Genomic DNA, 122,532 nt, shown 5'->3' on the forward strand with positions numbered 1-122,532 from the left:
GAAGCATGCTTTTACTAAACCTTAAACATCATGGCGATTATTCTTGAAATTGCTTACCCTGTTGTATCTGCACAGTTCTAATGAAAATGTCACACCTAATCATCATACTAACCTTAATATCATAAAAAAAAAAATACATAGTAAAACTTACAAAAAATATAAAGTAAAAATATCGAAGATTTAATCTTGTACAGAATCTGAGAAATCATTAATAGATTGCACCAAAGCATGAAAAATCACTTACCTGTCACTTTTTTGTCCTGATTCTGAAAAGTCAATAGGGCTATGCCCATAACAGTGGAGAAAGTTTGCAATGTAACATGGCTTCCTCCTGTTTTCGTGACTAAAAAGTGTCATTCGTTGGTTCACTTCAAAGGGCTCTTTTGTGCTTTCAATGCCTTTGACAGTGACTGGTAATTCTAACAGTAGATTGTTGTCCTAGAGTACTTGGCAAACCCACTGCTCTTCCATGCAATGGGCACTGGTCTCTCAAGCATGGCAAAAGGACTCTCTCCCTATTTCATCTTACCTGGCCGATATATATACCTATACAATAAATTTCTATCCCCACCTCATTCAGAAACAATAGAAACAGGTCATTGGCCTCAGGTGGGGCATGAACATCATTTGAGCTGTGTCTTCACAGCAAATAACATTCAATGTTTCATTGAATACACAAACCGTTAGATGTGCAGAAAGAATACATGCAATGTTGTACATAATGGTGATATTCTGTGGATGCTCTTCTAGCACTTTCTTCATCTGGGGGATAGCATATCTCGATCTAAAAACAGCAGAACTGTGTCATATTGATATGCATGTTCTGTGCTGTGAAGGCTGGAAAAAACATAAGACATGGGAACTGCTCAAGATGACTGGGTGGTGGGGGTTGTGGGGTGACAACAACAGTCCAGCATAAACAGTGTGGGAACTCATGCCTGCTGCATGCACAGCAAAACACAGCTGTTTTGTCAAGCTCGTCGGTTCGGGGCTTAGACCTGTAACTTCTTGCCTGAAAGTCACTATAGTCTAGTAAAAATAATCATGCGAGCAATTCAGGTTTGGGTTTGAAGCCACGAAACTGAAGAAACCAAAGAGGTCAGCGTGAGATCTCACACTTTACCGTACCATTCAAAATAAACAGATCCTATAATGTTAAAACTGACCTGCTAATGAAAAAGTATTGAAAATAAAATCCACTGCTGCTATTTCCACATACATTGCATTTATTCTTCAGTGTCCCACAGTAGTATACTCATATCCGCCACCACTGGTGATTGTACGCCATCATCAGCACGCAAACTTGGTTCTCCTGCCACACTGCACAAGGACATTTGTATAGATGGAATACATCGTTGTACTATAATCATATCGTGAAACTGAAGAAACCAAAGATTTAAGCGAGAGACCTCACACTGTACTGTGCTTTGCTTCCAGAAGTAACAGACCCATTGGAATACTGTATTGGTCAAACTGATCTGTTTTTGTACACATTACTCAAAAAAAAAACCTGTATGTAGTAACACATATCCTGCACCATGGTGTTTTGTACTTTTGAAGCTATGAAACTGAAGAAACCAAAGAGGTCAGCGTGAGATCTCACACTTTACTGTACCATTCAAAATAAACAGATCCCATATTGTTAACACTGATCCGCTTCTGTAAAAAATATTGAAAATTAAATCCACTGCTGCTATTTCCACATACATTGCATTTATTCTCCAGTGTCCCACAGAAGTATATCATATATCATATACTCAAATATCTGCCACCACTGGTGCTTGTTGGTCATCTGCAGCATGCAGACTCGGTTCTCCTGCCACACTGCACAAGGACATTTGTATAGATGGATTTCATTGTCGTACCATAATCATATCTTGAAACTGAACAAACCAAAGATTTAAGCGAGAGACCTCGCACTGTACTGTGTTTTGCCTCCAGAATTAACAGACCATTTATGTACAAGGAAAACTAAAAAAAATTTACCTTTGGGCTATAAGTTCCATTTTGATCATCTCCTTGTTGGAGATGATCTTCCTTAATGTCAAGACACCATAATAAGAAGGGTGTTTCAAGTTTACACCCTCTGGCATCCCTGTAACTACAACTACAGGTGCCACAGGTTACACTCCTCCTTCCCCAATGCTCTTCCTGAAATCAAACATTCACACATCAGATAAAGTGGTATAAAATTATCAGAACAATACAGTAAATACATACTTATAATTCTTATAGGATGTTTAAAAGTAACTCATTTCCTCAAACAATTGAGTGCTCTAATACTGTACATCTCATGCCCCAAGACAGTAAAAAGATTAACTGCTGTGCTGATACTTGCTATAGCAGTTTCTTAGCTCATCCTGCATCTACTTGTAATGGAGAAAGCATTTTTTTCCCAGCATATTCTGTAATGACTTCATGGGTTATAGAAATAAGAATACCTATCAGGCTGACTGCATTTCCCCTGTAGCATGACACCCTTAACATGTGATTCTGAAACCACCATTTTAGCAGGATTTGAGGCGTAGCCTTATACCATCAAATTGCAAATGTCACCAAAAAATAGCAACCACTTAATGAACAGCCTGTGATTTAGATTTACATCTTAACAAACACTGAATAACTTAGTTTTTGCATGACGACACGATACCCCCTCCCTCCCGACGTCACCGGATGCACGCTCGCACCTTCTCACGTGGCCCTCCCGACCACAATGAAAACACATCGGCTTTCCTCGGGCTTGGTTCCGAGCAGGTTCTGTGCTCGCCTTCTCCTCTCGCTCCTCTTCTTGGGTGCGTGAAGAGTGAGGTTCGCAATAAATGCCCTTCCGCCTCCCTGGCCTCCTAGAACTGCTGGGCCAAAGTCACTGCCTCCACGCTTTTGGGCATGCGTTCGAACTGGCAGAGGTAGGTCTCCAGGCCATCGTCCTCTTCGAATGGCGGCATCTTAAGGCGCATCGGTTTATATTCCATGCCTGATGCATTCCGCCTTTTGACTTCGTTACTTATTTTATGCTACCTCCATCTCCTTGCAGAGTTCCTGCTGCCGAATTCTCTCCGCTCTCTCACCCTCTTCCCGTCGGATCCTTTCCTCTCTTTCTTCTCGCGGGTCCTTTCTCCTTTCAGCCTCTCCTCTCCCCGTGGCGAGCTCCACCAGTTCCATACCCGTCAGGCCTGTCTCCCTACCAATGCGCAAGTACATTTCAAAACCGTCTCCCCGGTCTGACCTCCGGGCATCGCTGACAGAGAGGGTGAAACACGACGTTCAGACTAGAGGCACAGGCCAACCTCCGCGCAGTCCGACTCGTCTTAGCAGCAATTCTGAAACCACGACAAGCTCCTTTCTTGGTGTGACAAACACAATTATCTACAAAGGTGTCGACTTTTGTTTGGTCTAAGAAGTAATGCCCCTGCGAAAAGGCTCACAGGGGCTTTGTCCAGTACGTAATTATGCTCATTTGTATGGAAACAATTTGTTTTTATTTTATGAAATGTATTTTATCATCTCATGATGCAAATGTCAAGCAAGCAGAAAGTATATAAGAACAGAAGTGTGAATGTTTCAGTCATTGACAGTTAACTTATTTTGTTCTTGTGCACGATAGCTATGACTTTTTGTCATGAACAGTTTAAACTGTCTGGCTTCTTCTTCCACCTAGTCAACTGGATTTTCAATATCTACTATGATTTGCCCTATTTTGTGAGAAAACTTCATGGTGAACATGTACCATTAGACTTCAGTTTTAAAAAATAGATTTGATGAAAGTGGCCTGCACTGTGTGTAATGGGGTTTTCTCGAATTTCCTGGTCGAATACCGATTTGGTCGAAAGTCAAGGCGTTCGAGAACCGAGGCATCACTGTATTTTTCTCACTGGAAGCCATAGTTATGAAGCAAAAGTAAGTCACTTCCTCATTTCAAAATGGGAAACTCCGTGAAAAGCCTAATTTTCAAGGTTTATAAAGCAACGCCCAGACCCTGTGGACTATGTTGCTTCATGTTTCTTTACCTAGAACACATTTCCAACCACTTTATAACTACAGCTACAGGGGTAAAACAATATCTGTGAGGTCTGGGCCCTGTTTTATAAGTTTGAAAATAAGATGTCTGTTCTAGAGTTCCCATAATACCCCAGGGCAAGAGTTTACCCTCACTTCATAAACAGCCCCAGAAAAAATGGAGGGGTAAAACTCATACTCACTTAAGGCAAGTGACAAAAATCTCGTCTGCATCTCTGTATGCGAACTGAATGGAATAGGCATTTAAAAAGTGTCCCTCTGGTATAGCCTGCCGTACAGCATCCAGGAATTCATCTTTACCAGCAGCGACACCTGCAAAGTTGTAATTGTAATGGACTGCCACGTGTGGGGTCCTGCGCGCAAGGATTGATTTGCACTCGCATGCACCCGTCCAGCATGCGTCCACACGCTCGCTCCAAAACACTCCTCAAAATACAGATTTCAACATGAATAACGAATATAATGAAAGAAAAGATGTACATATATATATATACCTAACTACATAAAAGATTGGCTACAAGTATATCTTAAAACTTATCTCTGGTGTTTCTTGATAGTTTCTCACGACAATAATCCCACTGCTCACTATTCACAAGTTACAGTTCAGTCCTATGTAGACTTCAACGAGAGTTCACAAATTCCTGCTTATCCAAATTCACACTTCACAGTTCAGTCCCCACGTGGACTTTAACGTCTTCTATGATCTCTAAGACGGACTCTCAGCGGCCGCTCACCAGCTCGTTACTTGGAGAAGTGACGTTCTCTGCCCCTCGCCAGACTTGGTTCCTTCTTCCGGTGGGCGTACTTCCTCCTGTTGGCCTTGGAGGTGTAGCAAGGGTCTGGACGAAGGTGTAAGGGGCGTTGCTCGCCTCAGGCGGTCCCCGACCTTCAGCTGGACAAAGAGAGGTCGGGCTGTTACCCGGTTGTCTCCCTCTGGCCATGGTCTACTCGCGGCCGCTTACGTCAGGTGTTGTCGTTAGCTTCGACTGGCCACTGGTAATGAATGGGCGGCCAGACATTTGGCGGCGCCAGTCGGGCGATATGCCGCCAGCTTGACCAGTTCACTGCTTTAATGACTGTAACAACTTACCCCACCCGACTAGCACACTAAATCCACTAACTACACAAAATGCCACAAATGTAGAAACATATTTTCTACAGTAATCTCATAAGGGATATTGAAACAACAGTTCCTAGATGCAGAAGAGACATGCTACTGCTGTTGACATGCAGTGTAAAAGTCCTGCACAGATAGCTCTCCTCACTCCCAAGTGTTTTTTGATGGCGATGTTGTAGTACTTCTGTAGAGCTTTGCAGGCATTTTCAGTCAAGGCTCCCTATTTACTTCTAGATTTGCCTTCTTTCCCTTTCTCCTAAGAGCTGCCCCCATTCTTTTATGTGGTGTCACCATACACCTTTGCATTTGTTTTAGCTGAGTAGGCAGTGGAGCCTCCATCTGAGAGCATACGTGTATACCACGTTATGTTTTTCCTGTGACCTTTTCCACAGTATTAGAGCAGACTCCTCCTCCATTGCTTTTGAAGAACCATCATGATTTAACACACATTTAGACTTGTACTGTTCTTTCCATTTTTTTTTTTTTTCATCATCAGTCATGTTCTTTGCTTTGGCGGTGGCACATGCACTGCAAGACTTGGACATAACTTCATAATCTAGTACTAGACCTGTCAAAACTGCTTTAACTATTCCTACTCCGTGACTGGAAATGAAACCCCTCTTTTATGGCAGATGCACACTACATATGTAAATAAAGTGAACTGAAATTTCTAACCCAGACACAAGGGTTACTAATAAAGAAAAAGTTAAGAAATAATACAATAACCATTAAAGATATTACTTAATAATGATAACATATCATTACAACTGTAACCAATACGTCAAATGGCTACGTAGGGTTGGGCTAGGTTGTACAGGAAAAACAAGATGGATTTCTGACGTTGAAGTTTCTTTATTCAATTCTCGGTTGCTGGCCTGCCTCCTCTCTCTCTCTCTCAAATCTCAACAGCCTGCCAAGCCACTGTCCACCATGATACTTATTCCCCTACCCTCGGAATCTTCTCCAATCTCAATCCCCCCATCCCCTGCCCCACTCGCCCTGTCGGGTCATTGTTTCCACCCAAGTTCTCAGGCGGGTGTAACAATAGACCAGTGGCTGGGCGGTAGTTCAGCCAGCGTGGGAAATAGGGCCGGTGGTCGCGGGTGGACAGTTCAAGGTTGCCTACCTACAGACGCAGCCAGCGTGGGAAATAGGACGCGAACCTTACACTAAACAATTTCATCGTACACTTCTAGAGTGCTACACAACCAAACAAGCAATACGCCTCCACAAAGTTAAAGTGCATGTAGAACAGATACAATTCAAAAAACATTGTCAACAGAACTTCTCTCATTAGAAGAAAAGAGGAACAGTGAGCTACAGATGAGTTATTTAATCTAGTTTAACCTATAGACCATGCCCAAGTTGTTGAGTACCTGGTGACAGTGACTGTGCAGTCAAGGACTTGCAGTAGTTCTTTTGCGGTCAGCCCCAGAAAAAATGGAGGGGTAAAACTCATACTCACTTAAGGCAATTGGCAAAAATCTCGCATGTATTTATGTGGTTGAAGTGAATGGAACAGCCATCAATAAAGTGTCCCTCTTTCAAAGCCTTCCGTACAGGATCCAGGAATTCTTTATTAGCAGCGACACCTGTAATCTCATAAGGGATATTGAAACAAGGACTTGCAGTAGTTCTTTTGCGGTCAGCCTTCCAGGGGACTTCAAGGGCAATAAGGATGGGGGAATTCCTTGTATAACGAATTCCCCCTTTTTGACCCTCTCGTAAGGAAACTGGTTGAGACCAAGTTCTGATTTATTACCCCAAGGCAAGAGTTTACCCTCACTTCATAAACACAGCCCCAGAAAAAAATGGAGGGGTAAAACTCATACTCACTTAAGGCAATTGGCAAAAATCTCGCATGTATTTATGTGGTTGAAGTGAATGGAACAGCCATCAATAAAGTGTCCCTCTTTCAAAGCCTTCCGTACAGGATCCAGGCATTCTTTATTAGCAGCGACACCTGTAATCTCATAAGGGATATTGAAACAAGGACTTGCAGTAGTTCTTTTGCGGTCAGCCTTCCAGGGGGCTTCAAGGGCAATAAGGATGGGGGAATTCTTGTATAACGAATTCCCTTTTTGACCCTCTCGTAAGAAGACTGGTTGAAACCAAGTTCTGATTCTGTTAATAACCCAACACAAAACGAATATGTTACAGCTACTAAGATAGAATCATAAATAGCTTGTGCTAAAAAACATTACTAGATCCAATTACTTTTACTTTTGTATTAGCTTCCACCTTACATAATCTGCAAACTTATGCTTATTTTGTGATTGTTTTCATCACCACAGAGGTAAAATATGTACTAGAAACCACACCTTCGGCAGCTCATGAAACAAAAGTATTTCACATACTTGCAATTTTGGACATTTTTGCGATGACTTTGTCTCGCAAGTCCTGAATGCAAGCCTGCTTCACTGCAAGACAAGTAAGTTGCAAAAATGAATGTGATGACTAGGTACTTCAACGCACACATTTTTGTCACCTCTTACACATGCCTGGCTGGATGGCAGGGACCCTATTCTTACAATGCTTACTAGGTAAGCATACCCTGGGTCCTACAGGGGGCTATTCAACAACATGAAGTTTAGCAGCTCGGACGCTGCATGTTCCTGCTGGTGGTGATATTTTCACACGGCACGTGCATTTGTCGTAGCAGAACTGCGCAAGTTGCAGGCCAATTTTTTTCTTGGCTGCGAAACCCTGGTTGCTCGTGTTCTTCAGCTTTGCTTACATTAAAAGATTACATTAACAAACAGCTGGTCTGTTCCTAAAGTTTTATACACGCCCAGTTTCTTTCGCACTTTTGATGCATAATGCAACCTAGCATAGCTAATAGGTCGCTTGGTCCTGAGCATTCATTTGCTTGGTGAAGACCTTTTGTAAAGAAGACGACAGCCTCTTCATGGTCTCCCCATCATTTAAACCAACACTGTGACAATTAAACCCCCAGTTACACATTTGAGCTAGTTGTCTTCCAACCTTTCTAAGTCCTTCTGTTTTTTGCTTGAGGTATGTCTTGACAGTTTAAAATTTTCCATAAACTTCTTGCACTTTTGGTGTGCCCAAACCGTAAAATACGATTTAACAATCATAAATAAAATATTCTCTTTTATTTTCTGTGATGCTAAGATGCTATACATTTGCTCATATAAGCAATTGCTAACTGACTCTGCTTGGCAACAATTAGCATAATATAAATCAGAGGACAAAGTCTGCATCTATCTATCAAAGCATTGTCTAAAAATAGACTCTAGCTGTAGAAAAATCTGAAGCACAGGAGGTTTTAATTTTATAAGGCCCCCTCTGTCCAGAATTTGAGTTAATGATCTCTCAGCAGGTTCAGAAGCTGTGTCATGTTCAGGTATTAGTTCTTTTATACATAATAAAATGTCTTCTCTCTCAGTATGAGACAATTTTAGTGCTCATCTCTTAACACTATGTAGCACATAGCCTGCTATATACTCAACAATGTCTACTTCATCGTCAGTGACCTCACTTACACTGGTTGCCTGGTTGCTTAGAGGCAGGTGATGGGATGTGCCTTTCTACATCTTGAGAATGATTGACAAATTCCCTGTTGAAATTGGAGTATGCCTTTTCCTTGGCCGCAGTTTTGAACCTGCCCTTCGTCACTAAACATTGATTCAGGAATTGTAAATCCTGAAGAAGAGCAGGTCCTGAAAAAGTAGAAATATACAATGTGATCTCAATTTGAAATAAATTCAGAAACAGTTTACTGAAACCGCATTAGTAATATATGAAGAGTGCATTTAAAAGACAAAATAAAGTTAAACTAAGCAAAACTGAATGTTCGATCAATACCATTCACATCATATGTCATTTTGTAGATAAAAATGAACTCATGACTATGCATAAGAAAAATATTGCTTCTGCATACATTCAGTATTTGCTTCAAACTGCTGATATTTCTAAATATATGTATATGTTAATACTGTACTCAAAAGAGTGTAAAACTTAACAGCCTGTACTTACCATTGTCACGACACGCCGGTGCCTCTTGTTTTTTTGCTCACTCCAACTCACCAGCGGGTCGGACAATTGCGCGTTCTTTCGTTCCAATTGAAGAATGATTCGCCTGTACGAGTCTGTCTGTTTACTGATCAAAATTACCAACCAACAAAATAGATCCTAACTATAAAAGCAAAACGGTCTCTAAACACCACAGTTTATCCTTCAATCTCCACTTCTACAAAGTACAACGAACAGCTCACACACTATAAACTCACTGTCTTGGCAGTCGTTTCTCCTTTCACATTAGTACATTCGATCTCTGATTAGCAAATCGCATTGTCTTGGCAAATGCGTTCACCTCTCCCTTTCCGCTCTCTAACTTTCTTCTTCTTCCACTCGCTAACGTTCTTCCTCTTCTATCTACTCTCTAACGTCCTCTTTTTCTCTCTATTCTCCAGCGTCCTTCTTCTTTTAAAAATGCCCTCTAACGTCCTGCTGCCATATATCTTCTCAACGTCCCTCTCCCCGCTTACCTCACTATTTCTTTTTGACGTCACTATACGTCATTTGTCACGTTCTATTTAGAGAACGTCCATCATTCGCACGCTTTCATCTACACACGCGCCCAGTCCTAGCACTCTGACTAGATCCATGACAACCATCTATATTAGGATTATCTCCTTTACGCTTAGCAGTCATCTGACAGCAAAGCATTGCATGACTCTTGCAAGGTTTCCAAACAGACTTACGAACAAATTATAATTACTCAAAATTTGTCTCCAAGTGTAAGTAAAAAAAAAACCATCGCCTAATAGATAATGGTAGACAATAGCCACTTTTCTAACTCTAAGCTCTGTTTTTATCCAGGGCTGAAAGGTGCCAAACAATTTACAACTTGTGAATATTTAGTTAACTATTTAAATAAATGCAGTGGCAGATAACAATTAAAAAGCACATAAATTTCACTCACCCCACTGAAACTATCAGCGGTAGATGAGGGAACGTCAATTTTTTCTTGGTCACCCATTTCAAGTACACCATTGTCCTGATAACACAACGCACCATAAGAATGTGTTCAAAATACTCTTAAAAACAATCAATAATAGAATAAATGGAGTTTAAGGCACTTTCATTAGACTCTTAGTCTGAATTAATTTTGAATTATCTTCATTTAAAAAAGATAAATTCACCACAAACCACCCTCTGTAACCATCAGAAAAACAATGTGCTCGAGAGCGAGACTTGCTGACAACTTCTTGACTCTAAAATAAATACAAATACTACAATACAACGCTCTTTTTAAGTGCAGATATTTAACATTATGATTCATATACTAAAAAATATATATATATAAAGTATATATATTTAACAAAGACTATACTTACTAAGAGGATTTCTTCGATATCAAAGGATTCCATGATGCTCGCAGATACTAACCACAGCGACCGGAAATTGTCTACTCCCCTTCTCTTCCACCCCGCGGTCACGCGGTGAGTCAACGCTTTCCCACTGCGAGCGCCTCGAGTGGACTGTCCATAGCTTATAACGTCTATGTCTCAACGACAGATCTTTCCCTCGGCCAGTCAGCCTGGCCGGTGGCGCTGTCTCTCCTGCGGTCGTGGCTGGTTCTGCTGTAGCCTTCTCCCTAGTCGATGGACAGCATCCAAGTCTCTTTCTGTTATTTGTTTTACTCCCAGTTTTTCATGGAGAAATTTTTGAACAGTTTCCTGACACTCTGATCATTTCACCTTCCGGTTCCGTGACATAATAAAATTCTAATGTTGTATTCCTGGAGTATTGCTCATTAGCGTTGCTTTTTTTTTTTCAGCCTTAAGAACACTGCGATCTTTTCTTGGGACATATATCGGCTACGGAAATAAGTGTACATCATTAATGTTCAATTTATGCTGCCAAGTTTTTTTCAGCTGATCCATACTGGCACTCATTTCATTTTCTTGAAGTAATTTTCAGTGAAAAGAATCAGAATCAATTTATTGAATAGGCCAACGGCCCTTTTCAAGGGGAAGCATAACTATCAAAGATATATATAAATCAAAATCATAGAATTAGAAGTAACACAACATTCCCAGGTGCAAGTAAAGATTTGCATTGTAATTTAAACAAACACCACACAGCCATATAAATAGGCAAGTAAAAGTTAATACTTATCAAATTAATGTTAGTCAGATAACATATAACAACTTAATAGTAACATAACCATATGGCATTTTTGGACATTATGGGCTTTGGTCTAAGACACAGTCTTTTCGTATGTCAATGCATTGTAAACAAAAGAGGCAGATGTAGTGTAGTTCTCATTCTATTATCTACCATTTAAAGTGAAATGGAAAAGGAAGGGTGCTTAGAACAATTGTCAGGGATAAAAGTTAGCGAAGGTATATATATTGAGAGCATGTAAGGAGAAACTGCGGTTCAGTTTCAACTATGGCAGGGCAAAAGGGCAGTTCAAACATTCTGACTGAATTGAATTAAGTTGAATTATATGATTGATGGGTCGACGGATTTATCAAATAAAGGCATGATATACAATTCGACAATGACCATAAGAATATACGCAAGAATTATATGTGAATGCATAGAAAGTATAATAAGATCGTATCGTTTCAATCCCTCACCCTAACACGTACACTCTCACTTACCATTCCTCATATTCCCTCTCTCTCCTCATTCACACTAACACTTTCGCCCATTCGCGTGCTCTCTCTCTCACTCTCACACGCATTATTGGGCCTTCGGCCCAGCCTTCTGGACAAGTTACTAGTCCGTGAGTCCAACTGCGATGGTTCATGATGTTTGTCTAGTACTTTCAACCTTCTCGTTGCGCCTCTTTAGAGCAGTGAAAAAGATGGTCACTGACTAGGTTGGATAGCTACTGCCAAAGGCACAAATTGTTTAAGTTCTACTGCTGTTTTTCTGCAAAACAATAAAAAACTGTGACCCATGAATGAAAACAAGAAATACAATAACATATTCATTCAACTTAAAGTACACAGCAGGTACCAGGTGCATATAAAATCTTGATACATAGAAAATGCACAAGCTTTAAAATGGCTTGAAATACACAAAGCAGTGTAGTACATCATAGTTGCTCATTATTGCCCTCCATCAGTTTTTTTAATAATTAGGCTGCACACCCATGCTGTGTGCAAGTAAACGAAAGCTTTGGAAACCAGACAACAGACGATCACTCTTAGAAATCTTAGAATAGTATTTAGATTTACTCAAATACTTTATTATTAGGTGCCTTAAAGGTTAGCAAATAAATATTATCACCATGTTTCAGACTGAAAAAAAAAGACGAGGGATGCTGGGTTGCCATGCACAGCAAAAATTGCTTCATAATCTGTGATTTTCAGATCTTGTATTATCTCCAGCTTGAAAGTTGCTGCAGTCCTGCAGAGTAAACACACACCACAAGCAATCTGGATATAGTTAATAAAATTAATTTTGCTAGTAATCCACCTGATTGTAAAGTCCTCCATCATAAACTACACAACACGTCTGACATCTAGCAACCCACAATTTTGAGTGATCTTACCACCCCTTCTCCTTTCTTTAATGCATACCCTATGTAGGGCTAAGAAGCGGGTCTGCCCACTGACACGCATGGTTTTACCCTTTTTAAAACAATAACTAAAAGAGGTAGAAGAATAATTTAAATTGATGATGATAGATCAAATTGTGTAAAACAGGTTTAGTCTTACCTGAATCATGCTTGAAAACTCATTTTATATGGTAATCCAAAGAGAATCGGGTACATGGTGTTCGCAAGACGTTTACACGGATAATGTCTTTCCGGCTTCTGTGGAAATCAATGAAGGTTTCTGCACCATTTGTTTGAAAAATCAGAAATTTCTGTGGGCTCGTTGGTTTCCTCATTTGTAGTTGTAAACTGACGCTGTCCAGGGTGGCTGTCGACTTCGTTATTTTTTTCCTCGGCTTCGTCTGTGTGCTCGTCCTGTAAATTTTTCTTGTCAGGTAAATTGTCATCACTCATCACTAGCATACTCCTTGCAATTTTCGCGAGCATCAGCAGCAGGCACTCTGCATTATCTTTTTATTCAGCAGTGTCAGAGTAATTGTGTGTACATCAACATACCAGCACTTACATTATAGAAATTATTACATAAGCTCCTTATTAAAAGCACAAACTGCATGAGCCAGTGAACCTTCTACCCTTCTCAAGCCCATGAAAGAGTCTTGGGGCATCTGACCATATTTGAATTTAAACATGCATTATTATTTTGTGTTCCCCCATAAAGTATCCTTTTAAGCAGTTCCTCATCTGCCATTCTTCTAAATACACAGGGATCACTTTATGATCTACTGTGTGGTCAGATAGGTTGAAGAAGGATGTTGCTTTATGGCTAGCACTTTCTCATTTTTGCCAAAGCTCTTTGGTAAAACACCAGCTGTTTTTCCCTTTGGGCTTGGCGATGTGGGGTTTATTGTCTGTAGACATTGAATGGCCAAAAACTTGCCCAGATTGCATTTCTCATGTTATCAGTCCTAGAAAGTATTCTCTAAAATAGCTTTCTGTAAAAGGTCTGTAACTTATCAACATTTCGCTCAGTGAGGTGACCCAAGCCACACCCACCCAACCTTCCTTCCTTATCCAGTTTCCGCAAAGCTGTCACAGTCTCTTATAAGCATGATTAAGACAATCTAGCTTCTGTACTTCTGTTCATAATCAGGTATGGGTTTTTCTGCCACACTGCACAAGGACATTTGTATAGATGGAATACATTGTTGTTCCATAATCATATCATGAAACTGAAGAAACCAAAGAATTTAAGCGAGAGACTCGCACTGTACTGTGCTTTGCTTCCAGAAGTAACAGACCCATTGGAATACTGTATTGGTCAAACTGATCTGTTTTTGTACACATTATTGAAAAAAAAAAAAAATCCTGTATGTAGTAAAGTATACTCGCATATCCTGCACAACGTGTTTTGTGCCACTTGAGATGCAGGTGGGTCTGAAGCCATGAAACTGAAGAAACCAAAGAGGTCAGCGTGAGATCTCACACTTTACTGTACCATTCAAAATTAACAGATCCTATATTGTTAAAACTGATCTGCTTCTGTAAAAAGTATTGAAAATAAAATCCACTGCTGCTATTTTCACATACATTGCATTTATCTCCAGTGTCTAGTATATCACATATCGCCACCACTGGTTGTATGACATCTGTAGCACACAGACTCAGTCCTACCGCCACACTGCACAATGACATTTGTATTGATGGAATACATCGTTGTACCATAATCATATCGTGAAACCGAAGAAACCAAAGATTTAAGCGAGAGACCTCGCGCTGTACTTTGCTTTGCTTCCAGAATTAACAGACCCATTGAAATACTGTATTGGTCAAACTGATCTGTTTTTGTACACATTATTGAACAAAAGACAAACAAAAACCCCCCAAAAAAATTATGTGTGTAGTAAAGTATACTCACATATCCTGCACCAAGGTGTTCTGTCCCTTCTGAAACTGTGTCTGAAGCCATGACACTGAAGAAACCAAAGAGGTAAGCATGAGATCTCACACTGTACTGTACTAGCTTCCAGATAAACAGTCCCATATGAATGCTGTATTGGTTACATTGATCTGTTTTTGTACACATTATTGAAGAAAAAGAAAAGAAAAAAACATTCCTGTATGTAGAAAAGTATACTCACATATCGTGCACCAAGGTGTTCCCGACCACATTCGATGCAGCGTCTGAAGCCATCACACTAAAGAAACAAAAGAGGTAAGCATGAGACCTCACACTGTACTGTGCTTAGCTTTCAGAATTAACAGACCCATTGGAATACTATATTGGTCAAACTAATCTGTTTTTGTAAACATTATTGAACCAAAAAAAAAATTCCTGTATGTAGTAAACTACTTCCGACACTGGGTCTGAAGCCACGAAACTTGAAAAACAGAAGAGGTAAGCATAGAATCTCACACTTTACTGTACCATTCAAAATAAACAGATCCCAAATTGTTAACACTGATCTGCTTCTGTAAAAAAAACTGAAAATAAAATCCACTGCTGCTATTTCCACATACATTGCATTTATTCTCCAGTGTCCCACAGTAGTATACTAACATATCCGCCACCACTGGTGATTGTATGCCATCGTCAAACTGATCTGTTTTTGTACACATTGAAAAAAAAATCCTGTATGTAGTAAAGTATACTCACATATCCTGCACAACATGTTTTGTGCCACTTCTGATGCAGTTGGGTCTGAAGGCATGAAACTGAAGAAACCAAAGAAAAATTAACAGACCCTTGATGTACAAGCAAAACTATAAATATTAAAATTTACCTTGGGGCTATGAGCTCTATCTTGATGATCGCCTTGCTGGCGATGATTTTTTGCAAAGTGCCAAGCCATAATTGCCGAGGTGTTTAAAGCTAACACCCTCTGGCATCTATGACTACAGGTGCCAGAGAGTGTTTCTTATAAGGGAAGCGGATGTTGCATTCTTCCTTCCCCAATGCTCTTCCTGAAATCAAACATTCACACATGAGATAAAGTGGTATAAAATTATCGGAACAATACAGTAAATACTTATAATTCTTATAGGATGTTTGAAAGTAACTCATTTCCTCAAACAACTGAGTGCTCTAATACTGTACATCTCATGCCCCAAGACAGTAAAAAGATTAACTAATGTGCTCATACTTGCTATAGCAGTTTCTTAGCTCATCCTGCATCTACTTGTAAAGGAGAAAGCATTTTTTTCCCAGCATATTCTGTACTGACTTGTGGGTTATTAAAACAAGAACAATGCCTATCAGGCTGACTGCATTTCTCCTGTAGCATGACACATTGCAACATGTGATTCTGAAGGCACCATTTTAGCAGGATTTGAGGCGTGGCCTCTTATACCATCAAATTGCAAATGTACCAAAAATAGCAAATAACCACTTAATAAACAGCCTGTGATTTAGATTTAACAAACACTGAATAACTTAGCTCTGTTGTGTGACGACAGCCACCCACACCACCCACCCTCCGACGTCACCAGACGCAGGCTTGCAACCACTTAAAACACCTCTTGTGGCCCTCCCGACCACAATGAAAACACATCGGCTTTTCTCGGGCTAGGTTCCGAGCCGGTGCTGTGCTCGCCTTCTCCCCTCGCTCATCTTCTTGGGTGTGTGATGAGTGAGGTTCGCGATAATGCCCCACCGCCTCCCTGGCCTCCGAGAACTGCTGGGCCAAAGTCACTGCCTCCACGCTTTTGGGCATGCGCTCGTCCATCAGGACCAAATCTCGGAGGTCTTCGACCGTAGTGGTCTTTCCAGCCAGCTCAACCCAGCATGTCAAGTATAGGCGGACCCTGGCTACATATTGCTGGAAGGTCTCTCCTCCTTCGCGCCGCGAGGCACGAAGCTTCCGTCTATATGTTTCGGCTATCAAGCGGAACCTTGTCAGAAGGGCAATTTTCATATTTGCGTAGTCCACGGCGTTCTTCGTCACTTAGCCCCACGCATAACATCCTGGCACTTCCCTTTGAGCAGCATACCCAGCCTCCACCGCCATGTGCTGATGTCCCACCTCTGCATTGTTGTCAAGTTCGAACTGGCAGAGGTTAGGTCTCCAGCGTCATCGTCCTCTTCGAATGGCGGCATCCGCTTAAATTCCATGCCTGATGCATCTTGCCTTTCGCCATCGTTACTTATTTTAGTTACTTTCAACTCGTTGCAGAGTTCCTGCCGCCAAATTCTCTCTGCTCACTCACCCTCTTCCTGTCGGATCCTTTCCTCTCTTTCTTATCGCCGGGTCCTTTCCTCCCTTTAAGCCTCTTCTCGCCCCGTGGCGAACTCCACCGTTTCCATACCTGTCAGGCCTGCTCCCTCCAATGCCAATACGCTACCCTTTAAAAAAACCGTTCTCCCCGCCTGACCTCGGGCATCCACTGATGGAGAGGTGAAACAACGACGTTCAGACTAGAGGCACAGGCAACCTCCGCGCAGTCCGACTCGTCTTAGCAGCAATTCTGAAACCACGACATCTCCTTTTTGGTGTGCAAACACAATTATCTACATAAGATGTCGACTTTGTTTGTCTAAGAAGTAATCCTTGTGACAGGCTCACGGGCTTTGTCCAGTCTATTATGCTCATTTATATGAACAAACTCTTTAGAATTGTTTTTATATTAAAATGTATTTATCACTCTGATGCAAATGTCAAGCAATTAAGAAAGTATATGTATGAAGAACAGAAGTGTGAATGTTAATCATTGACAGTTAATTATTTTGTCATGGTGCACGATAGCTATCGACTTTTTGTCATGAACAGTTTGAACTGTCTGGCTTTTCCTTCACTAGTCACTGGATTTTCAATATCTACTATGATTTGCCTATTTTGTGAGAAATATTCATTGTGAAATTCCTTTAAATTTCGGTTTAATAATGATTGATGAAATGGCTGCCTTGTGCTTGAGTAGTCGTTTTCCCCACCATGTGTAGTTATATTATAACTTTAAAAATTAACAATAATTTCACTTAAATTTCATATCAGTATTTTGAACGATCATTTTTTTGAATCATTAAGAAAAATTTGTAGTTTTCACCCATAATAGTGGAGGAAAGATTGATGTTGGCATCTGCCGTAGAAAAAATCTGATGCATTGCACATTCCTGAGCTTATAATGTACTATTGGGATATTTGAAGTCCTTCAGACTGGAACGATCGATGTAACTAAGTTGTTTCAGACCATCTGTGTTTATTGGCTGTGGTTACAAAGCTTTCCAAATGAACTGAAACATAAAGTGTTAGCAGTAAATTTCACATTGATGTACTGGCTTACTGTATATTTTCATTATTGTCTCCCTATTACCTTATATAGTAAATCTTTATGAAACTTTATCTTTACTTAGGTTCTATGTGTAACACATTGATTAATTAAAGTATTTTTGCTTATTGGATTTAATAAAATTCTTCAAATTGGCTAAATCTTATGTTGATCAGGATGAGTTTTCTGAAGGTTTTAACGTTTACATTTTTACTTACAATATAAAACTATAGAATTGTCAATTGGTCAGAAGTTCTCTCCCTTAAATTTTCATATGTACGAATAATTATGGTCGCATCTATTTAGCATACTTATATTTTAAATGCATAGTGCAGCTCTGCCTCCAAAGACATTCGTTTGTTTTGCAATAATATGAAGCAGCCTTTCTAAATTATCCACATGAGACTAAGTACTTAAAAGTTTGGGATTGTGTACAACTATTCTTTTGCAGTGCTTCCATTTAATGTCTCACATTGACCGCATTCTTTACCATAAAAAGTTCCAGATAGCCTAAACATTACCTGAGATGCTGACTAATACCAATTTCTTACCTTTTAATGTAACATTTGAACAAAAATATTTAACTACCCTTCCTGCTTTGACTATCACTATACCTTTTATTCATACGAAAATGGCATACAATTCTCTTCTGAGAGGTTGAGGATTATTATTGATGCAATGACATGCAACATATGGCGCACCATGTTTACAAAGAAGAGAAAGTTGTGGTCTCTATGCTCTTTCGCTGTAGCAGAAGTTCTTCATTGAACTCGGTGAATCTTCCGTCTCTAATTATTACAAGTCGTGCATTCAAACACAAATCACAAAGAATTGGTTCATCAGAAAATGTTTCCATGCTGCACTATGGGACCCGTGTGGTAGGAGAAAACCCTCGACACAGCCGTCCTCTGAACTCACAGTCAAAAGTGTCCCGAGACGAGAACTGAACCCGACGACCTTTTTTACTCATGATGTCGAGTTATTTTCTAAAACGAAAAAGTTATATATCTGCATTTTAAAAAAATTATCAGAGGAGGAAGTGGTGTCGTCAATATTATCGATATTGTAATCACCTCAAGAGATGCAACCACTTCCACTTAACTGTGTACTCTTGGAATATATAACAATTGGTAATTACACCGAGGAGGGTGAAAAATCAAACGTTACAAAATATGGTAGCAGATTAAAACTCTTCTTAACCGAGAAGATGGCAACAAAGATACTCCAAAGTCATCCTTTTTTCAAAAAGAATTTGAATGCTGACTTTAAAACAGAAATAATCAGAATTTTTTAAAATGTTAAATTTCAATTTAGGAAGTTTAACAAGCTGAGTTTTTCTTACATGACAGTAGCTAAAACAAGTCAACCTCAAGAGTATGTCTCAAGAATTTCTGAGTCTACATTTCGTGTTCAAGGAAACTAGACTAGCATCTGTCATCCACACGCACGTCACACAAACACACACACACACCACTTCAGCAGTGATTATGTCAAAAACGGATCTTTTGGTTCAGTCCCCAAATAAAAAATAAATAACAAAGTCAGCTGCGAGTTCATCCTCTAGTTCAGATTAAAGAGGAAGAAAGCGCAATGATTAAAGGCAAAATAAAACTGCTAGAATCGCGTAAAGAGTAGGATAAATTTGAATCTCGTCTATTATATGTGCTGTTATAAAATCATTCAAAGCGGAAAACGCAGTTGAAGGTACTTGGATATGTAGAATATTGTGTTTAAGCTAAGAGAAATTACAGGCGGATAGTACCCGGTACCAGGCCATGTTAAACAACTCAGAAATTTAAACCGCTTCGCATCCACTTCTCCCACAATCTTTACTCGATAGCGACAAGCTACACAAGAGGCCTGGTACGACCTGGAGGTATATGCCGCTAAATTACAATAATACTATTTACTATATATATTTGCATTTTTGCACACATTATGACGAAAATTACTTTTATTTAAAAAAAAAGGCTAAAAGGAAGTAACAATTTTTTAAAAGTCTTTCCTTACACTGGAGAAACCCACAGTGGAGGAGCAATTCTGGTGTGTAAACATAAGCGTCGTGGCTCATGCTTTACAGATACTAGCAGCTGATAAACGAACCCGAATAAATAACAGGCTATTACGGGTCTAGCCACGCGTTCAACCATGCGAGGACACAATGTATGTTTTCCGTTCTACTTGTTTTTATTTTACTATATTTGTAACTACCGACAGGGAACCTGCTCTCGCCCTCCAGTCGATGTTGCTACTCCATGTCCGTGCTAGGAAAATAACTCTCACTTTCCAATCTTTCTCGCTATGCCCCCCTCCCTCTAAAACTTCCCTCACCCCTCTGTGTCATCTGGAGTTAATCGTCTAGAATGACGACGTCTGTTATTCCTAAACTAAAAACTTGAGCTTTAACCCGACTGTAACGCGAGAAACAAAAACAAAATCAAAATCGCCCGAAAAGCATCATAAGTTAAATCAAAGTCTCTGCGTGAAATGACACCCCAGGACATTTCGATCTCAAAACTAACATCCCTGCATATCTTCACCACAAATTGCTAATTATTATCCTTCTCTTATCTGGTATCAGAAAATTTCAGTGGGATTTTACTGTTCAACTCTTTTTCTACCATCATGATGGATACCACGTCTATGCCTTGTAAGTGTCACACGAGACTCTGGATCAAGTTTACAAACTTATTCAATAATAAAATAGAATGAGTGCAGAGAATAGGCAAAAATAAGCAAACGACGTATCTTCCACTTTTTTTGCGTGCATTCAGCCGTTGTTCTACATCACTTTTATGTTTTTTTCAAATTTGCTGCGACCCACGACTGAACTACATTTTCGGACATTTTTTGTGATCCATGTTTAAAACATTGGAACATATGTGAGTTTTAAGTTGATCGGATGTATTTTATAACCATAAAGCCAGAACAAGAGGACAAAAGACCACCATAAACACACTCCATAGATTAGAATTAGATTAAACTACAGCGAAATACACTCAAAGAGATGAGATAATGACTAATTTGGCATTACTCAAGTACCAAACAAAGTCAGCTTAAATGATGTGTACCCACCACAGTCATGCCAGACAACATCGATGGAATAACCCATTGAAGTCTGGCGATTTATTGTAAATGTTAAATGTTCGCTGAAAATAACAACTAGAATGCACGCGACACTGCATCTACAGAAGCTACAAGATCGCATGGCTGACATCGGATGACAAATATTGATAAAAAATATTATGATGGAACAAGGCGATTCCAGCCAATGTGCGCTTCTAAACTAAAAGATGCAAAGAGAACATAACAACTACTAAAAAAGTACCAACGGCTTCTAATATTACGAAGAAGAATTCTCTCCTTCGTTTAGTGAAAACAATGTTAACCAGGCTAAGTAGTACATTGCTGCATGACAGCTTTAAATGACACTCGTTTGAGTACAGCTGTAACTCTTTTGGTCCATGTCTTATAAATTGCAGGTCAAAGACCACCTGAATGGATGCAAGATGCGAATCACAGCGTACTTGCTGGCGGAATCATATAAAATGGTAATGAAGATAGTTTTTGAGAAAAAGAGCTGAAATTTTTCGTATCTACCATTTATATCGCATATACCACTACTAGATATTTTAAAAACGCAAGCACTCACATCCGACGGATTGATCTTAATGTCAAAGTTGGATGAATGAAATGCTGAATATCTATGAATATCTCTTTATACATTGTAATTGCCTGTATAGTCGCAACTTAATTTGAGCTTTATTCTATCAAGCCTTCAATACATAACACAATATTTGGGCAGGAAAAAGGACTGCAAACGCAGATGAAACAGCTGCGGGATTCAAAATTAGAAGTCATTTTAGTTTGGGACAGCAAACTCAATTTTCTGATACAGCTGGTATTTTTCACTATTGCTTTAGTTACGATATGTAATACACTCACATGAGGAGGGTAATTAACCTACTATTTGCCCTTCCAAATAAGAGTAACCACGCTATATAAATCACAAGCCGAGGCAGCCGGGCCTGTTAAAACAGATGTCACATCCAGAGAGAGAGAAAAAAAAAACCAAGCAAACAATGTGTTCGAGATGAGATCTGAACACAGGACAGCTCAGAACTGTTACCAAGCTTTTAATATACAGACACAAGGTGTTTCCAGTCTACTTTGTTTTTATTCTACAATCATTAATAACTAGCCCTGGCCGCGCCCCGAGGTTGATTTTTGCTACGCTAACTTTCAGCTTGATTAAGCGAAATAACACACTCCGTTATTTTATCGTTCTTACATTTATTAAGCCGCGCGATGAATCTTATTTCTAAGTTCTTTCCTTAATACTTACCAGCAGCATAGTGATCATTTTCGAACAATATTATATTATTAGTAGTAGTAGTAGAAACGCCTGGTGGTAATCTTGCTTTGAGAAAGTACTTCTGGGTCATTTATTTAACTAAATACTAATCCGAACGAATTTCTGAAAGAATCAAACTAAACCAAATCTAATGAATGTTAAAACTACTATGGTCAAGTACCGCTGCGCCTGGACATTTTGTAGAATAAAGATGTCCGTGAAACGTAAAAAGTGACTGTTGTGGATTGTAACCACATCAAACGAGCGCTTACTCTGTAACAACAATATTTCTTCCCACAAAGAAAACAAATATATGCGCAAATAGATGCTCATATGGGAAAAACTGTAAAATTTGTTCACACTAATCATTTACGACCAGCTACATGGTTGCGCCACAAGACTGTCATGAAGTTCCGTGGTTCTGTCTATGCAGACACAGTTTAATAAATTAGAAAATAACAGTCCAGTATATCTACTATCCTACATCAGAGACATGTTATTCATTCTACACTGAACCGACTCTCATTGATGAACAGAGTTTTAATCAGGCATGGATTGCTATCCAAAAATATTTTCAAAGAAGACTATCGCAACAGCCGTTTATTCAATAGGTCGATTAATAAGCACACACTATGGTCGTAATTAAATCTAAAACATAGAAGATCAAAAGTTAGCACGATATCTGTATATTTTGCGCCATGTTATCCTTGTTAAACGGGCTGTTATTGATTTGCATGATTTCTCTCGCAGATAGGAGACTAATTTGAAAAAAAAACATGTTATAAAAGACTAACCAGGTTGGGTCTTGGTGGGAGCCTTCACTCTGAATCCTGTCAAGTCATCTGAACTAAGGTGAGACAAAATTAGGTGAAAATAACCGAAAACATGAGGGTTTGTTAGTTCATTTTCTGGTAATATCGTCGTCGGCATAGCCAGTGGCGAGTGCGGATGATACGTACAAGAATTTACTTTACGACGCAGTCACTTAGTTGAATTTTCTGGTGGTCAGGAAGATTTGATACCTAGAGCACCTAACAGCGTTCTCACAACGACCTTTGCTAAAGGCCAGCATGGAGTCCTCCTTAATGATAAGCTCTGTTCATTGTTCTACGTTCGCCAACACCCACAGTCTTTCTAACAAATCCTATTTGAGAACTGTTTTTTACGACTGCACTTTTTCCCGTCTTCATGCTAAAAGACTTTTTTGATTATCGTTCTTTCTTTTGGCAGAGTTGTTATATCTGCATTATACTTCTGCACTAGAAGTTTGTTGTTGTATCTTGATGTTTTGGTGGCTAGTGACTACCGTAAGTCATTGTCGACATGTTAAGAGTGAATGTTTTAAGCGTTCTACCGTATGGTGAGAGAGAGAGTCTGTAATTGCAGAGAGTTTCTTTTGGTGTGTTCTAAAGATCGCAGGGAGGCCTCTCCAGGTTTCGACTGGACAAAGGAAGAACGCAGAGAAGCCTCTCCAGGTTTCGACTGGACGAAGGAAGAACGCAGAGAAGCCTCTCCAGGTTTCGACTGACAAAAGGAAGAACGACACGGAAGAAGCCCTCTCCAGGTTTAAAAAGAACTGCGACTGGACACAGGAAGAACGACAGAGAAGCCTCTCCAGGTTGGTACCCCGGTCGCCAAAGAACGCAGAGAAAGCCTCACAGTTGGGATCCGGGTCGCCGAAGAGAACGCAGAGAAGCTTCTCCAGGTTGGTACCCGGCCGCAAAAGAACGCAGAGAAGCGTCTCCAGGTTGGGGACCATAGGCCTCCGAAAGGCACAGGCTCGTTGCGTGTTGTCACAATGCTACAGTAGCCTGCATGCAATATGTTCACTACCGAGAGAAGCAGGGTCTTTGCTAGATTTAAAATAAATAATAATAACTCGTAAATTGCTAAAATGTTAGACAATCCCCTTTCCTCTCAACTTGAAAAGTAACAATGCGTGATTGAAAAATCCAGTAACAAATCAATAAAAGTCCTGAAGACATGATATGATTAATTTGTGAATTTTACACTTTTGTTGGTAGATGCTTGTGTGAGCAGTGCGTAAAGAACAGGGGAACACCCCTCAAAAAAATACTAAAGAGGCAAGAATGTGAATGTCGTTGACTGTCAGCATGCTTTGCCTACTCCTCTCCCACAAAGCGAGCATATTTTACGCACACCTGTGATGTGGAGGAGTGTAGCAGGCTGGTGAAGGGAAAGAAAGATATGACACTAATAAAGCCTTCTAATGTAACCGGGACATGCTGATTAAATACGATATCAACTGCATATCCAGCGGCGGAAAAAAAATCACACCCGACCGCCATTCACTCTCACCCGATAAATGTTAAATGTGTTACCAAAGAAATTAGTCGTCTGAGTCTAACATTTAAAATTAAAACTTTGTCACCGGGTCCGCCTCTTTGGGAGTCAAAGCCCTATCTCCATTTATAATTACATATAGTTCTGTAAAGCCCACTTCTTTATGGACCAATGTTTTATCTGGCATGTAATCATATCTAATAATATAAACATTCACATTATTTCCTAAATAAGAAAAATATGACTAATTACAATAAGTAGGTATATAATAATTAATATACATTCACAGGTAATTCTTAGAAAAACAACTTAAAACCACAATTAATTCAATTAATTTATTAAATATAGTGTAATAATCAATTCCAATTATAAACAATAACATTCATGTAGTTGACTCTGCCGAGGGTTATTACAGACCGGTGGTCCGGTCCTTAATCCCCAACACTTATTCCGACACTTCAATCGATCCCGACACTTAATCCCACATTCATTCCCCGACCCTTCCCCCAGGCACTTAAATCCGCCAGGGCACTTAATCCTTTATAAAGCATTATGTAATGCTTCGGTCAAAGCATTGAATTACAATACGTCATCCCCACATATTTACTTCTGTACAGAGCAATGTGTGATTTCTAATCACTGATTCTTCTATAAAGCATTGTTTAATGCCTGTATAACACGAACAAACAACTCTGTGGAGGGTTGGCATCACGCCCTTCAATCTCTCTTCTCCTGTCATCACCCAACAATGTGAACATTCCTTGATGGTCTACGTAAGGATTGTCAGCTCCACAAGGCGTCTGTGTTCTACCATCATAAGCGCCGGCACAGAGAAAGTCCACAGAGGAAATACGCTGAGTTAGCAACAATTGTAGAGAGATATGAGTCAATGGATCATCTTCTGTACTCCGATCATTAGCTTACCTTTCACATTGATTAACAGCAATTACCTCGCGAACACTCAAGAACAATTTTCATATCAATATTGTGAAGAACATTACATTTAACTAGCTTATCTGAACTTTAACTAATGTTGTAGATGTTCGAATGACGTTGAAGTTAATAGCATGATTTGAATTTGAATTCTTTGAATTTCAATTAAATTTTTCGCTGACTTCATAATTTTAATAGTTAAGGATTTAGTTTAGGGATTAAGTGTCTGGGGATGAAGTGCTTAGGGATTAAAAGTCTAGGGGATTAAGTGTCAGGGATTAAGTGTCGGGATGAAGTGTCTGGGGATTAAGTGACTGGGAACCATTAAGACCATTTGATGTAAACTGTTCAGCTTTGTAACGATGTTATGTAAACATTAAATTTTTTCTCTATTTTTCATAAAAATAAGTCTACACAATTATATTCTCTTTTTATTTTCGTCTATAACTGAGACAGATTTCCAGTTGAGCTATGTATGCAAAACACTCACTGCGAAAGTTGATGTATGTTGTGTGATGAGATCCACTGCTAAGAATTTCTGATCCAACTCATTCTATACATATACTGTAATCATTTTTAAAAGGTAACCTAAAAATATTCATTAGAACATTCTGATAATATTTTAAATCACCTGTGTGATCTTTTTCTTTGTTACTATCCTTTTTTCTCTTTCTGACAACTTTTCGGAGCTGTATTTTTCTAAATCTCTTTAATGAAACACTCCATCTTCAGTAAGACATAATTATGTCAACCGTTTTTAGCCAGCGTTTAAACAACAATCAAGAAAAAAGCTCTATATATATATAAGTGTTATCTCAAACGAAGCTTTCTGTGATTGTCGTCGAGATCCGAAACCAACGGTCGATCTATAGGGATGTGCTTAACAAAACTATAATGCCCAATCCTAGCCTCAGATCGAATAACCGAAAACCCAGTGTAGTCGTTTGAGTTTCGCCCTGGAATAACAAACCACAAAGTTTGTCTAAGGTTCGTATGGTTTCAAAATGCACGCACTTGTTGATGCTGTTCAATGCAGCAGGTCACTGGCATGCACTGATGCACAGCATTCCACTGCAAACGACCTTTTCCTCCCTCTCAACCCAGTCTCTCTAAAACCACGAACTTGTATAACTTGACTGCTGGCAGACGATTTTTTCCAGCAAAATTAAATACATATGCCACCCTTCCGAGTCTTTCCGACAGCCCTTCTTCGTGCCATTCTGTGAGCGGGAGGAGGTGGTCCTTGCTAGATTAAAGTTAGGTTACACCTATGTCACGCAAGGACTCCTCTTACATGGTACGTGTCATGATATGATTGTTTGCCTTATATACACGTCCATGCTAAAACGTTGTCGAAAAATCTAGTAAATCTGTTTGGTTCGTGACTGTTTGCTACCGATTTGACATTTTATCGTTATTGGTCTGCGCAGAAAGTGTAATTTATGTTGGTCGTGATGCTGCGCGCTTTAAGTTTACATTATAATTATTTTGTTACTGGCGTCTTCAGACCCGTGGACGAGAGGTAACTCTTCCAAGAGCAGTATCAACTACTAGTAGTGACCTCCCTTTGATTGCGAGGTATGCAGCCGACAAGAGCTGTGGAGTGTTATCACGAACTCGTATACACGTCCGGGCTGTTATAAAGTATAATATAAAAGATATCCGAATCTTTGTGTTTCAAATCTATATCGTTGCATTAGAAGCAAGAAGGGAAACATGAAGGTCTGCTGTCTGCATCATTACTGTGAATGCCCTGTACGTGGCAGTGGCTGTCGCCAGTACGTGGTCTAATTCAGTCATATTTTGACTTTTGAATGTGATTTTCGTATCGAGACGGTTTTCAAATGAGAAGAAGTTCCTTGTTATTTATGCTTCAAAAAGCTCGAGGGAACTAAAAAAAATCCCCCTTTGAGATAAAGTGTTATAAAAATTTGGATTTACAGTTCGTTTGGAGATCTACAATGAACTTGAATTTTATGCGTCTATTTTCCTAGGTTTCATAAAATGCACTGCTATTTGGTTTTCTTCTCAATAGGGATTTCGCTTTTTATCGCGCGTCATACATTTGATGGGATTTACACTAGGCCTAGAAGTGGGGACAATGATTTTCAAATGCGAATACAGCGCGTGGAAGTACGGGCGCTGGCCATTGGTTGGGCAAAAGCATGTTCCCGCCCCTGCAAGGCCTTCTGGGAACCTTCTGGCGTCACGGTGTATCAAGCAAGGCGCCATATGCATTTGGAAAGATCGGGCTATGTGGTGTGGACAAAGCATTGCTTTATAGATTCTAGTCCTTTCTTAGTGGAGCACTGCCATGCCTGAAAGTGATTAGCAAACAAAACAGAAAGTCGGAGAGCTGCGGCCGAAATCTCGAGATTACCTTCAAGCTGTTGAGTACGATTCCTGCATTTAACACGCGGGACGCTTGTTTAACATGGCTGCTGTGGTCTTCGTAATCCTTAATGCAAAAGAACGATTTTTGTGGAATATTTCGGTACTAGACAAAGCCACTCGATGCTTTGGGCGACTAACAGCTGTATCAAAGATTTGGTCGGCAGGATTTTCTGGAAATAATGGGTGATAAAATAGGTGGTCGGTTTAAAACTGCATATCTGGGATTGAGCGTCATTCTGAAGACATGCATAAGAATTAAATTTCCGAGGAGCCTAGAGTCGTCTGCAGCAAGAACTGTTATTCGATTGATGCTCAGGTAAACTTTAAATAACAGTTTAAACACTTCGTTGCTGTATATATCATTGTCCCATTTAATGCCTGTTAAGGAAACGTCATATAAAGGCAATTAGTCTTAGTTGCACGTGTTTGCTTTAACAGCACGCAGTGCCTTAGACAATTTGTAATTTTCCAGTCTACACCTTAATTTGCGTCTTACTATCATGCCCCTCTCCCCACATTCTCTTTGTGTGGTTAAAAGAAGAAAAAGTAATACTTTTGAATTTTATCGTCACTTCAGATACGCTTGACCATATTGAAACGTTTTGTTTTATAATTTTGATTTTTGTATTGAAGTCACTTTCAGAAGCCAAGCAATGCCTTTAAAAAGAAAAATACTCGAATGCCTAGATAGATAGGGGAAAATATTTTGTTATCAATTGCTGTATATTTCAACAGGTCTTCTGCTTTGCTGTTCGTTATGCACAGATGAAGCACACAGAATCGCTGCTTTGAGGTACATAAGAAGAGGATGGTTTATGACGCCCACCTTTGATCACTATGAGTTACAAGAAGCTTTATAATGCAGCACACCAATACAGAGAGCACAGTATGTATGCAAAATACATTTTATTACCATTACATTTTATTTTGTTAATAAAAGGACAAGTGTCAAAATAAAATACATTTCGTACAGGAATTTCATCAGCAGATAAATATCGCATTGTACACAGTGGAATTGAAGGACTGTAGCCACTACCGCTTGTGCGAGTTTGCCAATGTGAGATTAATAATAAGAGTGTGGGAAGGCTTTATAAACCTGAAATATTTATAAATATAGCACCTCTACTTCGTGGGGGAGTGTCTGGAACGTAACCCCTGCAACAGGTGAGGGATCACTGTATTATCTAACATTGATTTGGTATATGGTGGTTATAGTTTGTTTGTCTTACAGATATTGCCAAATGATGTCACTGCCTGCAAGGTCATGGTATCAAACCAGAAAAGGGATGCCATATTATAACAGTCTGCTTCATGCCAAGCATCAAGGTGAAGATAATCGCTCACAATGAAGATAATGGTGTTTACAGGTACTTACTGACAATGTATTTACTTAAGATGTTTCAACTCAAAGGACTTCTGTTACAGAAGGCCATGCTTAAAGAAACATTTTTGTTGATTGGTTGTTCTAAGGTCTGTAGCATAATTTTATATACATTTTCACCAGTATTGCCAATAAAAACAGTTCACGGTCGGGCGAGGTAGCATGTCCTTTAACCATTGATTCTCAAGACTGCAGGACTTTGTCAACGACCGAGGGGTACTATCCCCTAGGCTTCAAGAAAAGATTGAAAACCTGAGACTGTGCATTTTTATTTCATAATTTTCATGTAAAATAGTTTTGAAATGAGAGTGTGACACCCAGTATAGCAATTTATGTATTTGGAATTTATAACTATTAGGTCTTGTCATTTTTTTCTTTACATAAATGTATTCTTAAAACAGTGCCAAAAAATGAACAATGCTCCATGCTCTTAGTCTCAAAGGTTTGTGCTCCACACAGCTGTTTGCCACTCACAACAGTTAAAATAAGCTTGATATTTTTTTATTTATTTTTGTTTTTAGTATCTTCACATCGCACAAATGCAAAGTTGATTTGTCTTTTCCTTTTTTTTCTCTTTTTTTTTTTTTGTTTAATTTCCATATGCATCTTGAGTTCAGCATCAGACCGGCTCAGATTTAAAGCACTCCCCAGGGGAACTTCCAAAAGTAGAGTTAGTGAAAGCAGGCTTCTCATGTTTTTGAAACATTAAGTCGTTGCAGTTGACTGCACAGCAGTGTCTTACTTTGGTGTTTCTCTCATTTAATTGTTAACTTGTGATGGAATTGTAGCACGAGGGATGATCAGTCTCCTGCTCCTCTTGACAACATAAATTAAGGATTAGAATGTGTTTGATAATCGATATGTGGAGTGCATTTTTGTCATGTGAGTTTGAGCTCAGTCTTCCTCAACAAGACAAATCATATGACAACAATTTTCTGTTAATGACGTCGAAACTTGTTTTTATGCTTTATTTTAGCCATGTCTTATCTGAGTACTGCAGGCTCAATCTAATGATAAAGTTAAAGGTAGCAGACAACATTTGCAAAAAACATCTATATTCTTTTGAGTCTTCCAAATTTTTTTTTAAGAACACACCAATAGTCACCTAAGCTATTCTTTTGCACTCGCCCACACAGCTTGTGCTTAAGGCCAGGCATGTCCCAAAAAATTATGTTTCATAGAATGACGCTTGTTGTTTTATACCATATGCTTTGAGCGGAAGTTCAAAAAATTGTTTTATTGCCCTTTATTAAAACCACCATCTGCTTTTCCTTTTTGGACACTGTTGAAGTTGTGTAAAATTGCCCATCTGTCAAAAGTGTTCAATCAATCGCATTTTGCCTGAGCTAGGCGACCCACACCATGCTCACCCAGCCTCTCTTCCTTAGTTTGCGCAAAGCTGTCCCCAGTCTTTTATGAGCATGATTAAGGCAATCTATCTTCTGTACTTTTTGTTCATAATCAGGGTGTGGGTTTAGATCACAAACTGCCTTATATGCTGAGGAGTCACCATCAGAAAGCATATCCATATAACAAAAACCAAATTTATTTAACAGACCTCCCCACACACAATTTTGGCTGCCTCTGACTCCATAGCCTTGCTTGAAAGAGAATGATTCTTACAGCAATCTGGGGCATGCTTTTCTTTCCAAGCAGCTAGTTCAGCTGCTGATATCCCTCTTAACTCTGCAAATTTACATGCATGACAATATTTTGACAAAGCACAAAAATTTTTAAGGCCTGTAAAAGAACAATACCCGGAGGTCATAGATTTTTTCCCTCGAGGCACTTTCTTCAGGATCTAATGAAAATATCATACCCAATCATCCTACTTTCACGACGCCAGTTCCTCTTGTCTTTCACTCTCTCCAACACACCAGTGGTTCGGACAATTGCGCGTTCTTTCACTCAGAAAACAAAGATTCGCCTGTACGAGTCTGCTCGTGTTTACTAAACGAAAACTCAAAAGAACAAATCCTGACTAAAAAAATACAGTCACTAGCACAACGGCTTCTTCATTGACTATCACACTCAATCTTCTGCTCACTCGCGAGGCACATTGTCTTGGCAAAGGCTCTCTTCTAAATCACTCCGTCTTCTATCCGCTCTCTAACCTCTTTCTCCTTCCACTCACTAACGTTCTTCCTCTATCTACTCTCTAACGTCCTTTCCTTCTTCTATCTGCCTTCTAACGTCCTTTTTCTAGCTGCTTCCCAACGTTACCTCATTTTGACGTCACTTTACGTCATTTATCACGTTCCATTTATAAACGTCCATCATTCGCACCCATTCATCCACACACACGCCCAGTCCTAGCACTCTGACTAGATCCATGACATCTACTAACCTTCATGTCTTACAAAAAAATATATATAGTAAAAATATTAAGGATGTTATTTAATCTAGTACAGAATCCGCAAAATCATTAACAGATAGCACCAAAGCATGAAAAATCCCTTACGTATCACTTTTTTGTCATGATTCTGAAAAGTCGATAGGGCCATGCCTGGTATGCCCATAACAGTGGAGAAGGTTTGCAACGTAGCATGGCTTTCTCCGGTTTCGTGACTAAAAAGTGTCATTGGTTGGTTCACTTCGAAGGTCTCTTTTGTGCTGCCGCTGCCTTGGACACGTGGTGACGAGTTGCCAAAATGTTAATAAGGACAATTATCACACTTCAAACTATGAGGAGAAGCCCGTATTCTCACGTACACAAATAGTGTAGGAAAGGCACTTCTCCCTGCATTCGGGACAAGATACATCTGCTAGAGATTTTGCTCTGCCTGCACACATTTACGATCATCTACATCTGCAGTAAAACATCACCAATATTGCCAGGAAAATTCAAAGCTTTGATTTTTTCCCGCGAGGCACTTATCTCCGGATCACTAGTAACAGATGTGTCAGGGTTTTTGGATGTTGCATGGCATCGAATTGTGCAGATGCATTCGTCGTTTTCCTCCATTTTGAGAAAAATAACCTTCTGACGCGTGCAGTGAATGTCTCAGAAAGAAAGAATACTATAGTTGCCATTATTTCATTTGTTTACAACCGGAAAGCATGCTTAGTGGTTTTTGTGACAGCCGAAAATTTTTGAAGTGTGTTCGGGTGACCTGTATATCGGCCAAGGCCAGTAGTGAACACTTGTGATTGGCTGCATGTAAATTGTAAGTACGCATCGTCCATATTTTCCAATCTTTTGTCTTATCTCGAAAAGAGCGAGAATATACTGGTTGACCTAGTTTTTCAAACAAACGAGTTGCAAATTCATAACATTCTAATGTCTCAAAATGGTAACAAATAAAGATTTTTGTCAGATTCTATGACCAGTGAGTAAAATTTATTGTTTTTGAATTTCAATGGTTGCCAGGTCAATGGGCTCTAAAGAAACAATACAACAAAACATTTTACTTTTTCAGGTATGTCCAATTTTCTACAAAGTGACAATAACTTATAGACGAATAAAGCATGGTACATATGCAAACAACTATAAAACAATGCACTATGGCATGCACGGTCTTTGGTTTGACATACCTTTTGTTGCTGAACGTGCCTACCTATGAAAACAAAGACAAGCTATCCAACAGTTAATATGAATAATAATACATGAATAATAACACTTATACTACACACACAGTTTCTTCAGCAGCTTTGAAACATAATGTAGCAGAAGGTCCACTCGGCGTTGAGCAGTTATTTGCTTGGTGATCGTAGAGAACTTTTGCAAGTAAGACCATGGTCTCTTTATCAGTCAGACCAATGTCTTTGGCTTTTCTTAGACCATATATCAACTATAACAACAATATGTATGTTGTGAATGTGTAATTCAGTTAGAGGAAAAAATAATCCTGCTTCCAAGTATTTGTCTCCTACTTCAAACTAGCATCCCTTTTACTTTTTTTTTGATTATGTTTGCAGTAAGTGATAGACATTGATTTTTTTTTATTATAAATTTATAGTATAAACAACAAAGGGCCAAACAATTACTATTTTATTTCATATATTATTAGAATATATATATAATTTATATTTGTTTCAATTATGCTGTCAGTTTCAACTCTTATAGCTCATATTCATGACTCGCTGACCCAAACTACACCGATTTTGGGCGCTGACATTCTCTCACCTGAGATGACATTTTGTTTCCACAGCTATGAAAAATTGGCAGTGCAAACTGAATTCTTGCAGAATCAATATTGCTGTTTTTGTGCATAACAAAAAAAGCAAGAATCATTACAATGTGAACTTGAACAAAGATTATAAGCCAATATACAAAAAAAAAAAAGCCAAAAATTAAAATGCTGCACATTATGCATGACAACTGCAAGTAACATCTTCATTTCTGCCTCCACAGTTCGTGGCCATGTGTCCTTGGGCCGGCCTCGCTTGCGTTTTCCCTCTTCTTTGAGTGCCTTTATTTCTATCACCAAGTCTTTCACTTTATCTTCAAGAGATGTGATGCCAGCACTCACAGAGTTTACGTTTACATTCATATTGTCAATCTTGGTATTCATTTCAGATTTAAGTTCTTTTAGGAAACTTATCACATCCGTTAGGGTAGGTTCCTGCTTAGAAGCTGCGGTAGGTTCAGAACTGTTAGTATTTGAATTCATCTTCTCAGGTGGGGGTCTGGCAACATTTTCTTCTACAACACTTGTATTACTTCTTAGCCATGGCGAAACGTGGTGAAGCAAACAATTTAGAGGCTGCTTTTGTTTGTTTGGGGGGCCCAGGATATCGTTTCAATGTCACCGCACTGCAGAAGTAATGTAGCGATCGCGAAAGTCAAAACAAGAGACAGCGAGAGGCTGTTCAGTCGCACAGTACTCACGGTTTCGTTGCTTGGCCATGGCAGGTCTCCACATGAAGTGCACAAACACCACTGTAAAACATCCACAACAAGCACGAAATAGCAAAGGACTGGCTGGCATGTTTCCTCCAAACACTTAGTGTTGAGAAAACAATAATCTAAAACTGCTTTTGTAATTATATGTACCATAGAGTGTTAAAATAGCATATTTATAGCACATGGCAAATGTTTTTGGGTACATACAATAAAAATTTTGATTTTAATCAATGTTTATCATTATAAACATACTAGTATACCAGGATGATAGATGGAGCAACTTCAAGATATTTCATCACTTGGGAAAGGTGAGCTGAACCTTGATTAAACTGTGATACAGCTGATGCAACAGTTGATTCTTTCATACATAGGCCAAATGCTCCGAGCAACATACGCACAAGGAGTGCTGATTTTTTTTTTCATTGTTTTCCTGGTGTCTTGCATTTGGCTGTTGCTCTTTTATAAAAACACCAAGACTCTGATGATGTGGATTTTCATCTGTTGACATGCAGTGTAAAAGTCCTGCACAGATAGCTCTCCTCACCTCCCAAGTGTTTTTTGATGGCGATGTTGTAGTACTTCTGTAGAGCTTTGCAGGCATTTTCAGTCAAGGCTCCCTATTTACTTCCTTCTAGATTTGCCTTCTTTGCCTTTCTCCTAAGAGCTGCCCCCATTCTTTTATGACAATGGTTGTGGTGTCACCATAAACCTTTGCATTTGTTTTAGCTGAGTAGGCAGTGGAGCCTCCATCTGAGAGCATACGTGTATACCACGTTATGTTTTTCCTGTGACCTTTTCCACAGTATTAGAGCAGACTCCTTCTCCATTGCTTTTGAAGAACCATCATGATTTAGCACACATTTAGACTTGTACTGTTCTTTCCATTCTTTATATGTACTAGAAACCACACCTTCAGCAGCTCATGAGACAAAGTATTTCACATACTTGCAATTTTGGACATTTTTGCGATGACTTTGTCTCGCAAGTCCTGAATGCAAGCCTGCTTCACTGCAAGACAAGTAAGTTGTAAAAATAAATGTGATGACTAGGTACTTCAACGCACACATTTTTGTCACCTCTTACACATGCCTGGCTGGAGATGTCAGTGCTAGAAGTAAGAGAGAAAAAGAAGATAGAGTTATTGGGGTTAAGAATAGAAACACGTAGCCCACACACACGTATATCGGTACACACACATCACCCTCGCTGACAATACGCACTTGCACTTACAAATCATTTAGAATGGTTTCGCCGCACTCCTGCACAAATCCCTCTGGCTCTTGAATAAGACGGTTTATTATGAATAACCTGTTCATGAGTATTTGGAAAGCACTTCCGTCCCGTCTAGTCACTTTGTTGCTTGTGAAGGAGTGTCATATCAAAATGTTGAGTATATCCATTCGGGGAAAAGATTGTCTTATAAAGGGTAAAGAAGTTTACATTTTAAAAACATACATAAATTGTACACATTTAGATTATTGCAATCCGAATGCCTCGTCTTCTTCATTGTCACCTTGAGAGATCTATTCGCTGTCACTCTGACTGCCCGCTCTGCTCTGAGACAAGCCACCCGACTTTTGACACTGCCCCCTGCGCAGCCCTCGGCCTTGACCTTCAGTTGTCTTTGCCGTACCCTGATGGTTGATTTCAACCAGAGACGTTAAAGTACATTATGTAAAACTCAAACTTTTATAATGCTCAAGATTGAAATGCTTCTCGGCTGCTCCAATTAAGATTGCCAAAATAGTCCGGTTAGCTTTTATACAAAAATCATTGCATGGTGATCCATTATCCATAACATTATGATCAATATTATTCTTGCACATATGTAAATAAAGATGATACAAATTTAACAAGGGATATACATATATTATGTCAGCTGAGTGTGTATTAATTTTGTGATGGCAATTTAAATTCACATGGGTTTAGAGGGAGGGGGGATGATAAAATTATCATCTTCATACCTTTAATTCCCATTATACCAAACATTCTTGCAAATTTCATTCTTGCAGAGCGGTCCGGTGGCACAACGGTTAGCGCTGTTAGCGCCTGTCACCAATACAGTGAAGGTTGGCTGCCCTGAGTTCATTTCTCGTCTCGGGCACGCTGATCTTTCTCTGCACGTGGCATCTGTTTACAGGGCTGGCTGCTTGCCGTAATATAGCCTTAGCTGCTGACACGGCGTAAAAACACCAATTCCCCCCCTTCATTCTTGCAATTTTTCCAATCAAAGCAAAGTAGTGTGAAAGGCATTAGCACATAAAAAAACATGGGCAGTCAATAACATAAATCAGGAATCAGTTGATGTGTTTTGCAAAAAACTATTTAAGTGACATCATTTAAAAACTGTGTAGGTCATTGATCCATATTCTGAAAATTAAACCCCCAGTTACAAATTTCAGCTAGTTGTCTTCAAACCTTTTCTAAGTCCCTTCTGTTTTTTGCTTGAGGTATGTCTTGACAGTTTAAAAATTTCCATAAACTTCTTGCACTTGTGGTGTGCCCAAACCATAAACTACAATTTAACAATCATAAATAAAATATTCTCTTTTATTTTCTGTGGTGCTAATATGCTATACATTTGCTCATATAAGCAAGTGCTAACTGACTCTGCTTGGCAACAATTAGTATAATATAAATCGGAGGACAAAGTCTGCATCTGTCCATCAAAGCATTGTCTAAAAATAGACTTAGCTATAGAAAAATCTGAAGCACAGGAGGTTTTAATTTTGTAAAGCCCCCTTTGTCGAGAATTTGAGTTAATGATCTCTCAGCAGGTTCAGAAGTTGTGTCATGTTCAGGTATTAGTTCTTTTATACATAATAAAATGTCACCCCATCACTAGCATACTCCTTGCAATTTTCGCGAGCATCAGCAGCAGACACTCTGCATTTATCTTTCTTATTCAGCAGTGTCAGAGTAATTGTGTGTACATCAACATACAACACTTACATTATAGAAATTATTACATAAGCTCCTTCATTAAAAGCACAAACTGCATGAGCCACTGAACCTTCTACCCTTCTCAAGCCCATGAAAACAGTCTTGGGGCATCTGGACCATATTGAATTTAAACATGCATTATTATTTTGTGTTCCCCCATAAAGTATCCTTTTAAGCAGTTCCTCATCTGCCATTCTTCTATACACAGGGATCACTTTATGATCTACCTGTGTGGTCAGATAGGTTGAAGAAGGATGTTCTTTATGGCTAGGCACTTTCTCATTGTTTGCCAAAGCTCTTTGGTAAAAACACCAGCTGTTTTTCCCTTTTGGGCATTGGCGATGTTGGGGTTTATTGTCTGTAGACATTGAATGCCACAAACTTGCCCAGATTGCATTTCTCATATTATCAGTCCTAGAAGTATTCTCTAAAATAGCTTTTATGTAAAAGGTCTGTAACTTATCACATTTCGCCTCAGTGAGGTGACCCAAGCCACGCCCACCCAACCTTCCTTCCTTATCCAGTTTCCGCAAAGCTGTCCACAGTCTCTTATAAGCATGATTAAGACAATCTAGCTTCTGTACTTTCTGTTCATAATCAGGGTATGGGTTTGTTCTGCCACACTGCACAAGGACATTTGTATAGATGGAATACATTGTTGTTCCATAATCATATCATGAAACTGAAGAAACCAAAGATTTAAGCGAGAGACCTCGCACTGTACTGTGCTTTGCTTCCAGAAGTAACAGACCCATTGGAATACTGTATTGGTCAAACTGATCTGTTTTTGTACACATTATTGAAAAAAAAAATCCTGTATGTAGTAAAGTATACTCGCATATCCTGCACAACGTGTTTTGTGCCACTTGAGATGCAGTTGGGTCTGAAGCCATGAAACTGAAGAAACCAAAGAGGTCAGCGTGAGATCTCACACTTTACTGTACCATTCAAAATAAACAGATCCTATATTGTTAAAACTGATCTGCTTCTGTAAAAAGTATTGAAAATAAAATCCACTGCTGCTATTTCCACATACATTGCATTTATTCTCCAGTGTCTGGAAGTTTCATGTTACAGAAACTTCCAGAATTAACAGACCATTTATGTACGAGGAAAACTAAAAAAAATTACCTTTGGGCTATAAGCTCCATTTTGATCATCTCCTTGTTGGAGATGATCTTCCTTAATGTCAAGACACCATAATAAGAAGGGTGTTTCAAGTTAACACCCTCTGGCATCCCTGTAACTATGACTACAGGTACCAGAGAATGTTTCTTATAAGGGAAGCGGATGTTGCATTCTTCCTTCCCAATGCTCTTCCTGAAATCAAACATTCACACATCAGATACAGTGGTATAAAATTATCGGAACAATACAATAAATACATATTACCTACTTAAAATTCTTCTAGGATGTTTGACATTAACTCATTTCCTCAAACAATTGAGTACTCTAATACTGTACATCTCATACCATCAAATTGCAAATGTCACCAAAAAGTAGCAAATAACCACTTAATAAGCAGCCTCTGATTTAGATTTACTTAAAACACCTTATCACGTGGCCCTCCCGACTACAATGAAAACATATCGGCTTCCTCGGGCTTGGTTCCGAGCGAATGCTGTGCTCGCCTTCTCCCCTCAATTCTCTTCTTGGGTGTGCGAAGAGGGAGGTTCGCGATAATGCCACGCCGCCTCCCTGGCCTCCGAGAACTGCTGGGCCAAAGTCGCTGCCTCCATGCTTTTAGGCATGCGCTCACGGATGGAGGCTCACATCAGGACCAAATCTCGGTCTTCGACCATAGTGGTCTTTCCAGCCAGCTCAACCCAGCGTGTCAAGTATAGCCGGGCCCTGGCTACATATTGCTGGAAGGTCTCTCCTCCTTTACACGAGGCACGAAGCTTCCGCCTATATGTTTCGGCTGTCAAGCGGAACATAGTCAGAAGGGCAATTTTCAGATTTGCATAGTCCTCGTTGTCTTCGTCACTTAGCCCCACGCATACGTCCCTGGCCTTCCCTTTGAGCAGCATACCCAGCCTCACCGCCCATGTGCTGATGTCCCAGCTCTACAGTTTGGCACAACGTTCGAACTGGCAGAGGTAGGTCTCCAGGTCATCGTCCTCTTCGAATGGCGGCATCTTAAGGCGCATCGGTTTAAATTCCATGCCTGATGCATTCCGCCTTTCGACATCGTTACTTATTTTAGCTACCTCCATCTCCTTGCAGAGTTCCTGCTGCCGAATTCTCTCCGCTCTCTCACCCTCTTCCCGTCGGATTCTTCTCGCGGGTCCTTTCCTCCCTTTCAGCCTCTTCTCTCCCCGTGGCGAGCTCCACCAGTTCCATACCCGTCAGGCCTGTCTCCCTACCAATGCGCAAGTACATTTCAAAAACCGTCTCCCCGGTCTGACCTCCGGGCATCGCTGACGGAGAGGGTGACACACGACGTTCAGACTAGAGGCACAGGCCAACCTCCGCGCAGTCCGACCCGTCTTAGCAGCAATTCTGAAACCACGACAAGCTCTTTTCTTGGTGTGACAAACACAATTATCTACAAAGGTGTCGACTTTTGTTTGGTCTAAGAAGTAATGCCCCTGTGAAAAGGCTCACAGGGGCTTTGTCCAGTACGTAATTATGCTCATTTGTATGGAAACAAATTCTTATAAGAATTTGTTTTTATTTTATGAAATGTATTTTATCATCTCGTGATGCAAATGTCAATCAAGCAGAAAGTATATAGTATAAGAACAGAAGTGTGAATGTTTCAGTCATTGACAGTTAACTTATTTTGTTCTTGTGCACGATAGCTATGACTTTTTGTCATGAACAGTTTAAACTGTCTGGCTTCTCCTTCCACCTAGTCAACTGGATTTTCAATATCTACTATGATTTGCCCTATTTTGTGAGAAAACTTCATGGTGAACATGTACCTTTAAACTTCAGTTTTAAAAAATAGATTTGATGAAAGTGGCCTGCACCTGTGTGTAATGGATGTTATGTGGGTCCTGCGCGCAACGGTTAACTTTACTAGCATGCACTCATCCAGCTTGCGCCCACACACTTATTACAACACATTCCTTAAATATAGAAACTTTAGTATGAATCAAAAGAGTATAATTACACAAAAAAGTGCATACATATATATACATAAACGAATAGTTACAAGTATCATTCAGATCTTATCTTAATGCTTAAGTTTCTGGCTCTTCTCCTCACTGGTAATCCAGGTGATAGTTCCAAGGTTTACAAGTTCATAAGCCAAAGTTCACACTTTCACTAATAAATTCCACTGGGCATACGTCCATCAGTTACAGTTCACGATTCGCCAATAAATTTCTTACATCCAGATAAAATAATATTTTAAGTACGTCGGACCTTTTTTACGTCTTACACCAGACGGACCTCCGTCGGCCGTTCGCTACCACGCTACCTGAAAAGTGAAGTTTCTTTCTCTGTGTATCGCTTGGTTCGTTTCCGGTGGGTTTTTCCTTTCTGTAGAACATGGGGTAAAGCCATTACTAAAGGGGTGTTGGTTGCCTCGTGCATTGTTATTGCTGGAATATTTATCTCCCCTGGCCGTACACAAGCGCGGCCGTCCACGTTAGATCAGAGATCTGTAGGGATATATATCTATATCATTAAGTGATTGATTTCCTTTTTCTGTGTATTTGATTTCTGTCTTGAAAAATTTGTCAAAAACAGTACTAATCATAATCAAAGCTTCAAAAGAGAGCCATGGTGAGACGGCTGAAGTGACCATCTCATCAAGTGACCGAAGGTTGTCTTGATCTTTCATTGCCATGTGGAATTTTGTCCACACTTTTTCCTTGCTGCTGTTCTTGAAACAGGTCTTAGACAGTTCAAAACATCTTTCCAGGAACTGCATTCCAGACACAAGTTCTTGTCCTAAGAAAATATACAGAGGATTTCTGTTTATACATGAGAATAGCGTGTGTCACAGTTATACTTCAACACAAGCAACGGCTATTTTTAAATTACCTGAAATTGAACTGGTAAAGACAAAAGTATTCACCCCACACTTTGCCAGGACACATTCTGCCACTAAAAAGTATATTTTTTATGCAATGATATAATAAAAATAATAAAAAGTAGCACAGAAACTTACTGTCAACACTCCTGCAATCTTTATGTACCTCTGTAGGCATGCAGTTATCAGCAATCAGTTTCTCACAGACTTGGTCTACCAAATCAATGTTCACCTGAACGTTTTTAAAACAAAAATTAACAAACTAAACAGGCCTGAGTCCCTTTACCAGGTGCAACATTCTATATACAACTTCCACAAAAATGCAAATTAAACGATAAATAAGTAATGATTCTACTTCAGACATTTGGAAAAAAAACTGCATGCAATCACACAGAAAATAATACAAATATTCGAACATGCGTCGGAATATTTAACAGACTTAGCTTTTTTTGTGCACTTACTTTGATATTTTTGTCATGTGGTATCTTTCCACAAACATCATTCTCAGAATCAACGAATAGATCTTCTTCCACATCCTGCGATAGAATCATTCTTCAAGAAAATTGGTAGTCTTTCACCCATAAATGATGAGAAAAGACTAGATGTATGGCATTTGGCAAGAGAAAAAAAAAACTGATGGCCTTGCACATTCCTAAACATCTCAGACTGCAAACGATCAGAACAAAATACTTTGCACTTCGATGTAACGAAGGATATTGTTCAGGACCAGTCCTGTGTTTATCTGGCTGTGGGTTACAAAGCTTTCCTAAATGGATCTGATGATAACATGAAAGTGGTGCATGTAAAATTTCACATTGATTGTTTAGGGCCATAATTTTTAAATGTATTTGTCAACATTGTAATCACATCACTAAGCTTATGCTTTGTAAATCCTTTAATGAAAACTTTATCATTTATCTTAAGGGCTACCCTTATATGTAACACATTGTAATTTAATTAAAGATGTATTTTTTGCTTGATTGGATATTTAAATAAATATTTCTTCAAATGTGGCTAAAGTTCTTCATGTTGATCGATGGATGAGTATGTTCTGAGAGGTATTTACAATTTTACTATTTTTACTTACAAATATAAAACTTTGAATTGTCAGTTGGTACAGAGGTTTCTCTCCCATAAGATTTGTTCATATTGTATGAATATATTTATGGTCGGCAATTTTATTTAGCATGCTTATATTTTAAATGCATAGCTCGCAACTGTGGACTGCAGCTCTTCCTCTTAAAGGGTGTTGCCCAAAGACCATTTGTTTTGGCAATAAAATATGAAGCAGACCTTTCTGAAATTATGCACATGAGACTAAAGTACACTAAAAAGTTTGGGGGATATGGGTACAACTACTTTCTTTTGCATGTGCTGTCTATTTAATGTCTCACATGATGAACGACATTCTTTACCATAAGAAGTTCCAGAATAATCATGAAAACATATCTGAGATGCTGACCAATACCAAAGTTTTGTACTTTAGTAACATTTTGAATTAAAACTGCAACAACTTCCTGTTGATACATCACCTATAACACTTTTGGATACATACTAAAATTGTATACAGATTCCTTCTGGAAATGGTGAGATTATCTATTGATGCAATCGAATGCACTACTGGAGCTAACCATGTTTAGAAATGAAAAAGTTGTGGGATCCGCGCTCTTTTCGCCTGTAGCAGTTCTTTGTTGAATTCGGTGAAATCTTCAGTCTCTAAATTATACAAGTTCATGCACTCAAACACAATCATAGATGAATTGGTTCGTCAGAAAATGTCTTCCATCCTTCTTATGGGAGGGGAGAAAAACCTCGAGAGCCGGTCCTGTGAACAGCCATCACATACAAAAGAGTGTCCCGACGCGAGATCTGAACCCAGGACCTTTTCACTGCTGTGGTGACAAGGGTTTTTACTACTCTCTACCGGGCGGCCCAGGAGTAAGAAATCACGAGGTGGCGAAAGATTTTTGAGTTTTTCCTATCAGAAGACATTCAACCCAATCAACAGTCTGCTTTCTTTTGCGTGTGTCTCTTAGTACTTTCATGATGTCGAGTTTACTTCTGATAAGCTCCTGCAAAGAAAAAAAATATCTTCATTAAGAATTTTTTATATATAAACATAGAGAGAGGAGGAAGTGGTTAACGTGTAAGACGAGGACAACCATGTCGATGTTTCATAATCACCTGTTTTGACGATGACAGGAAGCAGGTGCTGCTCAGTATCTCCAAGTATTCTCATCTGTTCAGCATACGAGAGGTCACATTCGTACTTTCGGTTCTTCTCTTCCGGTGGCAGCGGAAGTAAACAAGCGAACCACGCGCGCGAGAAACTGCGATGAAGTGTCAACATTTTTTTTGTCTCCACTCCTATCCTCCGCACTAGAAATTAATGGGGTAGGGGTGTAATGTCGGGAAGAGTAACTTAAGATAAAAAAAAAATTCCTAAAATCTCACCAAGTGTGATCTCAAAAGTGAAGTTTACTTGTCCAACATCGTTAGTGATTTGAATCCCGTACAAACCAGACAGGTACAAACGGTCTGTGACGGACAGCGTGCACTGCGACATGTGACGCCTCACTGGATACGGTGTGCACGTGACAGTCGTCGAGGTGTCCAGCTCGTGCTGCGTGGAATTTCCTTTTGCATCCTCTGCTGATGCCATGAAGAAAAGAATGCAACTAGTAGGCGGAGGATAGGAAATTACTTCAAACTGGAGAACTTGTGGTTTGTCACCAACTTTGACAGTTCCAAGATGCAAAGACGAAACATTTCTTGGTTTACCTGTTGTAAACAAACTTGCGACCAGTTTCACAAAACCCTTAAAATTATGTCTGAAATAATTACATATCAGTTGAAATATTTGTAGGACATGAATAAAGCAGTCCTGAAAAGTTTTTAAAAAAATTCCTGAGCCGATTTTTTTAAGTGCAGTGCAGCTAATCATAAAATAAATAATCAGAAAAAAAATTGTATCGAGAACTTTGGTGTACTGACAGGTGACATCCAGTCTGGAGGTTTTCTGGACTTTTCCTTGAAGCTGATTGTTTGCGGAGCACGTGTACAGGTCTGTGACGTCACAGCGCGCGGTTGTTGAGTGGCTGAGGGGAGAGAGGCCTTTCTTCACGATCCGGTTGTCAAGGATACGCTCCAGCTTCATCTCGGGTGTGGGTTGTCCGTCGGCTTCGCACCTGATGGTCAAGGGATCCCCTTCTGACACCGTCATGTCTTCGCTTTCATCGTTGATCGTCATTTTTAGCGATCGATGAGAATCTGGTGACAACAACTCGGTATTCATGAAGCTGATGACAATAAAAGTGAGCTGCAGTCAGGGTTAGTGTATATATAGAATATAGTGCGAACTATAACCAAAGATACTATATACTATCTGCTATAACTTACAGGCCACGCTTGCTGTGTAGACCTCCCCTTGAATAACATCTCCTTGCCACACGACATCACACCTGATCCAGGTGTTGTTATGATCTGCAGCTGCTAACGTCTTCTGATAACGAAGCTCCAGTGGACTGCTTCCCTTTTCTCCAACCAATTCGATCCCAGTAGTGATCCGATTTCCAACAATCCACTTCAGAGATCCCGAGGGAAAGCTGAGGTCAGAAATGATGCACGTGCAGCTGATGTTTGTGTTTTCTTGTACGAAGGGCTGCGGGCTACAGGTCACGTGTGGGTGGGTGGGACGTTTTCTTTCTGCTGCAATAATAATAATAGTTTTCATAAGGCATTGTTTGCTTGGTATGCATTCCATAAAGATTGGCAAACACTGAGATGCAGGTGAATTCGACTAAAAATGAAAAGTTTACACGGAGGAAAATGAGAGACTATAGAGAAAATCAACCGGGTCTGAAGTGCCTGACTGTTGAATCGCAATACTCACGTAGGACACTGATGTTGATCAGTTTGTTTAGCGATGGTATATCAAACAACTGAAAGAGCAACTGTCCCGTGTCCTCAACTCTAAAAGTCTTGGTCAGCCTGAAGTGGTCAGGATTCAAGCACTGGCACAACTGGTCGTTACTGCTGGTGCAGGTATCCTGTGATCTCCGTAATCTACACATTGTGACAAGATGTTTCAAGTCCGTGGGTTTGTGAAGAACAAAAACCCTATAAGGTGCGGTGAGGTTTCGCCATGAAAACTCAATCTCTGACATCAAGCCCTCCTTCACGATGATGGACCCATTGTAGTTGTCCAGAGAAAACCCATAAGATCCTATTACAAAAACATTTGTTGTCGCTGATCAAAGGATCGATAACAATGAAATTATGACAGAAAAAATAATTACATCTCTTCATTTAAATTGACTCTCAATACGACACAGATGCAGACACATAACAAGTAATATCTAAAGTGATATCTAGTCAATATTATCAGACTTTGATTCCCATTACTTAGGAAAGTTCACGATGTATAGCAGCGAATTCTTCATGTGCCAATAATTAAAACTCAAAATAGTAAAGTTTGTCCCGCATAAATCTTCGTTTTTTCCTCAATAGTAAACAAACACACCCGTTCACTCCTCATGTCAAGCATAGTTATCTATATTACTGTTTATCAACTTACCATCTGTGAAATGTAAACAGAACGTGGCGAAAAAACACAGTTTGGAAAAGAGGACGAGGATACTGAGAGGACATCTGACCCGACCTTCCATTACACTAGACACTCGAGCCTTGAAAACAAACAGAACCCAGTTATCTACTGATGACTTCTCGTCTGATTTAGAACGACGGCAGTTAGATGGCAAACGATTCTTTAAATGAGAAATGGTTCTTCACGAGCCAAGTAATCATCCTCAGTCAAGGACGATTACCTACCAAGTTAGTCTTCTTTTAATTTTTCCATCGATTTCGGGGAAGTAATGTTTAAACACTACTACAATGGCTTACAAACAGGGAAATGGTTGAAAATGAGGATGTTTATTTTTAATTTTATATTTTAAATGGTTGGCGTTAATTAACTTGACAGCCCCTCGTTCAGTTTTTACGAATTACTTTTAATAATTGTTTGAAGGCCTTGCTGGGCGCAATTTTGTTTCCTCGCTACTAGGTAAAGGTCAGTGCAGGATAGTGTTTTTACAGATTCCATTGCTCAGATACATATCTCCTTGCTGGAGAAGAGATCAACAACACGGACATCCGGGGTCAGTTATGAAGTGAGGGTAGACGTCTGTCCTGGGGCAACTTGGAAAAGTCAAGAACAATGGTCTTGTTTCCGATGTTACGAAGCGATGTTCAGATCCCGTAGATGATGTTTTACTCCTGAAGCTGTAGTCATAAAGTGGTGGTAAAGGTGTCATAGAAAAAAAAAAACCAAACAAACCATGTAGTGTCCGTGAGGCCTGAAAGTAGTGTCTTGTACCCATCTGTACCCACCCATAAAAAATTGCTCGCCAAACAGGCCTTTAAAGAAAGTTGTTGGATAGAAAGAAAGGTAGATGTCCGCAACATTGAGAGAGCTTGTTTTAAACAAAAGCTTTTCTTCCTTAATTGTAACAATGGGCGCTGCTTGTATTCTTTCCTTTCATTGCTCCCATCTGCACCTCCATGAACACTTTTATTGATTAAAACACTTTCATCGTTTTATTCGTTTCAAGAACAAATCACATTTAATACTGTCACTCTTTCATCACCATTGTTTTCTTCGTCACCTTAAACATGCTTGTATTTAAACACGCATAATAATAAAATACAAATAAATAAATATTTATTATAATATTTGAATAAACCACTCGTCCTCATTAGAAGTTTGTTGTTCTAAAAAACAGCAGTCCTGTGAACATCTTCACATCTGAAGTTACTTGAAAACATTCTCATAAGACTTGTGTTGACTGTGGAAGTGGATAGTTACAACACTGAATTCTGAGACCCGCCAGTTCGATACCCGTGTGGGCCAACGACCTAACAAGATGAGTGGACGATTAAATCTTTTTCTGTGTTTCTCAGTCCGGATATTTTCTTCATTGTATCAGAACAGCCATGTAAATATCTTCGCATAAAAACCCGTGATGTTTCTAGTAAAAAGGTTTTCTAAAGTGTATCAGACCTACAACCATCTTGGCTCTAACGAAAAGTTAGTAGTAGGACATTGGAGAGGGACTGTAAACATCTCGGCACACAGGGGAAAAGTTGTTGTTTATTGTAAAAGTGTGATGTACATCTTCACACAAATTGTTTCTTCAGTAGCAGGAAATCATTCCTTTGTTGCAACACAAGTATCTTCGCACACGTGGTCTGCATCAGGAAACAGTTATTTAAATTAAGTAGCTACTATGTAAACATTGTCACAGCATTTTCTCGATCTCACAACTTCAACTTTAACCCTTTTTGTCTTTCTCGTCGGTTTGTTTGCCTGCTTGGTTGTTTGTTTGTTTGTCCTACAAATGTTGAAGCCTGAAATAAGGTCTGGGTTGGTCATCGGTGCTTGTTACGAGTAACCAGGGACATCGAAAGTCTCAGCTTCCTGCTTCATGTCTCTCGCCTGCTGACGGAGGGACCTCAGGCGGTAACCCATGACGACGGACGACACGATGGCGACCGCACTGACGCACAGCATGGCGACAGTAATCGCGATGATGGCACCGGCGTGTTGCGCAGTCGCGCTGACGTCACTTCCGCTAGAGGAACTCATCGGTTTTCTGGTAGTGGATGATGAGCTCGACTTCCACTTCGCCACTGGTGTGGAGTGTGTGGATGATGAGAGACTGGTCGTCCTGCTCGGATGTGGGGTGATCGTAGTAGTAGTCGTGGTCTTCGCTATTTGACAAAAATAACACTGCGTTATAAACTGCCTTTTCTCTTCTTTCTTTTTTCTTTCTTTCTTACTTTCTTTTCTTCTTTCTTTCTTTTTGCTTTTCTTTCTTTCTTTCTTTCTTTGTTTCCTAAAGGAAGATTTTTTAAAACTTCTGGTCAAACCTTTTTCTTGGTGGCCCTCACATACCTCAGTTTCTCTCTCGATACGTCTAAAGTGGATAGATGAAAGGCGATGACAAAAAACATTTAACAAGTGACAAGACAGAAAGATAAAGGAGAAAGATACGAGATGTATTTTCAATGCTTAAATATAGGTAAAGCAAAAGAATTTCTACAATGATTCGACAAACTAAGTAGTCACAAAGATGATACTCACGTATGACAGAAATATTAACGAGTGTGTTTGGCGGTGTCTTATCAAACAACTGAAAGAGCAACTGCCCCGTGTCCTCAACTCTAAACGTCTTGGTCAGCCTGAAGTGGTCAGGATGCAAGCACTGGCACACGTGGTCGTTACTGCTGGTGCAGTTATCCTGCGATCTGCATAATCTACATATTGTGACAAAATGTTTGAAGTCCGTGGGTTTGTGAAGAACAAAAGCCCTATAAGGTGCGGTGAGGTTTCGCCATGAAAACTCAATCTTTGACATCACACTCTCCTCCACGATAATGGACCCATTGTATTTGTCCAGAGATAGTCCATACGATCCTGTAATAGAAAGAGATAAATTTGGGGTCAGAGGTCACTGAGATAAATAATGCACAAACATTTGGTTCTGATCAAAAGCGTCTCTCTTTCTTTCTCTCTCTCACACACACCTCAACCCATATCTATGGAAACGTAATACAGTTTGATAAGTAACATCCCCGCTACACCAACACTTCTACCACCAACACCATCATATTATCATCGACTTTATTCTTCTTCTTCATCGATGTCCTGTTTCTTTCTGACCAACACACGCGCTGTATGACAACCGCTAGTTAACCCATTGATGCCTTTCTTGCATGACATTTCTACACCATGAACACTATGATGAACTGATGTTAACAAAGTTAACAGGTTCTAAGTCACGATGAGAGACAGACACTAAATCATTCTAACAAAACTCTTTCTTACACACTTACCCCATTCTGAAGCACAAGGCAGAAGGATGAACAATGACAAACCGAACAAAGTGTTGACCCGATGCTCCATTGCGCTCAGAGGTTCATTTTGTCATAAATATTAAAAGCTTTTATCATCTCTTACCAGTCTGCAATGACTGCTTTTTGTCAGTATCTTTTTTTTACAAAGTAAGTTGGACACATCACTAATGGAACTTGACATAACATGAAGTTGTTGGGAAAACCCTTGTGACGCCTTGTTTACATCCGGGTCACGTTATACTAACGGTGACGAAGGAAGATGGTCGGATTTTTCTGGGGTGGAGGTGGAGGGCTGCAAACTCTATGATGACAGTGAAGTTCACATTCTCTCCTCCTCAGCATCTTTTTTAAGGAGGAGGCTGACCCTTCCCTCCTCGGTTCCTCCGCCACTGTAACATGAAGAATGAACGACAAGTTGCTGAATACGAGGTTACGGAAAACTTGGCTACTTGTTTAGATGCTTCCTGAAAAAATCCAGTAGCTTCCTGAAAAAATATGGATGCATCACATAATGAAGGGGTGAAGGTCAATAAGAAAGTATGAGAAATGAGGAAGTTTTCTCACTCGAAAGAATTGATACAATTCGTAACTTACTTTCATATGCAGTTGCCGGAAGAAAAAACAAACTTTGAAGCCTCAAACATTGACAACAACATAATGTGAGAGAGTATCTTATGAGAACGAGACGCAGGAGAGAGCTAAGGAGGGGAAGACAGCCCCTGTTTAGTTTCTGTTGCTTTTAACCTGTGGGCAGGCATTGCGGGAAAAAATGATTGAATCCTGGGGATGCCACCTACCTAGTGGTAATGACTGGCGCTACCATCATCCCCTCTTCTCATGAATCGAACCATTCTTTTCTTCTTTCCAGAATTTTTCACCTTTAAGTAAATAAATGGGTATCTGGAGATGGGTTAACGGGTACAACGGAGATAAGAACGTGCGAGGTAATGGCTGTCAAGTACCCCGGGCATTAATTCCCAAACTGTCAGTGAACATCCTGTTTGCCGGAACTGAGGGTCCATCCAAGAGGTCAGTGAGTTGAGACAGACGAAGTTCTAGCCCTAAATGCTTGAAACAGGGTTCATTGAACCTCCGATCTATTGTCATGGCATGAGCAAATTGAGAGTAAATATTAAGTGAAATTTAGGTTAAGTTAGCACGCAAAATACCTGTATTTCAGTTTTAAACCAACATTGACATTATCTTTTTAGTAAGATTTGTTGACAAGTTTTGTTTTCCCTATCAAGTTAGTTTCTTTGTAAGGTCTCGGTCCTGCAAAGTAATTAAGAAAATGAAAGAAATATGTCTTCACCGGAAACTAACTATCAGCGCCACTGTATGCAGGAACCAACATCTCATTTATTTCCATCTCTCTATCTCTCCATTTTTCCTCAGTCTCTTTCTTTCTCTCTCTCTCTCTTCCTCTCTGTTTCTTTCTTATATCTCTCTGTTTTTTTAACCTCCCCACCCTGTGTGTGTGTGTGTGTATTTGGTACATGGAACATATGAATGAGTTAATGAATGCATACATCTGTGTATTCAGACAAAACTGACGACTTACTGTAATTGTTACAAAACCTGGTGTTTTTGTGTGCAAGATATTCTTTTCTAATTATTTCTACTCATTATTTCTCAGTATTTCAGTTTCGTCAACCCAAGTTTCTTAACCGGTGATCAGTTAAACGCTCGTCTCATTTAAAGAAGTTTGATTATTAAGATGATGGAAGTTACATGATTATAGGTTTATAAATGCTTATGTAACACTTGGCCCATGCAACACTACAAACACGCAAACACACACAAACGTGCATAATATCACTCACACACACACACACACACACGTGCATAATCACAGCACAGCCAAGCCAAAACATTTCAGTGGAACTTTATTTTTTTCAGTAGGCTATCAAGTTCCAAAGATATGAGTTTCCGCCGTTGCCTCGTCGCTGCTCGTGCGCAGGCGCGGGACTGCCGGAAGTCCTCATGGTCAGCACCATCCAGGTGTCCAGGCCCCACCCCAGTTCTGTGGATTTCCCTTGTTGAGCAAGGAAGGGTGCAGCGATGGAGGCATGGTGAGTCTGAGGCTGTCCAGCTTGCCCTTCATGTACTTGTAGACCTTCTTCACGTGTCGCCGCGAGCTGATGTCCGTCGTCTCCATGGGATCAGTGTCAAGGTCGAACAGCATGTACTCTGTGGTGTAGTTCCACTCCGGAGGCTGGGCCACCCCAGGTGGAGGGTTGTACCAGCCATCTTAAGCAACCATCATGTATACAAACATGTCAGGCCAACGACACAAACAGCTACAATTAGAAGGAAAGAAGAGGGACAAGAAAAGGGCAGATCGCAATGAAACCTCTCTATCTTCGTTACCTGAATGCTCTCTCTCTTTTTCTCTCTCTTTCTCTCTCTCTTTCTCTCTCTCTCTCTCTCTCACACACACACACCCACACAAACACACACAGAAACGCAGAGGGAGTAATCAATACCTGGGTGGCCTGGTTTGTTCCACGTCATCTTATAATTTTTGTAACGGAGAGCAGAACAGTTTTTGTCATCGTTGATGTCGTAGACAAACTCCTGTCGTGGGCTGACTCCATTGGTGGAGATGCTGTCCCAAATGTCAAGGCCATCTATATTCGGAATGGTCCCGTCTGCACCGGCCAGGCCTACAAGAGTCGGGTACCTGTGTTTGTGCCCAGGTTATTGACCATCAGGATGAGGTGGTAATTAAATCCCTTCCCCCCTCTCTATTTCTTCTGCTGCTCATATTTTATGATCATTTCAACTTATTTCTGTAAGCAAATCTTGTAATGTCATCTGGCACCTTTTAACGTATTGTTCACAACCGACAAACAACTCAGCACAAAAAAACATGACTATAGGGGAAAAAAGTAGAAAGATAATAGGGAGTGGGGACGATAACGATCAAACATAGTGGTTTAAACGTAAATTATTTTTGCTGCTGCACTAGTACTCCAAAAATAAAATAGCTTATATGAAAAGATATTAAAAAGACTTCTATAAAACTGAAAAATTGTTGAATCATTTTCTAACAAAACGCAGAATGTACCAGTCGACAGCATGGACAAGACCATCGTAGGATGTGTTGCCCCTCAGCAGTGTCTTGCTGTAGAGGAAACTCAAGACTTTGGTTCCTCCTTCCCACAGAGTCTTTTTGCTCCCCCTCAGCGGCCAGTTGCTGGAGCCAGTGTGTACTGGCCCGCCGTTGTCCGAGGTGAAGAAGATGAGCAGGTTGTCCATGTAGCCCAGCTCTTCCAGCACGCGCGTGATGTTACCGATGCCCTCGTCCATGGCCGCTCCCATCCCACAACGCGTCTTCCGGTCTTCAGACGCAGTGACGTCAGCGCAGAAATTGTTGACGTAGAGCTCAGGCACTTCAAGTGGGCCATGCACGGCCTGATAAGCCAGGTAGATGAATAGAGGCTGTGAGCGGTTATGGGTCCTAAGGATGTCGATGGTTCTCTGTGTGTACAGGTGTGTGGAGTAGGTGCCATTGGCGGACCACACCGGTCTGTCGTTGAAGACCAGGTCGTAGCCGTTCCAGTGCCCAATGTGGGTGAAGTAGTCGGCGATACCTGTGTACATGCCGTAGTAGGAGTCAAACCCTCGTCGTGTGGGTGTCATGTCCCATCGACAGAAGCCCAGATGCCACTTGCCCACCATGTGAGTGTTGTAACCGAGCTCCTTCAGACTCTGCGGCAACATTTTCTTGTCTAGCGGCACAGAGATGTTTTCGACTTCTTCAAACACAGAATTTTGGATACCCATGCGAAACGGGTAGATACCAGTGAGGAAAGCAGCTCTGGAAGGTGTGCAGGACGATTGTGCATATGAGTTTGTCAGCTCCACCCCCTCATCCTTCAGTTGCTGCAGGTTCGGGGTGTACATGGAGGAGTCTCTCCACTGAACGTCAGCCCACCCCATGTCGTCAGCGACGATGAACAAGATGTTGGGAGGTGAGGCTGTCAACGACGATGTAAATGCCAAGATGAAAAGCGCAGACAGTAGCATTCTAGTCCCACTAGTTGTTCCCTGGAGCGAGAATATTTGTGTACCCTATAGTCATCAGTGGAAAAAACACATACCATGCACGAGGAGAATGTTATTTAATAACATCTTTTCTGATTGTCTATAATAATAAGAATTTATCACCCAGCTATACTCAGGACGCATTCTTGCTTTCAGAAACTTATCGCTCGTCATGAAAGGAGAAATAAATACCGTTTGAACTTCACCCTCCTGCGTATCGGCAAAACCTGTGTCTCTATGAATTTTAGTTATCATTTTATCAAATTATTATGTTTTGTCATATTTTCTGTATTCAAAAGGGAAAAAGTAACCTATAGCTAAGGTATGACTATAGTAGAACTTTTTCTCTGCAACAATCACTGTAACAATGGGCGTAACAAACAGACTTACCTTCATACAGTAGGACTTACCTGTGTTACCTGTGTAAGAGATGAGGGAGTGTTATATAAGTTGTTAAACGCGACAGCTGAATAAATAGGAGCCCCTCCCCTCCACAGTACTCCTGCCTCCCTGACACTTGACTCATCAGCTTGAGTTCCTTGAGCAACATCCCATCTTTTGAGATTAATTATATATCTCTCTCTTTATCTTTCTCTCTCCCTCAATCTTTTCCCTATCTTTCATATGTTTAAGAAGGATATTCCTCCAAAGCTGGGTTTGTAGGTGAAATGCCACTAGCTGTCGCATGGTCAATCCCTAGAGTTGAATTGTTTGCACACCAGATATCTTTGCTCGGTTCAGCAGTTTCATTGACAACATTTCGACATTTTTAAATAGAAAAATCAAATTAAAATCATCTGTTGCTCGTATTAGGACTACACATTCCCACCTCTAAGCCTCACACCTGTTCATGTTACTCCAACTACTCATACTTTCAGTTCTCGTCCTGTTTGTATGCAATCAAGGTACTCAAGTTTGTCAATTGAGCTCTCAACAGCATTGTTTGGCATGTAGATGTGGTTCTATTCATGTCATATCCTGTAACATCATGGACGATTGCGCAACACGTGTGTATCGATCAAAGACCGATGACTGTACTTCTCGTGTACATTTCGATATGTACTGACAATACACATACTATGATAAGCAAATTAGAGTTATACAGTTTCTTATAATTATCTCCTCCTTTCGTCCTCCAGCAGTACTTCTAGTGAACTAAATTAAGGATAAGAAAATATAGCCTGAAAAAATTATATCCTTAAAACCATTAAGTTAAATTCGGTCTCGACCTTGTTGTGTAGGTACAGGACATTTCAGTTTGGGAGAATGACTGTCGGAAGGTAGAAAACAGTTATCATTTGCCAGTTTGAATTTTTTTTTAATTTATGAAATAAATAAATTTTTAAAAACTATTTCGTTCAAGTACGTTTTTCAATTCTATATCTTTTTCTAATAAAATATTGAAATAATGTATTGACATTGTTTATATTCGGAAATATAAATTGTATAATATTTATGATGTATCTGTGAAATGTAAACACAATATGATAAAAAAAGGGAATATTTTCAAAAATAGGACAGAGATACGAGTGCCCATCCCTTCATGGTAGGAGACACTCGAACCTTCAGAATACACAGATCACGATTATTTGTTGATAGATATATAATGTCTCTTTCTGTATACCAACTGACAGTAAAGAACCTATGTGAGCGAGAAAGACAGAAAAACAGGAAGAGAGCTAGGGAGGAGAAGAGAGTTGAACTGCCGAACATTAGCTGTCAACTTGTCGAGTTAGGAAAGAAACTTAAAGAGCATACTAATTAGATTATTTTAGCTACTCTATAATTGCTGCTTTAAAATAAATTTTCTACTGTCCTCAGCAAATTTAGGCGATTTTTTTCAGTGGGATGGGGAGAGGGATTAAAAAAATGTTTTTGATTGAAATGGTAGTGGCTCGTTCACATCTCGTGAACAAAGAATTCATAAGAAGAAGTTTTTAAAATGGCTAAGAAAGATTCTCATTAGTAACAACTAAATTTCTGTGCATTTTCAAGTAAAAATCAGTCTTCCTGTCCGTTCGTCTGTTTCAACTATTCACTCTGAGCATCTTAACCAGCCACATGTTATGTAAAGCGCAGTTTTCTTTACATCCTATGAAATCGCTTATAAAAATGTGTAACACTTGGCCCATGAAAAAAAAAACAAAACACTCACACACGCACGCACACACGTGTGCATAATCACAGCACTGAGAAGCCAAATCATTTCAGAGGAACTTTAATTTTTTCGGTAATCTATCAAGTTCAATTCACGTGCCTTTCCGCTGTTGCCTCGTCGCTGCTCGTGCGCAGGCGTGGGACTACCGGAAGTCCTCATGGTCAGCACCATCCGGGTGTCCAGGCCCCGCCCCAGTTCGTTGGATTTCCCTCTTTGAGCTCAGGCGGGTGCAGCTGTGGAGGCATGGTGAGTCTGAGCTTGTCTAGCTTGCTCTTCATGTGCTTGTAGACCTTCTTCACGTCTGACCGCGAGCTGATGTCCGTCGTCTCCATGGGGTCAGTGTCCAGGTCGAACAGCATGTACTCTGTGGTGTAGTTCCACTCCGGAGGCTGGGCCACCCCAGGTGGAGGGTTGTACCAGCCATCTTAAGCAACCATAATGTATACAAACATGTCAGGCTAAAGACACAAATAGCTACAATTAGGAGGAAAGAAGAGGGAAAAGAAAAGGGAAGAACACATAGATTCAGACATCTTCTTTACCTGAATTCTTTCTCTCTCTCTCTCTCACACACAAACACAAACACACAGAAACGCAGAGGGAGTAATCAATACCTGGGTGGCCTGGTTTGTTCCACGTCATCTTGTAATTTTTGTAACGGAGAGCAGAACGGTGTTTGTCATCGTTGATGTCGTAGACAAACTCCTGCCGTGGGCTGACTCCATTGGTGGAGATGCTTTCCCACAGGTCAAGGCCATCTATATTCGGAATGTTCCCCTTTGCACCGGCCAGCCGCAAAAGAGTCGGGTACCTGTGTTTGCACCCAGGTTATTGACCATCAGGATGAGGTGGTAATTAAATCTCTTCCCCATCTCTATTTCTTCTTGTAAAAATTAGCAACTACCGTCAGGAACGGAAGTCCGAATTTGTTCCTCTAAACCAGTGATGCCCAACCTTTTTTCGGCCTGCGGGCCATATCCATTTCGGACATGCGTGTCGCGGGCCACTTCGCCGCAAAAATACAAAAAGGAAAAAAAAATAGAGCAGATACCATTTTTTATTAGAAACAAGTTGTACTTACCATTAATTATGTAGTAATTAGTGGGATATTTGAAGTTGTTTTCCCGAAACCAACTTCTGAATGTCCGGCCTCATCGTAGAGACATCAAGTCGGACACTGAATCGAAATGTTCGTCCATCGAAAAAAAGATTGAGAGACGTCCCTATGTAGGGATAAATATTTCTTCCTTTTTTTCGTTTTTTTTAAGGTCTTTTTTTTATTACTAACATGCCGATTTCCTGCACTGTGGGCAGAAGTTTCGCGGGCCGGATGGCACCGCGTCGCGGGCCGGATATGGCCCGCGGGCCGTAGGTTGTGCATCCCTGCTCTAAACGGATTCTGCAGCCTGCTGCTCATATTTTATGATCATTTCAACTTATTTCTGTAAGCAAATCTTGTAATGTCATCTGGCACCTTTTAACTTATTGTTCACAGCTGACAAACAACTCAACACAAAGGACATCACTGTAGGGAAAAAGTAGGAAGATAATTGGGAAAAGCTATCAGACATAGGGTCTTAAACGTATAGAAAAAAAAAATACAAATGTGTTTTTGCTGCTCCACTTACCAGTCGACAGCATGGACAAGACCACTGTAGGATGTGTTGCCCTTCAGAAGAGTCTTGCTGTGTAGGAAACTTGTGACTTTGGTTCCTCCTTCCCACAGAGTCAACTTGGCCCCCCTGAGCGGCCAGTTGCTGGAGCCAGTGTTCACAGGCCCGCCGTTGTCCGAGGTGAAGACGAGGAGCAGGTTGTCCATGTAGCCCAACTCTTCCAGCACGCGCGTGATGTTACCGATGCCCTCGTCCATGGCCGCCCCCATCCCACATCGCAACTTCCGGTCTTCAGATGTGGCGACGCCACCGCAGAAATTGTTGACGTAGTGATCAGGCACTTCAAGTGGGCCATGAACGGCCTGATAGGACAGGTAGATGAAGAGAGGCTGTGATCGCTTGTGGGTCCTGAGAATGTCGATGGTTCTCTGTGTGAACAGGTGTGTGGAGTAGGTGCCATTGGCGGACCACACCGGTCTGTCGTTGAAGACCAGGTCGTAGCCGTTCCAGTGTCCAGTGTGGGTGAAGTATTCGGCTTTGCCGTTGTACATGCCATAGAAGGAGTCGAACCCTCGTCGTGTGGGTGTCATGTCCCAGCGACAGAAGCCCAGGTGCCACTTGCCCACCATGTGAGTGGTGTAACCGAGCTCCTTCAGACTCTGCGGCAACATCCTCTTGTCTAACGGCACGGAAATGTTTTCGAGTTCTTCAAACACAGAATTTTGGATACCCATGCGAAACGGGTAGATACCAGTGAGGAAAGCAGCTCTGGAAGGTGTGCAGGACGGTTGTGCATATGCGTTTGTCAGCTCCACACCCTCCGCCTTCAGTTGCTGCAGGTTCGGGGTGTACATGGAGGAGTCTCTCCACTGAACGTCAGCCCACCCCATGTCGTCAGCAACGATGAACAAGATGTTGGGAGGTGAGGCTGTCAACGACGATGTAAATGCCAAGATGACAAGTGCAGGCAGTAGCATTCTAGTCCCACTAGATGTTCCTTGGAGCGAGAATATGTTTGTACCCTATACAGTAGGACTTACCTGTGTTATCTGTGGGTGCTCTTTAAGAGAGTAGGGAGTGTTACAGAAGTTGTTAAACGCTAAAACTAAATAAATAGTAACCCCTGCCCTCCACTTAAGTACTCCTTTCCATGACCTCATCCAGGAAACTGTGGCAGGGGTCGTCTCATTTGTCTGAGGTCTTACCAAAGCCGGGTCACTGTTTGTAGGTGAAGTGCCACTTGCTGTCGCATGGTCAATCTCTAGTGTTGAGTTGTTTGTACACCCGAGATCTTTGCTCGGGTTCAGCAGTTTCATTAACAACATTCCGACATTTTTTTAATAGAAAAAATCAAATTAAAATCATCTGTTGCTCGTATTAAGACTAACAATTCCCACGTTCAAGTCTCTGCCAGCTCACACCTGTTCATGTTACTCCAACTTCCCATACTTCCTTTTCTCGTCCTGGTTGTATCCAATCAAGGTACTCAGGTTTGTCAACTGAGTTCTCAACAGAATTGTTTGGCATGTAGATGTGGTTCTATTCATGTCATCTCCTGTAAGATGAGGACGATGGAGCCACATGGGTGTATCCATCGAAGACCGATGACTGAACTTCTCGTGTACATTTCGATATGTACTGACAATACACATACTATGATAGACAAATTAGATGAGTCATACAGTTCCTTAGAACAATTTCCTCCTTTCGTCCTCCAGCAGTACTTCTAGTGGACTAAATTAAGGATAAGAAGATATGGCCTGGAAAATTATAGCCTTAAGACCATTAAGTTAAATTCAGTCTCAACCTTGTCGTGTAGGTAGAGGACATTTCAGTTTGAGAGAATGACTGTCGGAAGGTAGGAAACAGTTATCATTTGCCACTTTGAATTTTTTTAATTTATGAAATAAATAAAGTTTTAAAACTATTAATGTAAACATAGCATCAGGGCTTCTGCTTACGCATAAAATTACTTACAATACGCATTAAAAATTCGGAGGACCCCTTCAATTTTCGTCAATGGGGTCCCAGGGGACCCTTCAAATTTGGGCGAAGAACAGATACAAAATTGGGTAAGTGTAGTGTCCGACATCGTAGCCCAATCTATTGTTGTCGTCTGCTACAAGGTGAGAGTTACTTCCCTTGCACTGAGTTTTTTTCCCTTTACCGGGAAGAGTTCCAAGATGTTGACAGCGTGGTTAGAATCATCGTCTCAGAATCGGAAAGAAATTGAGCACCCCAAGTACAGTGAGCATAAACTCATCACAGATGCTTGCACACTCTTCATTTCTGACTAAACATTACAGTGCTTTGTGTGTCTGAAAGGCAGTTGAACAAAGTGGTTGATTTGTTGTTTTTTTTTTTGTCCGTTCGTCTGTTTCAACTATTCATTTTGAACATCTTAACTGGCCACATGTTATGTAAAGCGCAGTTCTTTGATATCCGATGAAATCACTTATAAAAATATATAACACTTGGCCCGTGAAAACACACACACACAAATCCCAGCACAGATAGGCAAACAAACTTTATTGGAACTTCGCTTTGTCTTTGTCTATCAAGTGGCAAGTATATTTTCATAATTCAGTAAAAAAAATGAATCGTTAATAACCAAGTTTAAAGGGTTGTCACCCTATAATAAACGACTGGCATTATGTTAAGTCACCATTGATGTGGTCACCACAGGATGACGGACTGCCTGTCCACTCAGTAGGGTAAGAAGTAGTCCGAGTCGTAGTCTCCCCTCCAACGTCCCCCAATGCCTCGGGTGTTTCTCACAGACACCCCGTCGTGGCGTCTCTCCCCACCCGACATCTCACCTGATTCTTCCTGTGACAGAAGCTGTTGGTCGAAAGGCTTCTGCTTCTCTGAGATTAACATGTTTGGAGCCTCATTGGTCGCTGCAAGAAATCATCGTCGTTGTCATCGTTGCCATCACCTCCAACCACCTACCCACTCGTATGAACGTGATCTGCTAACAATTTATCTACAAACATTGAAATCTATCGTCATGCTTAGCTATCTTTTCTTAACTGATATTAATTTAAAATTAATATTTATGAGTCGAAATAAAGTATTATCTAGGCTTACACAATGACAGTGATTACTGTCGTGGTTTGACTCGTGAGCAGTGGAACGAAAATGTCCTAAAAAATAAAAAAAAGAGACATAGTGTACTTAAAAACTGAAGGATTAGATATATATTTTTTTAAATGCAACGCTTACCATGATTAAACTTTACCATGATGACACCAAGGAGCGCAATAACGATGCAGACTCTAGTTTCCATCTTGTGTTTCTTCCACTGACGATTTTAGAAGGATTCAGGTCGCTTGTCACCTCCACCGTCATTTACTGCGACACGTGTTCCTCTCGTTTTAATTACACTCTTTTGCTTTGTACAATAACGGCATAAAGTAAACAGTAATATACATAGTTTTGTTGTCCATTTTTTTTCAAATATCTACATTTCTCATTAGTGCGTACATTATTGACGTGCGGACTGTCTTCGCAAAACTCGATTTGAGCTTGCCATCAGATTCATTGGCGACAGTTCCGAATGTTGTTATTGGCAAAGGGACCGTATTTGTGAAAGCAGCTGTATGGTACTTCTGTAATACAATGGAGCATTGTTTCTCATAATGAAAGGAAAACTCACTGCTGACATGCTCTGTGGATCGAATAGTTTATAATGCTAGGCGCAGAAACGGTATGTCACACATGAAGCAATGTTCTTTTTATTGCATCCGCTCATCAAACATCAGAATTTATTTACTGATATTAAAGACTGAAGGAACTGTTCCTATCAAACCAACGTCCTGAAGTATTAAAATGTAGTAAAAACATTTTATTATTAAGTTTATATTTTTATTTTAAAAAATGACTAAGGGTGTCTCCTAACCTATTCTATTCCTGGTATCCGTTTCTGTTCCTGATGGGTAGACCTTAGGAAGCTTGCTGCGCCAATATAATCAATAACTTTGACCAACCAAAGCAGGAAGTGGTTGAGTTTATTTTAAAAAATGAGTACAAAGATTTGATTGGAAACGTTAAATTTATATTAAATGAATCATTATTAATGAGGTAAAATTTGAGGGACACACAAGTACCGTCTATTACGGGTTAGACAGGACACAGACAAGTACCTGATAGCACAGACTTGTATTTTTCTCGCTGGTTGCCTGTGCCGTGTGCTTCGACATCTGGGACGAAATGACAGTCTTGGCATGGTCTACCCATGCTCATAAAGACAAATTTGTTCTGTACATCATCTGCACAATAAAACAAGCTGTCGACAACAGTTTAAATGCGTATAGCGATCAGGTTTCGCTAGAGGCGAAGAAAATTAGCAAGGACTAAATGGCGAGAAGCATTCAAGAAAAAAAGAGAAAGAAAGAGGTAATGAACTATGTCTGCAGCCTTTTCACCTGTGTTGCAGTGAGTCGGAGTACAGTCAATGCCAAACATCCTTGGAGTTTACACACTGTGGCTTTATTAAATACACTGGGATAATTTATAATTTTATAAGTTTTTATAATTTTATAAGTTTATAATTTTGTACAATACGCGAAAGATGTCATAAATATTAAAATGGCCATTGGCAGAAGAAAAGTTCCCCACCCCTGGTTTATCCCATCAGTGATGTAAAAAATTGTTCTGCGTTTCCTTACAAAAATTACAAACTGACATGGAACAATTCAGATATTAATGGGTGCTTGCGTGCGTGGGAGAACAAGACAGACCTGTCTGTCTAGTGCCTTCACCATACAGTGCAGATGAAATGACCACCAAAGGCTAAGAAGTACTGGTACTTAAGTTTACATCTCGATGACAGCAAGGATACGTGTTTAAGGTGCATATGACCATATCACTCTGTGTCAAGCGCCCTTATGACCACCTCCGACACAAGCTGCGAATTCTACTGTGCAATGCTTTGTCAGTATTCCTAATCAAGCTGGCATTAACTATGGATTGTGGAATACAAACCTTAATTCGTTGTGTTCAGTGCCGTAGGAACCAAGAAAAAGGGGAAAGGGAGGCAGCTGGTCCTCAAAAAAGATGCCGAGGCGAGAATGTAAACGTTGTTTACTGTCAGGAGTTTGCCCCCACCCCCAGTGTCGAGCATCTTCATACACCACTAGTATTTACGTGCTTAGTATATTGCACACCTCAAGAAAAAAGGTTTACATGATCTGTTTTAGTATTATTTAAACATTATTCACAATAATAAAAGTACTATTTAGGTCTGGCTTTTGCAGAAATTTAACCTCTTCACAAGCACAGGAACTTGTTTGCACTTAATGAAAACTAGGTAGTGTTACTAAACACAGCGATGTGCGCTAAATAAGGGAAGAAACTGTTGGCTTCTTCAGGGATTTTATTACCATGAATTACTTCCCTTGAGCTGACTATTTTAGAAAATAGGTGAGGCTCACAAGATAGCTGTCGGGCACTCAATTTGACGTGGAATAGCGCTTTCTCGGGTTACTAAAAATAGATTGTGACGTCACGCAGCAGAGCACCATGGGACTGCTTCCCGGACAAACGCTGCACGTTGTTCTGTGTATTCTACGCTACCGCGACTGACGAAAAGCGACATTTTTGCTATTAATCTCTGAAACAATGCTGAAAACTGGAGGAACCAAACACTGCTGTTGGGGTTTATGTAAATCGGACTCCAGATATCCAGAGCGGTTACCGGAGGGGACGTTTTTTATTCCATTTCCAAAGCCTGGTAAGACCAGTGACAACATGACCCATGCAGTGGGAAAGAGAACAGGCCAAGTTCAAGACTGAGAAAGCAAAGCGCTGGCAGTTTTTATGTGGGCAATCTGATTTCCAAAATGTGGAGAAAATAACCAGGAACACATATATCTGCTCTCTGCATTTTCTTGGTGGAAAATGCCTAACATCTGAGAACGACGAACCAATATTAGCGACGCTTACAAACGAGGAAACACAAAAGCGACAGAAAGGTAACAGGAAGCTAGGCTCCAGCGCAACGTGGCGACCAACCTGCACATTATCAACGTGAACGTGGGAGAAAAAAGCTTCGCAAAGAAAACTCATCATTTCCAGAATCCACAGAACAAAGTGACAACACAATTTTTGAAGACGCAGGCGAAGCCGTGGCTGAGAGTGCATCTGCTGAATGTAAGTCGGCTAGCCCAAACCACAAAGCTACACAAACATCTTATGATCAGTACATGCTTGGAGCTAAAATCGAAACTATGGTCATGAGAAACGCTGCTGCAGTGAAAAATGATCGAAGTGAACCTGAAGTTACCAACAGGATGGACCCAAGTTTTGTTTTTAAAGACAGGAAGAATACAAAGTTTTTATTTGGACTATTTCCCGAGCAGTTTTACGTTTTGTACACATTTCTTGGTCCAGCAAAATACAACCTTCAATACTGGGACTCCAAGGGAAATACCAGAGAAACCAATGGGACAAATGAGAAGAAAACGGGTTCATTTAGGTGTCGTTTGGTTACTGATCCCCCTCCTTTTCAGCTCATACCATTTACCGTTGTCTACCCCTGGATTAACTTTTATACCCAATGCAATACAACCACGAACTTTTTCAATTGCCTCTCGTCAAGTCACATTCTTACTCTGTCCGTGGCATTCGAGCCATCGTTTCAGTTCTGTTAGCCGGTATTCAGAGGGATCGCCGACAAGGAAGGCTCGAGGTACATCTTTCTCCGTTAAAACCACCGCCTCCATTTGCATTTTTCCAATTTAAAACTGTATTTTTTACACGCTCACGTTTTTTTTTTTTTTGGAACAATAAACTGCACAGCAACGCACTCGCTGCAAACGCTAGTGTAGTACATGCGGGGAATATATTTGTCCGCTTTGCATTCCCAGAAGCCCTTGCGCGGCTAGATCGTGACGTCATCTGTGGAAAGCGCCATTGTACTCTCAAAATTTAAAAGACCTCTAATAGGTTATATTAGAAATCTAGTAAACCTTCTAGTGAATCTAGAGTAATTAAAGTAGGCTAAAGGTTGTTCGATCTTTCAAACAGAGGCTCGTGGATGATCTATTGTTAACAGAAGTGTAACATCCAATTAGGGTAAGCAGTAAGAAATCACCGGAAGGTTTAAGCACTCTCCCTTCCAAAATCAATAACTGGGATATGGAGTCTTTCACACCACTGTACTGGCAAAGCTTCTTGCAATGGATGTTGACCGTTATTCTTTAAGAATATTCATTTTTTCTCATAGACTATTTTCTTCTTTATATTGTGCAAATAATTCTGCGTTACAGCTTTTCTTAACAGTTGGGTTCCATAGTAACCATCTTAACCTAGCAACACAATATTACTTGCAAAGTGTTTTTTTGATATCAATGTGTCTTCATTGTATTTTATTAGGTGTAAATATTTTAGCATGTATTACTGTATGCAACTACTACTTTTTTTGGAGCTAATCAATGTTTTCTGCCTACACTGTAGGCGTTCACGTTTCACTCTCTCCTCATTGTCTATACTGATGAAGATTTCACAGGTCCTAGTTGGTATCTGAGACAGATATAGTCAAGCACTAAGCATGCAGGAAAAGATCGGGACACAATTTCCAAGATTCTGAAGATAGCAACATAGCTTTACATTTATGTCATATGGAACTCATTGCTAGGCACACACTGTACCTTTTCAAACCGCACAAAGGCAATACAATCATGGCCTTTAAAGTTGAAACCCATGAAGTTTACCCTATTTGTAGTGATCATTTAGATGACACAACACTAATTGATCCCCAATTCAACATTCTAAGGTGCTGCCACAAGTGGTCAATGCTTTGGTACAACACATTTCAGACAAACCCTTAAGCAACTTAAAAAAGAGATGAAAAAAAACCAACAACATTCATTTAGCAGGCTTTATTTGTAGTCACTTAATGTCCAGTTTCAAACAGCGACAGGTTTTTTGCTTGTGGCGGCACGAGACCCGATCTGAGATGCAATACGATCCAGATCACGACGTCCTTGTGGTGTCAGACGTCGTCCTCTGAAACAACAAAAGAATGACATTTGGATGACTTCAAGAAAGCTGCAATCAAACAAGAATATATATAAAAGTATCATAAGTTAAAAACTTTAAACCAAATGATAAACTTTTCCAATACTTAAACATAAAACTTAAGGAAAACTCACAGTTAGCTCTGTTCAGAAATCGGTAGCTAAACCCTACTTGACTGACAGAATTTTGGTTTTCAAAGATCAAAATGTGTTCCAATAAGTCATCTTTGTGTTAGACTTCGTGTACGGTGACAACTTGTGTAACCACGTGTAGAAAAAAATTTCTGCTTCATCTACCCGATTCTGTATGGATTACAATAATAAAAGTGAGCTCTCAAGCAAGTTTCAGGTAGGATTGTTAAAATTTTACACATTTTGATCTATCATTATCTATTTGAATTATTCTTCTAGCTCTTTTAGTTATTTTTTTATAATTTTTTGAAAAACGTTAAAAATCATGCGTACCAGTGTGTAAAACTGCCTCTAGCTCTACCGTCCGCAAAGAGTTAATTCAAATGGCTGACTTTAAAACCTGCATGTTTACTGATGCTTTAAATGACTATAAGCTTTGCTATCATAAGCCCGCTAAATAGAAATTAGTCGGTTTCATGGCATAAGAATTTTTAGTATCAAAACCCTCATTTTCAACAAAAGATCTTATGTCAAATTAGAGCAGGCCACACTAAAACTATTTTTCAAGCCAGCCCTCACGTTTAAAAACTGTTTAAAAAAAGCACTAATGTGTAATGCGACATCTTAAAAGCAATGTAATGTGACACACAGTGTTTTTATCTAAAAGTGTCGAAAATGTGCTATTTGTTATGGTGGTGTAACAATAGCACAGGTGTAATACTGATAATATACTGGAAGACCTGCACAGCCCAAAGAGAAGTGAATATATTAAAATAAGTTGTCTAATTCCTCACCCTGTGTTGGGGTCCTTTTCTACCATCTTCAGACCTTCTAAGGACTGAAGGATTTTGCGAGCAACTGACCGTGAACCCCGGCAATTGTGGCTTGGAGTTGTGCCATTCCTCTGCTTTGCTGAAAAAGTGTAGCACTTTGTAAGCATAAAGTATTTCTTGAACACAACAAACTTGGTATATATGCAATGATAGTAAAAACCCAGGTATGTAACCAGCCAACACATTCAACATCTACAAACCTTGAGAATCAAAATTCAAAGATACCTGCCACACTATGACAAAAATGTAAGAAATCTAAATTGTATAAAGGAGAGAAAACTCTGTAACAAGAGTATTGAAAAGTGCCTGCTTACACTCTGGCGGGAGCAACAATACAATAAAATTCACAGTGAACTGTTAAAAACTAAAAAAGAAAACAAGCAAACAAACAAAAAAAAAAAAAAACCAACTCAACACACCTACATAGGTAACCTACTTTCATCAAAAACATTGCCAAAAACCTACCTCCATTACAGGAGCAAACAGACTGGCTTAAACATTAAAAATTGTTAGCAACAGATTCCTAGCCTGTTACCAACAAAGTTTTCCGCTGGGAAATCACTAGATAAGCCACTTATTTTATCAAGAAAAATATAGCTCAAATAAATCCAAAACCGAAGACCTGAGAACAGAAACAAACTTTCTGACTGGATGGCTTTAAACATGAGAGCTTTTCTTGGGTCACACAAAAGTACGTGACCAATCAAGCCAAGCTGTCTTGAAGAGAACTTCACCACTCTTGAGCAAAAGCCACACCAGGCTAAAAATGCATCAGTTTTTAAAAGCCACCAAAATGACTTTACAAGAAACCAGTTTTAACAAATCAATGATTTCGTAATTAGTGGACTTTTTCCCCAGCTAAATTTCAGGGCAAAAATAACCTCAATAATGTGGAAATACTGTCAAATGAACAGTTTTGAAAAGATGCAGACCTAAAATATGGCTAAGGACCAGGAAAACAAAGTGATGCAAAAGAGATCTTGGCCAAGCTTCACTTTAACCAACAATTTATACAATTGTAAGCATTGGCAAGCTGAACTGAGCACTATTCTGGTTTTTAATAGGTCATAAATTTTTGTACTATTTTATGCAGGATTATTGGGGGAAACAGAAAACAGCATTTACTTTGACCCTTAAGATAAAAAAAATATAAGGCATAGGCTTGTGTTATCCACCGTTTGACACCAAACAGCAAAGAAAAAGTTCCTGCTACAAAGAAGTGGACCACAAGAGAGTGGTTACACTGACACACAAAAAGGGGGATGGTTTTAAGGGCAGAAGTCAGAAATTTGAAAATTTACAAGCAACCAGTCCATACATTATTATAGTATAAAATTAACTAAGCATGCTATTTATAAAAAAAAAAAAATAGAAAAGAAAGTATACATACAGCCGTAGATTTTTGTGAATGCTCCAACACCAGCTGGACAGCGTATGTACAAGTGTCGAGCAACTGAGGCTGCAAAAAAAAAAATTTAACTTAAAAAAATATCAGATGTCACAAAGTTTCTAAGCATAAAAATAGGAAAATGTATAATATTTTTAACAAATTCTGGCATACTTTCATGAGTCCAAATAAATGTCACATTAGACCAGCGAAGAACACACCAAAAACATTTTATTGATCCTAGCCTTTCTTAATCTCACACTATGTACATGATTTGTACTTTCATCCAGGCTGCACTATTCAGATATATTTCGCTTTTCCAGATTCCCAATGCTTCACATCAGCTTGGCATAATGCAATAACGACAGTGAATAATAAACAGAAATCTTTGTGCAAAGGGCTGTTGACAGGTGAGGACACTTATTAATATAAATCCCTAACCCAAAAAATATAAAACAAATTACCAGCTCTGGTATAGTACCAGTCCTCATCATATGGCGCAAGCTCGTTAAATCTACCCAGTTTGACTATATCAGCCCATTCAGGCACCTTCAGTTTTCCTGACCTGAAAAACAAAGTGGAACTTGCAAATGCTGATGGTGAATTGACATTCTTATACAAATTTGGTTAAGCCATAAATGTTCATGACTATAAGTCAGGATTTTACCTTTATCATGCAGAACTGAATTGATGGTCCTGTTTACAGACCGGCTGGGTATTAAGAAGCTTTTTTTTAAAAATAATTTAAACATTATTTCGTTAAGAGAGTCAATTTAAGAATTTGAAGCACTAGAACAATAGTCAACATAAAAGATCACAATCAAACATAATACGAAACAATGCTAATCAATTTTACTGCTGTTGCCCCGTAGTATAGAAATAAATATATCGAATAGAACTCACTTCTTCAAGAAGGCAGCAAGAGCCTTGGTAAAGTCATGCTGGTTAACGTCCTTTACAGAGATACCCATCTGCAAAATTACATTAAAATTAAGAAAATTTTTCTCTGAAATCTGAATAGTAAGGAAATGGTATAATGCACTTTAATATTCGGTACATGCTGAATCAGATCGGAAAACGGAAAATCCTAAATTAACACTACCGCATCTTTCTGACACTTGTACTGAAAAGATCAGCTGCTCTTCCTTAATTAATATCGGATCAGTGCGCACAAAAATTACTAACAATTACAAATTATTGTTAATTATGTGACGAAATGTCATAAGTGTGAAATATCAGATTCGAAAACTAGGAAAAGCCAACTGAAAATGGCTGCCAGCAACACATGCTACTGGGTATTTTATTAGTAGAAAATGTGTAATGCCTGTGAATAAATAACTTTTTTCTAAAAATCTACACTTTAATCTTTAAATCGTTACTACTGTGTGTTGTACAAAATTGCGAATGTACAGAGATATCAATAAAATGTTCAACCTTAAACCCACGTGCATACCTTCTTGTATGATGATGGCCGACGAGAAAGAAAGCGCCACCTCGCCTGTTAGGGGAGGACACTGCAAGTAACAAAATGATCTCCCTTGTTTTGAACGAAAAATGTAAGGGAGGGATAATAAATGGTAATTATTTAACACGACAAATCATTAACTGCATTATTAATTTACCAACAATCCTTTATTTCTGTTGAATTAATAAAATTACACGATTTTAAATCTAAAATTACACGATTTTAAATCATAAACAACTCTTGAATATAAATCTAAAATTACACGATTTTAAATCATAAACAACTCTTGAATATATTAGTTTTAAAGTAAATGTAACCATTTGAGTTTTAAAAAAATACACCGGCCCCTTTTTTTAAAACCACGTTATGACTTGCTTCTATTGTGTATGAAGGAAATCTTTATGGTGGTCTAAAGCCCAAAGAGAAAAAAAAGGAGAATTTCATTAGGCAATGTATGAAGCATGTCTACTTGCAAACAAACTGGAGACACAAGAGCATAATAATTTAAAGTTAATAATGAAATGACCGACCTCGTTATCGACTGTGGACATTGCAAAAATAAGTTTATAAAATAAAATTTAATGCATCGAAATAATAGCATCTTGCAAGGTGTTCCTTTTACAAAATTAGCATATTTAATACTATACTATTTTGAGCGGATCATATAGCATCCTGAACAAGCCATTCTTCTCTCGTCATCTTTCTATAATGGGGCAGTACCCTGTATTCTTCCTTTCTGTAGTACGAATGTTTAACTCCCTTGCTAAAGCGACATCGAGCTTCACACGCACGAATAATGTAATAATGCTTACTATTGTTTTGAAAGGAATCATTAATTTGAGCTGGACAGAATAACATCATTTTATAACTTACAAACATAAAAAGAAGTCTTTCATGTCCACACTTGAAGCAATCAAGACCACGTCCCATTTATGTGACACGTTGTTGTTTACCGATTTAGAAAAAAAGAGAGAAAAAAAAAATCAAAATTGCAAAGGTGCTGCAGTAAAAAAAGTAAAGGTTACATAATATAAACAGTCGACTAATCTGTGTCTAGGTGGAAAAAAAAGTGCTTTGTCCCACAAGTATCAAATCAGATACTGCGAGAACCGCTAGTCTGTAACCACTCTGCTTCCCCGAGATCAGAATACCTCGATTTTATTTTGGGGTATTCCTAGATTTTTACAATGTAACACATATATGCAAGGAGCTACTCAGTGGATGTGAGGATTAGTTATCTAATGATGGAGAAGAGGACTGAGAAATTAACATAATGCTTCTTGAGTAAAATGACAAGATCCAATTAAGATTCTTTATTATTCTTTCACCCTCTAAGGGAGATATATATTCGTGAGAGTCAGTATTAGACCAGTCAGTGTTTGTCTTTTAAACGTTGCTGAAACGGACACTTTTTTAATGGTGTTGAATATTATCGATGTGGGTATACATATATTTACAGGTAATGAGTGTCAACAGATGTTTTTGTGTGTGTGCATGGTGGGTGGGATATGTGAACATCCGTGAAGACGACGGTCCTGTACATGGATAGGCAATATAATAATTATAATTATCTCCTCACCATCCGTTTAGTACATATACGTTGGGCGTAAGGAAGGGGTGCTTTATAAACTGGGGTAACTTTGGAGAAAGATGTTTGTGGTGCGAGAAGCGGAGTTGACGAGAGAAAGGCGAGTTGAGATTATATTCAACATATGTTGCATACATGTACCTTGAGCAAAAGAAGAATTGAAAGATCCTGTCCTTGTACCTAAAAAAAATTAAGCCAGTGGATGCAAATATGTTGATAAAAGACATGAATTCTGTTGTAGCAGCATGCATCTTTTAATTCTATGAACACGTAAGCCCCAACTATCTCCAATCGCCAAGATGGCGACGAAGAAAGATATTTACACATCATTTTCTTCTTGTTCTTCGCTGGGCGAGATGGCGGGGTCAAGGTCGTGGGTCTGTCAGCGTGTCAGCAAAGGTCAGCGCCAGTCGCGGTACACCGTGGCTTTGCACTGGAGTAGTCAGCAGGCCAGTGCACACGTAAATGCAAGTGGAGTACGGTGGTGAAAGTACCACCCTGGTTACAGACTAAGACCACACAAATTGTGCGCGTGCTGTCGTGCTATCCATCGATCAGTCTTAGACCGGAGTGGGAGTCAGCCAGCGACACTGCATCACTCCAGCTCCAGACGAATCGATGAACCACAACGCCACCACGTAATTATCCTCCAAGCTTACAAACAAGAAAAACATCCAGATTCTATGCTGCCACCCGTCCTTACACGAACTATTTTAGACAGCATTGCGACTCGAACAGACGCCTGCAAGATTTCGTCTGCTAGCCACGGCCGGCCGCCATTTTGCGGTGGTCAAAGGGAAGCGACTCTTGCTAGCCTGCTTCATTATCCAATCTGCCGGCCGGCGCGCGGGCGAGGCAGGACCCGCCGAGCGGCGGAGAACGCAATCGAAAGAAAAATAATTATCGTCATGGTAAGGCGAGACCGGTGGAATCCGTTGCCGGTGCCCTGGTGGTGTCCATGCTGTTGACGAGCTGCACGGCGAGGACAGAGGAGAAGTGTCCATCTGGTGGGGCGACAGGGAGACGAACATCGACATTTCCAGGAGAGTGAGTGACACGGTGCGGGTCTTGTGGTGCGGTCACAGTACCTACAGGCTGCTGCTGCTGCAAGAGCAAGAGAGATCACTCCCCTCCCTGCCCAGCCACCCTCCTCCGGCACTGCCGCGCACACACACGTGCATGCACACCGCTCTACGCGCACTGACCGATCGACCGCACGCACGCACGCACAGACACACGCACGCACGTGTACACACGCCTGCGCGTGGAGGAGGACGGGTGACGGAGGAAAAGGGTGGTGGGGGGAAGGAGGACAGTCTCTGCAAGTGGTAGTGGTGTTGCCGGTGGTGTCGAGTGTGGTCACCGTCGTCGGTCCGCGAAACAGGATGGATGGCCGAGTGAAATGTGCAGCGTTGTCGAGGCGGCGGCACCAACAGCAGCAGCAACAGCGGCAGGTGGTGGTGGTGTTGGTCGTGGTAGTCGTTGCAGCAGCAGCGGCGAACAGCTGCAAGCAACAAAAGCAAAAGCAGCAAGCGGCGGTGTTGGTGGTGGTGGTGGAGTGTACGCGCCTGTTGTGGTGGTCGTGGTGGTGGTGTTAGTGACGGAGCAGATTCCTGGCGTCGTGGTCAGTATGAAGGCCCTGCCGGGTGCTGGCGGTGGTCGCGGGACATATGTGCTGCTGTGTCGTCTGGCCTGTGGAGTACTGTCCATCGCCTGGAGCCTGGGACAAGGGGACGACGGCTACTACAACACCAACATCAACAGCAACAGCGGTAAGCAAACAGTTCACACCTCCCCTCTCCATTTCTTTCTTCTCTACTTCCGGGTGCATCCTGCTCCATTTGTCATTTACCCTAGTACCACAGACTAGCCGATTCTCCTTCCACGTCCTTCATTGATCGGAATTCCATCTGTAATCAACAGCCCACCTCTTCTTGTGTCCCTCCCCCCACTCCACCCACCCCTGTCTCCTTCCAACTCTCCTTCCTCTTCCAACTCCTCAACCACGTACCCTTATCTCCGGAATTCCCTTTCCCGACGACTTTCATCAATCTTTCAAAGTCTGCACAAGTGTGCGTGTTTGTGTGTGTGTGTGGAGAATTCTGTTCTACACTGGCCGTCGATGGTTCTTAGAAAAACACCCTCGATGGTGGCTCCTAATGAAGCGACAGGTCTGCCACGAGTCGGGGGTGGAAGCCAGAGACAGGTCGACTGGGCTGTCGTGTAACCCTCCCGACCCTCACTGGGTCACGATCTAGAGGCGTCACCTAGGATCGATCCGGCTTTCGCGTGAGGCTCGGTCAGATATGGAGGAGTGGGGGACAGACGGGGAGTGAGAGTGCTTGACAGTTTGGCTTGCCCTTACTCCTTATTTTTTTTTCTTTTTTTTTTTCTTTTTTTTTTTCTTTGGAGCAAAGGATGCGCCAAGGGGAGTCTGTTCCTGAAACCTCTTGAAAGGGAAGTTCGACACTAATCATTCTGTGGGCAGACGACGTCAATCACGTGACATTTATTGCTTTCCTTGTTCCCTCTCTTCATCTTCTCTCCCTCTCTCTCTCTTTCTCGCCGAGATAATCATATCGTTCAGTTCAGAGTCTTCTCCCTTCGCGCAAGCATAAACAAGTTTTAGTGTTTTTCTGCGCGCTGGCACGCACACATACAGAGTGGAGTAAGAGAAGGTTCCAGATTTCGGATTCAAAGAAAACTGTTGACAACCTTTTTTCAGGAAAAAAGCAAAACACGAAGACCATACTCTTAAAGAAAAAATAAACAACAACTCATCATCTCTAGTTTGTGCAAGCCGACAGTTTCAGAGACATGCATCCAGGCGTGATGATTTAATTTTTTTTTATTAAAAAAACCTAGTTATCATGTAAGTACTGTATGTTCTCAGTGTGTAAAGTGGTTTTCGAGAACATTCGAGCCGCATGTACAGATGTTGAACCTTGCCCGCCTCGCCATATTGTTGTGTTGGAAGCAGCGGTCAGTGCTTGTTGGCTGGCCTTCCAGCAAGAGCAGAACTAACGGTCTAGAGCGCTTCAGTTTGCTTGCTGAGGTCAATCAATAATTTCATTATCTACTTTTTTTTCAAAATTTAATAAGGCGCAGAAATCAGCCACACCCAGCTTTCGCTCTCTGCTCGGGCTGGATGGCAGTCCCCGGAGAGTTTCTATTTTTAATTTTTCTTTATGAAGTCAGAAGGACCCCGTGGTCTGGTTAGTAGGTTAGATGACTGGGTAGCTGGGTAGGTAAGTGGGTAGACTGCTAGCAAATCACCAAATGTGTCTCCGTTGTTCCATGTGATCTGAGGTTTTTATTGTGTTTATTTGGTGTACAGCTTCTACTGTTCATATTGTTCATATTGCTGAGAGGATAATACTAAAATTGTAGGATAGTTCGATATAAATATGCATCATCATCATCATGATCATCATCATCATTGAGTATACTTCATAAAATATATCTGAAAATTAAATAACTATAGAATATTCGATGTGTATGTGCGCGTGTGTGTTTTTTTTTTCTTTCTTCTCCTTGTCTGTGGAATCGGGTTAAAACCAAAAATAAAGTAAGTGAGGGAAATAGATATCGGTGATCATCTTGATATGCGAGTTGGTGGACGTATTAGTGAACAAACAGGTGGATGAATAAATCAAAGGCTAAATGAGTAAGGTACAAAAAGGAAAAAAGCGCAAATGAAAGGAAAAAGCAGAAACAGTAAAACTGAGAGAGTGACAACGGCAGCAGAGAGAAACAGAAAGACAAAGAAATGTAATGAGAACATTCGCAGCATCGATGTTCACCTTCCGGTGAAAGTTTTAATTTCCTGATTTGAAATGAAAGTACCATGATGCTTAATGACAGCATTAACAGCTGCAGATAAGTGCGTTTCACACAACCCACTCCTGGCGAGCATCAGGGCATCTGCCATCAGACTTGAGACGACATTATTGATTGTAAGATTATAACCATTGGGCAGACATTTTTTTTTCAGCTTTTATGTGAGCTGCACTTGATCAAATCGTCCTCCGTGACTACAAACTGTTGTTTTTACAGCAGAATGGAGGAATAAAAAGTGTGGATGCTGTACGAGCGCGCGTCTGCGTGCGTGCCTGCGTGCGTGCGTGCATGCGTTCGCTCGTGTGTGCGTTCGTGTGTGTATGTGTGTGTGTCTGTTCGATTTACTTCAACCTCCTGCCTACATCTTTCAGTTTAGTTTCCATGCAGGGCAGCTGGTTAAATGCGGGCATAATGTATCAACTCCTAATGGATCTTCCGTTCTTTCTCCTTTGAGCATTCATTCATTCACTCACTCACTCCAACAAAAGCCGTATTCAGCGAAGTATTGATCTTTGTAACAAAACTGAAGACGAGTTTCCGTTTTCTTTTTCCTTCCCACCGTAGATACCATCGGTTTGAGAGCTAAATATATCTTCAAACCATCAATCCGTGTCCAGGATTCAGTTCTTACCATTCTTTGACAAATCCAAACAAACTCGATGTCAATTTTAATAATTGGTTATTTTTTTCTGTATTCATGTCTCATTGGAATAAGACGCTTTATTCAGTGTATTTTTCTGAAATATTTTTAAATTGTATGTAAATTTTGCTGTCAACCAGTTCAACCTATGAAATATGATCAGTGGCCGTTAGTTTAAAATTTCAAAAGTGTTTACTCACAAACTCATTCATCGCTATTTCATTCATTTCTTTCTTTCGTCACCCGTATCATCACAATAATTTCAAAGTGTTCCTTCCAGTTTCAACCTGTGAACACCTGTCCCTTGTTGTTGATCGTGACTCAGCGTTTTACTGCAACTGTCATGCGCACTGTGCACTTCCGCTCGGCCAGGGTGGGGAGAGCAAAGATCAAGCCGCACATTCCCTGTCAATAGTCGGGAGCTGTTGCTGCTGTAGACAAGGAAGCCGCAGAATTGAGGCCATCTGCGGTCCTTGATTCCGAAACACGTCGACGACCTGGTTTCAAGACTCCATTTTTTTGTTTCTGTTAAAAACGAGAGGAGGGCGAGGGTTGTCCATGTTTCCAAAGCGACCTTTTGTGCAATGTTCGTTCTTTCTTTGATGATGCTGAAAAAAATTAAATGCACATTCGACTAAGTTGCAAACAGTTTCAGGAGACGGTCTATTGCCCATAAATGTTAAAATAATCTCTATGATATTCAGCTCTATGTGATTTTCACCAGTCTTGAAATGCTTCATGTGATTTTAATCTTAGTTGCTGTTGTCCTCTGGCAATTATTTGACTGCAAAGAAAGTTTGTTTATATTCGGTCTAACCACTTGGAAATTGCAGTCTCGCGACATCGATGCGCTGTATAGTTTAAGTGTATTCTCATTCAAAGAGAACATTACCTTAGGAATAAATATTTATTTTCTCTTTCTTTGTCCGTTTCTTTAACATCTCTCTCACTCTATGAATCTTTTTGTCTCTTTTTCTGTCATTTTATTTTTCTCCATCTCTCCCCATCTCCACAAAGGAATACTTTATACACGAATGTTTTTGTCTACTGTAAGAAACACTGATGAAAAGTCAGAAAGCGACATTGTAATGTTTGTATTGTTGGATAGTTTACTGCAATGTAAAAACTGTGGTAGATCAGTATCTGTCTCTGGCTGTGCCTCTTTGTATCTCTGTCTCTGTCATAACCCAGTTTCACAACCTATTCAACACCCAGACCCCAGACCAAGTTTCTTCTCCACAAAGTAGGACTATCGTAGACTTAAAAGTGCATTTTATTGGTTACAGAAAGTATGTCATCGATCTCTGTAAAAGTACTCCACAAACAAGTTCACTCAGTTTTTTTTTTTTTTTTATAGTTCGACCCAAATCGTTGATCTCAGAGAGTTAATTATTCATGACTTATTACTCGAAACCCGACTCCTGAAACATCCAGGCACTCATCTAGCTATCTGGCAAAACAAAACAAATAATTTAGCTCTATGGCCCCCTAAACACATGCACGCACGCACAGACACACATTGCTTACGACTCTCCCGTACTCGTTGACCTGTTCATCAAGGTGTGGAATGTCCGAGGACTGGCGAGAACTGCTCACTCTGTGGCAACATATAGGTTCCGGTGGGGGGGAATTGGTGTTTTACGCCGTGTCAGCAGCTAAGGCTTTATTACGGCAAGCAGCCAGCCCTGTAAACAGATGCCACGTGCAGAGAAAGAACAGCGTGCCCGAGACGAGAAATGAACTCAGGGCAGCCAACCTTCACTGTATTGGTGACAGGCGCTAACAGCGCTAACCGTTGCGCCACCGGACCGCTCTATAGGTTCCGGTACCACGAGATGATGATGATGGTGGTGATGATGATGATGATGGTGGTGGTGGTGGTGGCGGTGATGGTGGGTCTATCAGTGTGATATAATGTAGATAAAATGTTAAGCACTCAAAAACACTCGTGAGGGCGGAGGAACGAGTGAAGCGCATCGACCTTTGACAGAACATTGTCATCATCAAACCGGATCTCCTTTAGTGAGACACCAGGATGTGCAAGGCGGTGCCTGGTCTGACAATTGTTCTCGTCTCTTGTCTGGTTTGGAGATTCGTGTGCGTCACTATGGTTACCCACAGAATGTAACTATGGTAACCCAGCGAACGTCTGTCCTTGACACGTTAGAGGGAGGAAGGAGACGTGCTGAGCCCTAGCACCAGTCAAATTCCATTAAGAAGTGGGGAGTTCCGTCCCTTAAAGGGAACACTGGTTGACCTTAGTGACACCAAAATGCAGGGGGGTAGGGGGGGGGAGAGGGAGAGAGGGAGAGGAGGAGGAGGAGGAGGAAGGGAGATTAGAGAGAAAGAAAGGAGGTGCTGTCTGGTCCGCTTCTAGGCTGGAGATCAATACATCACCGGTCTGTGGGTCGTCCAAGACTCTGCGGAGACACCAAACGGCGTCAGCAGAAAGATGTCAGACAAAGATGACGATGACGACGATGATGAGGAGGATGAGGAGCATTTGCTTTGCGCTCTTCCACAACACTAACTTCTGAGCGCTCATCAAATACATGAACAATATGAACAGTGATAGGATGTGGAACAAGACCAATACTGAAAACTGTGGCCTAACCCTCCAGATGCCTTAACAATGGAGAGGTGGGAGGATGATATTGATGACATTAACAAAGGAAAGGTGGGAAGATGATGTTAATGATGGCGATGCACACGACCCAGTTTGTGTAGTTTGTCTTCCCTACCAGGTACCTTAGACGTGTCACTAGAGGGTTAGATGAAGGTCCTAGTCAGTGATTTTTCCTGACCTTACAAAGGGTCTTTAGAGGATTCCCAGGTTCTCAGGTAGGATCCATTCAGCGATCCTTTATTTGACTCCATACACCGTAAACTAACAAACGTTCTGGAGCTTTTGGCAATATCCACACACCTTCTGAAACTAAATTTGACCTCACTTATGGTCTATGCCCCCTAAATAACATTTCCTCAATATCCATTCACGATAAACCTTATTTGCTGTTCCTAGTAGTCTATACATCATTAAAGGAAAAGGCAAGTTAAATGACGATTTGGGATCAAATGGTAAACACTGAATTGTTTCTGTTTAAAATCTCAGGCTGCAAAAAAGTTGTTTACTTACAGTCTTGTCCAAAAAAAGATCACGTGGCATTCCCCAAACCATTCAGCGCCCACGTTTATTCTCTCCACAGTTCGGGTGTTGACATACCCGGGGTCGCGCCGCTTTCATCCCGACTACTTTGCCGATCGAAGTGCAGATGACTGGTTTGGCATAGATCGTCTTTCTAGTTAAATGGCATTTCTACTCGAGAATTAGAGTCAGTTTGTTCTCCTTCGCAAAGATGGCGACCGACGAGAGCCGGCAAGCAGTTGTGTTTCAGACACTATTGTAAATAAATGAAAATCGAGTGGAAACGACTCAGTAAGTTTGTTTTAAGCCTGACATGCCGTGCCACACACCTTTATATTTACATTCGCTTGCATTTACATTCATAAGTAGCAGCCATTCATAGAATTTTCAGATGAGGCCATTAATGTGATGCCCCCCTGGGGTCAGTCTCATGTAGCAGAGGTAGAGTTACCCTAGGGTTAATTTTGAACTGAAAGGATTGTAGCTGGAAACAGGTGAAACCTAAAAGTTTGGCTAGTAATCTAGAGGTCTTTGTCTTGCTCATCTTCAACAGGTATGATACTATAAGGTAAGAAGACTACCCAGAGTTATAGGCATCGAGCGTATTTAAAGTAAACCCTCGAGTACGGATGGCATTCATTCATAAGTGCGGTCCCAGGAGGATCTTCATTATGCAGCGTTGAGACATGGCTTTGCTGTTGACGTCTGCTTTCACCACCAGCGGTCTGTACCCTCATCCCTACCCCACCTCCACCCAGCTTTTGCCGTGTACCCTGCACATGAATCTCGCTGCACGTGGGACATAACTTTTGTTCATCATCATCATCGTCAGCTCGCTGTCAATGCTCGATACAATGAGGACCTAGCAGAACTGATTACTATTGCCGTAGGACCGCCATTGCTTCTGTAAAGTGCATTAGTCAGATCGCAGGGAAATGGCGGGTGTCAATCATCATAATTATCGCCATCCCAATGTTATGATGCTCTCTTTCTTTTATTATTATTATACCTCCTCTTTTTTTCTCTCCCTTTCCATTGACATCAACTAACATCGGCATTTCGTCGAGGAAGCAGTTCAGCTCGTGAGGCTAAAAAGGAAATTTGGGGATGAGGATGAAAAACATCGACCTTCACCTGAAACATTATTCGCGAGGGGACACTTTTCCTGAGGGCATCGGGTGCATGACGTCAATCCGCCACACCCCCAGGGCCCATTACGGGTGGCTAAACCCAGAAACTAGTGCTTCTGATGCCAGGGTTACGATATCCACTTTCCCCCATTGTCCTGAGGGAGACTTACCTGGACAAATAAAAGATAGAGATGGTAATGTGCTATCACATTAACGAGAAATGAGACTGGAGATAAACAGGAGATAAACATCTCGCATTTCCGTCCAGTCCGATTTCTGATTGAAAATACAACGATAGTGATGATCGCAGGAAGCTAGTAAGAAGCTGAATAATAATAATTAATAAATAAATAATAGGCAGAAGAAGACATCCAAATCCACTGACTGCGATCCTATCACGTGACCACAGGTTTACCGCTAAAGCCACCAGGCCGCCAAAGAAAAAGAAAGAAGAAAAAAATGACACTAAAACGACAGAAGGTGTCTAGACAAAAGATTAAATAGCAAAAATCCCTGAAAGCTGAAAGGTCAAAGGGCTGCACTTTGCGGCCAAACACCTGGCAGCCGGCGGTCGAGGCTCTGACATTCCAGGAATCAAAAAAACTGACTTTTGTTAGAAAAATGTTTGTCCGGCCACGACCGTGACATCAACGGGCTGCTGGGCGAGTGAGTTTGATGATACGAGTGAGTGAGTGTAGCTCATCACCTCCATTGTCTGTCTGTCTGTCTGTCTGTCTGCGTGTACCCTAACCCTCAACCTCTCAAACTTGATACGCAGTTCTTTCAGAAAACAATCTTACAAGCCGACCTCTATTTTCTAACACTCCTCTTTTCATCTTTCACTTCCTTCCTATCTTTTTCTACTCCCATCAAACCCCGCTCATTCATTCATTTATTCATTCATATTTCAGTTCATTATCAGGGTGGATGCAGATGACGCACAGCCATTCCAACCTCGCAACGAACAACTATTTACAATGTCATTGATTCATTAATGTCCCTTCATTTGTTAATTTACATTGTTAGAATTATATTTATACCTTCCTCTCCACTCCCCAACCTTCCACTTTTTTTTTTTTCTATCACCCTGTAGTCAACATCATCGGGGTGTAAAGATACCCTTTCCGGCACCGACACAAACGCAGAAAAATATAGTTTTATGTGCTCAAACATGTCCCTGGGGAACAGAGGGAAAAAATTAGAATAATAATAATAAAATGAATGAATAAAAAAAAAAAAAAGAACCACCCTGGCCTATTCATCATTGGAGGATCAGTCTGTGAAAGCGCCTGCCATGCAGCCGGGTGTTGGTTTTCGCGGTTGGCAGGCGGAGGGAGGAATGCAAGTCACGGACGAGAATAGCGGCTGCCGGACGAAGGTTAAGAGCGTCGCATCGATCCTCCCGTGCAGCTGTCCTGCCAGCAGGAAGTGACAGGGAAATTCGGCAGCGCCTGGTGCGTGCCTCGTGTGACGGGCAACTCTGGCACCGAGCCGCCAGAACGGGGTGACCTCCCCTGGCCGTTGTCTCCCTTCCCAACTCCCCTCCCTCCTCTTTTGTTTTCCCCCCTTTCTCACCCTTCTCCCTGCATTCATTTTCTGCTTAATCTTCGTCCCCTGGTTCTTCATTTCTCCTCTTGCCATAAATATCTTTCCTTCCGTTATTTTTGTGGATTTGTTTATTTATTTTCAGCTTCTCTCCCCCTTCCGTGTTCTTATTTCTCCCTTCTCTTTCTCTAAATTTATCTTTCATTTTTTATTCATTTTCTAATTCACTTTCTCCCACCTCTTCTTCTGCTATATATTCATGCGCTAGTTAGCTTGCCTGCGTTACATCGAGAAGAAATCTTCTTACAGTTCCTCCTCCCTGTCTCGCCATCATCACAGATGCTGAGGGCGACACAATGAGGGAAGATAATGCTTGCTTTGAAATAAGTTCTGTCACAAGGCAGAGTTGAGAGGATGCGCCCAAACTGCTGAGTCTTTGACAGAATGAAATAAATGTTTTAATGTATTAACATCATTTATCTTTGCTTCGTTTTTTTCGTTCTTTTCCTTATTCCTTTCTTCAATTACTTCGTTCTGCTGCGGTCTATATATCTAACTTTTCTATTTCATTGTGTATTTTTTCAAAAGTTAGGTAATCTGGTTTAAATATCTACCTTTACTTTTGCATTTAAACTGTTGTGATTTTTCTGTTTGTACATACCATTATGTCACCAGCGCTATATATAAAAATAATATTTTGTGTGTGTGGTGCACGTCTTCAGTAAAACGCTTATCACAACTCAGTCACCACGGTGGGTTTCGAACCTATACCCTCGCCATAACAAATTGACGCAATCACTCCTCCACAGACAAAGCGTTGATGTCATAGGTCATGGTCTGATGGTCTTCTTCTCGCGTTTGTTCAAGTTTCGATTACAGTGTCTTGCTAGTCGTCCATTTTCTCATTCATATAAACATGTATGCACGTCCGTTTGTATACCTGTTGTCCTGTGCGTGTACTTGTGTTTTTCGATTGGTGTGTGTGTGAATATTTGTGTCCGTGGGAGAGTGTGAGTGTTTGTGTGTGTGTGTGAATGCTTGTATCTGTGTGAGAATATGTGTGTTCATATGTGTTTGCTAGTTTGTGTTTCATATTCACACCTCCCCCCTTTGGCGGATTCAGCTCTACTTTCTCAGAAACAATGAACAGTTTCTCGGTCCACTGAGTGAGAATGTGTGTGGGTTGCACGTGCACTCCTCTCTCCTTCATTCACGTATTCAACTCCACATTCTGAGAAACAATGGACATTTTCACGGCACTCGCCGCCACTCACCCTCCCCACACATTCCCTCAAATCATCCGAAATTCAATACAACCCAAGCGGATGTTTGCGGGTAGAGGACGGTGACAGGCTGATTGTTGTTACACAATGCCCTCCCCATGTCAACACACGAGGCCAGAAACACTCCAGCCACACAACAAAGAAAAAAACAAAACAACAATAATAATTTTACTGCGCAGAAGTCAGCTCTCGCAGCCATGGCAAATATTCCGCGATAATCTTAGAGTGGTGCACCGTTACCAAACGTTTGTTTACGACACAGAGTGATCTTGCCTCCCCCTCCCTTCCCTACTTCCCTCGCCCACGCGATGTCCTTCTCTGGAGCACGCAACGAGGACGGTGTGGACGGGCGGACATCTGGCTGGATGCCTGTCTCGTCGGCTGCCAGAACAACCCCTCCCTTCCTAACCCCCGCACCCATTTCCCTTGCTCCCTTACCATCCAGCGCCGTCTGGAACATTCAGGACGCAAAAGAGAGACAACAACAATCAGGAGAGAAAGAAAGCCGCAGTACAGTTGGTAGAAGGAAAGACTAATGAAGGAGAAGAGGAAACCAGAAAACATGGCTGAGAGGAAATAAACACGGATAATTGTCAGGAATAATAATTTTAAAAATCCAGCAAATGAAAGAAAGAGGACAAGAACAAGAAAAAAGTAGAGGAGAGAACGAATAAAGGTAGTTGGGTAGTAGAAGACAGGAGGAACACACTAGCCCAGGAGATGAACACGACAGGGGGTCAGCACCGTGACAGATCGTCTGCAAATTAATAAACGGATGCCGGGAAGATCAAAGCAGTAATCAGGACATCTCTGTGTCCTGAGGATGTCGGGAAGGATGTCAAGATGACAGGCAGGCCGGTGGTGGGTAGGCAGGTGCAGTCGTGTCTCGGATGAAAGATCAAAGTCAACCTGCGAAGGTAACATTAAGGTGGACTGGACAGAAGATCGTCTCTTATCAATAAAGACAAACTTTTGATGTTAGTCTTGAGTAAAGGCAATGAAAGAGAGATCATTCATACAATATCAAACAAGGTATTGGAGACAAATATTATGAGGCTTTCAAGAAGATAAAAATTAAACAAAGGAGAAATGAAGATTTGAATATTATTTTGTCGATTCTGATTAAGCACTGTTTGACATACTGACATCATCTGGCCTGGTAATCATTACGAAATGTTACAGAGTAATTGAAATCTTTTTATTTTTCTATCCTGATGATTCTTTCCTTTTTTCCCCCTTTTCTTTGTGTATGTGGTCGTGAATGACTTTTAACCTCTGACATTCGACATTCATTTTTACCTCGTAGGTGAAATAGCACAGAAAAAGGTAAATGAAAAGAAGATAATATTTTTTGTCTCCCTGTGACACACACCTGTGTGTGGCTGATGTAATGGCGGTGGTGTCGTTGGTGTGGTCGTCAGATCAATAGCAACACTTCACCGCAGCAACTCGCTCGCATTCGAACTAATCCGATGTACCACTCTATTATTTACTGGTTACACCGTCAGGTGAGGATAGTGTCAGTAAATACATGAACTTTTGAGCTTTTTTCGTGGTTTATAATAAATAAATATTATTCGAATCATTATAATAAGGTAAATTTTGAGGGTCAATCAGGGAAGGTCCATTACGGGATAGACAGGACACTACGAGTGCATGACGGGACGGATACTTTTCGTCAATTGCCTGAGGTCTGTTTGGATGATTTTTGGATAAATATACATGTGAAGTTCATCCTTAGTCGATAGTAGACTAACTTCTGGTAAAATGTTGACAAGACTGCGCTAAAGTTGACACATTTGTTACCAGTCTGCAATAAGGTTTTTACACGTATGATGACTTGCGTGTCTGGCAGGGTTTCGAACCCTCGATGTTTGGATACCTGATGACATTTAACTGTCTTGTGCACAGAAAGACAAACCGTGAAAAAACAAACTTGCATACAGACACCCACAAGATCAAACGGACAGACACAGGATGTAAAGTTATCTTTCCTGACATCACGTGCACCTGCCAGGCAACCATCCATCCAGCCAGACAGACAGGCAGAGCGATTGTTCAGTATTGCCGTTTGCTGTGACCCGCATCCCAATCGTCTGACAAACGATTTCTGGTTGTACAAGAGAGAGGAAGACAGACTGTGTACCCGCCCGCCGACTGTACTGAAAGTATAGATCATCCGCTCAGTAGGTCAAACAAATCTTAAAACAAGTGCTTGTCAGGAATCGCTCAATAGCCTCGTAATAATATCTTTCACAACGCCGGCTACAAATACTGGAGATGGGGAGGGACAGGGTGGCTGTGAAGGGAGGATACGTAAGACAGAATGAAAGATGAAAGGAGGGAGGGATCGAACATATGGACTTAGTGACTAAGTGGATGAGTGAATGACATGTTTGTCCATTCCAAAAAAGGTGATAAAGCTTTGTAAACTGGTCGAATCCTGTTGTCGACAAAGTCGAATGAACGAATAAATCACAGTCACGGCGGTTTGATACATTCAGGGGGAAATACAAAATAATTGAAAACAAAACACTAGTCCGGATGTTTAGTCGTCATGTTATCTCGCTGACCCGAGGGTCACATGAGGACCTGCTGCGGTCACGTGACATGCTTTGGGTAGGGTACTGACGGGTGGATGACCTACATCCGGGGATGCTCATCGTGGCTGCTGTTGCCACTGTCACGTGCACCGTGATCTTGGAGATCGATCTACTTTTTTTCCACTTTCAATAATCGATCTTTCTTTCTCTCGTACTCTTCCTCTGTCATTCTATCGCTCTCATCGCTGTGTTGTTTAGTTGTTGTATGTTTACTGGTGGCCATCTGTGTCGACTGCTTCAGTTGTCGTTGTCGCTGATCGTGGACGCTCGGGGACAGGAAGGCTTGAACAGTCAGGCATGCTGCTGCTGCTGCTGCTAAAAAAGAAAGAAAGAAAGAAAGAAAAGTAGAGTGCATGCAGAGGTGGCTCTGTTTGCGGGGATGGTCCATAGCAACATCCAATCATCGTTTAGCAGTTTTCTTAGTGCCGTGCGCAAACCGGAAAAGGAAGTCGAGCGTATGTATGTGAGTGGCTTAGCTTATTTTATTCTTTCACTGTAAGCTTTTTTTCTACGAAATATACCATTTTAAGTTCATTGACATGAATAAAGAGCGACTGAAATCACAGGGAAGTGCCGGGTTCACAGCTACCTGCTCCTGTCGAAGTAGAGTTTGTGGTAGTGGACACCAGGACAAAGCAAAGCAATGAAGACGAAGCTTGTCGAAAACTATTTAATTTGTGAAAAAGTCTTCCATGGTCTGTGTCCGGCTCATCCATCTTTGGTTGCTGACGGATGAACATTTTTACCGAGTGAGGACAGAAGGTCGGGTACGGGTAGGGAGCAGTTAATACAGTCGTTCTGCCTTATTATACAGTATATGCGCTTTAATTTACACATGAACGGCTTGTTATTAATCAGCACAAACTTAATAATTGTAAGGATTATTAATACATAACTAGTTTAAAGCAACAATAAATAACCGACTTATTTCTGTGTTTGCATAATATATTTAATGTACTTATATTTACTTATATGACATATGGACAGACTCCTCAATGCTAGGAAAAGAATCTTCCACCCTCTTCCGTGTGTGTTTGTGGCTGTTCGTAAAAAAATCTTATTAAAAAGTTCTTATTTATTGCTTTATATATATTTTTTGTGATTTGGAAAGCATATCTCCGTGAAATGCAAAGGGAGTAGGCAAAAACATACCTCCGCACATTCGTATGTCTCGGTAAAAGACAACTGAGTGTCTGACAGACTGAACCCCAACTTCCGCTTTAAACACCGACCATCACGTTCTGCGCATGCGCGGAATAGTTGCCGAAATGCCCCCTTGTATTGAGTTAATACTTTTGCTTATAGTTCATTAAAGTACACCGAAGAACACATTTCTATAATTTCAGTTGAGTCAACAAGTTATAGATCTTTCTTATCCGATACGATGGGTTAGCTATGTTGCCTTATCATGTCCTCTTCTGTGAAGTACCGTACATCTAAATACATTTATATACTTACACATGCACACTGGAATATCTGTGTAAGCTATACAGTAATAGTAATGAAATGAACTTAATATACTTATCTTTCTTGTATTGAGTAATAGCTATAATAGGAATGTAAATATTTTTCTTACACGTACCTGTTAACATTTTAGTCTTTCTATCTCATTTAATATTCTTTATTTGCTTGGAAACTTCTATGTACTGTATCTTTATTTGAAAAAGTCTTTGACCTCTCAAATAAATAGTTCTGTTCTTTCTCTTCCTCTCTCTCTCGTTCTCACACTCTCTTTCACTAACACACACACACGCTCATACTTTGTCAGTCGTAAAAGACCATCCGTCATTGCACGAGCATCCGAGACAATCGATGACCTATGACCTATGACCTAGTGTACTGTATGTGCCTTCGTTTGCGAAATGTGTACAGCTCAGTCCATCCCTGACTTTTACCCACCCACTCCCTGCCAATTCTGTCACGTGCTGCAGTTCCGGGTTGAGACAGTCTTTTTTTTTTTTGAGGGAAAGGGTTGAGATTGTATAGAGACTGCTGAAGGAGAGCTCACCCTTCGGACTCGAACACTCATGAGTTGGTGTCAATGGAGGACTTGACGCGAACTAAAGACGAAGAAGAACCGGAGAATGTGTGTGTGTTGCCATGGTGACTGCGTACATCATGACTAAGTCAAGCTTGCTTCGAAACTTGTTCATCGTCTTCTTTGTTGCACTGATTGACTGGTTAGTTGCTTGCTTGATTGATTAGTTGATTGGTTTTCAAACGGATGATTAATTGATGTTCAAACACTCGATTAACTGATTATTTTTAAACAATTGATGCTTAAGGAGGAGAAATCTCCATGAAGCAAGTAGATGTATATATACTAGAGGGATTGACACCATCACTTGCTATGCGGATGCTACCAGCAGACCGCACGTGCTGTCGACCCGTGACCCCTGTCGTGAAGATGATTGGTGGGTGACGCGAGACTGACGGGAGTTGCTAGGTCACGAGGTCAAGCCACGCCTGTGACGTCACGGTCTCGGTGAACTCTTGCATATAAAAACCCATCCTGGGGCAGTTTTACACTTCCATACCCATCCAACCACTCATCACACACTCAGAAACGTTAAATATTTCAAAATGGGATCCAGGGGTCACTAGAGAGTTTGGTGAAAAATATTCCCTCGCAAAGTCTGATATTGATGTGACGATGTCACACATCTACAGCTGGATATAATATGTATAATTCTTTAAAGTTCTCGGACTTAAATTAAAAGTTTCTTTTGTCACATAGTCTAGTCATCTCTCACAGTGAACTCAGAAGTCGCAACTTTGGGAAGAGGATTTGGGCAGTGGGTCTCTTTCTTGTTATCATTATCCAATCCTTCGTCGTCTGTTATTACAACACACGTCCCAACTCTTGCACAAATTATTGTTTATATCTCCAATATGTCAGGTATACATAGAAGAAGTTACTATAGTTACTATAGAGGGAGTTACTATAGCCTGGTAATGCAAATCAGACGGTTGTTACCTCGAGGGTTAATTTAAAATGTTCTTTACCTGCACGGCCACTGAACTTTCAGAAGAGAAAGAACTGGGAACAGTAGCATACAGTAGAATGAACGCTCAGGTAAATGATTTCAAGGACAAACACCTGTGTATCGTGCAGGATATTTATTCTTTACATGTTGTGGTCCACCTCAAACCCATATCCTAACCCAAACCATAGTCCTAACTGACCCAACCCAAACCCTAACTCAAACTAACCCTCATATATATAAAGCACGCATTTATAGACCTCTGTCCTAAGCACAAACACACACCATTTCAGGAAGGAATCAAATGTACCCTTCATACACGAAAATGCACACCCATAAACCACAAGCAGGACATATAAAACGGAATACCCGTTAAAAAACCCATCTATGGTCAGCCCTGTAAAAAGAGCCGAGAGGTAGGTCGGAGAATCGAACCCACGACACTCGATTCTCTGGTGTTCTCTGGATGTTTTAGCCACTGCGACGCCAACCACCTCAATGTAGTACTATAAAAAAAATAATAAACATAATAAAGCTATTTAGAACAGAAAAATAAAGAAAGAAGCAAAATTTAGACATGTCTTTAAAAAAATTAGCTGTAATAAGAATCGAACCGACGATTACATCACAGGAAAAATATTTCAAGTCTCTGGGTTATAGAGTGACTTTATAGTTTGGTCGGAAAAAATCACATCCGAGGCACCTCATAACCACCTAGGTACACAGGTGAGGGCAGGGTCCTCCATTATCTACCTCAGACATTTGCATGGACGACAAAAGCACGTACGTTACGTTACCACGTACGCCAGTCACGTGGTACCCGGACGGTGACGTAACTGGAACAGTCCAACGGCAGTTACTTTCTCTGATCAATAGGTAAATGCGTTTACTTGATTAAACAACATTTCCTCCTACCCGTACCCGCCATCATCCACCCGCTGCCGGCGGCAACAGATCCGGGTGGACGTGGAAGAACGGGGTGGGGCTGCGGCGAACCTTCCCTCTCCTATCCTCCACCCTTCACCATCTCCACCCACTACCCTCCCACCAGAGACGGAAACTGCGCAGCGAACATCATTTGGCTTGCCTCCCGTCCCCCTCCCCTTCTGCTCCTCAAAGAAGCCGGCAGTCCCTCAACCTCTACCCCCCACCCCAATGTTGTATTGATTAAAACATTTTCTGAATTTGGTAGATTGAATCTTGCGACATGCTCGTCTGCACCCCCAGTCAGGCGGTGGGCGGGTGGTCAGGATGCGGATGGGAGGAGGAAAGGAAAGACGGGTCCCAAGGAGACCCCCGTCTCCCTCCCCTCCCTCTCCCCCCACCAACACACACACAGTCCTACTCCGCACATGCAGAATGCGCGTGCGCGCGCGATGCACTGTTGGTCACGTGTGTGCACGCATGCAGCGTACCCGTCGGCGCCCATCAAAGCGATCCGGGAGTCCTGACAACAAACGCGTTCATGGGAGCGTGCGCCCGCCGCCGCCGTGCCGGACATGCGATGGGACGAGTGTGTGGGTGGATGGGGTAGGGGGCGGGGTGGGAGGAAGGGAGGGAATACAGGATAACTTGCAAGTTCTACAAATTGCTCCGTCGTTTGATTGCTTTCTCTTTTACAGGCACTGTCTTCGTGCATGACTGGCTCTCGAGGTCAGCAACATTAATAGGTTGCCGTATCTTTCCGGCAGTTACCGATGTTGTTAAAGAAAATTAATTTATATATAAAAAAAAAGAAAGAAAAAAAACTCTAGACATTACTGGATTGTTTGAAGTTAACTGCCTGCGATCTGATAGAAGGTTTGTAAGGTGGTCAGTTCACCGACCTCTGTGGAGTGATTGATGTTTCCACACTTTACATGACTGAAGGAAGTGGAATAGTTCTCCCACCAAGGATTTCAAAACAACTTCTAAGATGCATCAGAGAAGAAATACCAGACCAAGGAGCAGATCACGTGGACAGAAACTGAAAGTTGTAAGAGGAAACAACATCCCGGACTAATGTATCCATCTTTTGATTCTACTTTTCTGTTTTTCTTACTTTGATTTTGCTTAAAGAACTGTTGAGACGCAAAATTGTTTTTAAAGCTGGGTGCAGGATATTATTTGTCAAAATTCTCCATTTTTGAAATACATCCTTACAAACTTCATCATGTTTACGAACAGGAGGAGTATTCACCCAGATTTTGAGAAACTGAATCTTGCACCCAGCTCTACCCAGTCAATTAAAACACATTTTGCGACCCAACTTCTTTGAGAATCAAAATGATGGGTACAAAACCCACCCCGGCCTCAACATAGCCCTGAAGTGCGTGCAGAACATTGATAAAGACTAAGAAGGCATTATAAAAATGTTTACATCAATCAAAGACAAATAAATGCATTAGAAGACAGAGGATGGAAATGGAGGATCGGGGAGAGAGACTGGATAATGGGTGGCGAGGCCGGAAATCCTCCAGCACCAGTTCTGACAGAAGAAATGTGTTTGTAAAGGTGGATGCTAGAAGCAGGGATACCCGAGGATAGCTCGTTTCATCAAGCAGCTACATAATGCATTGGACAACCGTTCAGACAGCAGCTACTCGAATGTTCATTTGACTTGTAGAAAATATCTGGCGCTCAGTCTATGTTTCCTTCCCTTGACAGACTCCTTATACTCCGACAATGAACTCTTTGTGATTTACCTGGCTACCCGGGGCTGGCGTGTCACCCCCTGATATCCTGGAGATGTATTTATGAACCTGGATACTTCCCTCCTACCCACTCACCCCTTGAATTTGATTTACATCCTCTCAGCATTTCCAGGGATTGTACGACCATCACAACCATAGAACGGGTACCTCTGTTACCCGACTTTCCTCGATTTCAATTCTATAGCTAACCCTAAGGTAGTCTTACCTTTATCTCATGACTCCAGCCCCACACAGTTTTTCCAGGACAATGAGTTTACTATTACATCATGGGATAGGTAGGAAAATATGTAAATCAGGTGTATCCATGGAGCTGTGTCACATTTGATTTGTGACCTCTCTCTGTGCATAATTATCAGTCAGATGGCAAGGGTTCAGATCTCGTCTCGGGACACACTGTAACATCTGTTTGCAGGGCCGGTCGGGGTTTTTTCTGGGTATTCCTATTTCATCGTCCCACAACAATGAGATTTATTCTATGTTGATCATAATTATGACCATAATCAGAATTCACCTACTTTGATGATTTTAAAGGGGACACGTGTCAATCGTCCATCCTGATTCCCTTACCTTCATTGGTAATGACTTTATTCAGCAGAAGGACAGCCCTAAATACACCCAAGCAGCATGTTCATCAGAAATCTTAGTGAGCTGGCTACCCGGATGTTTATTAATAACTTCACCTTATCAAAAATACATCACACTGCAATCCCTCCATAAGATGCTTTTCTTCGGGATGTGTGAGACCCAGTGTCAACCATTTCTAGAAAAATGGAAGCAGGCTGCTCTCGAGACTCCTCCTCCTTCATATTTACAGACATGTCCGTTCAAGCCCTTTTCGTTGCTCTGGTTATCAAAATTATCGCCCAGCTCGGAGATATTAATAAAAAAAATGGATAAAATGTTGAATCTTCTTGGGTCTATTATTTTGGTGGCTATAGGTGGCTATTATTTTAACTCAACCTCTACCGTGCTTTGATACAATCAGGGGGAGGAGTTGATGTTTTACACCGAGCCAGCAACTGACTATATCACGGAAAGGCAGCCAGCCCTGTAAACAAACGCCAAATGTAGAGAAAGAACAGTGTGCCCGAGACGAGAACTGAACCCAGGACATCCAACCCTCACTGTATTGGTGACAGGCGCTAATCGTTGAACCACCGTCCGTCCTCGTTGATACCCCGAAGACCAGGACTACGCAGCGGGATTTTTTTACCCAAAGTCTGGGTTAAATTAATTTCTGGATTAGTAGTGAGAATTATTAAGAAAGCAATATTTTGGAGAAGAAAAAAAAAATTCCACAGGTGCAAAAATTAAAAAAAAAGTGGTGAATGGATACCCTGAAGAACAATTTTGACGTCAGCACCACCCGCTGACGCCACCGGTCTTCACGTGGTCTTCCTCCATCCACCCCGGCAGGCCGCTCCAAGGTTAAAAAAATAAGTTGTTTTCTGCAGCCCAGCTCGCCGGCCACTTCCAGGACGCGCGTGCACTTTCTGCATGGCAACAAGTGTGTTCAGCGGAAACGGCGCCCGCGGGTATCGATTTTTATCCTCATCCTTTCTCTCTCTCCTCCTCCTCTTCCTCCTTCCACTCTTGTGTTCACTCGGCGATATGCATGGCGTGTGCCAGGGAGGAAAGAAGACTGGACACACAGCCGATCAAAACTGACACGCAAAGGACTGTGGGACACACACTTGGGGGGATGCAAGGGAGGGTGATGGAGGACTCTTCGACCTTTCAGTGGGGGTCAGAGTGGTGGGAGGAGGAGGGTTGGTGGAGAGAGGGAAGGGGAGGAAAAGCCATCCCGTGGAAATGTACCGCGCGTGTCTTGAGTCCGACTTGCACGCGCCTGTCGTCGCCGTACGAACCCCCGCGACGACCAGTACGCGTCCTTGGGAGGAAGGGGGATGTCACGTGATTTCTAGGCTGGCATCACGCCAGGGGTCAAGGACGTCTTACGTGCAGACTCTCAGAGCTCTCTCTGTCTCTCTCTCTCTGTGCGCGCTCGCTCGCTCGCTCTGGAACATCGACGAGTCGCGCGCGTGCAGACGGAGACCCGAGACCGTGCACGCGTACGTGTGGTAAGCACGTGTTTGTGGACTTGTTTGTTGTTGTTTTTTTTTTTACCCAGTCATTGTAATTTGTTTACATGGCTGACTAATGAGTGCAATCATGTTTACATGGCTGACTTCATGATTGTTGTCTGTTTGCTCGGCGGACACGTGGTCATAGTGGATCAGTCACGTGTCCGACTAATGATGTAGCATAAATATATATTCTTTTCACCTTCATTGATGTTTACTACAAATTATTTTATAATACTTAATTACTTCATTTACTTAGTTAATTTTTTCCCTGTAAAGGGCGAGGGCTAAATGGAAAAAACATTTTCTCTCGTTAATAAAGAATTATCATCGTCATTGTCATTCTGCCATTTCTGACATTAGTGATGTTACATCTGTGATGAATGATGTCTACTGATTATTGTCTTTTTGCATGCCTGACTGGTAAGTTTAGTCACGTGACTAGTCTGGAGCTTGTATGCTGTTAAAATGTCGGACTGATGGTTGTAGTGGATTTATTAACCTTTCCGAGTGATTAACGAGGTCTGTTTACTTGCCTGAGTTTATCACGTGCTTGAGCTTCAAGTATCCCATGTAAACCATGGTGTTGTCTTTCGTCTATCATGAATCCGCTGATATTAGAACTGTTATGTAACTAATTTATGATTGTTGAACGAACCAGAACAGTTGAGTATTTACAGAAATAATAATGATGATGATTACATAGCCATAAACAATAAATAAGAAAACAATGCCAGAAAGCAGTCTGGTACCAGAAGGACCACATGGACAGACGCGGCAGTTGGCACGACTAACCACTCACACCTGTCTTGGGTTGCAGGCATTTTTTAGTCCATTCTTTGAGTTTCTAGACTCTTGGAAACAGAGCAGTGAGTGTCTTTGTTGTTTAATTCACATCCTGTTTGAGCAGTCCAGCTGGATGGCTGTCAATACCAGGGGAATGTATTCCCTTCAGACCCCGCACCACTCCTCCGACCTTTCCCCCCGAGGACCTATAGATTTGCTGGTTCACTGGTTCTAGTGTGGTTGTATTGAGCCAGCGTCTGACGGTTGTTCTTCTCCTCGCAATATTCATCGGTTGAGTGTAGCAGTGTTTTTGGTCAGAAGGCGGCCATTGTTGTCCTCGATGACTGAGGTCTTGTGTTGACTTGTCTTGGTGAAGGTTTGTAGTTGTCCTACAGTGGCTTACGAACCGACCTTCTATAGTTCATCAGCTTCAAAGAACTCGTAAGAAAAAAAGGAGAGATCACTTTCACCTGTCCGAAGGAAGGAAGAGCAAAGAGCCGCATAGGTACCCGCGTTTCCCTTCTTGAAGCCGACAGAAAGCCACAGGAGAAAAGCGCACAGCATGATGCAAATGTCACAACAATGTCAGGATTCAAGAGGGAGAGAGATAAAAAAAAAAAAAACGGAAAGAGAATGAGAGAGGAAAATAGAAAGAAATAAATTGCTCCTTTATTTAGAAGACCTGAGCCTATTTTGATAAAAGAAGTAAACAATGATATTACATCACTAGCATAGTCATCTACAGAGATGTTTTGTGAGAGAGAGAGGGGGAGAGGAGGGTGGTACAGAAAAAAGAAGAGACAGAAAGAAAAAGACAGAAGTATTCACAAACATATTTTTATTACCCACAGTTTTGGTTGGCAATCTGTATTTTAATCGGGCAAATATTTCCTTCAAGGAAAGAAAAAAAACCCATTGTTGTCCATCACATCGGTCCAAGTATCTCCTTTCAAAAAAGTCAACAACTTGTCACCTGTAATCAAAACTTCCTCTCAAGAGACGATCGTCCGAGATACCCAATCACGAGACCTTTCCTCCCTGAAAATTCGGTGAGAAGATCTGATTATGTTAAAGTACAGCTTTTTTTCCCGGGTATTTGTTGACATGTCTCTTCTGTACTTTAAATGGGTTTTTTTTTCTTCTCTCTTTCTCTCTCTCTTGTAAGTCAGACATCAGGAAGTTCTGGAATTGACCTTTCTATAGAATTCAGTAAGTCGGTCACTTTGACAGTCTCCATGATATCTTTGTTTTTGTTTTTCTTTGACCAAATGGTTGTGTATTGATATCTTTATCCTTCTGTAACTTGAATTGGATAATTAATGTTTAATTGTTGTGTTGTGCGGCCGTGGAACATCTTGCCGTAAATTCGGTCAGTCTGCGACATTTGACTGAATTTTTTTTCCTAGGCAGTCGTCGTTGTTTGTTTCTAGTCACCAAGTCCGGATACATTCCTTGATTTTTTTTTTTTTTTTTTTTTGTAGAGTGATGACACGTAGAGTCAATAAAAGAAATCATTAACATGTGATTGTAACCAGTCATTCAGATGTAATTAAGTCCTTTTATACTTCTTTTACTTTAAAACTCACAAGGAAATGAAGGAAGGCGCGTGCGAACACACAGAGAAAGAAAGAGAGCGATAAAGAAATAGATGTTCAGATGACTGATGAGGGGACATTTACCATCTGCTCTGACATTAATTGTGTCAGGGGGAAGGAAGAAAGGGTGGTGACACATCAGTAAGGCATTAGTCTGTCACAACAACCCTACAACCCACAGCAAGGAGATGGACGCCCGCATCTTCAATAAATCTTTTATCTTTCTTGATTTTTGGATGTGTATGTCTTCATTGTCTTTCTCCTCCTATTCCCGCTGTAACTCTGTGCGTGCGTGCGTGTGCTTGTGTGTGTGTCCCTCTGTGTGTGTGTGTCCCTCTGTGTGTGTGTGTGTGTGTCCCTCTATGTGTGTCTCTCTCTCTTTCTCTCTCTCTCGCCCTTTCTTACTTACCTGCAACATATAATCAACAGATATGCTAACACAATTACAACAGCAAGAATCAGTTTAAACGGAGAAACTATGTCAGCGTTGAAGCTCAGTTCCGGAAGTTTTTGCTAGTGGTTTGTAAAAAACAAAAATAGAAACAAAAATTCTTGCTTTGCTGTGAAATCGAGGCTGGACGAGGAGCATTAATTAAGTCTGGTTACCTCAGGTGCGAGGATGCTGCCGCTGATGTCGACTTGTTTGACCGCCTTCTGCCTCACCGATTTTTTTTCTGTGATAATATGTATGCCTGAACATGTGGGCTTTCACGTGCTTGACTACACTCTCACGTGAGAAAGAGAGAGGGAGGGAGAGAGAAAGAAAAAAAATACAGATATAAGTGAGAGGAGGGAACATGGTAACAGATTTGAAAGAAGCACGAACCTTATTTTCACCTTCTACTACACCTCCGTTTTTATTCTTCTTCTTTTTCTTCTCTTTCTCATCTTTGTTCGTTATCTTCTCTTCATTCTCGCTTTCTTTTCTAGGCATGAGCGCTCAGCCGTTCCAAGGAATCGACAGCATCATCGAGGTGGAGTGTTCCGGTCGCGGGTTGGATTCTAACACAGACTTGCTCATCATGACTCTCTTCGCGACCAACCGCGACCAGATCGTCGCCTCCGCCAACCTCAAGAAGCTGGAGTGCACGACCTCGCAGAGCTTCTCCATGTGCATCATGGACAGCAAAGGCCACGACACGAAAGTCAAGACCTTGGTGCTGGACCTCGCCGAGAACGAGAAGCGAGTCTACGGCTGCAACGTGTCCGTGGAGGTGGACCGGCGCGGCTCCATCAAGTCCTGGTCACTGGAGGTGGGAAGACAGAGTGAGTCGTTGTCATAGCAACTAAACTGCTACGCCTTCTTTTTATGTGCGCATGGTTGGGGGATGGTAGCAATGTTGGTGATGCTCCTAACCATAGTTGTCAAAGGACCTGAGGTACATTTTGTATCCATAGCAACCAGCGAGATGCATGTCAGGATAGTAGGAAATGTCTCAACGTTCTTGTCGTATCAAACTTGATGGTCATGGGAACTGGTGGTCATAGCAACCAATGGTGATGCCTGTCGTAAAGACAGCACCTGTCGAAGTCATCTGGACTAAGCGGTACCACGTCCAACCCAACGTTCCAGTTGTCTTAATAGTCGGCCATCACCTGCCATGTCCCTCCTGCCCCGATGCAGTCTAATGTCAGCAGTTGCTGTTGTAGTTGTTGCAACAGTGTCGACCTCAGGTGAGGTTTGGTCACAATGGTTCCCGTTGTAGACATATGGACAGTGGACAGAGGCCAGACATCCCTGGTGGAAGCTGTGTAACAATGGTCATCGAGGAGAAGACTGCGGTATTTTTAAAGAAGTTGAAAAAGAGATTGAAAGACGACCATTCTAAACTGGGGTGTAGGGGAACATTAAGGGGTGGACGTGCAAAATTCACAAATACTACACTAAACAGACACACCTTTATTACCATTATTTTAACATGAGTGTAATGGTCATGGTGGAGTCGAAGTAGAGGTTTTTTTTCTGCTGTTATTGTGGTAGTGATATCGACTGCTGTTCATCGATACACTGAAACTTATCATGTTGATTAAAACCTTGCAAGCTGACCAAGCAAAAAAGCTAAAACGGACAAACAAATAAAGAAAATTTTCAAGAATGTTCCTTCTGTTGTAGAAGGGCCCACAACCCCCGTCATTATTCCAGTGCCAGACACCATTGCTGAAGGTGAGTAAACACCAGCATCAACACCAGAATTACTTTTCTAGGTACTCCAGTCTCATTGCTCTGACACTTGGTCAAACTGAAAACTTTTTAAAATTAAAAAAAAATTATATTTTGGTCGGCTGGGGTACAGTGTTATTTATATATAGTTTGATGAATTTATTTTGTACTAGAACATCTATAGACCACCAACACGACGATCCACTCTCTATTCATCTGTCTCTCGCTTTCTATTTTTTCTTTGTGTGCTTTTAATTCTTTTTCTTTTGCTCTAATTTTTTTTAATCTTTTTCTCTTTCTTTCCTTACTTTTTTATTTCCTTGGTCATCTTGTTTTCCTTTAGCTACATTTCGTAAAGTTCTTTCCATCGCTGTGAAGAAATGATTTTTAGTATATCTTCCTTCTCTTTTTTCTACCCACCCACATATTCCAATTACCTCGCTAAAATGTGTGTGTAGGCTGTGTAGACCTTTTGCACTGAGACTTTGTCCTGGAATAAATGAAAAAAAAAGTTGTGGGACGGGAATCGTGCAGGCTTTTCAAAAACAAAAGTCAAATACTTTGAATAATCCCTAAGCTTCAATGATTACACGTTTCTCCTGAATAATTCCTTCTTCTTGCCTGTTTTCTAGGCTAATTACTTGAGGCTGCTTGGTTTGATAGGAATTCTCAACTAATGTTGGGTTTGCGGTATTAGGGGTGGGTAGGTACCCGGCGATGCTCCTATCCCCATCCAGACGCTAGCTCTGTGAACATGTGTCATATTCTGGGAGTATGCCCTTACATGAGATCTGAACCTAGAACTGTAGAGACCCCCACTGCTTCTGTGTCTGTGAAAGACAGAGAAATAAAATTTATGAAAGAACTCGTACATGAACCCACTTTCTACAGTTTCAATGGCGGTAAATGTCCCTAAATGTCCTTGGCCTCTTCATGAAAGCCATCTGTAAGAAGCTCACACCTCTATGATTTTCTATGTACCTCTGTGGCAAGAATTGCACAAGGAAGACAGAAAGTCGGTGAGACGAGTTAGTGCGAGCTCACAAATGTTAGAATGGTGAAACCCGATCCGACAGCATCATTGATACCATGGTGGTCTTTTTTCCTCTGTCCTGATTTATGCTGAGCTGTTCTCTAACATCGTAACTTCTCCTGCAGTCATAAGCTTTCCTGGGACATAAAGAAGTTTCTTTCCCCTTCTCTGACATGTAGAGGACATAGCCCACGTGACTGTGGCAACATTTGGATTTTTAAATCATGTGAGTGCTGTGGGTTCCGAAAATACTGATGATGAAGTAGAAAAGTCGATTAAAATGAATGAAAAAAGAGAAAGTCACGTGAAAGAGAGAAAGAAATGAAGTTAAAAACGCAGAAATAAACATACAAGAAAAGAAAGACAGCCCTCGCTAAGAAAGAGCCTGGAACATCAGTTCTCTTTCCCGAAAGACATAATCTCCCTTGAAGAAAAGGTAGATAAAATACATGAAGGGAACGAACGAGGCGTGTACATATTATAAAAGATGATCGACAGTACTGGCGCCTTCGCCCCTCTGTGCCAAAGAGTCTGGAAACTCAGAGAAGGACAAAAGAAAAGACGTAGTTATCGATAACAGCCCTTCAAAAACAAAAAACAAAAATAAAACAAACAAAAAAACAACAACAAAACAACAAAAAACAAAAACAAACAAACAAAACAAAAACAACAACAGCAACAAAAGGAAAACCCAAGGAAACAGCAAACATTGCCAGATTTTAGTCCAATCAGGTACCCAAGTAAAATCACCCTGAAATTAATACAGAATCGCATCACCACCGCGGCTGAGGAATTGCTAGCAGACCAGGTAGGAGCAAAGGTGAGAAAAACTTCATAGACTTTGAGAAAAAAGGCTTTTGGACAAAGTATGTCACAAGGGGCTATGGCGAATGATGCGAAAATTCAAAAAATCGAAGACGGTCTAGTCCACGTTATGGAAGGGATGCATAACGGCTCATCATATTTCTGGATAACCAATCAGGAGCTTCCTTACACACGACAGTAGGCGTCCGTCAAGGATGACCCCATCACCTATTCCGTTTAACATCTTTTGAGATAACTTCATGCATGAAACCCTCCAGACAACATCGATCTGACAGTCGCCATCAACAAATAACTGCAAGAGCGGCGATGTCGAGACTGGACAGTGCATTAAGCAGCCATAACATCAGGTTTACGATGAAGTAGGATCTGCACAAGTCCCTCGTAATGCCAACCCTGCTTTATGGATGTGAAACCTGGACTCTGCTTGCCCTTACAGGGAGGAGAATTCAGGAATTCGAGAACGAGTGTCTGAGGAGGCTGCTCCGCATCTCATACAGGTAACATAAGACCAACGACTTTATACGAAGCACGGTTGCCATACTCATTGGCCGCCAGGAACCGCTCCTCATCACACCCTCAACAATCAAGTGGAATAAGCTGGATCCAAGTCTGTCTTTCAATGTATCATGGAATAAGGTCTTCACCGAGGTGGTGAGAGAAAGACTGGATTACGAACTTGAAGGAGTGGACTGGTCGTCCCGTGCAGAATCTGTTCACTATCCTGGGTGGTGGACCTTTGACATCTGACGACTTGCCTTCCCCGACGACGGATGCCAGTGGAGGGACGAACGAACGAATGAATGACCAGAGACATGTTTGTGCTAGACACACATAAAATTTGTATACTCTATACACACTTTCTCTAGACATCTGTAGAAGATTATGGATGCGACTGTACGCAGGACCTTTGTACCAGACATTTGTAAAGATGGTATTCTAGAGTTGATGACGATGGACCTCACAAGAAACTGTTAGAACTCATCCAAGTGCTTTTCTGTAACAGTGTCCACTAGTCTTTACTTTGAATACAATCTTTATCATGGAATAAATGAGAACAGGACGAGTGTCTGTCCATGTCTAGGTGATGTTTAGAAGATTGAAAGAGAAAACAGAAAGATTTGAAAGGATGTTTATGGATGAATCGTTATACCTTTCAGTGCGTCTTCCTTTGTATCCATAATACAAAACAAAAACAAGTATTCTTTGTTTACATCAGTGAAAGGCTGAACATAAAGTTATTTTTCTACTTCTAAGCCGGTGTATAACTTTCATACTGTTGGCCACATGTTTGCATCAGAAAACGTATCATCCTCCTCCTCTCTCTCTCCTTCTTTTTTATTACTCTTTCACTATCTCTCTCTTCCTTTGTTTATACTCCATTTCTCCGCTAATTAATCATTATTCCTGTTTATGAACTCTGCTGTCTGGGGCATTTCAGTTGTACCTGCTCAAACACCAACCACATCAAGCATGGACGAAGAAAACACAGGTATGTTTCGTTTGAGTAAGTATATTTATTATAAAGACATTTGTGGTTCGGCTGTATATACATGTGTATATGTACTTGCCGTTTGAGCATAATATAAATATACAGTGTCATGAAATATGTAGTTGTGAGTGTGAGGATATATGCAATTTGAGTATATATATATAGTGAGGTCATGTCTTGTGAGTATATATATATAGTGAGGTCATGTCTTGTGAGTATATATATATAGTGAGGTCATGTCTTGTGAGTATATATATATAGTGAGGTCATGTCTTGTGAGTATATATATATATAGTGAGGTCATGTCTTGTGAGTATGTATATATAGTGAGGTCATGTCTTGTGAGTATGTATGTATAGTGTGAAGACATACAATGTAGTTTCTGGAGAACATCATTGATGTACTGAGTGACCATTGTGATGGGTTCGTCTCATCCCTGTGCTTTTCTTTCATTCAGTTATTTATGAATTTTTGTTTGTTTGTTTTTTCGGTCAGATTTCCAGTCTTCGGTATATTGTTGACAATACTTGATTATTTAGTCTTTACCTATGGATTTGTTGGACCATTAGGCTCTTATCATTTCGCACTTGTTGACCTGTTGACGTCCGTCGCAAAGCAAGGTTATAGCAACAGGCAGAAAAAAAAATCGAAGAAATACGAGCAAAAAAAAAATGGGTTTCTCCCTCCTTCCTCTACTGGGATTTTCCCCTTCCACTGGGATTTTCCTCTTGTGTGATATATTAAAACGTTTTTCGGGTCAAAGATCGGCATCACAGCCAATCCCTGCTAAGTCTGTCCCGGTAATTACAGCAAACACAGGACAAAAGAAAAGTCATCTCGCTCTCAACTCCCCGCACCCGTCTCTATTAATCTGTTTGTCTGCGCGTGCGATGTGTGTGCATGTGTGTGAAAAAGAAAAAAAAAGTTCTTTCTTGTGTATGCGTGGAAGTATTTTTTTTTTGGGGGGGGGGGAAGGAGGAGGGGGTGAAGGCATGCGTGTAAAGTCTCTCGTAAAATATTAGCAAAGTTCTTTTTAGGAAAAATGATTTTCATGTATTAAAGACCTACCCAAGCTCATTTATTTTCTATTGCCTATAGTAGCTGTCATGGTCAGTGCAAAACATAGGTATACAAGATTGCAGCCAATGGGAGAGTAGTGGTGTATATTAAATAAATATTTTCTTGTTCAAACATGAAGTAACCACCTGACATTTTTTGTTGACATTCTGTGTGTGTGTGTGAGAGAGAGAGAGTGTCACTTGATAGCTTTTTATCTGAGGAAAAGATAAGAATTTTTACGCTCACACGGTGTATAGGATCCTGTCATCAAAAAACAAACAAACAAACAAATAAACCAAACAAAATCAAACAAAAACAAAACGAAAACAAAAAAACAAACCAAAAAAAAAAAACAAAAAAAACATCCGGCATTTCCTGAATAAAGCTGCCCGCCAGTAGGCCTTTAACAGCTGTACATAAAGATCTCAATGTTTCGGGAAGTAGGCAGCCACCATTGTCAACCGATCGAACTGACCGATCCCAGTTGCAGGAGATTCTAAAGAGACTTATTTCTGGCTGGCCTGGAATTTCCAGCAACTATCCCCCAGTTTCCTAACCCCTCCCCTTCCTTCTAGCATCAAACTTGAATACTTATTGCTCGAAAATGGCGTCCTTCTCTAAAGAACTTGCGAACGCGTATGCACCTGGGGATGAAATAAATGCTGTTTCCCTTTTTTTTTCTCCTTCTTTTTGTTTGTTTTAATTGTTTAAAATGGCTAAATTCCACTTAACTTTTGTCCTATTGTGCTGTTTCAATTTAGGTATATTGTGTTAGTGTTTATTCTGGAGAGATTCAGGAATAAAAAAAATTAACGTTTCATTCAGACTGTTTCATTTTTAAATGTTTACATTATAAACTACGCTGTTTTCAACTTGTTTTATTTTAAAACATTTGTTCTTTGAATTGTGTTTATAGATTTTGAAGTTCCACCTGGAGCTCTCATCACTGGTGTCGTCTTTCTTATCTTCTTCATGATCCTGTGCATTGTCCTGATTGTCCTCCACTTCAGGGGTGAGTTCTCTAGTACCTTTGTCGTCAATAAAGCTGATGACAATCATGATGATGTTGGCCCTCTGATAGAAGCAACTCTCATTTAAAAAAAACTATTTAGCATTTCTACAATTGTTACCTCGGTCTGTACATCTGAAGATTACAGTTTGACACTTGAATTACAGACTGCATGCTTCATATCATACCTCCCACTCGGCATCCCCATAGCTCACCCTCTGAGGTACCAAATATCGACACATCGTTATTATTGTTATTATTATTATTATTATTATTATTATTACAGATCGTCGCAGACGACACTACCTCTCAGACGAGTACGACACCCCTCTGCCCATCACTGGTGTCATGGAGGACTCCCCCACGGCGGGCACCAGCGGTGGCAGTCGAAGGGTGGGGGAGAAGGAGAGAATTTTGGGGGTGTCGGCCCGGTCACCCCGACCTTCAACCTCTTCCCCTCTGCCCAGTCACCTGGTGTCCCGAGGGGGCGGGCCGTCCACATCCGGGGGCAGCGCGAGTTCGCTGCGGTATCAGCAGACGGGCCTCCTGGGGCACGGTGTTCACGGTGCGTGGTTTACCTCCATAGTAAGGGAAGGGGGTGATCCCTAGTTACTGTCACATGACCCTTGTCTCTAACCTTAACCCTCCTTGACTCTGACCTTAACCCTCCTTGACTCTGACCTTTACCCTCCTCCACTCTGACCTTAACCCTTCTTCACTCTGACCTTAACCCTCCTTGACTCTGACCTTTACCCTCCTCCACTCTGACCTTAACCCTCCTTGACTCTGACTTTTACCCTCCTCCACTCTGACCTTAACCCTCCTTCACTCTGACCTTAACCCTCCTTGACTCTGACCTTAACCCTCCTTGACTCTTTGCAGACGACACGGGCTACGTCACGGGGTCCAGCGTGTACTACGCCGAGCCGTGGAGCGGCGTCGACAACGAACTGAAGGAGCGACTACGTCCATCGGCGCGCGTGGTGCACGAGAAGGTCGTGCACGAGAAGGTGACCCACGAGCGCTCGCCGTACGAACGCACGCCGCACGAGAAGGTGACGCACGACAAGATCCCCCACGACAGCAAGGGCGGCCCCCTCAGCAGCTCTGCGCCCCCTGCCGACGACAATGCCTGACCTCGGTTTCTCCTCAAAAGGTCTCCGTTCGTGACGTGCAATATTTATACGGACACACCAAAACGCAAACTCGACCCGCTTACCGGAAAAAAGAAAATACCAAAAAAAGATAAAGACTGTGAAACTAATGTGTGACTGAGGTCACGTGGTCCTTATCGTCGACAAGACAAAATGTCCAAGGTTCTTGTCTTTGCAGGCAAAGGAGTGTTGGTGACGTTTTGTGCTCTTTCTGCAAAGAGAACCGAAAACGGTTCCATCCGACGCTGGACGTCCGATTGAAAAAGGAAACAAGAAAAAAACAAACTTTTAAAAAATCCCTTTCTTCGTCATGTGTGGTCCACCGTGGACACTCGGAACGAAAGTTTCATTTCACTGGAGGTGTCTGCAAGGCTTTTTTCATCAGTTTCTGTGCAGACGAACCATTGAGAGAAGCCTCGGTGGACCCGTTCTTGGGCCCCACCCTTCCAAAATGTTTGGTGACGTAGACTTGTCGCTTTTGTCATCAGTAGATGATCGTTATTAATCTGGACACCCATCACCCTCCCCCCTACACACACACACTTACCCCTTAGTGCAGTTAAAGAAGAAAGCACGAAGGAAAAAAAATAGGTGAACTGCTTGTTTGTGAAACTATTCAAGGGGCAGATGACCGACTGCTTTCTTCTCATCAGTTACTTTAGCCATTTAGTCTTTAATCTTATCTGTTCTCTTAGCTAGTTTTAGTTACAGCTAATTTATGCGTGTGTGGTCTTTTGTTTAGCAAATCTGTTAGGCATGACTTTTTTAAGTAAGACAGAACGAGCAAAAAAAAAAAATAATAATAATAGCAAATAACTAAAAATATTTGTTATCAACGTCCATGACGAATAATCCTACTTAGACCCTTTTAAATAATTTAAGTTAGTAATAATTAATTTAGGTAATGATTAGGAAATAATTTCCTTGCCGGGTAATATTAGATTTTTATGGCACTCGACTTTTCCTCAAATATTTCACATTCCTCCGTAAGGGCGCACTTGTCCACTTGGAAGCAGGATTCAGAAATTTCTAGAAAGAATCCCTGTCATCCTTGTGAATCATAGTCATTAGTGTTGCCTGCGGTCCTCTAACTTTCAAAATCAGATGCAGTTCCCTTATTACAAAAGGTTCGCTTCTAGTCTGATGTCTAAGAAATGGTCAGAGTTGTCCCCATTCACCTCCCGTTATTTTCTCAATAGCGGGATGTCAATATTATGCCAAGTATGCCAAAATAATGCCAAGAAATTGTAAAAATGCGCACTAACACAGGCGTACACATACGTATTTAATTATTCTAGCTAGCGGATGGTTTTCTCCATAAACAAAATTTACCTGTGTGTGTGTTTATGCTTCTCTACTGTATGAGAATTTTGTTTAGAATAGGAGGACTCCGTTCTCTTCTCTGTGAGATAAAGTTCTCCACCCCTAAAAAAATAATATATAATTAACTTATTAACTATTTTGTTAATTATTCAAACCTTGTCCGTCTTAATTACACGGATTGCTGTTTCCTGGACGCATACATTTTTTAAGGATGAAAGAAAAGTCTTTTTCTTTTTTAATTTGTAGTTGAAAGGGATTTTTTTTACCGGTAAGAGGAAGACCTGGAGAGTAAGTTATGTATCTGACATTCTTAAGACAGAAGAAAGTCCACACTACGCATACTAACCCGAAAAAATCATCTGTGGCTCCATGTTAGGTAAACAACAACAAGGGCAGAGCCTTTGTTTCTACACCGACTTGCGCTATATCTATGTCAAAAGCTGATGACTGTACCTGTTGCCTCCACTTTTGGACACAGATGTAGCTCTGGAAAACCCGATGACCTTTATCTGTGCCTGAACAAAATGTGAGAAGCTGGTGCTCTAACGACTGCCTTCGTGACAAGGACAAGGGAGACAATTTTCCTCACAGCCAGACGTTGTGTTTGCGCAAGAGTTACGGTTCTTTGCCAAATTGTTTTTTCATCGCAGCTCTAAACAAGCATTGTCAACAGAGCTGAAGCAAACATTTTTTGGTATATTTTGCCACTTTTCCACTCAAAAAAAGAAATCTTAATGACTTATTCGTGAATATTGAATTTTCCTTGCCTAACATCTATCGACAAGAGTTATCTAACCTTTCTGTGTCAAAGCTGTTGAAAGTTCTGTTTGTCTAATCAGACATGTATAATATTGCATGAATCATATATTGCCCGTTTGTATAATACAGCGGTTGCATACTGTCAAAGCTCATCCAGACCAACTACATTTTTTTTTTTTTTGCATTTATCTGCAAAGGAAAAAGTCCACCGCCTTATGCCCAGGTGTATTTGTTTACACTGCGGTGTATCTGTAGGTATTGCGGTGTATCTGTAGATCCTGCGGGGTTCTGTAGATATTGAGGTGAATCTGTAGATATTGAGGTGTAAATGTAGGAAATTGTGGTGTATCTGCAGATGTCAGAAGCAAGTATTACCATTTACAGCGGATGTTGCAAGGTCACCATTAGGTGAGAAGGGTAAAGTTCATATTTTACTGCATGCGACACCTGAGCATCATTGCAAATCACACGCAGGTGAAATTTTTGTTAAACTTCAAACTGGAAAGAGATTGTTTAGTGGGAGATAACCTTTTACTGTAGAACTGACAATTGATGTCAGTGATGTCTTACATATTACTGACCCTACAATTATTTACAATAAGAATATTAATAATAATTACGCTTAGATGTATGAAAATGCATATTTTGAAGGTACTACTAATATATAAGGTTTGTATAAAGGTTTCTCGTCAGCAGCCTTAATATGTTTCTGACAGTCTAGCATGATCCTGTTAGCACCCTCGAGGTCTCAATAATGAATCCTGGGGCAACACTGGGAATGTAAGGACAAGTACCCTGTTATCCTAGTTGTCAAGTGGTGTCCAGGGGCTACCCCTCAGGCTGTAATAACAAAGATGTCCAAAATAACATCAAACAATGTTTCCGGGATCTGTTCACTGTTTTACAACCTTGGAGACAAGGCGCTTGTCCTTACTTTCCCCACTTTACCCCGAGGGGAAAGTTTTACCTCGCTTCATAAGTACAACACCTTGTAGATTAATTATTAGACAAGAGCATATATATCTCTGTAATCAAAGCTTGGTACTTTAAACTATAATTAGTATAATTTTCGGCATCTCAAGCAGGAAATAATCTCTTTTGTCACAATTAACTTCATGTATTACTAGACACAAGAAAATTTTAAATAATTGCAGTGTACAAACATTTTCAGACCTATAAATTTTATTAAGCCAAAGTTCAAGCACTTTATGAATTATTATTATTGTGACACATCTGCTGACTTGGAGAGTCAGAGGAGGAAAATCCGACACCAAATCATGTAAATAACAATATTTTCCTACTGAATTTCATTTTCGACTTCTAGATGTCATCTTTATCTCCTGAGCATAATAATAACAACTGTGCTACTCTTGAATTGCAGTTCAATAGGTCACTGCTGCAAACTTAACAACTGCTGTCAGGTACACTACAAGATGAAGATCACAAACACTTTACTGTCTCTTAGAAACACATTAGTGATTCTGTCAAAAATCTTCTAGGACTATTTTCAAATCCATGTTACCACCAGGTGTGGAAACAATGTTTGTACAAAAACTTTTAAAAAGTCCATAATCATTTTGATAAACAGGATAGAAGTAGCCATTGGAGACAATGACAAAGAGATCAGACATTTCATTTGTAGAACTCTTGTACTTTCATAATAAACACTTACTAAAGCCATGTTTGTGGACAAGTTTTGTTCATAAACTTTAGGGCTGTCTTATGAACATTAAGACCATCTCAAAAGCACTAGGAACAGTGTTATAAGCTTATTACAAGATGCTTATTGATGAAGAATTATATGGGTTCTTAAACTGTTTTAGAAACAAATAGGTTTATGCCACAGTTTTTAAAACAGTTAGGTTCCAGCACACTGTCAATGGTGTGTTAGTTTCTAGGACACAAAATACTAGGCTAATATTTACATATTAACATGTTGCAAATGTTTGTCAACAAAATTTGATTCCAGATATTCTGCAGCCTTAAACATTAAACCAAAGACAGTAAATTGTTCAAACATTTCTGATGTTTCGTTTGATAAGTTAAGCTGCAAATGTATATATATATATGCGACAACAGTTTGAAGAATGTTTAGACACAGGTACAATGGACAAACATCCCACACCCTTGTTATCTAGTATCTACATCCTTGTCTGACTGGACCTGAGCCTGGTGGAAGTAGAAGTAGCAGGGCTTGTAAGTTAAATGATGAAAGTCCGGGACTAGCACACAAGCAGGGTGGTGTGGACAGAAAGTCTGATGATACAGAGCTGTCAGATGATGAAGTCCATAATAGAGAAAACCACATGAAGCTGATTTTCTTTCAGTCAGTGACTTACTTCATTTTGCAAAGTCCAGAACTTTGTCCATTATCCCACTTTGCCATGGAACGAATATAAAACAGCATCACATTAGTCTTTAAGATTTCTTAAAACTTTTAGCATTAGGAATCTTCCATTGTAAGTAAATTCATTTTTAAACAATAACAGAACGGGGAATAATTTCTTTGATTTTTTACATAACATTTGGTATCAAGAATTTCACATTGTAACTTCATTCATTTTAAACAAATGAGGAATAATCGAAACTGTAATAACTGGAGGGAAAGTGAGGCTATTGTCACCTCTGACCTGAGGCCATAAATGTAAGCATTTTTTATTTGTAAGGGTAATTCATCTATTAGCTTGATAATGAGTGAAGGTAACTGAGGTAAAAATTAGACCAAAATTGTCTCAGAATTTTTGGTGTGTAAATTTCTATTTAAAAAATTATATATGTACATACAAAGAGATTTTTTTTAACAATCCATTAATTGTTAAATAAATAAAAGTTAGAGCGATGGCTGACCTCAGGCTCTCCTGACCTCGCGTCGTTGTGAGGTCGACGGACCAGGTGGAGCACGTGACTTCCGTGACATACCTGCTTGCTGCACGACAGCTCTAGGATGAGGTTGGGGAGGGGGAAGATGCTGCACGACAGCTCTAGTGTGAGGGAGGGGTCGGAGGGCAAGACTCTTGCTGCGGCGGCCAATCAGGCCCTGCGAGACGTACCAGGGTCATGTTGCTATGGCAACGACTGGCTGGGACCGTGCCAGGACAAATCCAAGTTCTTACACCTGAAAACCCATCCTCTTACAAGGCAACACAACACACAAAGCTGCATGGGTAACGCAGGAAGGGATTTGAACTCTTGCGAACAGATTGTGAATTGTATCCATTATAGACCCTTGAACACGTCAACACTTTTTTTCAAATTATATACAATTTGCATGTGTTGTGGTCATGCTAGACATATATATACATACATGTATATATGTATTGACTTGAAACATTCCCTTGGGTGTACATATTACAATGCATGTTCTGTACATAGCAGTATGTTTAATTTATTCTATTCCCTCCATATATTTATCTATTAACTGTTGTCATTGGTGCCGTTATCATTTGTGTCATCACCAGAACTTTCAGTTGATGTTTGTCTCAAATCTTAGAAGAAGAATTGGTTGTACTTTTATTGTTTCACAAGGCGAAACATTATCTTCTCTCTTATCCCTAAATAATAATAATAATAATAATAATAATTTGTGACATTGGACAAAAGTTAGAAACAAGGTAAGGCAAGTATTTCTTGAATTATTCTTTCAAACGTTTATTTATAAAAAAAAATTAATTTTTAAATAACAACCACTAAAAAATCTAACTAATCTAGAAGAAAGAACTGTTCAGTTGTACACGCTAATACTACAGTGTGCATTCGGTTTTTTTTTTGGTTTTTTTTTCCATTCTAGAATTTTTAGGAGTTTAAAGACCTGCAAGAGACCTGAACATTTCCCCCCTTGTATACGCAAACTATTTTTTTTCCAAACGCACATATATTCAACATATATATATATCCAAATGCAAACATGCACCCGTTCTACATATGTCTCCCAACATAATTTGTCATCGTTTGATCTCCTGCTACTACCACCCATGATGCACTAAATATTTAAATATTTATACAGCGCTATATCATGGAGACCAGGCTCAGAATGCTTTTACATATCCAAATATACAGTACAGCATAAAAAACACACACAAACACACAAAGTACTAAGGTACCAAAGTACTAGAAGGTTCGCCACCCTTTTCATACAGTCTGCTTCACCCAGTTGGCCCAGAAATGGAATGGGTTCGTGACTCTATAGAGGTCAGAGGTTACAGTAAGGCTTCAAGGTAGAGGAGACGGGTACCACCCTCACAAAAGCTCACTCCCCTACACTCGTAAACTACAGTACTTATAACATTTTTACCATGATACCCATAGCTGGAAACTTGTGTTTTATTGAGGACTAAACTTCATATTTTTTGTAACAGTAGGTTTGTAAACGAGTATTGCACTCCCCACCCCTACCCCACTTCTCTTCTGAAACAATCTTGGTGGTCGTTTGAACTTTAGTCCTGCCCTTGCTGTACTTTGTCCGTTGCCCTCTTTGGGATGAAAGTCCAGTCGTGTAAGGATATTAAAGGGCTAGCATACCAAAGTCGGGTCAAAGTTCATCTCAAAGTCTACAATCTGAATCACGAAACTGGTCTCCTGTGCCATGTCAAAGTTCATGTCAAAGTCTAGAATTAGGAAAGTGGTCTCCTGTGCCAAATAGTTTGTCGCTGTTGCTGCCTCCTTGTTTTCTCTACCCCATCCACCGACACCACACATCGCACCCGCCCACAACCCAAATAAAGACCTTCTGCTCAAGTCTTTTTTCTCTATAGTTCGACATTATCACAAAATATGAGTATGCAACTTCCCTTGTCTAGGAGGAAAGGCAACAATTACAGGTCCAAAGTATGCACGGTTGTATAGATGTACAAAAGGGTCTCCGTTTTAAATTTAAGGATTTTTTTTTAAATACTTTTTTCCTAACAAAGAACCCAATTCTTCACCCAGAACACACCACAGATGCTTAAAACTTCTTTTTGAATTTGTGTTCTTTGTCCCTCACCTTTCTTGGATATTTCAGTTCTGGTAGGTTTGGAAATCTTTCTCTCTCTCTCTCGTCGGATTTTTCCCTTCAATTGGCTTCTGTTTATTTCTCTAAATTCATTGCACCTTTAACCATCCTTCCCTTCGTCATGCACCATCTTTAAATTATGAAGGTTACATGTTTCATTGGTGAACACTGCAAGCCCTGTGCAAGGTGTACATAGGGGATTCTACCGTGTTCCTTCGAAATCAACTGTCGCTCAATGTATGGGATTTTCCTATATTACATGTATTTCTTGTCGTTGTTTAGATTGTTGGACATTCCAACGTATACATCCGTTGCTCCCTGGATCTCAGACTGTGCTGGATGAGTATTTTTGCTAAACGCCCTACACGATGAATTTTTCCAAAACCCAAAGAGAAAACGCGTTTAATATCGCTCCGTTATTGTCGATAACATTCATGAAATCATTAACATCTGGTGGCAAGAGAGTTGTTCACTCTCTTTCTTTATTTATCTAATTCCATCTCTCTCACACACATTCTCGCTCGCTCTTTCTGAGCCGCCGTGGTGCGATGTCATGACTGTGTCCAGCTCACCTGTCCTTACCTGTCACATCAAAGTTCTTTTTACTTTGATCCCTAGTCCATCACCTGACCGAAGGGTGCTGTCATCAAATGTCTATTATACCATGTAAATGCTCTTTCCAACCTTTGACCGTTCTTGTTAGAAAAAGGGAACAAATGAGATCTTGGGATGGAGATAGAAGACTCCTAAATGTCATTGGTTGCAGCTCCGTCTGGTCCTTCTGGGTAAACTGTAAACAGTAAACTTTCTTGTCACAGTGGGCTTGATACTATAGCATCACGACTAACTCTTCCCTTTGAAATCAGATGTGTTAAACAGAAATCAGAATAAGGTTTATGTTTACCTGGCTTGTCTCGATCCGGAAATGCTAAGGTGAAAAGAAAGGAAGAGATGAAATGATGGCTTGCTGGTTTGTTGACCTAATCGAGAATGACCTGTTGATAGTCGTGTTTCCTAGCAACTGTTAGAGCTGAGATATATCCATGGAGGTTGTTTCTCGTGGTTTTTGAATTTTCAGGAATTTGAAGCTTCTGTCAGCTCATTAGAAGTTGAAGGTCGACTCTAAAAGAAGTTTACGCGCCAAGGTTCAAAGGTCGGGTCTCGTTCGAGCTCCTTGTAGTTTGGCGGTCTTTGTTATCTGAGTGGCCAATGTGCTAACGCTCTGTCAGTCTCTGTGCTAACATGCTAACATGCTAAGTTGTTTCTATGCTAAGGTTCTGCGTTAGCTTTCTTGGCAATTCTACGATGCACTGTACAGAATCCTCTGGCGCTCTTCTAGTCTACAGTCTGTATATGTGTTGGCATGGAATGCTGCTGGCCTGTGTCTGTGGTCCTGAATTGAAATTGGTCTTTCAAGGTTTTCACACTCAAACTTAAGTAAATAGATGAGGACAATGATGACAAGAGTGATGATTATGATGATGATGAAGACGAGGGTTGGGATCTCGATACGGGCATTTCAGAAGAAAAGAATAAATAAAATAAAATAAAATAAAAAAATAAATAAAAGGAACTAGGAAGGGACATATAAGTCAGATCTTGTGAGAGACTTAAAAGCACGTACTCACAAACAAGCTCTCTCGAATTCTCTCTCTTACCCACACTTTCACACACACACAAGCAAACAAACAGTAACAGTTATTAATGAACCACTTAAACATCTTTAGTCATCTCTCTCTCTCTCTCAATAAAAGGACTTAATGTTCAGTATGACTTCAAAGCCAAAATGTTGTATTTGTACGGTCGTGACAATTTTCTCGCTTCCAAACTATCCTTAACTGAAGCTTGACCCTTAAGCTTTTCTATCAAGACAACTTTTTAATGCTTTAATAAATATTTTAAAAAATAAATAGGATTGGTTAAACGTGAAATTCTTTACAATCCTAGAAATTTCTCCTTTCTTTAAATCCGCGAAATATGCGAGCTTTTTAATGGTCTACCTTTATTTCGGGTTTGCTTTTTAATGGGGTGGAATTTTCATGCATATTCTCTAGAAATTCATACTGCTGTTTATTATTCATTGATGTTTATTATTATTATCATTATCACCATCGCCATTTTCATCATCACCTTTATCTTCTTCTTTCTCCACTTCTTTCATTCCTTCTTCGTGTCTCGTTGTAAGAACTCTCTCTCTCTCCTAATTATGAATACAATTCTTGTTGTCTGTGACTTTACGTGGTATGTGGTATGTATGCTTGATGGTAACTAATTGGTGGTGCATACATTTATATATATATACATATATATAGCATAAACAATGCGTATTTGCAATTCCATGCCTTAGTCCAAGAACTTACGCCACCTTCATTGAAGCTGTCTCCGCTTCATGCAATAGCCAAAAGCAACTCTGACTTGTTTAGTTTCATCAGTATGGCCAGTAGATTTGTACGAACTTCTTTTTTCTTTTACATTCATGTGAATGACAGGGCAGATGAAAGTACCAATCTAATTTTTTGTGTTAAAACCTATGGGCATGAACAGTTTTTGTTGTTGTTGTTGTTGCTGTTGTTGTGTCGTTGTCTGAGGAAAGAGCTCCTAAACCTGCAGCTCGATTGGACAGTCACGTGATTTGACTTTTAATAAGAATGTTTATTTACTTCGTTGGTATTTGTGACTGATTAGTACTTAAAGGTGTTTTATTCCATTGATTATGGGCGTATTACGAGATACATTATTTATTGATTGATTTGTTTATTATTTTGAGCGTGTGTGATTGTGTTTCTCTTAGCGAGCCTTATGATTTGAACAAATCTGTTTGTAACATTTGATGGGTTTGTTTTTTCGTTAGTTCACCATGAAACCAAAATATTGCCGCCTTAAAGCCAAAATACATTTTCATTACCCATATGTGGATATATAAAATGTACATTAGAAAAACTATTACCTCGCATGGTAAGGTATTTCCGGTTCAGCTACCTGTAATAGTTTGCCTATCGTTTTCCTTACGTAGATGATAGATATACAACAAGAGTAAAAATTAACAGGAACCTATCTTTAATTTATCTTTTTAAAAAAAAAGTCTTGACCACTTATTGTTGAATTTTGTTTGTTTGTTTGTAATATCCTAAAGAAGGTTGTGAAATTTAAATCGTTGTACGAATTTTAAAAAGAAATAAAGAGTCAGCTTACAGGAACGGACTGCTGTTACTAGCGGTTTGAGGAAATGGAGACTGGGGTACAGTGGCAAGAAGGAAGGATAAATACACTGAAAGAGAAACAAAAAAGATTCAATGTCAGCTAATCGTCACTCTCACGAAAGGTCAACTAACGTCCTTTTGCCCTCCTGAGACCGTTGTCACCTTCACCTACAGGTCATGGTCGTCGTGTAGTGACGTCAGTTTGGTTTGGATGAGAGCATGTCTTTGGCCCCTCGGACCACCTCATGAGCGCTGCTCAGTGCAGGCTGAATTTTTACCCTGTGTATCATTTTTCTCCATTTCCTGTGATCCCAGGTCAGTTGTTATTGAGTTGATTTAGTTATTGTTACTGTACGGAGATAAAATAAATCTTTTGTACAAAACACACTATAGCGTGTGAATCATTTACAAGTACAGGATGTAAACAAATTCTATAATTTAATAAAATTACTAAACTTTACGTTTCTCAATTTTTTTGCTCTCTTTCTCTCACTCGTTCACTCACTTTACTCACAAGCACACAAATATAAAAAAAAAACACACACAATATTACAAAGGCATCAACTCTTTGGACATTAAAATGGCTTCTTATGATCGAGGTTTCTCTTTTTTCTACATAAAACAAGGAAAAAGTTTCGCTACTTTTGATTTAAAACAAATCCTGACAAAATCAAGTTTATATGACACTATAATATACGATAATAACATTACCTCTTTGAACTCAGAAACAATGTTATTCAATAATGATTTTTTAAAATAATTTCAGAATGGCTAATTACTAATCGTGGGATGCACCATTGTTTAGATAACTGTGCACGAAAATTGGGGGACTTTATTACTGTCTGGTGAAATAAAAATGAAACCTATAGCCATTCTGTTAGGGTCTATGTGTACTTGATCAGGTGTTGAGCGCAAAATTACATCCGGGTTATTTCTAAAGAGTTTAAAATTTTTTAAAAAACGGTATATGTATCACACATTTGTCAAATATCTCTCCACACTCCCAGCTATGGTAAGATGCACAGACCTATCTGTGATGCCAGCGTCGTTGAGTTCCTGGCCACATGAAAGATAACTAGGTGAAATGAAAGGAAAAGAAAAAAGAATTACAAAACAAAAACTATAATTACAGACAACGACTTTTGTAAAGGATAACGACGACACGCAATGGCTCCGACGAAAGTAAACATCCTTAATAAAATAATGAACAACAGACATGCAACAAATAGCAGTAACAATATCCATCGGCCAAAACAACAGATTGAAGCAAATAAACCACAGAAGCAACAGATTGAAGCAAACACGACTTGAAACGACAGACAAACTTTCATAACGTAGAAGATGCACAATTCCATAGGAAAACAGAATAGAAATAGAAAACAAAAGATGCACAGCTCCATTCAAGTCGATGGCTGGACAGCTGTCAGAACCCTTACCTTTCCTCAGCCAGCCGTTGCGAGGAGATAATTTTATCAGGGAAAGTAAAAGGCAGCGGAAGGAGAAGGGTGTGCTCCGTCTTCCACGTTCCAAACCCTACACACAGTGGACCACTCACTGTTTATAGCCCCTTAATAGACTTAGAAGCATTTCCTTCTTTTCCTTTCTATGTAAATTTACGAAACAAAATAAAATCATACTAATAATTTGTCGTTAAAAAAAATTATTCATAAGTTACTGCCCTGCGGCCACTATCTTCAGACACCTTAGCTTTTAAAAATATTTTTATTTATTTATTTATTTATTTATTCAACAAGATTGTATACATAATGGGAAAGTGGCTCTTGCAAGAATGAACAGATGATCCTACTGGGAACAGTGCGGGGAGGCAGACAGGTAAAACAAGAAATGGGCAACCTCCCAAAGTGGATTTGTTTGTCAGTTACCAGATCCTTCAGAATGGTAGAGATCAGAGAGATGTCAAGAGTTGATGATGATGATGATGATGATGAGGAGGAGGAGGAGGAGGATAATTGGCTGGTTAGAAGTGGTTAGAAGCCTCTGACCTCAACTTCTTCACAAAACATGACTCACCGTTTCATGGACGACAAGGGAACCACGTCTGCAAAAGAAAAGCAACTGAGTCTTCTGACAGTTCATGAGTCAACTCTTAGATCGACTGTCCTCTGTACAAAACATCCATCCTTCGCCCCTCGCCACCTCTTTATAGCTACTCTCCCTCGAGTAAAACATCCTCGGGATCTGAGCACTGCTTTATAACTTCGATAACCAGATGCTTGCCCTTGTCCACATTACCCTGGGGACATACCCTCGCCTCATGCCTACGGCCGCTGGTGGTTAGTCCACGCCTTGCCTTCCACTTACCGGGCGCTAGACACGTTTAACCACTTACACCACCTAAATTTGCTGAAAGTAAACTATTTCATCCGCAGTCACAGACAACATGACTCACCTGATCCTAGGCGCCGCGGACGCCACCTGGCGGGATGCTGCTGTCGCTGTCTCCGCCAGGTGTACACGATGTACGCCACCCCCGTGATGCCCAGCGCCAACCCAATCGTCGACACGACGACGAGAATCACGGCCAACCGGTTGTGATCGGAAATCAACGGCTCACTGCTTGAAGACTCTGACAAATGCAAAACTCTGGCCTGAAGGTTTGTGAAGAGTTCACCAGGTGCAAATTTACCTCTCTTAACCTCTAATCACACAGTCTGCCATACCCAGAAGTTAACTTCTAGAAGTACACGACACCTGGAGATTTTGCCCTTTACGCATATACACTCTTACAAATTAAAATTATAAATACTGTTACATCAATTTTAGAAAAATTGAGATCCTGAGATGTTGCAGTTATCACTAAAATCCTGTTAAAAAATTCATCAGAAGAGGATAGCTAAGTTACCTTCTTTTCCTACTACATGGACGACTATGGTTTTGGAGACACGGCCGTGCTCATTACTGGCCGCGCATGCGTACACGCCTTCTTCCACCAGGCTGACGTTTTTTAAGGTCAAAGTGTGACCCTTTTGTAAAGGTATCGATGTTTTCTTGGAAATGACCTGCACAAGGAGGAATTGAAAACATTTAAAAATTAAACACGAAGTTTGCTTGCATTGAGTGCTCCAATCATATTTCTAAACACTGGCTAAACGCATTAGTTAATTTAGCAAAATTATTATAATAACCTCGTTATAATAACCAGTCATAATGTCATACTGACCAGATACAAACTATTTTTAATGCTGAAATGAGATTTCGCCTTACTGAAAAGATGGTCATTGAAAACATCAACTCTAGCATCTCCATCATCATTCGCACAACCCCAACCACCACCATTATCGCCATCATCGTTATCACTCGTCTTCACCTTTTCCCACGTGATGTCACACGCTGGACGACAAGTTGATACACTGCAGGTAAGATTCACCGAACTCCCGGAAGTGAGGTCAATGGTCCCGTCAGGCGGGTCGAGCCTCAGGTCCTCTGCAGATGGAGCCCCTGTGTTGACGTGCATCATTGGTGTAATGTTTACATCCTCTCTTGTAACAATTTATTTTTTTAACAAATTTTATTTATATATGACTTGTAAAATAAGAGAGGGACAAAGAAAGGAAAAGAGCGAGATTTGTTAAGATAACAGAAGGTATAAAACGGGCATGATAATAATTTATAAGAAAAAAAATATAACAAAGAACAGAGAGAGTGTATGTGTGGTTATAAATGTTTGATATGGGACTATCTTGTTATGTAATTCTCATTATATTATCAACGTCTCTATAGACTGGCGAAAAAAAAAGAATCTAGACATATCTTAAAAATTTCCAAAGTTCTGCATTTTCATTGGATATCATATGCTGCTCAAAACAATGGAAAGGCCAGTTGTGGAGTCAATCACTGCTTCGTGCCGATAAACAATCAATAACATTGAATCACAACACTTATTTTATTTATGAAATGAAACCTTATTAGCCAATTTTATTTACTGACAAAACCCATGTTTTTAAATTCAGAAAAATAATATTAGAGGAAAAAGAAAGTTAATATCGTGGGGCTGATGTATGTAGCACGCACAAACTGGATTGTCATCAAATTTATGTTGACTGTTAATTTCCAAATTCACAACAAATTCCCTAAAAATAAGATTTTAAAGAAATTGCTCCCCGTTTGTATAAACACAAAAACGAAGAAAATATGAAAGTGGTTTTTTTCCATAACTTTGAGTAGTATATAAAGGTGAGATTAAAAGACTTTGTGCGCATGCGTTAAAAACGTCAGTGGAAAATTTAAAAAGTCATTTGACAAACAGACATGGGTGTGTTGTCGAGTGTTTTTTGCGAATTCCACGGTTGTGTGTTTGTTTAGCTTAGCCATGGATGTGTATAGGTGGACTGCTGTCTGTCTGCCGAGACCAACGCTTAGCCTCTTGCGAAGTTCTCCGCTGTTAGTCTCGGCGAGCCTAAGCAAAGAATGTGAATAAACCGGAAGCTTTGTAGTCTCATGCCTCGTTTTAGTAGTTAACTGGAAAAAATCGTCTGCCAGCAGTCCAGTCATACAAGTTCATGGCTTAGCTAACCAGGGACTCACCCTGTAGATGTACGGTGTACCGGTCACTCCACTCCGACCACAGTCCCAGCCCTTCTGACGCGCTGCAAGCAAACTGACGTCCCTCGTCAGACTTCCGAGTGAACTGCAGAGTTATCGTTTGGCTCGTGAGGTTGATGCGAGATGCTGAATGTTCGTCAACCCCGTCAGCAGGACCCAGTGCCACTGGCTTTGGTTCCGATGTTTCTGCACTTGAAGCATTGAGGTGATCAGCGGGGATGATTTCACTGACGGCGCGTCCGTCCCCATCCGCGCTGTCAAACCAGCGAAACACCATTGGTCTATGTTGGTCACGTGGCTTGCTGGCACTTGACGCTGTGCAGCGAAGCGTGAGGTTGTGGCCCTCGACAGCCACGCCAAGGGCAGTGACTCTCGCTTCTTGCGGCGCTTCTGAAAACAGAGAGTGTGTGTGTGTGTCAGAGAGCGAAGAACTATATAAAGTATATATATATATGAAAGTATATACATAAATATATTTGAATGCAGTCAGACGAAATTTCGCAGCAGAATCCTCACTCACACACACACACGTACGTGTGAGAGCTTGCTTACCTATAACATTCAACCTCTGACCGCAGTTGGGAATGATATCTTTCCCAGACAGGCCTCTCAGACAGAGGTAGGTCCCAGCATGCCTTGCAGTGACGTTGGAGATGGAGACCCGGATGTAACCGTCGATGAGCGTGTCAGAAACGTTGACCGTATCCTGATATCCACTCATCAGCAATGGGTTGACCAACTGGTTCCCTACGAGCGAGGCCATGAAGACGATGTTCTGTGGATTGTCCAAAGAAATCACAATCACTCCGTGCCACAGGTGCCTCGACAGGAGCTGCCAGGTGAGAGTAGCGTCTTGACCGGAAGTGACGCAAACAGGCTGCGCAGCGTCACCTAGCACCGAACATAAATGTGCACAGTGTATACACTGTCGTAATTAATTAATTATTCATTAAAAAAAATTTAAAGGTCGTGTGTAGAGCAACTTTTTACCTAATGATTGGGTGAACATCAGAACAAAACCCTACCGCTTACCTCCCCTGTTCTCGATAAACACATGTACAAACATCACTAGGCACAGACAAAAGTCAAGATTACAGACTAGATGTCACGGTTGGACATGAATAAAACTCAGCCATTTAAAAATCTGATATCATATGCTTGTTAGGAGTATCTCATGATATGCTAGTGAGGAGATCTGTGTACAAACATAGCATCACAATTTTTATCTCTTTCTGTTTATGGGGATGTTTGTACACTTCTATCTCGGAAACGGAAAGGAAATATTCTAGTATATCTACTTTCCTTTCCCTCTCAATTCAACTCTTTTTTTTTCTTTTTTTCTTTTCTTTTCTTCTCTTTTTTTTTTTTTTTTTTTTTTGACATTGGTGGTCCTCGTTCTGTGTCTTTGAGAGCTTGTGGCCGGCTGTCACCCAAGGTTGACATAAAAATGACTGTACCATGAGGTATACATCGTATGCATGGCTATAAAGTTGTTATGCCGACCTTGGGCAACCCTATGAAAGCTCACAGAACAACAGAATATACAAAAGTTCCTTTGTGATTTGTCATCTTCCTAGTCCGTCCACAATGACTGAAATAACAACGGAAGGGTGGGGGACAAAGAGGGTGTTGTGGACGGTAGCGAAGGACCTTTTAGTAATCAGTCTACTGATAAATAAGTGTCTATTTATAGTTTCATGTCCAAGCAGGTCTTCCTTCTCTTCCCCATCACTGGATAGTGAATTGTCTATCTGTGCAGACTACGCGCAAATCTAGTGCTGGTACATCCATTGTCTCTACAAAGTGCCACTTGCCCTCTGACCTGACCCCGGCGGCCACGCCACACTTAGCGCACTTGACTCAATGCGCTCTGTTCTTCTCGCCTCGTCGGCGATGGATAAAATCGGCCAATCGGATGACTTGAAAAGCTAAAACTCGATGATGTCATGTAGCGACATCTCAATGCGTGATTAGCCATGAGAAAAGACGACCAAACAGATGGTCTTCTGACTTCCTGCGGGTACCCGGGGTATCCAGAAGTGAAGTGGTTAAAATAAGCGTGTTTCACTGCAGCTGGAAGCTCTTGGTTCAGATCTCGTCTCGGGACACTGTCTGTATGTGGTACCTGTTAGCAGGGATAGCCGTCTGGGTGGAGGGATTCCTGGTACTTCAATTTCCTCTCCTCTCAGTGCGAAATTTCATAGAGATGGAAGCACTTTCCCATTAAAGCATTAAAATCCGGTTGAAAGGCCGCTCGTCTGCTGTGTAAAGTTTGAGCACAGGCAACTTTCGGTTTATTTCTTATGAGCTAGAGAATGCCCAGCCATCATTGGCTGAGTAAGAGAATATCGATGAAGCAAACATTTTTGTGTCCCAGAGTATATTCTGGCACGTACACTAGCGATTTCGTGGAATAATACCGATATTTTCAAAAAATAATAAAACCGGTCGTTCGAAAGAAATTTTTTTCTCATTCCGCAAAAAGAATGGATTTGTGGAGATAGAGAACTTTCAATATATAAATGGGAGAGGGTGGCTTAGATGTCAGCTGAATTCCGGTTGGTTGGCAGCGCTGGTAATTAATTCTGATTGGCGGGCAAGTTGTTATTGTCCAGAAGGGTTATCTGGAGAAGAAAGGGGCTACAGTGATAAATACAGCTTTTAGAATTTACTAGGTTTTGTTGTTTTCGCTTTGTTGTGCTTATTTTGCCATTGCCGGGCTTGAAGCCTTCCTTCAGTCCTCACCATCAACTATTTCATTACGAGCACAATATCACTAAGATAACAGCCACGTTTTAAAAAAAAAAAGCAACAAATGATAATAAAGAAAATCACAACACCTACATAAACTGATTTCATTAACTAAGACCCACAATCGGGCAAAAATCATTACAGGTTTGACTAAGTTTATAAAACTTGTGTGTTAAGGTCACCTGAAACCGATCGGGTTTTTGTTTATTTGTTTGGGGGTTTTTGTTTTGTATTTTGTTTGTTTGTTTTGTTTTTGGTTTGTTTATTTTTTTGCTGTTGTTGGTTTGTTTTTTGTTTTGTTTTGTTGCTGTTTTTTTTTTGCAAATTTGAGGACATTGCAACTTTGGTCAACATGCTGAGCCAGTTTACAAGACATTTCCAATATATCAGCCAGTGCAGCGGGCATTTTAAATATTTGACCCATCAGACCTTTGGTCGGTTAAGAACTGGGTTTTAAATGTGTCAAGTCTGAGTAATTACACTCACCGTTGGTTTGGACGATCCAGGCAAAGAACAGAAGTCCGATCCAAGACTCTGCAGACCTGTCCATGCTGAGTTCCTCCCTCGTGCTCCTCGTGGTTTACAAGCGCGAGCACTGAGCTCGCAGGTCCTTTGAAAGGAAGATGTCTCGCTGACGATGCGGCCAGTGGCAAGTGTGTCTCAGCATCTCAAGTGGATATGAAGCCCGACTTTCGCCATCCAGTAATTAATTTAAATGTCCCGACAGTCACAGCTAAAAATTCCCCGGTTAATTATAACAGTGATGATGAGAGAAGGGCATAAAATTTAAAATAAAAATGATCTTTTCCCCGAAACCTGACTTTCAGGTTGCCTTACTCTTTCTGTCATCGACATTACACTTTATTCAACCCGGACCTCTGAGAGGATTCAAACTGGGGATGAACAACCGTTGTACTTTTCACCCTCGAGAAGACTCTAACCAGAAAAGATTCTAACCAGATACACAAATTTTAAACTTTGACCTTAAATTTCTTTGTACAATTTGCCTGAATGTAAACATTAAACTGTGGGCTTTAACCACTAGTTATTTTCTTTTCAATTCACACTTCATCTCAGTGTACTTCTCAGACTAAACTGTATGGACTCCGCCTGACCATAAGAGGACCGGGGAAGGTAAAACAGAGAGAGGAGGGATATTGGTACCACCCTCACATAAATATACTAATTTAATTCTGACATAAACAAAACAACACACCAACACGAACAGACATGGACAAACACGATACAAAATACTTTATTGTCTCATGGGTATTCAGATAGATAAAATCAATTATCCACACACCAGACCACATACAACCTATGTTCTGTCAAATATATTCATGCACAGAGTGGACGGAGGACTATCATCGTCAGCGGTAAACAATGCTTAGCTAAGTAAATAAGCAAACTTTGTCCGACATAATTCTGTTTGCACTTCAGCAACTACTTGTGACAGGTCTTGAGTTCAAGTGTCACGACAAGTGCACGTGCAGCTGTACATTTATCTCTTCATGAAAATCTTCTCGTCCAGAAGTCAGATGGTCTCGAGTTCATCGGAGTCGCGATGGAGACACTTGAGGGTTCTTGTACACAGGAGACACAAACACTTGAAACCACAGACCTCTGATAATAGAAGTCTGTGCTTGGAGCG

General features: G+C 40.7%; 6 protein-coding genes, 2 long non-coding RNA genes and 1 pseudogene across 11 annotated transcripts; 2 read left to right on the plus strand and 7 right to left on the minus strand.

Annotated features, from left to right (window-relative positions):
• Positions 1-27,700: 27,700 nt before the first annotated feature.
• LOC112569099 lies at positions 27,701-32,625 on the plus strand. The gene is made up of 3 exons (XR_003100297.1): positions 27,701-28,237; positions 28,657-28,807; positions 29,153-32,625. It is a non-coding gene; the product is annotated as an uncharacterized LOC112569099 (long non-coding RNA).
• A 9,293-nt stretch (positions 32,626-41,918) lies between these two features.
• Positions 41,919-46,442, minus strand: LOC112569092. Its single transcript, XM_025246768.1, has 6 exons — positions 45,653-46,442; positions 44,969-45,301; positions 44,476-44,784; positions 44,071-44,346; positions 43,261-43,857; positions 41,919-43,148 (listed from the first exon to the last, which is right to left on the minus strand). Exons 1-5 carry the CDS (start codon positions 45,741-45,743, stop codon positions 43,499-43,501), a joined length of 1,368 nt encoding a protein of 455 aa, XP_025102553.1. The 5' UTR covers positions 45,744-46,442; the 3' UTR covers positions 41,919-43,148; positions 43,261-43,498.
• A 223-nt stretch (positions 46,443-46,665) lies between these two features.
• On the minus strand, positions 46,666-49,436 carry LOC112569457. The gene is made up of 3 exons (XM_025247246.1): positions 48,970-49,436; positions 48,218-48,550; positions 46,666-47,844 (listed from the first exon to the last, which is right to left on the minus strand). Exons 1-3 carry the CDS (start codon positions 49,037-49,039, stop codon positions 47,516-47,518), a joined length of 732 nt encoding a protein of 243 aa, XP_025103031.1. The 5' UTR covers positions 49,040-49,436; the 3' UTR covers positions 46,666-47,515.
• A 2,560-nt stretch (positions 49,437-51,996) lies between these two features.
• On the minus strand, positions 51,997-53,037 carry LOC112568953 (annotated as a pseudogene).
• A 2,221-nt stretch (positions 53,038-55,258) lies between these two features.
• On the minus strand, positions 55,259-58,250 carry LOC112568653 (arylsulfatase J-like). Its single transcript, XM_025246062.1, has 3 exons — positions 56,827-58,250; positions 55,813-56,009; positions 55,259-55,622 (listed from the first exon to the last, which is right to left on the minus strand). The coding sequence occupies exons 1-3, from the start codon at positions 57,786-57,788 to the stop codon at positions 55,360-55,362; spliced, it is 1,422 nt and encodes a 473-aa protein (XP_025101847.1). The 5' UTR covers positions 57,789-58,250; the 3' UTR covers positions 55,259-55,359.
• An 873-nt stretch (positions 58,251-59,123) lies between these two features.
• On the minus strand, positions 59,124-61,016 carry LOC112568798. Its single transcript, XR_003100185.1, has 3 exons — positions 60,957-61,016; positions 60,037-60,165; positions 59,124-59,711 (listed from the first exon to the last, which is right to left on the minus strand). It is a non-coding gene; the product is annotated as an uncharacterized LOC112568798 (long non-coding RNA).
• Positions 61,017-64,679: 3,663 nt separating this feature from the next.
• On the minus strand, positions 64,680-70,582 carry LOC112567900 (40S ribosomal protein S19-like). 2 transcript variants are annotated; one of them, XM_025244773.1, is made up of 7 exons: positions 70,561-70,582; positions 68,619-68,698; positions 68,088-68,155; positions 67,649-67,749; positions 67,188-67,256; positions 65,759-65,876; positions 64,680-64,821 (listed from the first exon to the last, which is right to left on the minus strand). In XM_025244773.1, the coding sequence occupies exons 1-7, from the start codon at positions 70,565-70,567 to the stop codon at positions 64,722-64,724; spliced, it is 543 nt and encodes a 180-aa protein (XP_025100558.1). In that variant the 5' UTR covers positions 70,568-70,582; the 3' UTR covers positions 64,680-64,721. The 2 variants fall into 2 exon arrangements, with proteins under 2 accessions (XP_025100558.1, XP_025100559.1); XM_025244774.1 differs by lacking the exon at positions 70,561-70,582 and having other exon boundaries at positions 68,638-68,698.
• Positions 70,583-70,731: 149 nt separating this feature from the next.
• On the plus strand, positions 70,732-114,518 carry LOC112567898. 2 transcript variants are annotated; one of them, XM_025244768.1, is made up of 7 exons: positions 70,732-72,009; positions 95,496-95,831; positions 96,679-96,729; positions 100,023-100,088; positions 102,049-102,144; positions 102,428-102,706; positions 103,024-114,518. In XM_025244768.1, the coding sequence occupies exons 1-7, from the start codon at positions 71,640-71,642 to the stop codon at positions 103,275-103,277; spliced, it is 1,452 nt and encodes a 483-aa protein (XP_025100553.1). In that variant the 5' UTR covers positions 70,732-71,639; the 3' UTR covers positions 103,278-114,518. The 2 variants fall into 2 exon arrangements, with proteins under 2 accessions (XP_025100553.1, XP_025100554.1); XM_025244769.1 differs by having other exon boundaries at positions 100,023-100,073.
• On the minus strand, positions 114,133-121,594 carry LOC112567899 (cell adhesion molecule 4-like). 2 transcript variants are annotated; one of them, XM_025244772.1, is made up of 9 exons: positions 121,368-121,594; positions 118,683-119,021; positions 118,113-118,520; positions 116,896-117,026; positions 116,431-116,587; positions 115,978-116,154; positions 115,599-115,626; positions 115,004-115,100; positions 114,133-114,623 (listed from the first exon to the last, which is right to left on the minus strand). In XM_025244772.1, the coding sequence occupies exons 1-8, from the start codon at positions 121,429-121,431 to the stop codon at positions 115,040-115,042; spliced, it is 1,365 nt and encodes a 454-aa protein (XP_025100557.1). In that variant the 5' UTR covers positions 121,432-121,594; the 3' UTR covers positions 114,133-114,623; positions 115,004-115,039. The 2 variants fall into 2 exon arrangements, with proteins under 2 accessions (XP_025100557.1, XP_025100555.1); XM_025244770.1 differs by having other exon boundaries at positions 114,133-114,642; positions 121,368-121,593.
• Positions 121,595-122,532: the final 938 nt, after the last annotated feature.

Source organism: Pomacea canaliculata, linkage group LG7 (assembly GCF_003073045.1).
Source record: "Pomacea canaliculata isolate SZHN2017 linkage group LG7, ASM307304v1, whole genome shotgun sequence".
Classification (NCBI taxonomy): Eukaryota; Metazoa; Mollusca; class Gastropoda; order Architaenioglossa; family Ampullariidae; genus Pomacea; species Pomacea canaliculata.

Coding starts and splice junctions, on each gene's coding strand:
- LOC112569092 (XM_025246768.1), bottom strand. CDS start 45,743: ATGGAAGGTCGGGTCAGATGTCCTCTCAGTATCCTCGTCCTCTTTTCC. Junction 45,302..45,652: donor CTGTTTACATTTCACAGATG/GTAAGTTGATAA, acceptor TTTTTGTAATAG/GATCTTATGGGTTTTCTCTG. Junction 43,858..44,070: donor CTCCAGACTGGATGTCACCT/GTCAGTACACCA, acceptor TGTTTACAACAG/GTAAACCAAGAAATGTTTCG.
- LOC112569457 (XM_025247246.1), bottom strand. CDS start 49,039: ATGGAGCATCGGGTCAACACTTTGTTCGGTTTGTCATTGTTCATCCTT. Junction 48,551..48,969: donor GCCTTGTGCTTCAGAATGGG/GTAAGTGTGTAA, acceptor TTTCTATTACAG/GATCGTATGGACTATCTCTG. Junction 47,845..48,217: donor CGTTAATATTTCTGTCATAC/GTGAGTATCATC, acceptor TTTGTCAAATAG/CGAAGACCACGACTACTACT.
- LOC112568653 (XM_025246062.1), bottom strand. CDS start 57,788: ATGCTACTGCCTGCACTTGTCATCTTGGCATTTACATCGTCGTTGACA. Junction 56,010..56,826: donor CTTGTCCATGCTGTCGACTG/GTAAGTGGAGCA, acceptor GTGCAAACACAG/GTACCCGACTCTTTTGCGGC. Junction 55,623..55,812: donor GAACAAACCAGGCCACCCAG/GTATTGATTACT, acceptor TGGTTGCTTAAG/ATGGCTGGTACAACCCTCCA.
- LOC112567900 (XM_025244773.1), bottom strand. Junction 67,750..68,087: donor CTTGCTGCCTTCTTGAAGAA/GTGAGTTCTATT, acceptor TTTGTTTTTCAG/GTCAGGAAAACTGAAGGTGC. Junction 67,257..67,648: donor CTGGTACTATACCAGAGCTG/GTAATTTGTTTT, acceptor TTTTTTTTGCAG/CCTCAGTTGCTCGACACTTG.
- LOC112567898 (XM_025244768.1), top strand. CDS start 71,640: ATGTGCAGCGTTGTCGAGGCGGCGGCACCAACAGCAGCAGCAACAGCG. Junction 72,010..95,495: donor CAACATCAACAGCAACAGCG/GTAAGCAAACAG, acceptor TTTCTTTTCTAG/GCATGAGCGCTCAGCCGTTC. Junction 102,707..103,023: donor CCTGGGGCACGGTGTTCACG/GTGCGTGGTTTA, acceptor GACTCTTTGCAG/ACGACACGGGCTACGTCACG.
- LOC112567899 (XM_025244772.1), bottom strand. CDS start 121,431: ATGGACAGGTCTGCAGAGTCTTGGATCGGACTTCTGTTCTTTGCCTGG. Junction 118,521..118,682: donor TCAGAGGTTGAATGTTATAG/GTAAGCAAGCTC, acceptor CTCTGTTTTCAG/AAGCGCCGCAAGAAGCGAGA. Junction 116,155..116,430: donor CCATGTAGTAGGAAAAGAAG/GTAACTTAGCTA, acceptor TGCATTTGTCAG/AGTCTTCAAGCAGTGAGCCG.